General features: G+C 38.6%; 1 long non-coding RNA gene across 1 annotated transcript; it reads left to right on the top strand.

Moving 5' to 3' along the window:
• Window positions 1-53,101: 53,101 nt before the first annotated feature.
• On the top strand, window positions 53,102-116,889 carry LOC129461684 (uncharacterized). Its single transcript, XR_008650657.2, has 3 exons — window positions 53,102-53,179; window positions 115,142-115,188; window positions 116,803-116,889. It is a non-coding gene; the product is annotated as an uncharacterized lncRNA (long non-coding RNA).
• The last annotated feature ends 27,290 nt before the right edge of the window (window positions 116,890-144,179 follow it).

The following is a 144,179-nucleotide window of genomic DNA, read 5'->3' as shown; positions in this document are numbered from 1 at the left end:
ATTTATTTTCTAAGTATTATTAGCTCTATAAAAGATGGAGAAAGCTGAGAAAGAAAGGGTAAAAAGCATACTTAATTTATCCATATATTCAGTAAAGGAAAAACCCAGGCTCTGAATACCAGCTGCCTCACCCCAAAGCACTTGTGTGTGACTTCTATATTCTTCATAATTTCATGTACTCCTCATGAGAATCCTGAAGATAAGTATCATTAGAACCACTTTGCAAATCATGAACCAAAGCTCTGATAAGTTAAATAAATTGTCCAGTATCACACAGCTCATAAATAGCCAAACTGACTTTCCAATTTAGGTCATGGATTCAAGGTCCTTTCTCTTTCCACTGTTTTCCTGGCTTCTAATGTTTCATCCCCATGAACTGTCATAGACTTTATTGATAGTGAGGAAAATTAGAGAAGACCAAGGCTGGTCAGGACCCAGAAGATGATGACATCCTTCTTCCTGGTACCTGGCAAGATAGGAACTCTACCCGCTTGGTATCAAGCTGAAGAGGGTTCTTTGATAAATAACGTTGATATTACTACATTATAATAGTCTTACATGCTTATTGAAGAAAAGCTGGAGAATAGAAAAATAACTTCAAATATGCAAAATTTTATTTATTAATATTCTTCTTAAAAAGGAAATGTATCTTTTTGCTTATAGCCCTTCTCATATAAAATGACATTTCCCATATCTTTAAGTATTTTTCTACATTATGATTTTAAAAACAGCTTTGAGAACCATTGAATGATAAACCATAATGTATTGAAGCAATTTGGATTTTTGCCAATTATGTTATCATCCTTGGCTAATGTCTATGATTATTTCCTTATGATCAACTCCAACAAATTGAATTCCGAGTCAGGGACAGTAGAATTTTAATTTTTTTGATATATAGTGCCACATTGCCTTTCAAAAAACGTGTGCCAGTTGGCGCTCCTACCGATAGTGTGAATGTATTCATTTTCTGTATTCTTGCCAATTCAGTTGGCAAAAATGGCATCTCTTTGCTGTTTTAAATAAAGAGTTTGGTTTCAACTGTGGCAGGCTGAATCATGCTTCCCCCACCTTTCCCCCACCAAAAAAACTGCTTATGTCCTAATCTCTGGAACTTGTGAATATGTTACTTTAACGACCAGTGATGATGAGCTTTTTCTCATATGTTTGTTGGCTGCATAAATGTCTTCTTTTGAGAAATGTCTGCTCATATCCTTTGCCCACTTTTTGATGGAGTTGCTTGTTTTTTTCTTGTAAGTTATTTAAGTTCCTTGTAGATTCTGGATATTAGCGCTTTGTCAGATGGATAGATTGCAAAAAGTTTCCCCATTCTGTATGTTGCCTGTCCACTCTGATGGTAGTTTCTTTTGCTGTGCAGAAGCTCTTTAGTTTAATTAGATCTCCTTTGTCAATTTTGGCTTTTGTTGCCATTGCTTTTGGTGTTTTAGTCATGAAGTCTTTGCTCATGCCTATGTCCTGAATGGTATTGCCTAGGTTTTCTTCTAGGGTTTTGATGGTTTTAGGTCTTATGTTTGAGTCTTTAATCCATCTTGAGTTATTTTTTGTATAAGATGTAAGGAAGGGGTCCAGTGTCAGTTTTCTGCATATGACTAGCCAGTTTTCCTTACACCATTTATAAATTAGGGAATTCTTTCCCTATTGCTTGTTTTTATCAGGCTTGTCAAAGATCAGATGGTTATAGATGTGTGGCGTTATTTCTGAGGCCTCTGTTCTGTTCCATTGGTCTATATATCTGTTTTGGTATCAGTACCATGCAGTTTTGGTTACTGTAGGATTATAAATCATTCTACTATAAAGACCCATGCACATTGCAGCACTATTCACAATAGCAAAGACTTGGAACCAACCCAAATGCCCATGAATAATAGACTAGATAAAGAAAATGTGGCACATATATACCATGGAATACTATGCAGCCATAAAAAAGATGAGTTCATGTCCTTTGCAGGAATGTGGATGAATCTAGAAACCATCATCCTCAGCAAACTAACACATGAACAGAAAACCAAGCACTGCATGTTCTCACTCATAAGTGGGAGTTGAACAATGAGAACACATGAACACAGGGAGGGGAACATCACACACTAGAGCCTGTCAGGGGGTGGGGGACTAGGGGAAGGATAGCATTAGGAGAAATACCTAATGTAGATGACGGGTTGATAGGTGCAGCAAACCACCATGGCACGTGTATACCTATGTAACAAACCTGCACGTTCTGCACATGTATCCTAGAGCTTGAAGTATAATAATAATAATAATAATAATAATAAAGAATATGTTACTTTATATAGTAAAAAGGACTTTATAGATGTGATTGAATTAAGGATTTTGAGATGGGAAGGTTATCCTGGATTACCCTGTTGAGCCCAGTGTAATTCTAGAGTCCTTATAAGGGGAAAACAGGAGAGCAAGAGTTATAGAAAGAAGATGTGAGGATGGAAGCAGAGGTCAGAGATGAGAGAAGATACCATGCTTTTGCAATTGGACGAAGGGGCCATGAACCAATAAATGTGGGCATCCTCTAGAAGCTGGAAAAGGCAAGCCACAGATTCCCAAAGAACCTCCAGAAGGAACACATCTGTATTAGTCCATTTTCATGCTTCTAATAAAGGCATACCCAAGACTGGGTAATTTATACAGGAAAAGGGTTTAATGGACTCACAGTTCCAGATGGCTAGAGAGGCCTCACAACCATGGTAGAAGGCAAAGAAGAGCAAGTCTTGTCTCTTTGCAGCAGGCAAAGAGAGAGATTGTACATGGAAACTTCCCCTTGCAAAACCATCAGATCTCATGAGACTTATTCACTATCATGAGAACAGCACAGGAAAGACCTGCCCCAATGATTCAGTTACCTCCCGCTGGGTCCCTCCCACAACACATGGGAATTATGGAAGCTACAATTCAAGATGAGATTTGGGTGGGGAAACAGCAAAACCATATCAACATTCTTGCAGACCCATTTTAGATTCTGACTTCCAGAACTCTACGATAATACATTTATGCTCCTTTAATCCACTGTTTTGTGGTAACTTGCTCCAGCATTCTTTCTTCTTTTCATATTTGTTTTCCCCTTCACCCTTAGCTTGTTTTTTTTATATTGCTGAACTTACTTTTTACCTATGGCTTTTTAAAGGATCTTTGTATATTAAGAATATTAACCATTCTTCAGTCACATGTTGCCAATATTTCCTCCAATTGTTTGTCTTACAAATTTTTTTCAGTCTTTTATATGTAGTCTTTTTTTCCTCCCACAGGATATAGTAATGAGAATCATTATAACCTGTAGTATCAGAAAGTTCTGGACTTGAGTTTCAGCTCTAATTTTAGACAAGTTGTTTTACCTCCCTGAGCTTTAACTTTCCTATATGGACATTTGGAAAATAATAATGTCAGCCTTATAAAGATAACTGTAATGACGAATTGAAATAATGCATGTACATAATTATCATTGTATCTCATATTTAGTAAGTAATCAATACATATTAGATATTCAATTTACTATTATTTTCTTGTCATCTTTTATTTTCTGGTTTCTTCTCCTTGAAATTATTTTTTTATCTACATAATAGTACATGTTTACAAGGTACATGCGATATTTTGATGCAAGCATACAATGTATCAGGATCAAATCAGGGTAATTGGGCTATCCATCACCTCAAACATTTATCATTTCTTTGTGTTGGGAACATTCCAAAACTTCTCCTCTAGCTATATTGAAATACACAATACATTATTGATAAATATAGTTGTTCTACTATGCTATTAAACACCAGAACTTATTCCTTCTATCTAATTGCATGTACCGATTAACCAACAAACCTTTCTTCATCCGTATCTCCCACCTACCCTTGTCAGCCTCTGGTGATCACCATTCTACTCATTGTCTCATGAGATCAACATTTTTAGCTCCTACATATGAGTGAGAACATGTAGTGTTTGTCTTTCTGCACCTGGCTTATTTCACTCACGATAATGTCCTTAATTTCCATCCATGACACTGCAAATGACAAGATTTCATTCTTTCTTATGGCTGACTAATATGGTTTCTTTCTCTGATAAAGGACCTGAGGTAGGAAGCTTTTCATTTTATCTTGGATCCATTCAATGGCTCCAAATTTCATGTATGTAGAAGCTTGCCTTTTTCAGTCTAAATCAAATTATTCCCAGCACTAATTACTGCCATTTTCTTGTCTCTCAGACATTAAAGGAGAATAGCAAGTCACTCTTATTTTCATTCTGACCCATGATGAGCTTGATGGCTTGTCATTATAGTTAGCTAGGAAGCCTGGTTGCTGACGGATGCTTTGCTCTTTCACTCTTGAATTGGTGGATGAGGAAGTAAGAGGCAAAAGTTAGTCTTTCCCCATCATTCTCTCAATTGATTGTGCAGAAGATCATTTCCATTTTGATCTCAGTAATGGCAGGTGATGAAACTGGCAATAAGTTCCAGGTTTATCTAACAGCTGGCTCAAAGGTAACATGTGTATAAATGTGAGCTCTCATCCAAGCTTTTTCGCAAAATGAAACTGTCTAGAAGTCAAACATCTGTTAAAAGAATGCAGAATTCTAGGCAAAATATATCCAGAAGCAACTTGTATAACCTGCTAGTGCTAGTGCTTTTTGTTCTCATGATTTTTTCAAATGTGTTTGCTTTTTGAAGTGGTGGGGGTGGGTAGACAAAAGTACAAGTGTCTTTTTAAAATACTCCAAGTACATTGGGTTTTCTTCTCTTGGATTTTGGATCAACATTGATTTGGCAGAATTTGGAAGCAGATTTCTTTTTTTCCTAAGAGGGAAAGAACTCTAGTCCAAAGTGTTTTATTTCCTCTCTCAGCAGAATTCTGAGGTCATTATTACAGAAAATGACAATTTGGTTCATAAGGGAGCAGATCATTTTTCCTTGTTGTTCAAAGTTCCAACTATCTGATTATTTGCTCTGTGATTGCAGGGATGCTTCTATTCTCTGTCCTAGTGTCAGAATTGTCACAAATGAAAGAAAAAAAAGCAAAAAAAACACAAAGAGGATTATAAATAGGTTTGCTTATACCTACTGTCCCTTTAATTTGAAGTGATAATAATTATTACTTCATCTCAAATCATCTCTTTAGGAGCGTCTATTGAGTGTCTAATATCCCAAAAGTTGTCAGTATAGAAGAGAAAATAAAGCAGATTACTCTTTGACATCACAGTACTTGGTATGCTGTGTGTTTAACAGGCAAGAGCAACCCTGGCCATCTACATGCTCTGGAAGATATTGCAGATGATATTACGTGCATCTGGAATATCTTCGCTACTCAATTCTTTAGAATGTACTTGGTAATCCATCCTACTGAACTAACATGCTATTCCATTTGAATGCTTTTCATTAGCCTAGAATCTCAATTGTCCAGCACTCCCTCCCTTTTCCTGATCAAATAGAGATGCCAAGCTTTTCCCTTATATGTCACCTCCCTCTCCCCAAGGAGTGCTGGCTTCTCACAGAGCCACTTCTGATCTCTCACACTCTCAAGCGTTCTTCCTCTTGAAGCTGCAGTGCCAGAATTCTGATTCCTTGGGTGTCAGAACTGTTCTCTGTTTTCCCACTCAGGACGGGTTCCTCTCTTTCTGTGAGTGACATTGCCTGGTTTCTTTCACCACTTGGATCCTATAACACTTTCTTCTTTATTACATAGCCCTCACCTGATTCTTTGCTTGGGCATGACTCCAGATCTTTCACCACTGGTCTCAATGGATATTTACCTAGTTATATGAACATCAGAGTCAGTAGCATTTCTGTTTTATAGTTATGCTAGAGGTATGAACTATGGTAGATTTTAGTTACTTTGCTTGCTGACCTACCTGGTGTTTTGTGGATGTGTAGAGAGATTTGAATTTAGGTATGCACTGTTATCATGGAGTATGGTCTTAATTGATGAAAATAAAACAGAATCTCTCCTTCGCTACCATTAAACCAGGACACCTCACCATACCCATTTTGCATATCTTACAAAGATCCTCATATAAATTGCATGCAAATGTTTTAGTCCTGCAACCTGGTTTATAGGTCTGAGGTGCATTGCCCACATATCCAGTTATAAGGAGAAGAAGAAATCAGCTTTAGTATGGAGGTTCTCCTCTCCCCTAGCCCTACAAACATTCCTGAATAACTTATGGCTGTCTAAAAAGCTTCTTGAAAGTTTTGATGGTGCTAAGACTATAACCAACAACATCCTTAGACCCAGGCAAAAGGTTTCTTCTGAGCTTTGGACTTTAGAGGGTCCTACATAACACACACACACACACACACACATTTATTAAAGAACACACACAGGATTCTTTGTCATTTGGGTCTAGCACTTGGTGCTGACATAGTGTGACCAATAATCCTAAACATCTACTCTTTTAACCAACACTGTCCAAGTCCCAGAGAAAAGCTCCTCTGTATTCCTTGCTGTGTGTCCACAAAACAAAAGAAACTGTGTCCAAAGGCCATGAAGGTTTGTGTATTGCAACCCTGTTGACATCAGAGATGGACCCTGCTTCAGAGTGCGGGGAGAATTTGAGCAGCAGAAGGGCTTGATTTAGAAGAAAGACAAATCGATTAATTTGTCCAATAATATGATGCATTATGTAACAGGAATACTAGATTATTACATGATAAAATATCATTTCTCAACAGTGCCAACTATTCATTTTCTTGCTTCTCTTAATGTTTTAATTTGCGATTCCAGAGAAACTCTTAAATTAGTGCAGGATTTGCAAGGATTAGCTAAAAAATTATCTTATTATATTAAACAATCCATATTACTCTTAAATTTGCATATACGTAAATAACATGCATGATGTGTGATACTGATGTTTATAATGCTGACTGGATAGGTCCCAAATACTAGAATTGCAAATAATTTCATTTTTACAAAAATATTTTTAATTTTTAATTTTATTTGTATAGCTTACTGTATAATTTTGAATTCTTAAAGAAAAATGACTTTTAAAAATATATTCAATTTATTTTTTATATCTTACATATAATTTTAGTTTTAGATGAAAATACAGTCAAACTTGAATACTTTGAATACAATTACATTTTATGTTTTACTCCGTTAGTCCATGCTCAATCTTCTTAGATATTTGGTCAATTCTTAGTCTTATGACAAACCATAACTTAATGCATTTGTTATTTTGTGATTACAAAGGTCTATTTGTCAAAGTTGGGGAACAGAATATTTAAATCAAGCATCATTTTTACTATTGCTCGAGGCCTGAAAATACTAAGGGCAGATTTGCCTACAATCTTTCTCGGTAACTTGTTCTAGTGGTTGTCATTCTGTTATTTGAAATATTTTTCTTGTATCAAACAGAAGTTTTCCCTACTTTACCTTAAGCCATTTCTTCTTACATTTATGATTACACACACACACACATTTGCATACATATGGTGAACATTATCAGATGCATTTTATAAAACATGTCTTAATAACAATTTTCCCTGAAAATGAGAATTTAGAATTGTGGTTTTGTTCTCACATTTTTATGATTGATTTTTCAGGTCTTATCTCCCTACCATATACAGAGGTATTTCCCTACTTCTGAAAGGTAAATGAGAACTCCACGATGCTGTTATTATTAATAGAATACCATTGAAAATACACATCTGTAAAGGAAATATAATAGAAATGCATTGGAAATACATTTTTTTTTCAGGTTAAGTCTTCATTTTTCTGCAGTTAGTCTAAACTAAAATTTTGTTTGGCTTGTGTATTACTAAGTGACTGTGTGGAAAGCAACAGAGCTTAGCTGGCTTGGAAGTTTGGGTTCTGTCTTCTAAGGATTCTGTCATGCTGGCTGGAGGCTTAGTTGCTCATCTATAAAATATAGAGCTTCTGCTTCCAACCTACTACCTATTTCATAGACATGCGGTAATGTTTTAATGAAAAGTACTTTGAGCTCTTTGGGGGAAAAGAAAAAGATGCTCTCTGTAAACAAAGAATTGGTACCAAAATGTTCTTTTCATTAGGTCTTTGGATCTCCTTATGAAAGTCCAGGCTACCTAATGGATGGGGATTTATAGATGGCCAGCATATCCAAGCACACTCAAACATTAAACAAACACAGATGTGCAAATGAGATTATGAAATTGCCCAACAATGGTACAGCCTGTACCTGGAAATTGACGGGAGAGACTGATTTTTCATAACTCTAATTATTCTCACTCTCAAATATACATTGGAGACGTAAACTGTCTGAGCTCGCCAGCACTGAAATGGCAATCCTTTTATAAAACTCTTAATAGTCCTCCACGGGCAAAGAAAAATTAGGAAGAGATTGTCTAAAACTGGGTCTACACTGGTCTGTAGACATTTTTTAAAGAATTTAAAATCTCATCTAGATTGTCACAGGTACCAAGTAGTAATCCTGAAGGACACACAGCTAGTGACTTGTAAGCCAAATTTATTAATTTTGCAATTTCCCATAGATTTCAGGAATTGCTGTAGAAACAGAGGCTTTGGGGGCATCTGAGAGCTGCCCAGGGCTTTGTTTTAATATGTAATATGCAGACACTCCCTGAAGGGTAACCCCACAATACAGACCAGAGGGCATTGATAAAGGTCTTGACTTCTAGGCTTTTGTTATTTCCTCCCTCATTGAGTCTATAAGTGACACAAATGAAAGGAGACTTTAATGATGACAATGACACATTTTGATTTGGATTACCCTGGTGGCCTTTTCTCTCAAATTCACTAAATTCTTGCTCAACTCTCGTCTTGACTCTCACTCACACCGGCCATCTTCTGTTACTATTTGGCAAAAGCTTTCTGCCCTAAATGTTCCTGTCTTGCACAATGGAAATGGTACTCATAAGGTCTCAATCAAAATGTCATGTGAATTATTTTACTTTTCATGAGGAAGATAAAAATAAACTAGATTGGGATTGGAAAATCCATTTCATATCATCGACCTCAAGCAGTCTTCATCTGTAGTCATTCCAGAGTGGTTTCATCTACTTTCTAACCTATCGTTGCATCTTCTTCATGGTGACTCAGGCTACCCTTCTATTGCCCAATTCTTGTTACGACTTGGGAGGTTATTGTGGTTGGTTTGTTTTTAATATCTTGCCCAATCTTTCCATTTTTTAGTTCCAGACTGTTGCGTTTAATCACTTTCAACTATCCCATTCTTTATAGAAAGACACAGTACTGTATATGACCTAGCTCAAGTATTTTTCGATTTCATTCTAGGGTGGGTGCCTCATACCCATGGACTCTACAGAAATTGCAAGTGGGAGATTGTTATACAATTTCTTTTTATCCTCTTAGTGACCAAGTTTTGGGTAATTCACAATTATCACTGCATTGATTCCTCATAATTGTCCTGTTCTGTTGGACATTAAATTCCCATTTGGTAGATGAGGAAGCTAAAAACAAGACAGTTTAGTCAACTAACTAACCCAAGGTCATCCAATTTGTAACTGACAGTGCTAGTAACTTGAATCCAGGTTTGACTAACTCCGAAACCCATTTCTGTGTATCATATACCTGCCTCCCCATTAATCTGCCTTAATTCAGTCTTACACATATTTTCCTTTGTCCATCTCTCAAAAAGTCACACTATCAATATCAACTCCTATTTTATGTCCTAAACACAATTTTAAATTTTCATCAGAATTCTGACTCTTATTAAATTTCATTTTGCTTAAGAGAAGTAAGCACCTGGGCTGTATATACACCACCTCTGTCTGATCCTTCTCCAGGGGTTAAGCATGCACTTGGAAACCTACATAGCCGTGTATTGTACTGCCTTTCCTTAGATACAGTGCAACAAAAATATCAATCAAAAATGCCATGTCCACAGAAACCTTAGGGCCTTTATTAAAATAAACAAGCATACTTTATTCTAAGTTCCAAGAAAAAGATTTTAATCTTTTAGTTCAAATAAATATTTCAATAGAGTCAGAGACTGTTTCCCATGGAGCTCTGTTAGTACGTGAAGCCTTTTTAGAATGTTACATAGTTATCATTTCTTCCCACCATCATGGTTTCTTATCAAATATGCATCTTACATATTTGACTTAGTTGTGAGAAGTTGCTCATTTGATGAAAACTACCCTGCTTACTGCAAACGTGGATTGGGAGGAGCTCTATAAACTGTTACCTCTTGTTCAAACTGTACTACATTTTTTTGGTAACTGACCATATGTGGGTAGTAACAGAAACACAGATAGGAAATTATTGTAACTTTTTCCAAGTGAAATTTCACCATCAGTTTCAATCATGCAAAGTGACTGAACGTGAGATAATGGTTTTCACGTTCTTAGAATTGTTTTCCGCAACATATTTTACTTTAATAAAAGTCAGGATATCATTTTGAATATTTCATTCATCCATATGAGCCTGGATTTCATCCAGGTAGCATCACACATCATTTACTTACTTAATTTTGAGTAAGCTGGTACCATAATAGCCCAACAACAACAAAAAAATTGACAAAGTTACCAAGATCTCGAAAATAATGCTTCCATCACTACCTCCAGATTTCTCCTTTTTTCCCTTAATTCTTAACAGTTACTTCCTTAAATAAGTTTTCCTATTCAGTGAGCAGCTGCATAAATCATTAGAAAATGGCCAGAAATACAGAAATGCCAAAAAGCCCTCTTTTTTTTTTTTGGTCTTTATTTTAATACAATGAACACAGGTGCATCCAGTGCAGTATTTTTTATAGCAGTGGTTCTGAGCTCAAATTAAACTTCTGTCAAACCATTAAGCATTATAGAGCTTTAAAACCAAGTGGATGAAACTGTAGGTCTTCAGCCTCTTTGAGTCGATGAACTGATTTCTTTCTACTACACGTGGGTTTTCTAATATACCTGATTTTATATTATTATTTTGTGTCAGACTTAGACTTCTAATGGTAACTTTCGATTCCAAACAGAGAAAATAATAGCAACAGTAATAATTTATCTTTTGGCTTTCAATGTCTTTTCACATTCTTCTCACTTGAACTTTAAAACAATCCAGCTGGGCAAAAGGGCAAACCTTACTCTCTCCATTTTACAGAGTAAGAAATGGAACCACAGGAATAAAACCACCCGTTAATCAGTTACTATTAGTCTCACTTTCATTTTTCCTCACTCTGTGTTTCCTGGATCCAAAGCTTGATTTGCTAATTTTCTTATATAGAGAGCCAGACTTGTAGTAAGTTACCCACCTGAACTCAGCTGTGTGGGGGGAGGGAGGAGAACTGTGAGCCATTATTAAAAGTTAAATTATATAAATAGATGATATTAAAGACAAAGGTAAAGAATACTCAAAACTTGTCACTGAGATTACTGATGCCTAATGTATTCATGTGGCAGAAATACTACATGGTGGGGCATTGCCATGCAGTCAGCTGACCTCACGTTGGTAGCTTGACATTGGCTATGATGGGAATCTTCACACCATAAAAGTCGGGAAACATTTTAAATCAGGTAATGTTAAGTGTTTACCAACACAACACTAGGCAGGACCATGTGTACCAAAGAATAGTCAAAGAAAGAACAAAGCCTTTCTAAGCACTAATGTAGTTTGGCTGAGATGGTGAATTGGATTGGGGGTAAACAGGGCTAGAGAGACTCTTCACAGACTTAATAGGGCTCTAGAAATTAGAAACCCTCGGAGAATACCTGACTCAACAACCAGATTTGACCAATGAGAAAACTGAGGCCCTAGTGGTAATCTACCCAAAACTAAACCACAAATGCATGGCAGCTAGGGCTTGAATGACCAGCTCAGGACGATTTCAACTCTATGACACAGAAGATTTTCTTCTCTTTCACACATTTCACATGAAATGTCTGAGAGAAATAATCATCCTCATTTTGTGCTTTGATCATGACAAGTACCAACTAAATGCCTTTTAAGTGACCCACAAAGAATAGCATCAGAGCTGATATAAAAAGAAACACATTGATTTAAACAAACTGCTGCAGCACTGACTGAATAGCACTTCCGCTCCTTAAACCATGTTACCCTCCTTCCCCAAATGGATGACAATTATATTTAGTATTGGGTAGGCAGACTACATTGAAAAGTGGACAAGGAGGAATCAATAGATATTTCTAAATTATATTCCAGGAACTCCCAAGAAATCACTGGAGGTGTCTCTAGGGGATATCGTGTTTGGGGAGGAGGCAAATGGGTGGAATCTCTCTCATTCATCCCTCCTTCAAAAGATCAACTCCATTTTTTTATATTGGATTTCTTCATAGCATTTCTGTAAAAAAAAGTTTTACGTTAAAATAATTAAGATTTGAAAGGAACTGTATTAGGAGAAACAGCATTATTTTTGAAATCAAGCAGTGATGGAAAAAAATGGCTTGGATCACCTTGGGTAAACTGAGCAGGGCTTTTGTGAAGATTGAAAGAAATAGAGGTAAGCCCCTTAGCACTATGTTTGGCGTATAGGAGATATTATTTTTATAATGGTAGCTGTAGCTCTTCCACAAATATTACAGAAGCCTTAAGCATGCTTGCCTAATCTCCAAGTAGTAGTTTTAAAAACAAACTTGATCAACTTGATTTTCCTTTGTAGTTTTATACAATAATGTGTAGTAGCATGTTAACTTCTAGACTGTTTCTAACAGAAATTTTCAATTCCAAAAATGGAAAATAATAGCAACAATAATAATTTATCTTTTGGCTTTTAGGGGCTCTTTACATACTTCTGATTTAAACTTAAAACAGCCCAACAGAGCAAAAGGGCAAATCCTACTCTCTCAATTTTACAGAGTAAGAAATGGAAGCACAGGAATAAAACCACTCATTAATCAAAGTTACTGTCAGTCTCACTCTCTTTTTTTCTCTATGTTTCCTAGTTCCAAAGCTGGGCTTACTAATTTTCTCATATATAGGGCCAGTCTCACTCTACATCCCTAATATTGACCTAAGAAGTATTTAAGTAAATGCCAGTCCCAATCCCATCCACCCCAGCATAACCTGTGAGGCTTCCTAAAGTTTTCTATTTTGAGTGACCCAGAATTTCCCCTATGTTATACTTCTCTCTGCTGCAGTTCTTCTATACTTTGAATAGGACTCCTATGCTTGATACCTCACCAGGATTCCTTACATGTTGATGTCCTACTACATCTTGCAACTCTGGCACAGATCACTTGACTAAAATGAGACTGGGAATTATAATCATTTTGGATTGAGTCATTTTCCCACCATGTTGCTTTCATCTTGTCCTCCTGCTTCTCTATCTAACACCTCCCTTCCTTTCCCTTTTCCCTCAAATCTGACCAGGTACAGAACTCCTTTTTTCTCATCTTCTGGGCTACTACATAGCCGTGCTTCACTATAACATATCAAATGTGTTCCTTACACATTGATCTTGGTGGTAGGATATACAATCAGAGTTCTCATTATTCTTGACCCAAGGAGAGAGAATTGTTGATAAAATTGGCAAAAACAAGGACAAACATGATTTATTTATATATTAATTTAAGAAATATGGGAAGCCTAGCCATAAAAGGCAGTATTTTATGTACTTGGCAAAAATATGAAAAATATAATAATTGAGGGCAAAGGTGTTCCTCTAAGAATTATTCTTAGAGGTGAAATTCAGAATAGTTATTTATGGACCTGAAGACCAAATAATAAAGGGGAAAGGAATTAGGAATTTTAGAAAAATATTGTTTTAGGCAAGGGGAAAGACACACAGAGGAGGTTAGCTGGGGTAGCAATGTGCGAGGGGAGCAACAGAGGATGCCTATGAGCAGAGAATGAGGAAGGGCTATGAAGAACTTTGAAAGGGTGGAAACTTGGACTTTTGAAGGTAGGAATAGATTGGTGGAGAGATGTGGCTAGAACTGAAGTTTGGAAGGAACACTGGCAAAGAATCTCCTCCTGGCGTGTTGGGAAAGATGGATGAAAGAGTAAGTGAGATGAAAGGAAGGGAAATTGAGTCATAGTCCCCCAGTCCAAATATGCACTGCTGAAGGGAATTGAGCAAACAGCAAAGCTTAAAAAGAACTCATGACTGGATATCCTCAATGAGAGTGAAACCTCTTTCTTCCAGTTCCTACTTGAAAATATAAACAACATGCAAATTCAAATAAAAAAATTCTTCCTGTGTCACGTTGAGAAACCCTCCGTTTACTTTGTTGTTGTGACTCACTTTGAGAGTATTCTTACAAGAACGCAATTTGTAGGGATGGGCAGACCTGTTGGGGGAAAAACAAGAACCTCTCTGGAATGTTTACCCATTCTTGGGACCATAGATTTTTTTTTTTTCTACAAAGGTCTCTATTCCTTTTTAAAAGACTCAGTTTAGTTTTGGGGAGGAAAAATGTCTCAGATATAACAACATAACTGGGGTGAGGTACACAAGACTTCTAAGAATCATTTTTTAAAGAAGCAATAGAAGATGCCCAATGATTTAAAACAAAAATCACTTTTCTTAATTCAAGTTTTACCCAAGTGGATACCAAGAGACAGGAAAACTTACAGGAATGGAATGATGGATGGTCATACTTGGGACGTGCTAGCCCAGGAATGAAGAAGACATAGACATGTTATAGTTAATTGTAGCTAAATGGAAGAAAAAGAGACAGGGAAAGCAAGAGGTAACTACAGGTAAAATCAAATCAAAGAATCAAAGCCCTGTGCTTCAGATGAAGTATTTTTATGACACAAAGTGTCTGTGTGAGGAGCTTAAATTTGTACATCTAGGGGTACTGTCTCAAAAAAAATGAGCTTTCTTCCACAAAACTAAATTCACATGGAAAATTTTGAATTGGATGGATGAGAAAAACAAAGTAAGTTCTCCGTAAATACACAGATGCTGTTAAAGGATTGGTGCCTTTTTTTCTTGTCTTTTTTCCTTTTTTGGAGGGTGGAGGTGGGGCTAGATAATCTTGGCTTTAGAACATTTAATCCTGACATACTTTATAAGGAGCTGCATTCAGCAAAGTCTTTTGACATTCTTAATTTGCCTATCTTTGATCTCTGGAGAGATGAATCTGAGGTTATGGTGGTTCTAAAGAAAAAAACATGAATTCAATGACACATGTGTGAGAGAGGAATGAGCTAGAAATTAGGAGAGAATGTGTAGTTGGGGGTTCAGTGGCATTTCAGCATTTCTGGGGAATACTGTACAGTGGGGGCTCTGTGTGAAGACTTTGAGCCAAGGGGTTGGAGACAAGGTAGATGGTATTTCAAAGGGCATCAGAACAATATTAATTAATCTGTTTTATTTTCACCTTCTGCTTAAGATTTTTTTTTTCTGAAAGCACTTACACTTAACAAAGAAAAACCTTATTTGAAGAGCAAGTACACAATCTTTCCTAACTCTTTTTAGAAGCCAAATGCAATTCAAATACACCTAGTCCTTCCTAAAATGCTTTATGTATTTTAACAAGTAAAGCTAAGAAAATTGTATTTGTTAGTGCTTTATGTGAGTATGGCTGTGAAGTGTTTTCATCAAATTTGCACAGCATTTTTGTGTGACCTAATTTCACATACAGTTATGTGGCATACAAAGAATTAATTTTAGAGACTCCCTGGGAAACACATCAAAGAGATACTGAGTCATCTTCCTGAAGAGTTTAAAGCCAAGATTGACAAGAGGCCTGGTTCAGAACAGACATGGCATTTATACTGAGGACCATGGACAGAGAACATGGTGGGTCCTCACATGGGCCCCAAATCAAGTCTCAAGAACAAAGCCTGAAATGTTGGAATTTCAGTGACAGCTGTTTCTCACTGGACAACTTTACGATACAGGGTAACAGCAGAGAGGGACTTACTTAAAAATAAGGATCCTTCTGTGTCTAGCAGAGAAGGCCAGCTAGTATCCAGAGAAAACACTGGGAAAAACTTTGTGGTATTCAGTGGGTTACAAGATTGCCATCTGCATATATGATTTTCCTCTTCCATCTGTAGGTAAGTTATGTCCCTGGAAGAAAGCAGACCTGTCTTATGTTATTATTAGATTGATTTGTGTTCACAGTTTTATTTTCCCAATAAGATAGCAAGAGGCAATGCTTTCTAATTTTTATACTCCTTCATAGCACTTAGGATAGGGATAGGCATACAGCAGTTGTAAAATACATATTTTTGGTTAATAAGTTTAAATTGAAAAGTTGGGTAAGTGAATCAAAGATTCAGTTAATTCATGGTTTTGAAGGTTAGACTCATAAATCTGTAAAAGTTTCAAATTGCTTTGATCATGCAATGAAAGTGAATTGCATTTCTTTTTCAGCAGAGTTTGTTTTGCAATCTGAATTTTTTGGACTTTGCTTTGAAAAGGTTGAAATGAAAGGCATGGCAGTGAATCAGCAATTTAAGAAGGTTAACAATTAGTCATAACTTTAATAGATGAGACAATTACACCATCTTTATCTTTTAAAAATAGCTACATTTTTAATTAGATTTTAATCATAAAGGTCAGAGGTAGTGTAAGTTTAGAAAATCTGAAACAAAATGTGTATTGGCAAAACTACTTAATCTCAGATGTGTTAACTTGGCCAAATTAACTGAAACAGATGGTGAGAAGCTTTTGTTCCTTAAGTCATCAATTGCTGATTGCATGATCTTCATAATCTTTAATATTTTAAGATGCGGTCTCAGAACTCAGGTTGGTAAGTATTGCTTTCTATTTGTTTATTCCTTAAAACGTTCTGTAAGATCTCCATTATTTGCTCTCGGCTTTAACCAAGTGCAATATGACCATTTAAAAAACTTGGTACCTCAGTTTTGACTTTGCTTCTGTGAAACATATGACTCTCTTGCTTCTTGATGCATATTTTAGATCTTCATGAGCCATCAATTTTGAAAGTGTTAATTTCAGCTGAACAATATTGACTTCAGATGACAGTTGTTGCTCTGTTTACCTATTACTGTGTAACAAATGACTCTAACACTGTGGTACAAAACAACAATCATTTTTATCATATTCATCACTTTGTGTGTCAGGAATTGGAGCAGGATATATCTGGGATTGCTGATCTGTGCTCGATACTGATTGGGACCTCAGGTGGCATATGGCTATGGCTTTAATGGCTGGAGTTGGGTGGGATGGCTAGACTAGGATATTGGTATGGGATGTTGGTTGCCTTCCTTACTTCTTCTCTATAACACATCTGCTGTGCTGAAATATCCACAACAGCTTTTTAACTCATGTGTCTGGAACTTGAATTGCAATGGCTGGAAAAGGTAAAGCTGGCTAGGCATTCTTCTCTCCTCTCCTCTTCTCTACTCCCCTCCCCCTTCCCTCCCCTGCCCCCCCGCCCTCCCCCTTCCCTCCCTTCCCCTCCTTCCTCTGTTCTTCCCTCCCTCTTCTTCCCTCCCCTCCCCCTCTTCTTCCCTCTCCCTTCTCCCCTTTCCTCCCCCTCCCCTCCCCGTTCCCTTCTGCTCTCCTCCCCTCCGTTCCGTTCCCCTCCCCCTCTCCTCTTCCTTCCCCCTTCTTCCCTCCCCTCTCCTGTCTCCCTTCCCTTCCCCTCTCCCTTCCCCCTCTCCCCTCCTCCTCTTCTCTTCCATCCCCTTCTTCACTCCCCTCTCCTCTCTCCCCTCCCCTCTCTCCCCTCCCTCTCTTCTCTTCCCTCCCCCTTTTTTGCTCTCCTCTCCTCTCCCCTCCCCTCCCCACCTCCTCTCCCCTCCCCTTCTTCCCTTCCCTTTCCCCTCTATCCTCCCCTCCCTTCTACCTTCTCCCCTCCCCTCCCTTCTACTCTCTCCCTTCCACTCCCCTCCCCAACCTTATGCCTTTCCTCCCTGTCTCATCTCCCCTCTCCCCTTTCCTCCCCTCCCCTCTCTCTTCCTCTCCCTTCTCCCCTTCTCGCTCCCCTCCCACCCCTCGCCAATCCCCTTCCCTCTCCTCCTCTGTCTCTCTCTCTTTGCATGTGACTTTTTCACATGACTAGCTTCCTCACAGCATGGTGGTTTCACGGAAGTCAGGCTTCTTGCATGGCAGCTGGCTTCTCCCAGAAGAAGCTTTCCCATAGAGGGAGCATGAAAAGGCCCAGGTGAAACTGCAAAGACTTCTTGTGACCTGGTCTCAGAAGTCCTGGGATGTCACTTCTACCATATTCTATTGGTCAAACAAGTCACTAACGCCAGACCAGATTCAAGCAGATGGAAGGAATGAGCTTGACGGGATGTGGCATATATGTACAGGGAGGAAAGAAATTAATTGATGGTAACCATTTAGGAGACAATGTACCGAATTGCCTTTTCGTTTTATGAACTAGATTTCTGTAACAGAACCCTTGTCCTCACCCTCAGGGCTCTCTTTTTTTTTGAGACAGGATCTCGCTCTGTTGTTCAGGCTGAAGTTCAGTGGTGCCATCTCAGCTCACTGCAGCCTTGACCTCCCAAGTTCAAGTAATCCCCCTGCCTGAGCCCCCCAAACAGGTAAGACTATAGGCACGCACCAGCATGCCCAGCTAATTTTTGTACTTTTATTACAGACAGGGTTTTGCCATGTTGTTCAGGCTCATCTGGAACTCCTGAGCTCAAGTGATCTGCCCATATTGGCCTGCCAAAGTGCTAGGACTGCAGGCGTGAACCACCGTACCTGGCCACTATTTTTTTTTAATATTCAATGTTTTAATTTTCTGTTGTTCCATGTGTGCTATTATTTCAAAGCACCAATCATCACTGGATCAGTATTTTAACGTCAATTTTAAATTTTCTACTTTTATTGCAAAATGCTATTTCGGTTTGCTTAACTCAGTTTTACATCAACAAATAGAAAGAAATGCTTCCAATTTTTCAGTGATTCTAATCACTAAACTTCTTCAGTTATACCTTTGTTTTCAACCATCACCTTCAGCAATTATGTTGTTTATGCTAGGGCATTTTAAAGGTTAGGAAATTCATTTCTGCTATACATGAGAGCTTTAATTTTTTTAGCTCAGGGTTTTCAGCTAGAGCAGAGAGTTGATCTAATTATCTGATTCATTTGGGCTTTAAACCCATTGAACAGACATAGACAGATCTTATAATGTCACATAGTCCCAGTTTGGTATTAAGAATCTACATGTCTTTGACAGTTGTTTCTCTTGGCAATTTGAATTAAGTTGTGACACTGAGTTGGCTCCAGGGAAACATTTGAGTCAGGTGAAATTGGTCTTTGATGTTTTATATTTCCATTTAAGGACTTCAAATTTCCCAAGACAACTTACTTTTTAGATTTCTAAAGTTCTTAATAGCACCTCCCCCTCATCCCAATACAGGAGTCTGTAGAAGGTGCTTGCACCCACTATGACCACAGAGGTATATGACCATTCATGAGACTGATGATAATGGATAATTTAAATGGGTACCATTTGGGGAATTCTGAGAATATGGTTTGTTTCTCTAACAAGTGTTAGAAAACCCAACTCAAATTAGCTTTAACCAAAAGAAACGATTCAAACTACTACAGTCTATGACTATGACTACAGTTGTGCCTCATTTTATTGCACTTTGCTCTAATGCACTTCACAGATAATATGTGATTTTACAAATTGAAGGTTTGTGGCAACCATACATCGGGCAAGTCTGTCAGTGCTATTTTTGCAACAGCATATGCTCACTTCATGTCCATCTGTCACATCTTGGTAATCCTTACAATATTCCAAACTTATTATTATATTTATTATGGTGATCTGTCATCAGTAATATTTGATGTTATTATTGTAATTCTTTTGGGGAACCACAAACTGTGCCCCTATAAGACACCAAACCTAATCAATAAATGTTATGTGTGTTCTGACTGCTCTAATGACTGGCTGTTCCCCCATCGGTCTCCCTCTCCTCAGGCCTCTCAATTCCCTGAGACACAACAATATTGAAATTAGGCCAATCAATAACCCTACAAATGGCCCCTAAATGCTCAAGTGAAAGGAACAGTTGCACACCTGTCTCTTCAAATTGAAAGCTAAAATGATTATGCTTAATGGGGAAGGCATGTCAAAAGCCAGGCAAGGCCAAAAGCTAGGCTTCTTGTGTTAAACAGTTAGCCAAGCTGTGAATGCAAAGGGAAAGTTCTTAAAGAAAATTAAAAACACTACTCTAGCAAACACACAAATGATAAGAAAGCAAAACGGCCTCATTGCTGATAAAGAGAAAGTTTGAGTGGTCTAGAAAAGAGATCAAACCCGCCATGACATGCTCTTCAGCTGAAGCCTAATCCATAGCAAGACCCTAACTCTCTTTAATTGTATGAAAATTGAGAGAGGTGAGGAAGCTGAAGAAAAGTTGGAAGCCAGCTGATATTGGTTCATGAAGTTTAATCAAAGAAGCCATCTTCATAACATACAAGTGCAAAGTGAAGCAGCAAGTGCTGATGTAGAAACTCCAGCAAGTTGTCTGGAAGATCTAGCTAAGACCATCGATGAAGGTGGCTACACTAAATAACAGATTTTCAGTGTAGACAAAACAGCCTTCTATTGGAAGAAGATGCCATCTAGGACTTTCATAGCTCGAGAGGTGTGGTTAATGCCTGGATTCAAAGATTGAGAGGACAGGCTGACTCTCTTGTTAGAAGCTAATGCAGCTGCTGACTTTAAGTGAAAGTCAATGTTCATTTACCATTTCAGAAATTCTATGGCCCTTAAGAATGATTCTAAATCTACCCTTCCTGTGCTTTGTAAATGAAACAACAAAGTCTGGATGGCAGCATGTCTATTTACAGCATGATTTACTGAATATTTGAAGCCCACTGTTGAGAAAAAAAAGTCTTTCAAAATTTGCTGTTCATTGACAATGCACTTAGTCACCCAAGAACTGTGCTGAAAATTTCCAAGGAGATTAATGTTTTCATGCCTGCTAACACAACATCCATTCTGTAGTCCATGGATCAAGGAGTAATTTTGACTTTCAAAATTTGTTTCTTATGTTTATTGTGGCACCATTCACAATGGCAAAGACTTGGAACCAACCCAAATGTCCAAAAACGGTAGACTGGATTAAGAAAATGTGGCACCTATACACCATGGAATACTATGCAGCCATAAAAAATGATGAGTTCATGTCCTTTGTAGGGACATGGATGAAACTGGAAACCATCATTCTCAGCAAACTATTGCAAGGACAAAAAACCAAACACCGCATGTTCTCACTCACAGGTGGGAACTGAACAATGAGAACTCATGGACACAGGAAGGGGAACATCACACTCTGGGAACTGTTGTGGGGTGAGGGGATGGGGGAGGGTTAGCATTAGGAGATATAACTAATGCTAAATGACGAGTTAATGGGTGCAGCATACCAATATGGCACATGTATATATATGTAACAAACCTGCACATTGTGCACATGTACCCTAAAACTTAAAGTATAATAAAAAAATTAAAAAAAAAGAAATACATTTTGTAAGGCTATAGCTACCATAGATATTGAATCTTCTGTTGGTTCTAGAAAAAGTAAATTGCAAACCTTCTGGAAAGAATTCACCATTTTAGATTTTATTAAAAACATTCTTTTTTTTTTACCAAAAAGTCATTGAGGAGCAAGACTGAATATCTATGTAACTGTGTGGTTCTGAGAGATTTTCTTGGTATTGATTTCTATTTTTATTTTACTGTGGTCTGAGAGTATGGTTAGTATGGTTTTGATTTTTTTTAATTTATTGAGAGTTGCTTTATGACTGAACATGTTGTTCTTAGAGTATGTTTCATATGCATATAAGAAGAATGTTCATTCTGTGTCAGATGGGTTGGAGTTACCCTGTAGATGTCTATTGGGTCCAACTGATCAAGTGTCGAATTTAAGTCCAGAATTTCTTCGTTGGTGTTCAGCCTTGATGATCTGTCTAATACTATCAGTGGGGTGGTGGAATCCCCCGCTATTATTGTGTGGCTGTTTAGGTCCTTTCATAGGTCTAGAAGTACTTGTTTTATGAATCTGGGTGCTTAAATGTTGGGAGTGTATATATTTAGGATAGTTAAGTCTTCTTGTTGAATTGAATCTTTTATTACTATGTAATGCCCTTCTTTGTCCTTTTTTGCTGTTGTTGGTTTAAAGTCTGCTTTATCTAATAAAAGAATAGTGAGCACTGCTTTTTTGTGTGTTCCATTTATGTGATAGATATTTCTCAAACCCTGTACTTTGAGCCTATGGGTGTTATTATATGTGAGATGGATCTCTTGAAGGCAGTAGATGAATGGTTCCTATTTTTTATTCAACTTGACACTATGTGCCTTTTAAGTGCTGTGTTTAGACCACTTACATTCGAGATTAATATTGAGGTGTGATAACAACAACTTATCACAAAGTTGTTAGCTAGTTTCTTTGTAGTTTCCATTGTGTGATTGCTTTATAGGGTCTGTGGGCTATGTACGTAAGTGTGTTTTTTTGACAGTGGGTATTATTATTTTGTTTCCACTTTTAGAACTCCCTTAAGGACCTCTTGAAAGGCTTGTCTAGTGGTAATGAATTCCCTTAGGGATTGCTTGTCTGAGGAAGTTTATTTCTCCTTCATTTATGAAGCTTAGTTTGGTGGGATATGAAAGTCTTGGTTGGAATTTCTTTTCTTTAAGAATGCTTTAAATAGGCTCTCAATCTGTCCTGGCTTGAAAGATTTCTGCTGAAAGTCCCCTGTTAGCCTGATAGAGTTCCTGTTGTATATGATTTGACATTTTTCTCTAACTGCCTGTAAGGTTTTTTTCTTTAGCATTGTCTTTGAACAGTCTGGTGACTATATGCCTTGGTGATGTTTATTTCGTATAATATCTCACAGGTGTTCTCTGGATTTATTGTACCTGGATGTCTGCCCCTCTAGCAAAATTGGAGAAATTTTCTTAAAATTATTCCCTCAAATATATTTTCCAGGTTGTTTTCTTTTTTTCCACCTCTCTCAGGAATGCCAATAATTTGTAGGTTTTGCTTTACATGATCCTATATTTTTGAAAGACTTTATTGGTTTTTTTAAATTCTTTTCTTTTTATTTTTGCCTGACTGGGTAGTTTGAAAGATGGGTCTTCAAGCTGTAAAACTATTTCTTCTACTTGGTCTAGTTCATTGATAAAGCTTTCAATTCTGTTTTGAAATTTCTTAAGTGAGTTTTTCAATTCCAGAGGCTCTGATTGATTTCTTCTTAAGATGTTTATTTCTTCCTTCAATTTCAATGGAGAAATTAAAAAATTCTTTAAGGTAAATTAAAACAGAGACATAAAATACTAAAATATCTGGGATGCAGTGTTAAAAGGAAAGTTTATAGCACTAAATGGCTACCTCAAAAAGTTAGAAATATCACAAATTAACAATCTAAAGTCACACCTAGAGGAACTAGGAAAAGAAGAAAAAACTAACCACAAAGCTAGTGGAAGAAAAGAAATACCTAAAATCAGAGCAGAACGGATGAAATTAAGACTCAAAAATTTATACAAAGAATCAACAAAACCCCAAATTTGTTATTTGAAAGGATAAACAAGATCAATCAACTGCTACCTAGATTAACAAAGAAAAAATGAGAGAAGATCCAAATAACCACAGTCAGAAATGACAAAAGTGACATTGCAACCAGTCCTTCAGAAATGCAAAAAAAATCCTTAGAGACTATTATGAACACCTCTGTGCACACAAACTAGAAAATCTGGAGGAAGTGGATAAATTCCTGGAAACACACAAGATCCCAAGATTGAATCAAGAAGAAATGGGAGGAGGGAGCCAAGATGGCCAAACAGGAACAGCTCCGGTCTACAGCTCCCAGTGTGAGCAACGCAGAAGACCGGTGATTTCTGCATTTCCATCTGAGGTACCGGGTTCATCTCACTAGGGAGTGCCAGACAGTCGGCGCAGGACAGCGGGTGCAGCGCACCATGCACGAGCCGAAGCAGGGCGAGGCATTGCCTCACTCGGGAAGCACAAGGGGTCAGGGAGTTCCCTCTCCTAGTCAAAGAAAGGGGTGACAGATGGCACCTGGAAAATCAGGTCACTCCCACCCTAATACTGCACTTTTCCAACGGGCTTAAAAAACAGCACACCAGGAGATTATATCCCGCACCTGGCTTTGAGGGTCCTACGCTCACGGAGTCTCGCTGATTGCTAGCACAGCAGTCTGAGATCAAACTGCAAGGCAGCAGCGAGGCTGGGGGAGGGGCGCCCGCCATTGCCCAGGCTTGCTTAGGTAAACAAAGCAGCCGGGAAGCTCAAACTGGGTGGAGCCCACCACAGCTCAAAGAGGCCTGCCTGCCTCTGTAGGCTCCACCTCTGGGGGCAGGGCACAGACAAACAAAAAGACAGCAGTTACCTCTGCAGAATTAAATGTCCCTGTGTGACAGCTTTGAAGAGAGTAGGGGTTCTCCCAGCACGCAGCTGGAGATCTGAGAATGGGCAGACTGCCTCCGCAAGTGGGTCCCTGACCCCTGACCCTGAGCAGCCTAACTGGGAGGTACCCCCAAGTAGGGGCAGACTGACACCTCACACGGCCGGGTACTCCTCTGAGACAAAACTTTCAGAGGAATGATCAGGCAGCAGCCTTCGCGGTTCATGAAAATCTGCTGTTCTGCAGCCTCCACCACTGAGACCCAGGCAAACAGGATCTGGAGTGGACCTCTAGCAAACTCTAACAGACCTGCAGCTGAGGGTCCTATCTGTTAGAAGGAAAACTAACAAACAGAAAGGACATCCACACCAAAAACCCATCTGTACATCACCATCATCAAAGACCAAAAGTAGATAAAACCACAAAGATGGGGAATAAACAGAGCAGAAAAACTGGAAATTCTAAAAAGCAGAGCACCTCTCCTCCTCCAAAGGAACGCAGTTCCTCACCAGCAACGGAACAAAGCTGGATGGAGAATGACTTTGACGAGTTGAGAGAAGAAGGCTTCAGACGATCAAACTACTCCAAGCTGTAGGAGGAAATTCAAACCAAAGGCAAAGAAGTTAAAAACTTTGAAAAAAATTTAGACAAATGTATAACTAGAATAACCAATACAGAGAAGTGATTAAAGGAGCTGATGGAGCTGAAAGCCAAGGCTCGAGAGCTACGTGAAGAATGCAGAAGCCTCAGGAGCTGATGCGATTAACTGGAAGAAAGGGTATCAGTGATGGAAGATGAAATGAATGAAATGAAGCGAGAAGAGAAGTTTAGAGAAAAAAGAGTAAAAAGAAACGAACAAAGCCTCCAACAAATATGGGACTATGTGAAAAGACCAAATCTACATCTGATTGGTGTACCTGAAAGTGACGGGGAGAATGGAACCAAGTTGGAAAACACTCTGCAGGATATTATCCAGGAGAACTTCCCCAATCTAGCAAGGCAGGCCAACATTCAGATTCAGGAAATACAGAGAATGCCACAAAGATACTCCTCAAGAAGAGCAACTCCAAGACACATAATTGTCAGATTCACCAAAGTTGAAATGAAGGAAAAAATGTTAAGAGCAGCCAGAGAGAAAGGTCGGGTTACCCACAAAGGGAAGCCCATCAGACTAACAGTGGATCTCTCGGCAGAAACTCTACAAGCCAGAAGAGAGTGGGGGCCGATATTCACCGTTCTTAAAGAAAAGAATTTTCAACCCAGAATTTCATATCCGCCAAACTAAGCTTCATAAGTGAAGGAGAAATAAAATACTTTACAGACAAGCAAATGCTGAGAGATTTTGTCACCACCAGACCTGCCCTAAAAGAGCTCCTGAAGGAAGCACTGAACATGGAAAGGAACAACCGGTACCGGCCACTGCAAAATCATACCAAATTGTAAAGATCATCGAGGCTAGGAAGAAACTACATCAACTAACGAGCAAAATAACCAGCTAACATCATAATGACAGGATCAAATTCTCACATAACAATATTAACTTTAAATGTAAATGGACTAAATGTTCCAATTAAAAGACACAGACTGGCAAATTGGATAAAGAGTTAAGACCCATCAGTGTGCTGTGTTCAGGAAACCCATCTCACATGCAGAGATACACCTAGGCTCAAAATAAAAGAATGGAGGAAGATCTACCAAGCAAATGGAAAACAAAAAAAGGCAGGGGTTGCAATCCTAGTCTCTGATAAAACAGACTTTAAACCAACAAAGATCAAAGGAGACAAAGAAGGTCATTACATAATGGTAAAGGGATCAATTCAACAAGAAGAGCTAGCTATCCTGAATATATATGCACCCAATACAGGAGCACCCAGATTCATAAAGCAAGTCCTGAGTGACCTACAAAGAGACTTAGACTCCCACACAATAATAATGGGAGACTTTAACACCCCACTGTCAACATTAGACAGATCGATGAGACAGAAAGTTAACAAGGATACCCAGGAATTGAACTCAGCTCTGCACCAAGCAGACCTAATAGACATCTACAGAACTCTCCACCCCAAATCAACAGAATATAGATTTTTTTCAGCACCACACCACACCTATTCCAAAATTGACCACATAGTTGGAAGTAAAGCTCTCCTCAGCAAAAGTAAAAGAACAGAAATTATAACAAACTGTCTCTCAGACCACAGGGCAATCAAACTAGAACTCAGGATTAAGAAACTCACTCAAAACCGCTCAACTACATGGAAACTGAACAACCTGCTCCTGAATGACTACTGGGTACATAACGAAATGACGGCAGAAATAAAGATGTTCTTTGAAACCAATGAGAACAAAGACACAACATACCAGAATCTCTGGGACACATTCAAAGCAGTGTGTAGAGGAAAATTTATAGCACTAAATGCCCACAAGAGAAAGCAGGAAAGATCCAAAATAGACACCCTAACATCACAAATAAAAGAACTAGAAAAGCAAGAGCAAACACATACAAAAGCTATCAGAAGTCAAGAAATAACTAAAATTAGAGCAGAACTGAAGGAAATAGAGACACAAAAAACCCTTCAAAAAATTAATGAATCCAGGAGCTGGTTATTTGAAAAGATCAACAAAATTGATAGACTGCTAGCAAGACTAATAAAGAAGAAAAGAGAGAAGAATCAAATAGATGCAATAAAAAATGATAAAGGGGTTATCACCACCCATCCCACAGAAATACAAACTACCATCAGAGAATATTATAAACACCTCTACGCAAATAAACTAGAAAATCTAGAAGAAATGGATAAATTCCTCGACACACACACCCTCCCAAGACTAAACCAGGAAGAAGTTGAATCTCTGAATAGACCAATAACAGGCTCTGAAATTGTGGCAATCATCAATAGCTTACCAACCAAAAAGAGTCTAGGACCTGATGGATTCACAGCCGAATTCTACCAGAGGTACAAGGAGGAACTGGTACCATTCCTTCTGAAACTATTCCAATGAATAGAAAAAGAGGGACTCCTCCCTAACTCATTTTATGAGGCCAGCATCATCCTGATACCAAAGCCGGGCAGAGACACAACCAAAAAAGAGAATTTTAGACCAATATCCTTGATGATCATTGATGCAAAAATCCTCAATAAAATACTGGCAAACCGAATCCAGCAGCACATCAAAAACCGTATCCACCATGATCAAGTGCGCTTCATCCCTGGGATGCAAGGCTGGTTCAACATATGCAAATCAACAAATGTAATCCAGCATATAAACAGAACCAAAGACAAAAACCACATGATTATCTCAATAGATGCAGAAAAGGCCTTTGACAAAATTCAACAACCCTTCATGCTAAAAACTCTCAATAAATTAGGTATTGATGGGACGTATCTCAAAATAATAAGAGCTATCTATGACAAACCCAGAGCCAATACCATACTGAATGGCAAAAACTGGAAGCATTCCCTTTGAAAACTGGCACAAGACAGGGATGCCCCCTCTCACCACTCCTATTCAACACAGTGTTGGAAGTTCTGGCCAGGGCAATTAGGCAGCAGAAAGAAATAAAGGGTATTCAATTAGGAAAAGAGGAAGTCAAATTGTCCCTGTTTGCAGATGACGTGATTGTATATCTAGAAAACCCCATTGTCTCAGCCCAAAATCTCCTTAAGCTGATAAGCAACTTCAGCAAAGTCTCAGGATACAAAATCAATGTACAAAAATCACAAGCATTCTTATACATCAATAACAGACAAACAGAGAGCCAAATCATGAGTGAACTCCCATTCATAATTGCTTCAATGAGAATAAAATACCTAGGAATCCAACTTACAAGGGATGTGAAGGACCTCTTCAAGGAGAACTACAAACCACTGCTCAATGAAATAAAAGAGGATACAAACAAATGGAAGAACATTCCATGCTCATGGGTTGGAAGAATCAATATCGTGAAAATGGCCATACTGCCCAAGGTAATTTATAGATTCAATGCCATCCCCATCAAGCTACCAATGACTTTCTTCACAGAATTGGAAAAAACTACTTTAAAGTTCATATGGAACCAAAAAAGAGCCCGTATCGCCAAGTCAATCCTAAGCCAAAAGAACAAAGCTGGAGGCATCACACTACCTGACTTCAAGATATACTACAAGGCTACAGTAACCAAAACAGCGTGGTACTGGTACCAAAACAGAGATATAGATCAATGGAACAGAACAGAGCCCTCAGAAATAACGCCACATATCTACAACTATCTGATCTTTGACAAACCTGACAAAAACAAGCAACGGGGAAAGGATTCCCTATTTAATAAATGGTGCTGGGAAAACTGGCTAGCCACATGTAGAAAGCTGAAACTGGATCCCTTCCTTACACCTTATACAAAAATTAGTTCAAGATGGATTAAAGACTTACATGTTAGACCTAAAACCATGAAAACCCTAGAAGAAAACCTAGGCATTACCATTCAGGACATAGGCATGGGCAAGGACTTCATGTCTAAAACACCAAAAGCAATGGCACCAAAAGCCAAAATTGACAAATGGGATCTCATTAAACTAAAGAGCTTCTGCACAGCAAAAGAAACTACCATCAGAGTGAACAGGCAACCTACAAAACTGGAGAAAATTTTCACAACCTACTCATCTGACAAAGGGCTAATATCCAGAATCTAAAATGAACACAAACAAATTTACAAGAAAAAAACAAACAACCCCATCCAAAAGTGGGCGAAGGACATGAACAGACACTTCTCAAAAGAAGACATTTATGCAGCCAAAAAACACATGAAAAAATGCTCATCATCACTGGCCATCAGAGAAATGCAAATCAAAACCACAATGAGATACCATCTCACACCAGTTAGAATGGCGACCATTAAAAAGTCAGGAAATAACAAGTGCTGGAGAGGATGTGGAGAAATAGGAACACCTTTACACTGTTGGTGGGACTGTAAACTAGTTCAACCATTGTGGAAGTCAGTGTGGCGATTCCTCAGGGATCTAGAACTAGAAATACCATTTGACCCAGCCATCCCATTACTGGGTATATACCCAAAGGACCATAAATCACGCTGCTATAAAGACACATGCACACGTGTGTTTACTGCGGCACTATTCACAATAGCAAAGACTTGGAACCAACCCAAATGTCCAACAACAATAGACTGGATTAAGAAAATGTGGCACATATACACCATGGAATACTATGCAGCCATAAAAAATGATGAGTTCATGTCCTTGTAGGGACATGGATGAAACTGGAAATCATCATTCTCAGCAAACTATCACAAGGACAAAAAACCAAACACCGCCTGTTCTCACTCACAGGTGGGAATTGAACAATGAGAACTCATGGACACAGGAAGGGGAACATCACACTCCGGGGACTGTTGTGGGGTGGGGGGAGGGGGGAGGGACAGCATTAGGAGATATACCTAATGCTAAATGACGAGTTAATGGGTGCAGCACACCAACATGGCACATGTATACATATGTAACAAACCTGCACATCGTGCACATGTACCCTAAAACTTAAACTATAATAATAATAAAAAAAGAAGAAATGGAAGCCCTGAACTGACCAATATTAATTTCTGAAATTGAACCAGTAATTAAAAAAAAACTACTATACTAACCACAACAACAACAACAACTCTATCAGATGTGCAAAGAAGAGCTGGTACCAATACTACTAAAACTATAGCAAAAAATATCAAATAGTAGTGAGTGACTCCTTCCTAATTCATTCTATGAGGCCAGCATCACCCTTATACCAAAACCTGGCAATGACACAATGAAAAAAGAAAACTACAGGCCAATATTCCTGATGAACATAAACACAAAAATTCTCAATAAAATTCTAGCACACTAAATCCAGCCGAACATGAAAATGTTAATTTTCCATGACCAGGTAGGCTTCATTTCTAGAAGTCAAAGTTGGTTCAACATACACAAATCAATAAATATGATTCACTACATTAACAGAATTAAAAGCAAAAACCATATGATGATCTCCATAGATACAGAAAAAGCTTTCCATACAGAAAGTCTACGTACTTTAATAAGATAAACCCTCAAGAAACTAGGCATCAAAGCAACATATCTCAAAATAATATGAACCATGTATTACAAATCCACAGCCAACATTGTACTGAATGGGCAAAACTGGAAGCGTTTTGCTTGAGAACTGGAAAGAGACAAGGATTACTTCTCTCACAATTCCTATTCAACATAGATCTGGAAATCCTTGCCACAACAATGAGGCATGAGAAAGAAATAAAAGGGATCCAAATAGGAAAAGAACAAAATCAAACTATTTTTCTTCTCTGACAATATAATTTTATACCTAGAAAACCCTAAAGACTCTGTCGAAAGGCTGCTGCAACTGATAAACTACTTTGGTAAAGTTTCAGAATACAAAATTGATGTATAAAAAAATCAGTAGTATTTCTATACACCAGTAACATTCAAGCTGAGAGCCAAATCAAGAACACAATCCCATTTACAAAAGGTACCAAAACAAAAAGCTAGGAATGCATCTCACCAAGGAGAGGAAAGATCTCTACAAGGAGAACTACAAAACATTGGTAAAAGAAATCATAGATGACACAAATTTGGAAAAGTATTCCATGAACTAGAAGAATTAATATGATTAAAATGACCATACTACTCAAAGCAATCTACAAATTCAATCCTATTCCTATCATGTTACTAACGTCATTTTTTTTCACAGCATTAGAAAAAGCTATTCTAAAATTCATAAGTAGCCAAAAAAGAGCTCAAATAGCCCAATGGATCCTAAGCAAAAAGAACAAAGACGGAAGCATCACATTACCCAACTTCAAACTATTAATAGAAGGGTAGAAATAACCAAAATGGACATGGTACTGGTACAGAAACACAAACACATAGACCAATGTAACAGAATAGAGGACCCAGAAATAAAGCTGCACGCTCACAGCCATCTAATTTTCAACAAAGCCAACATCAGCAGTGGTGAAAATGCTAGAATAGCTGTCTAGGCATATGCAGAAGAGTGAAACTGGACTCCTATCTTTCACCACATACAAAAATTAACTCAAGATGAATTAAAGATTTAAATGTAAGATCTCAAACTCTAAGAATCTTAGAAGAAAACCTGGAAAACACCATTCTGAACCTTGGCCTTGGGAAGTAATTTATGACTGAGTCCTCAAAAGCAACTGCCAAAAAAAAAAAAAAAAGGGGGTGGAGCCAAGATGGCCGAATAGGAACAACTCCAGTCTCCAGCTCCCAGCCCCAGCGACACAGAAGACGGGTGATTTCTGCATTTCTGCTTGAGGTACCGGTTTCATCTCACTAGGGAGTGCCTAACAGTGGGTGCAGGACAGTCGGTGAAGCGCACTGTGCACGAGCCGAAGCAGGGCGAGTCATTGCCTCACTCGGGAAGCGCAAGGGGTCAGGGAGTTCCCTTTCCTAGTCAAAGAAAGGGGAAACAGACGGCACCTGGAATATTGGGTCAGTCCCATCCTAATACTGCGCTTTTCCAACGGGCCTGGAAAACGGCACACTAGGAGATTGTGTCCCGCACCTGGCTCGGAGGGTCCTATGCCCATGGAGTCTCGCTGATTGCTAGCACAGCAGTCTGAGATCAAGCTGCAAGGCGGCAGCGAGGCTGGGGGAGGGGCGCCCGCCATTGCCCAGGCTTGCTTAGGTAAACAAAGCAGCCAGGAAGCTCGAACTGGGTGGAGCCCACCACAGCTCAAGGAGGCCTGCCTGCCTCTGTAGGCTCCACCTCTGGGGGCAGGGCACAGACAAACAAAAACTCAGCAAGAACCTCCACAGACTTAAATGTCCCTGTCTGACTGACAGCTTTGAAGAGAGTAGTGGTTCTCCCAGCACGCAGCTGGAGATCTGAGAACGGACAGACTGCCTCCTAAAGTGGGTCCCTCACCCCTGAGCAGCCTAACTGGGAGGCACCCCCCCAGTAGGGACAGACTGACACCTCATTCAACCGGGTACCCCTCTGAGACAAAACTTTCAGAGGAACTATCAGACAGCTGAATTTGCGGTCTCACGAAAATCTGCTGTTCTGCAGCCACCGCTGCTGACACCCAGCCAAACAGGGTCTGGAGTGGACCTCTAGTAAACTCCAACAGACCTGCAGCTGAGGGGCCTGTCTGGTAGAAGGAAAACTAACAAACAGAAAGGACATCCACACCAAAAACCCATCTGTACATCACCATCATCAAAGACAAAAAGTAGATAAAACCACAAAGATGGGGAAAAAACAGAGCACAAAAACTGGAAACTCTAAAAAACAGAGCACCTCTCCTCCTCCAAAGGAACGCAGTTCCTCACCAGCAACGGAACAAAGCTGGATGGAGGATGACTTTGATGAGTTGAGAGAAGAAGGCTTCAGACGATCAAACTACTCTGAGCTACGAGAGGAAATTTAAAACAATAGCAAAGAAGTTAAAAACTTTGAAAAAAAATTAGAAGAATGGATAACTAGAATAACCAATGGAGAGAAGGGCTTAAAGGAGCTGATGGAGCTGAAAGCCAAGTTTCGAGAACTACGCGAAGATTGCAGAAGCCTCAGTAGCAGATGCGATCAACTGGAAGAAAGGGTATCGCTGATGGAAGATGAAATGAATGAAATGAAGAGAGAAGGGAAGTTTAGAGAAAAAAGAATAAAAAGAAATGAACAAAGCCTCCAAGAAATTTGGGACTATGTGAAAAGACCAAACCTACATCTGATTGGTGTACCTGAAAATGATGGGGAGAATGGAACCAAGTTGGAAAACACTCTGCAAGACATTATCCAGGAGAACTTCCCCAATCTAGCAAGGCAGGCCAGCATTCAGATTCAGGAAATACAGAGAACGCCACAAAGATGCTCCTCGAGAAGGGCAACTCCAAGACACATAATTGTCAGATTCACCAAAGTTGAAATGAAGGAAAAAATGTTAAGGGCAGCCAGAGAGAAAGGTCGGGTTACCCACAAAGGGAAGCCCATCAGACTAACAGCTGATCTCTCAGCAGAAACTCTACAAGCCAGAAGAGAGTGGGGGCCGATATTCACCATTCTTAAAGAAAAGAATTTTCAACCCAGAATTTCCTATCCTGCCAAACTAAGCTTCATAAGTGAAGGAGAAATAAAATACTTTACAGATAAGCAAACGCTGAGTGATTTTGTCACCACCAGGCCTGCCCTAAAAGAGCTCCTGAAGGAAGCACTAAACATGGAAAGGAACAACCGGCACCAGCCACTGCAAAAACATGCCAAACGGTAAAGACCATCGAGGCTAGGAAGAAACTATAGCAACTAACGAGCAAAATAACCAACTAACATCATAATGACAGGATCAGATTCACACATAACAATATTAACGTTAAATGTAAATGGGCTAAATGCTCCAACCAAAAGACACAGACTGGCAAACTGGATAAGGAGTCAGGACCCATCAGTGTGCTGTATTCAGGAAACCCATCTCATGTGCAGAGACACACATAGACTCAAACTAAAGGGATGGAGGAAGATCTATCAAGCAACTGGAAATCAAAAAAAGGCAGGGGTTGCAATCCTAGTCTCTGATAAAATAGACTTTAAACCAACAAAGATCAAAAGAGACAAAGAAGGCCATTACATAATGGTAAAGGGATCAATTCAACAAGAAGAGCTAACTATCCTAAATATATATGCACCCAACACAGGAGCACCCAGATTCATAAAGCAAGTCCTCAGTGACCTACAAAGGGACTTAAACTCCCACACAATAATAATGGGAGATTTTAACACCCCACTGTCAGCATTAGACAGATCAACGAGACAGAAAGTTAACAAGGATATTCAGGAATTGAACTCAGCTCTACATAAAGTGGACCTAATAGACATCTACAGAACTCTCCACCCCAAGTCAACAGAATATACATTTTTTTCAGCACCACACCACACCTATTCCAAAATTGACCACATAGTTGGAAGTAAAGCTCTCCTCAGCAAATGTAAAAGAACAGAAATTATAACAAACTGTCTCTCAGACCACAGTGCAATCAAACTAGAACTCAGGATTAAGAAACTCACTCAAAACCGCTTAACTACATGGAAACTGAACAACCTGCTCCTGAATGACTATTGGGTACATAATGAAATGAAGGCAGAAATAAAGATGTTCTTTGAAACCAACGAGAACAAAGACACAACATACCAGAATCTCTGGGACACGTTCAAAGCAGTGTGTAGAGGGAAATTTATAGCACTAAATGCCCACAAGAGAAAGCAGGAAAGATCCAAAACTGACACCCTAACATCACAATTAAAAGAACTAGAAAAGCAAGAGCAAACACATTCAAAAGCTAGCAGAAGGCTAGAAATAACTAAAATCAGAGCAGAACTGAAGGAAATAGAGACACAAAAAACCCTTCAAAAAATTAATGAATCCAGGAGCTGGTTATTTGAAAAGATCAACAAAATTGATGGACCGCTAGCAAGACTAATAAAGAAGAAAAGAGAGAAGAATCAAATAGATGCAATAAAAAACGAAAAAGGGGATATCACCACCGATCCCACAGAAATACAATCTACCATCAGAGAATACTACAAACACCTCTATGCAAATAAACTAGAAAATCTAGAAGAAATGGATAAATTCCTCGACAAATACACCCTCCCAAGACTAAACCAGGAAGAAGTTGAATCTCTGAATAGACCAATAACAGGTTCTGAAATTGTGGCAATAATCAATAGCTTACCAACCAAAAAGAGTCCAGGACCTGATGGATTCACAGCCGAATTCTACCAGAGGTACAAGGAGGAACTGGTACCATTCCTTCTGAAACTATTCCAATTGATAGAAAAAGAGGGAATCCTCCCTAACACATTTTACGAAGCCAGCATTGTCCTGATACCAAAACCTGGCAGAGACTTAACCAAAAAAGAGAATTTCAGACCAATATCCTTGATGAACATTGATGCAAAAATCCTCAATAAAATACTGGCAAACCGAATCCAGCAGCACATCAAAAAGCTTATCCACCATGATCAAGTGGGCTTCATCCCTGGGATGCAAGGCTGGTTCAACATACGCAAATCAATAAATGTAATCCAGCATATAAACAGAACCAAAGACAAAAACCACATGATTATCTCAATAGATGCAGAAAAGGCCTTTGACAAAATTCAACAACCCTTCATGCTAAAAACTCTCAATAAATTAGGTATTGATGGGACATATTTCAAAATAATAAGAGCTATCTGTGACAAACCCACAGCCAATATCATACTGAATGGGCAAAAACTGGAAGCATTCCCTCTGAAAACTGGCACAAGACAGGGATGCCCTCTCTCACCGCTCCTATTCAACATAGTGCTGGAAGTTCTGGCCAGAGCAATCAGGCAGGAGAAGGAAATAAAGGGTATTCAATTAGGAAAAGAGGAAGTCAAATTGTCCCTGTTTGCAGATGACATGATTGTATATCTAGAAAACCCCACTGTCTCAGCCCAAAATCTCCTTAAGCTGATTAGCAACTTCAGCAAAGTCTCAGGATACAAAATTAATGTACAAAAATCACAAGCATTCTTGTACACCAATAACAGACAAACAGAGAGCCAAATCATGAGTGAACTCCCATTCACAATTGCTTCAAAGAGAATAAAATACCTAGGAATCCAACTTACAAGGGATGTGAAGGACCTCTTCAAGGAGAACTACAAACCACTGCTCAATGAAATAAAAGAGGATACAAACAAATGGAAGAACATTCCATGCTCATGGGTTGGAAGAATCAATATCGTGAAAATGGCCATACTGCCCAAGGTAATTTATAGATTCAATGCCATCCCCATCAAGCTACCAATGACTTTCTTCACAGAATTGGAAAAAACTACTTTAAAGTTCATATGGAACCAAAAAAGAGCCCGCATCGCCAAGTCAATCCTAAGCCAAAAGAACAAAGCTGGAGGCATCACGCTACCTGACTTCAAACTATACTACAAGGCTACAGTAACCAAAACAGCGTGGTACTGGTACCACAACAGAGACATAGATCAATGGAACAGAACAGAGCCCTCAGAAATGATGCCGCATAGCTCCAACTATCTGATCTTTGACAAACCTGACAAAAACAAGCAATGGGGAAAGGATTCCCTATTTAATAAATGGTGCTGGGAAAACTGGCTAGCCATATGTAGAAAGCTGAAACTGGATCCCTTCCTTACACCTTATACAAAAATTAATTCAAGATGGATTAAAGACTTATATGTTAGACCTAAAACCATTAAAATCCTACAAGAAAACCTAGGCAATACCATTCAGGACATAGGCGTGGGCAAGGACTTCATGTCTAAAACACCACAAGCAATGGCAACAAAAGCCAAAATCGACAAATGGGATCTCATTAAACTAAAGAGCTTCTGCACAGCAAAAGAAACTATCATCAGAGTGAACAGGCAACCTACACAATGGGAGAAAATTTTTGCAACCTACTCATCTGACAAAGGGCTAATATCCAGAATCTACAATGAACTCAAACAAATTTACAAGAAAAAAACAAACAACCCCATCAAAAAGTGGGCAGAGGACATGAACAGACACGTCTCAAAAGAAGACATTTATGCAGCCAAAAAACACATGAAGAAATGCTCCTCATCACTGGCCATCAGAGAAATGCAAATCAAAACCACAGTGAGATACCATCTCACACCAGTTAGAATGGCCATCATTAAAAAAGCAGGAAACAACAGGTGCTGGAGAGGATGTGGAGAAATAGGAACACTTTGACACTGTTGGTGGGACTGTAAACTAGTTCAACCATTGTGGAAGTCAGTGTGGCGATTCCTCAGGGATCTAGAACTAGAAATACCATTTGACCCAGCCATCCCATTACTGGGTATATACCCAAAGGACCATAAATCATGCTGCTATAAAGACACATGCACACGTATGTTTATTGCGGCACTATTCACAATAGCAAAGAGTTGGAACCAACCCAAATGTCCAACAACAATAGACTGGATTAAGAAAATGTGGCACATATACACCATGGAATACTATGCAGCCATAAAAAATGATGAGTTCGTGTCCTTTGTAGGGACATGGATGAAACTGGAAAACATCATTCTCAGTAAACTAACGCAAGGACGAAAAACCAAACACTGCATGTTCTCACTCATAGGTGGGAGTTGAACAATGAGAACTCATGGACACAGGAAGGGGACCATCACACTCCGGGGACTGTTGTGGGGTTGGGGGAGGGGGGAGGGACAGCATTAGGAGATACACCTAATGCTAAATGACGAGTTAATGGGTGCAGGAAATCAACATGGCACATGGATACATATGTAACAAACCTGCACATTGTGCACATGTACCCTAAAACCCTAAAGTATAATAAAAATAAATAAATAAATAAATAAATAAATAAAAAAAGAAATTGACACATGGGACCTAATTAAACTAAGGAATTTCTGCACAGCAAAAGAAACTATCAACAGAGTAAGCAAACAACCTACAGAATGGGAGAAAATATTTGCAAACTATGCATCCAAAAAAGTTCTGATATCCAAAATCTGTAAAGAACTTACACAATTGAACAATCAAAAAACAACCCCATTAAAAAGTGAGCAAAGGACATGAGTGGACACTTCTCAAAAGAGAAGACTTACAAGCAGCCAATAAACATAAGAAAAAATGCTCAACCTTACTAATCCTCAGAGAAATTTAAATCAAAACCGCAATGAAATATCATCTCACAATCATCAGAATGGCCATTTTTAAAAAGCCAAAAAACAATAGATGCTGGTGAGGCTGCAGAGAAATACAAACACTTACACCTTGTTGGTGGGAATGTAAATTAGTTCAGCTAATGTGGAAAGCCATTTGGCAATTTCCAAAATCACTTAAAATAGAATTACCACTTAACCCAGCAGTCCTATTTAAATGGGCATAGATCTAAAAGAAAATAAATTGTTCTACCAAAAAAATACATGCTCCTACATTCATTGTAGCACTATTCACAATAGCGAAGATGTGGAGTCAACCTAGATGCCCATCAACAGTAGATTACATAAAGAAAATGTGTAGATTAATACACAGCCATTAAAAAGAATGAAATCAAATCATTTGCAGCAACATGGATGCAGCTTAAGGCCATTATCCTAAGTGAATTAATGCGAAAACAGGAAACCAAATACCACATATTCTCACTTATGAGTGGAAGCTAAACAGTGGACACTCATGGACATAAGGATGGCAACTGGGGACACCTAGACGGGCAGAAAGGGAGGGAGGCAAGGGTTGAAAAACTATTTTGGACTATTTGCTCAGCACCTAAGTGACAAGATCAATTGTACCCTAAATCTCAGTATTGTGTGATATATCCATGTAACAAACCTGCACATTTACCCTTAAATCTAAAATAAAAGTTGAAATTATATAAAAAAGAACATTTATGATTTGTGGGAGGAGGTCAAAATATCAATATTGACCAGAGTTTGGAAAAAGTTGATTCCAAACCTCATGGATGACTTTCAAGGGTTCAAGACCAGTGTACAAGGTAACTGCAGATGAGGTGGAAATAGCAAGAGAACTAGAATTGGATATGGAACCTGAAGATGTGACTGAAATGCTGCAATCTCATGATGTAACTTGAATGGTGGAAGAATTGCTTTTATGGATGAGCAAGGAAAGTGATTTCCTGAGATGGAAACTGCTACTGATGATGCTGTGAATGTATTTGAAATGGCAACAAAAGGATATTCCATAAACTTAGTTGATAAAGCAGTGTCAGGATTTGAGAGGTTTGACTTCAATTTTGAAAGAAATTCTATTGTGGGTAAAATGCTATTAAATAGCATTGCATGCTACAGAGACATCTTTCATGCAAAGTAGAGTCAGTCAATGCAGCAAACTTCAACGTTGTTTTATTTTGAAAAATTGCCACAGCCATCATCACCCTGATCAATAGGTAGCCATGAACAAGGCAAGACCCTCCATCAGCAAAAATATTATGACTTGCTCAAGTCTCAGAGGATGATCAGCATTTTTTAGCATTATTTTTATTAAGATATGCACACTGTGCTTTTACATACAATATTATTCCACACTTAATAGACTATAGTATAGTGTAAACATAACTTTTATATGCACTGGGAAACCAAAAATTTGTGTGACATGCCTTATCGTGAGATTCACTTTGTTGCAGTGTTGTGGAATCAGACCTACAATATTTCTGAGGTCTGCCTGTACCTTATTTCATCACTTGAATTAGGCTCAAAGGCTGGCATCAGTTTCTCTAGGATGTCTTTATTGTCACACTTTGGTGGTGGCAACTACCCAACATGATATTTTGGGAAATTTTGAAAGGAGAGTTGACTTCCTCAAAAGATCAAGTAGAATCTCCATATGGAGCCTGGGGCTCCGGTTGATCTAGCCTGGGGTAGGTGCTTACATCTGAATTTGTGGCCTGGGAGATGAAATGCGCTGATTGCCTTCACCTGGCGTCATTCTCCACTCTTGGAGCCGAGAACTGGTATCAGCTCCACCACAAACATGAAGGCTGAAAGTAAGGGAGTGTACTCCCCTTAAAGCAAATACAGGGTGCTCCTGCCACTGGAGTGAGACTCAATGATGGGCAGCAGCACCAACAACTATCACAAAATAACCACAGGGCATGTCTTCTCTACCTCTGCCTTGCCTGTTTTCTCACACTGCCAACTCTGCTCCCCCTGCATTCCCTCAGCACCTCTGTTTTGATGAGTTGTCAAGAAGAAATAAAGGTCTGTGATGGTAGGTGGTTTTCTCCCAAACCTTGATCTCTCAATCTCTCATATTTTTGTAAGGACTCCATAGAACACTTTGTGTGCCTTAAACTTAAAAAATGCCATTTCCAAAAATAGTCCTTTTTTTCTCCTGTGCCATCTGCATTTCTCTTTTGTATAGCCAAAAACCAAACATTCTCACACATGTTCATTTACACAAATAGAACTCCTGAGATTATTCCCATTATTATACACTAATTTCTATTTATACTCCTTAGCCTGAAAGGTGAGATTAAGAGAAGACTATATGGGAAGGAAGAGAATAGCAAAAATTATGTATGTGGTAGGGAATGGAAAGCTATCACTTCTGTGGGTTACGGATGGCATGCCCCTATTTCATGGGTATTTTACATGATCATGTCTATTTTATAAGTTTGAAGTCCAAATGAATTAGGTAACTGTATCAACTCCCTACTTCATCTGTTATTTTTATGAATGAAAAGACAAAAACCACATGATTATCTCAATAGATGCAGAAAAGGCCTTTGACAAAATTCAACAACCCTTCATGCTAAAAACTCTCAATAAATTAGGTATTGATGGGACGTATCTCAAAATAATAAGAGCTATCTACAACAAACCCACAGCCAATATCATACTGAATGGGCAAAAACTGGAAGCATTCCCTCTGAAAACTGGCACAAGACAGGGATGCCCTCTCTCACCGCTCCTATTCAACATAGTGCTGGAAGTTCTGGCCAGAGCAATCAGGCAGGAGAAGGAAATAAAGGGTATTCAATTAGGAAAAGAAGAAGTCAAATTGTCCCTGTTTGCAGATGACATGATTGTATATCTAGAAAACCCCATTGTCTCAGCCCAAAATCTCCTTAAGCTGATTAGCAACTTCAGCAAAGTCTCAGGATACAAAATTAATGTACAAAAATCACAAGCATTCTTGTACACCAATAACAGACAAACAGAGAGCCAAATCATGAGTGAACTCCCATTCACAATTGCTTCAAAGAGAATAAAATACCTAGGAATCCAACTTACAAGGGATGTGAAGGACCTCTTCAAGGAGAACTACAAACCACTGCTCAATGAAATAAAAGAGGATACAAACAAATGGAAGAACATTCCATGCTCATGGGTTGGAAGAATCAATATCGTGAAAATGGCCATACTGCCCAAGGTAATTTATAGATTCAATGCCATCCCCATCAAGCTACCAATGACTTTCTTCACAGAATTGGAAAAAACTACTTTAAAGTTCATATGGAACCAAAAAAGAGCCCGCATCGCCAAGTCAATCCTAAGCCAAAAGAACAAAGCTGGAGGCATCACGCTACCTGACTTTAAACTCTACTACAAGGCTACAGTAACCAAAACAGCATGGTACTGGTACCACAACAGAGACATAGATCAATGGAACAGAACAGAGCCCTCAGAAATGATGCCGCATAGCTCCAACTATCTGATCTTTGACAAACCTGACAAAAACAAGCAATGGGGAAAGGATTCCCTATTTAATAAATGGTGCTGGGAAAACTGGCTAGCCATATGTAGAAAGCTGCAACTGGATCCCTTCCTTACACCTTATACAAAAATTAATTCAAGATGGATTAAAGACTTATATGTTAGACCTAAAACCATTAAAATCCTACAAGAAAACCTAGGCAATACCATTCAGGACATAGGCGTGGGCAAGGACTTCATGTCTAAAACACCAAAAGCAATGGCAACAAAAGCCAAAATCGACAAATGGGATCTCATTAAACTAAAGAGCTTCTGCACAGCAAAAGAAACTATCATCAGAGTGAACAGGCAACCTACACAATGGGAGAAAATTTTTGCAACCTACTCATCTGACAAAGGGCTAATATCCAGAATCTACAATGAACTCAAACAAATTTACAAGAAAAAAACAAACAACCCCATCAAAAAGTGGGCAGAGGACATGAACAGACACTTCTCAAAAGAAGACATTTATGCAGCCAAAAAACACATGAAGAAATGCTCCTCATCACTGGCCATCAGAGAAATGCAAATCAAAACCACAGTGAGATACCATCTCACACCAGTTAGAATGGCCATCATTAAAAAATCAGGAAACAACAGGTGCTGGAGAGGATGTGGAGAAATAGGAACACTTTGACACTGTTGGTGGGACTGTAAACTAGTTCAACCATTGTGGAAGTCAGTGTGGCGATTCCTCAGGGATCTAGAACTAGAAATACCATTTGACCCAGCCATCCCATTACTGGGTATATACCCAAAGGACTATAAATCATGCTGCTATAAAGACACATGCACACGTATGTTTATTGCGGCACTATTCACAATAGCAAAGAGTTGGAACCAACCCAAATGTCCAACAACGATAGACTGGATTAAGAAAATGTGGCACATATACACCATGGAATACTATGCAGCCATAAAAAATGATGAGTTCGTGTCCTTTGTAGGGACATGGATGAAACTGGAAACCATCATTCTCAGTAAGCTATCGCAAGGACAAAAAACCAAACACCGCATGTTCTCACTCATAGGTGGGAATTGAACAATGAGAAATCATGGACACAGGAAGGGGAACATCACGCTCCGGGGACTGTTGTGGGGTGGGGGGAGGGGGGAGGAACAGCATGAGGAGATACACCTAATGCTAAATGACGAGTTAATGGGTGCAAGAAATCAACATGGCACATGGATACATATGTAACAAACCTGCACATTGTGCACATGTACCCTAAAACCTTAAAGTATAATAAAAAAAAAAAAAAAAAAAGAAAAAAAAAAAAAGAAAAGCACTATATGTATTTTTGGAGAAAAGAAATGGGCTGATGTGTTGCTTTAGTTTCTCTAAGGAGATTTGATTTCATATCAGCTCTTATATTCGAAATTTGTACTTTTAATTAGAAGTGAGCTTTGGGAGGCCGAGGCGGGCGGATCATGAGGTCAGGAGATCGAGACCACGGTGAAACCCCGTCTCTACTGAAAATACAAAAAATTAGCCGGGCGTGGTGGCAGGCGCCTGTAGTCCCAGCTACTCGGAGAGGCTGAGGCGGGAGAATGGCGTGAACCCGGGAGGCAGAGCTTGCAGTGAGCCGAGATTGCGCCACTGCACTCCAGCCTGGGCGACAGAGCGAGACTCCGTCTCAAAAAAAAAAAAAAAAAAAAGAAGTGAGGACTTACACATAACATTTCATCTTTTTAGTGTTAAATTCATCTTTTCTGATATGTAGCATGAAACATCCTTATGTACACAGGAGTATAATATCACCATAATTTCTTATTCTGGGGAGTTATCACATTTTTTCTTATTTGATCAAACACTTGGAAAACCAGGAATTAACATAAAATAAATCCCTGGACAAACTAATCCCCATTATTTTCTTGCATTCTTAATCTAAGATGGTAGAAAAGAAACAATTCCCCCCCTCAAAAAAAAAAAGCCGACAAACACTATAAATTTCATGGTAAAAAACCACCTTGCAGTGCCCCACATAATATGTGATTCAATGTCGGTGGCAATGTTGGTAGCTATCTGGGAGAAAAGGATGTTTCTATTGGAATCTATGAGGTGTGCACCTTTGCTTTCTCCTGGCCTTCTGCCCCAGAGCCTCCATAGTCATGTCATTTTTTGCTGTATGGCAAGCATTGCTCTCTGAAAATTTGGTGTAAGTTCTGGGAATAGGAGAGGTATACAGACGTGTGGTTGGTAAGGAGAAGGTGGGAAGCAAAAGGATATTATCATTTATTAAACTTCTAGATAATGTGTAGGCGCACTTCCTAAATCTTCTCATATTATTCATTGTAGCAATGCTAAGACATGGTTATAATTATTATGATCATTTTACAGTTGAAAATCTGTGGCTCAGATAAGTTAGAAACCTTAACCAAAGCAAGATAGTAACCGACTTGCGATTTGAAGTGAGGCTTCTAACTCTAAAACCCATGTCCTTCATACACATCTTCTTGATTGCATGGCCAACACCGTGCTTCTAAACCCTGCAGCTTTTTCTTTAAAAAAATTTGACTGGCTTTCTCTGACTAAGGCTGACTTAGGGTTTTGTGTTCCTTAACCATGACCTTCTAACTTCTTTCAGCATACACACAGCTCTAATTCTATGTCTTAATGGATTCTTCAGATTGCACCCTTTTCTCCTTTGCTTTTTCACATTAGAAGTATAGTTATACCTGTTTTGTCCTCTGCCCCCAAATTAATAGCCATCGTGTGACTGCGTATCAGTGAAAATGCTATGCAGGCTCAATAGTTTTTTATAGGACAGCTTATGTCTGCATCTACGACTACATCTATCTCCTTATCAGTATCTATATCCATTCATATGTATCTTTCTACTTCAAATACCAGCACTACCATAGTTCTGTAGTTAATAGAAGCTTGTTTATATTTGTCTTTTATATTTGTTTCTTTCTTTAAAATATTCCCCATCCTGCTCCCAACTCTGCCACTGATGACTCATATGAACTCTGGAAACCTCTTGTTCCTTGTATAATTCAAGGATTATAATAGTAGTCTTTTTTTCCTTTTTTTTCTTTTCTTTTATCTTTTTTTTTTTTTTTTTTTTGAGGTGGAGTCTTGTTCTGTCACCCAGGCTGGAGTGCAGTGGCGCGATCTCGGCTCACTGCAACCTCCACCTCCCAGGTTCAAGCAATTATCCCACCTCAGCCTCCTGAGTAGCTGGGATTATAGGCACCTGCCACCATGCCCGGCTAATTTTTGTATTTTTCTAGTAGAGACGGGGTTCCACCATATTGGCCAGGCTGGTCTCGAACTCCTGACCTTGTGATCCTCCTTCCTCAGCCTCCTGAAGTGCTGGGATTACAGGTATAAGCCACCGCGCCAGGCCTACTCTTTTTCTTCTTATTCTACTTTGTTTATTTTTGTTTCAATTTTATTTTGAACTAATTTTGACTTGGAGAAAAGTTGCAAAAATAGTAAAAAGAGAGTTCTCCTATACCACTTATCCCACTTCCCCTTATGTTAATATCTTGCCTAACCATAGTATAATAGTCATAAACAGAAAATTAATGTTGTTTCAGTAATATTAACTAAACCGAAGATTTTATTCAAATTTCACCAATTTTTCACTAATGGCGTTTCTCTGTTTTAAAATTCTGCTTTTACTTTTGGAGGCCGAGGCAGGCAGATAGCTTGAACCCAGGAGTTTGAGACCAGCTGAGACAACACAGTGTGACACTGTCTCTATGAAAAGAATAAAGTTAGCCAGGTGTGATGGTGTGTGTCTGTAGTCCCAGCTGCTGGGGAGGCTGAGGTGGAAGGATTGCTTAAACCTGGAAAGTGAGCCGTGATCATGCTGTGATCATACCAGCCACTGCATTCCAGCCTGTGTGTCAAAGCAAGACCCTGTCTCAAAAAAAAAAAAAAAAAAATTAAATTAGGCTAGGCACGGTGGCTCACGCCTGTAATCCCAGCACTTTGCGAGGCTGAGGCAGGCAGATCACGAGGTCAGGAGTTCAAGACCAACCTGGCCAACATAGTGAAACCCCGTCTCTACTAAAAATACAAAAAAATTAGCGAGATGTGGTGGCAGGTGCCTGTAGTCACAGCTGCTTAGGAGGCTGAGGCAGGAGAATCACTTGAACCCTGGAGGCAGAGGTTGCAGTGAGCCAAGATCATGCCATTGCACTCCAGCCTGGGCAATACAGCGAGACTCTGTCTCAACAACAACAACAACAACAGCAACAAAATTAAATTACATTTAAGAAGATTATGGTTTATTTTTGTCATGTCACATTACCGTCAGAAATTGTATTGTTTTTCATTTTTATTTGTTAATTTTCCATTTTCTCACCAGCATGTAATCTCTGTAAAGGTAACAAATTTATTTCTTGTCACTAGGCCCTCAATGTTCAGGAAATTGCCTAGCATAGAGAAGGTGCTAAATATTTGTTGAAGAAAGAAATGGATAAATGCTCCTAGAAGGCAGGGATAATATGGCCTGCAAGTTGTTTATTCACAAATTTTGAAAAGAAGCACATGCCCATGGAAGAGTTAAAAAGGGAATGATGCTAGGAAGGATAATTTTTTCCTTTTGCTAGCTGATTACTTCTCTGCTATTATGGGATGCTTTCGTGTCCATCAAATATTTAGCAAAAGGTGATGAAGGGTGGGAATGTTCTAGTAGATTCTGGGTGCCTGGAATCTACCAATCAATGGTAGAATGAAATGAGAACTGTAACTCAAATTGCAACTTAAAGCATCTGCTTAAAAAGCCCCACAAAAACTTGAAGAGATTGCCAATGCAATGGAAGAAAAACGGCTTCTGAGAATAAAATGTTGTAATCTGTCTTTAGCTACTCCTGTGGTCAAGTGTAAAATTTGGATATCTGTATGTAAACGTGTTGATTCACAATTAGAAAAAGAGATTCAACATTTTAAACCAACCTGATAAAAATTTTTCTATAAAACACCACTTAGACAATTTTTGCTTTGTCTGAATAATGCATACTAGCTATTGTTAGTTATCAGTCTTGGGATTTTCACCCCCTCCAACAAGCTCCTCAAAACTATGAGCTCTTATAACATTGCCAAGCCTTTTCAGATGATTCTCTGGCTTAAATTTGATATTTGCTTATTATGGAGTAGAAAAAGTCATCTGAAATTTGATCATGCCTTCTGGGAAATGGAGTCTTTTTCTTTTCATCTTATTTTCTGTAAGTTAAAGAAAATGGAAAACTTTCTATATGTAAGTGATACCATTAAATGTGATTTACATTCAGAAAGACAGCTCTTGATGATATAAACTGCATTGGCCTTTGTACAGAAAGACACAGAGGAACAAAACAATGAACGCCTCTCCATAAATAAGATATATCAGAGTTGTAATGGATAAGTTTACTTTTCTTCACTAGGAAAACATGAATCACTTTATAAATCTCTTTTTTAAATCATATCAAATTTAAGATTTCTTTCTCTTGGGTTAGAAGAAGAATTTTAGCTATTTCCTATGCGAAAAAGGAATTATTTGTTTAACTACTCAGTTAGTTTGTTCAGTCAGGCTTTTGTTACGTAAAGAAGGTTACCCAAAGTTAAAGTGTGAAGCAACTTGTACTATTGTTTGTGTTAGTCACGATCCTCCAGAGAAACAGAACCAATAGGATCTATGCATATCTATGAGGAGATTTCTTTTGAGAATTAACTCATGTGACTACAGAGGCCTAGAAGTCCCACCATCTACCATCCGCAAATTGGAGAACCCGGACAACCAGTGGTGTAATCCAGCCTGATTTCGAAGGCCTGAGAATGTGGGGAGCCAAGGACGTAACTTTTAGTCTGAGGTCAAAGCCCTGAGAACTGGTGGGGCCATTGCTATTAAGTTCCAGAGTCCAGAGACCTGAGAACCTGAAGCCCTGATTTCTGAAGTCAAGAAAAAACAACATCCCAGATCAAGATGAGAGAGAGAGAGAGAGAATTTGCCCTTCCTCTGTCTTTTGTTCTGTTTGAGTCCTCAGCAGATGGGATGCTGCTAATTTGCATCGTTAGGGGCAGATCTTCTTTACCTAGTCTGCTAATTGAAATGCCAATCTCACAAACATCCAGAAATAATGTTGTATTAGCTATGAGTATTTCTTAACCCAGTCAAGTTGACAAAAATCAGCCATCGCATGGTTTATTCCAGTGTATTGATAGTAATGGATTGAATTCCAGTGTGTTGATTCTAATATATTGTTCCAATGTGTTGATTCACAATGAGAAAAAGAGATTAGTTTTAAAAGAATGTGACAAAATGCTTTACTAAACGTCACTTAATTGGATAATTTTTGCTTTGCCTGAAGAATGCATAAAAGTTATTGTAAGTTATTGAACTCATTATTTCTACCCCCTCCAACAAGCTCCTCAGCCTTTTCTCTTCACCCATGCTTCTAAGCAGGGTGGTTGTGATGGATAGGGTGGGTCAAGAGTCAGTACAAATTACTGGGTTCAGTGGATTGGAGGTGGGGATTCAAGCAAATCTTTTAAAATTTTTAGGTAGGTTGTCCTTCCTAGGGGTTCCCCAAATATTTCTACCAAAAGAAAACCCACATTTGTTGCCCTGTTCTGTGGCTCTAATGGCCCCAGCTTTTGGAATCAGCCTTGGTTTTGTCCTTTGTCATGTCAGCATCTATTTTTGTCTATTCAACTTTCAAAATATCTATCCAGATTCTGATGTCTTCTGCCTCTCTCCTCTCCACTTGCTCCAAGCCTGTGCTTCCAAATTTGCCCAGTGAGAAGAATCACTTGAGACACATTGAATACATGAATTGCTGAGCTCCATCTCAAGCCTATTGAATCCAAATTTTTTCAAATGTTGCAAGTCTTGTATTTTTTGTCTATTTTTAATGGATATTATTTTAAATGACAAATTACAGTTGCTCACATTTATGGAGCAACAATGCAATATTTTGATAAATGCATATAATGTGGAATGATTAAATTGAAGTTTGTAAAGGACCCAAGGTGACCCTTGTCAAGCAAGTATGAGATCTGCAGAAAGCCACTGTCATTTTTCCTACCTGGCTTGTTGCAAAAATCTTCTAACCTATCTTCCAGCTTCAGCTCTGGTCCATTTTCTAAATGGCAATCAAATGGTGTCCTAATAAAAAGCTAGGTCATTTCTGTGTAGAATGTTACTGAGATTGCATTGAATCCATAGATCACTGGGTAGTACATATATTTTAACAATGTTAATTCTTCTAGCCCAAGAACACAGATTGTCTTCCATTTATTTATATCCTCTTCAGTTTCTTTCATTAAGGTTTTACAGTTTTCATTGCAGGTTATTTTTCACATCTTTGGTTAAATTTATTTCTAGGTATCTTTTTTTGGTAGCCATCATAAATGGAATTGCTTTCTGTTTCTTTTTCAGAGAGTTTGCTATTGTGATATAGAAATGCTACTGATTTTTGTATGTTGATTTTGTATCCTCCAACTTTACTGAATTTTTTTATTAGTTCTAACAGTTTCATGGTAGCAATTTTAGAGTTTTCTATGTGTAAGAAAATGTAGTCTGCAAACAGGAATAATTTAACTTCTTCCTTTCCAACTTAGATGTCTTTTATTTCTTTCTCTTTCTCTGACTAGATCTTCCAGTACTGTGTTAATAAAAGTGGTGAAAGTGGGCATCCTTGTCTTATTCCAGATCTTAGAAAAAAGCTTTCACCTTTTCCCAGTGAAGTATGATGTTCGTTGTGGGTTTGTCACATATGACCTTTATTACGTTGAGGTATATTCCTTCTATACTGAGTTTGTTGAGAGTTTTTTTTTTGTTATCATGAAGTGATGTTGACATTTATCAAATGCTTTTTCTATGTCTATTGAAATGGTCGTATGAGGTTTGTCCTTGATTCTGTTAATACGATATATCACATTTATTGATTTGTGTGTTGAACCATCCTTGCATCCATGGGATGAGTCCCACTTGCCATAGTGAATCATCTTTCAATGTGCTGTCGAATTTGTTTTGCTGGTATTTTGTCAAGGATTTTTGTACCTATGTTCATCAGAGATATTGGCCTGTAGTTTTCTTTCGTGTTTTTGAGTGTGCGTGTGTGTGTGTGTTCTTGTTTGATTTTTGAATTCTAAAATCACCTATACCCACAAAAGACCCTGAATAACCACAGCAATTTTGAGCCAAAAGAACAAAGCTGGTGGCATCACACTACCTGACTTCAAAATATACTACAAAGGTACAGAAATAGAAACAGCATGGTACTGACATAAAAACAGATTCATAGACCAATGGAACAGAATAGAGAACACAGAAATAAATCCATACACCAATAGGCAACTGGTTTTTGGCAAAGGTGCCAAGAATGTACATTGGGGAAATAATTAGTCTCCTCAATAAACAATGCTGGGAAAACTAGATATCTATATGCAGAATGAAGCTATGTCTTACTACATACAAAAATCAACTCAAAATGGATAAAGCCTTCAATATAAGACCTGAATTGATAAACCTAGTAGAAGAAAACATAGGAGAAATGTTTCAAGACATTGGGTTGAGTAAAGATATTTCAGATAAAACTTTAAAAGCACAAACAATGAAAGCAAAAACAGACAATGGATTCCATCAAACTAAAAAGCTTTCTGCACAACAAAAAATGATAATAATAATCAACAAAGTGAAGAGACAATGTACAGAATGGAAGAAAATATTTGCAAACTATGCATCTGACAGAGGGTTGATATCCAGAATATGGAAGGAACTCAACTAACTCCGTAACAGAAAAAAAGCAAATAATGCTGTTTAAAATTGGGTAAAAGTCCTGAGGAGATAGGGTATATGAAAAAAATACTGAACATGACCAATCATCAGGCAAATACAAATTAAAACCACATTGAGATATCACCTCATCCTAATTAAGGTGCCTATTACCAAAATGACAAAGAATAACAAATGCTGGGAGGGATGTGGGGAAAGGGGAGCACTTATACACCATGGGTTGGAATGAAAATTAGGAAAGCTGTTATGGAAAAGAATATGGAGGTTCCTTAAAAAAATTAAAAATAGAACTACCAAATGATCCAGCAATCTCACTACTGAGTATATATCCAAAGGAAATAAAATCAGTGTGTGAAAGAGATAGCTTCACTCCCATGTTTGTTCCAGCACTATTCTCAGTAGCTGAAATATGGAATCAAACTAAGTGTCCATCAATGGATGAATGGATAAAAAATATGGCATATATATGCAGTGGAATACTATTCAGGCTTTTATTTTTATTTTGTATTCTTTTCATAAATGTGTTTGTTTGTTTGCTTGTCACAGGATCTCACTCTGTAGCCTAGGCTGGAGTGCAGTGGCATGATCTCAGCTCACTGCAGCCTCCAGCTCCCAGACCCAATAGGTCCTCCCACTTCTCAGCCTCCCAAGTAGCTGGGACCAGTATCACATGCCACCACACCTGGCTAACTTTTGTACCTTGTAGAGTTGGGGTTTCACCATGTTGCTCAGGCTGGTCTTGAACTCCTGGGCTGAAGTGACCCACCCTCCTCAGCCCCCTGAAGTGCTGGGATTATTAGGCGTGAGCCACCACACTGGGCCAGAAAATGCAAGCCGTTAGAAAGAATAAAATCCTGTTATTTGTGGCAGCATGGGGGAACCTAGAGGACATTATGTGAAGTGAAATCAGCCAGGCACAGGAAGACAAATACCAGCTGATCTCACTATACATGGACGCAAAAGAAATTGATCTCATAGAAGTAGAGAGTAGAACAGTGGTTACCAGAGGATGGGGAAGGGAGAGAGGAGGGGGTGATAGGGACAGATTAGTTAAGGGGTACAAAGTTACAATTAGAAGAAGTTCTGGTGTTCCATTGCACAGTAGGGTGACTATGGTTAACAATATTTTATTTCATATTTCACAATAGCTAGAAGAGGGGGTTTTGAGTGTGTTCACCACAACGAAATAATAAATGTATGGGGTGATGAATATGCTAAATACTCTCATTTGATCATTATGCAATGTATACATTTATTGAAACATTACATTGTACCAGGTAAGTATGTATAATTATTATGTGTCAATTAAAAAAATAAATTAAGAGGCTGGGCACGGTGGCTGACATCTGTAATTCCAGCACTTTGGGAGGTCAAGGCTGGATCACCTGAGGTCAGGAGTTTGAGACCAGCCTGAGAAACACCACAAAATCTCATCTCTACAAAAATACGAGAATTAGCTGGGTATGGTGGTGCACTCCTGTAATCCCAGCTGCTCAGGAGGCAGAGGCACAAGAATCACTTGAACCCAGGAAGTGGGGGTTGCAGTGAGCCAAGATCACACCATTGCACTCCAGCCTGGGCAATAAAGCAAGACTCTGTCTCAAAATAAATAAATTAATTAATTAATTAAGAAAATGTTAGATTAGATCACTTCTCTGCATTATGGTTTCTTATTTCATTAAGAATAAAAATCAAATGCTCCTTAGAGTAACATCCAAAGCCAACTCCCAATATCTCAAACCTATTCTCTTGTTATTCTCTTTCTTGCATACTCTAATCCAGGTGTCCCCAGATTCTTCCACAAATTTCACCTCAGGGCCTTAGAAGTTTCTGTTTCCTCTGCTTAGAATGAAATTCTTTAGATATCTGCCTGACTTGCACCTGTACTTCCTTCCAGATTGGGCTTAACTCTCACCTCATCAGAGATGCCTCTCTAAGTAACATAGGATTGCCTCACCTGGTCTCCATCCTATGCATAATTTATTTTTCTTCATAGAATCTAAGTAGCTGGCGAGGCCAGGCATGGTGGCTTATGCCTGTAATCCCAGCACTTTGGGAGGCCGAGGCGGGTGAATCACCTGAGGTCGGGAGCTTGAGACCAGCCTGACCAACATGGAGAAACCCCGTCTCTACTAAAAATACAAAATTAGCTGGGCATGGTGGCAGGTGCCTGTAATCCCAGCTACTCAGAAGGCTGAGGCAGGAAAATCACTTGAACCTGGGAAGTGGAGGTTGCGGTGAGCCAAGATCATGCCATTGCACTCCAGCCTGGGTGACAAAAACAAGACTCTGTCTAAAAAAAAAAATCTAAGTAGCTGGCATATTATTCTCTTTGATATTGATATTGTTGTTATCTTGTGTCTCCCCTAACAGAATGTAAGCTCCATAATGGCAGGAACTATGTTTTTAATTGTATTGCCAGCATATAGAATGGTTCTTTAATTCTAGTTACCTCTCAGTAGGTTTTTCCAATTATTAAATGACAAAGAAGAAGAATGAATGAATGAGAGGTGAAATAGGTTCAAGCTCATTGGTTCATTAAATGTAAGTAATTTAAAGATCACAGTAGATAGGAGAGAAGCAATAGGTGACAGAAAGTCGTGACATATTTCTGGTTGGATTCTCTTCTTATGATCAAACAAAACAGAGTTATCAGAGAAATAATACATATGAGAACTTGCTTACTTCCTGATATGGTTTGGCTGTGTCCTCACCCAAATCTCATCTTGAATTATAACTTCCACAACTCCCACCTGTTGTGGGAGGAACCTGGTGGGAGGTGATTGAATTATGGGGGCGGGTATTTCCTGTGCTGTTTTCGTGATAGTGAATGAGTCTCACGAGATCTGATGGTTTTAAAAACGAGAGTTTCCCTGTGCAAGCTCACCCTTTGCCAGCCGCCATCTACGTAAGACTTGGCTTGCTCCTCCTTGCCTTCTACCATGATTGTGAGGCCTCTCCAGTCATGTGGAACTGTAAGTCCATTAAACCTCTTTTTCTTCCCAGTCTCGGGTATGTCTTTATTAGCAGTGTGAAAACGGACTAATACACTTCCCCAAAGGAGAAACTTCCATGTTGGAAAAGTTTCAGCTGAGGTTTAGAGTTTGGAGGTTTCAAAATGTGAAGTTCTGCTGATTCTGAGTATCCTCCCTTAACTGGTCTTACTGGATGAGAACACTAAGAGCATAATACATATCTATTTAGTCTGCTCCGCTGAGCTACCTCTACTCAACTAACTTGAAGGACACTGTGTTAGTTTGCTGGAGCTGCCATAACAAATACCACAGACTGAGCAGTTTTAAAAACAGACATTTGTTTTCTCACAATTCTGGAGGCTAGAAGTCTGAGATCAAGGTGTCAGCCGGGTTGATTTTTTTCCTGAGGCCTCTCTTTTGGGCTTCTAAATAGCTAACTTCGTCTGTCTTCACAGAAGACATGATCCTTTCTCTGTGTATGTTTATGTCTTCATCTCCTGTTTCCAGAAGTACACCAGTCATCTTGGATTAGAGTCACATTCTGAAGCACGAAGGGTTAGGACTTCAATATGGAAATTTAGGGAGAACACAATTAAACCAATACAGACACTTTACCTTGCAACTGTATAAAGATGAAAGAGTCTTCTTGAAAAGAATTGAACTCACATTATGGGAGGAATTGTATGCAAACTTACATATGGTTACAACTATATGTCTATTTAGACTCATTCACATACATCCACATATAGGTATATGTAGTAATACCTAATATCTGAGAAGAATTAGCACATTTTTTGTAATAAACAGGGTGCCAGTATCAAATTTCTTTATTATTTACAAACTCGCAGACTTACTCCTCTTTTTTCCCTGTCCTGTTTCTCTATTTGTATTTTAATATAATATTATTGTTCACATCAAATTAGTTGAGATGCAGATGTTAATTTCTGTTAACAGAGTTATGTGAATGGTGTTCTAAAAATGATGACAGATACATTGAATTTTAAAATCTGAGGTTTAACTACATAGAATTTCTGCAATTTACCCTTTTTTCAATACTAGAAAACAAATAAAGCTCTTAATGAGGACTGTGTAAAGATGGTACAATGATTCTCAAAATGTGTTCCATGGAGCCTTGGGCAAGGAAGAAGCAAAAAGTATAATTTTTTCCAAGTCCTTGCAGGAGGTTTGTGAGGCCGAAACTATTTTTCTAACACTAAGACAGTATTTGTCTCTTATTCTGTGGACATTTTTACTGGTGTTGCAAAAGCAATGGAGAGTTAAGCTACTGATGCTGAAACCTCAGTACCAATAATATACAATTTAAAAAGGAGAGAGGGAGGGAGGAAGGGAGGAAGGAAAAAAGAAAGGAACTAGTTTTACTAACAAATGTCCTTGATAAAGCTGTAATAATTTTTGACTTTATTACATCTCAAAGTTTGATTACCTTTGCCCCAATAGTCTGTGTGATGAAATGGGAAATTCACATTAAGCACCTCTGCTGCATTCCAAAGCATGATGGTCGTCTCAAGAAGAAGTATGTGCGTGATAGTTTGGGCTGTGAGCTGGAATAGACACTTTTTTGTTCACAGAACACATTTTTTACTTGAAAGAACAGCTGAGAGATAAACTATGGATATTCAGATTTGAGTATTTAAGTGACATTTTCTTGAAAAGGATCAAGTGAGCCTTTCACTTCAAGGGAAACAATTAACAATATCTGATGCTAATGTTAAAAATTCAGATTTTTAACCAAAATTAGAATTTCTAAAAACCATGCCTGTTACTACAAGCTTGACACTTTCCTGTTATTTAAAGACTTAGCTGATACAATCAGAGATATTAATGATTGTTAATATCATTGTTAATCATTGTTACTATTAATCATTGTTAATATCATTGTTAATATTAATCATTGTTAATATTTGTTAAACATTGTTAATATCCTTGTTAATATTTGTTAATCATTGTTAATATCACCTCTGATCTTATCAGCTAAGCCTTTAAATACCGGGGAAGTGTCAAGCTTAAATTTTTGATATTGAATTATAAAATATGTTAATACTTGAAGAATCTGTATAACTCAGTGAACTAACATTTTCTAAATGACCAATATATGATGTTACAAACTTGTGGATGACTAGAAGATCCATTCAAAGTGCAGGATAGATCAAGGGATTTTAATATAACTGAGAGTGAAAGGTCATTAATATTGTTTTAGATTCCATATTGCAACTAACCTTTAGGAAATTATCACTTGGGTTTTGATGAGGTATCAAAGTAAGTATCACAATTATCTGAGAAAGTTAATTTTTTCAACTGCATAGCTGTGTGTGGATGGATTTTCTTTATATACTTCAACCAAAACAATATATCATAGCAGATGGAATGCCCAAGATGGTATGAGAATCCAGCCTTCTCTGTTCTGCCAGACATTAAAGGAATTTTCAAAATTGCTTTTTTCAATGCCACTCTTCTCACTAAATTATTTTTTGAATAATAGAGTTATTTTTCATAAAATGTGATTTATATTAGCATATAATTGGTTTTTTATTGTTATTGGAAGATGAGTAAGTAAACAAATAATAATTTGAAATTCTCAGTGTTAATTTTTTAATGTGGCAGATGCTGAAAAATTTAACCCATGTAAACAAAATCTCTTTGGGACTCCCAATGATCTTTCAAGGTGTAAAATACCCCTTGGAGGCAAACACTGAGTTGGTGATTGTGGCATCCCTCTCTCATCCATACCTCAGACTTTGGTATCAGTCTTACTGTCTGTTTGCACAGTGCGCTCAGTGTCTGTCCACTAAAAACAAATTTAACGGTTTGCTGGTGTCCTCCTTCAACTATCTTAGTTAATCACTTACGCTATTTTTATTATTTCTGGTTTTATATTTATTACCTCATTGGTCCAACACATTTATTTACCATTGTTCAACTATCTACTGTGCATTATGCTAAGTGCTGAGAATATAAATAAGAAAGGCAGGTATTGTTAATAAGATCTTTATTTCTGATGGGGGAGATGGATACTAACCTAAGAGTCAATGTATGTGTGATTTGTGCCACTAGAACTGTCATAGGATGCTAGGGACCCAGAGGAGGGGAATCCACACCAGATCACGGGCGTAAGAGAAAGCTTTCCAAAAGCAGCAGTGCCAGTGAAGAGTCTTTAAGGGCATTTACCAGTTGCTAATGGCTGCTCATTCATACATCTGCCCTTTGAGGCTGGCTGTCAACTGAGAACTTAGCTGGGTTTGTTGCCTGGGACACCTTTATGTGTGGCCTCTCCATGTGGCCTTGGCTTCTTCACAACAGGGTGGCTGAGTCCTAACAGTAAGTATCCTGAGAGAGAGAGAGAGAGTCAGGCAGAAGCTGTATCTTTTTATGACTTCGCCTTAGGTGTTTTGCATCATTACTTCACCAACTTCTGTTCTTTGAAGCTGTCACAAAGGCTCTTTGGTTCCAAGGGTAGGGAAAATACAGCTTTACTGCTTTCCGGTGGGTTGGCAAGATTCTGGCCTGGAAGGATCGCTGTGGACATTTTCTGAAAATACAGTCTGCTCTCTGGCCACGCAATTCAAACCTTTTCACTGGTAAGATAAACTCCTATCCTCTTCAAGACTCCCCATATCTGATTCCGTTATGGCATTATGCTCAAATTCATGGTCCAGGATCCCACAGTCCAAATCAGGTCCAAGTACACTAGATCCAAGTCCATGGCTCCTTGCAGTTCGTTGACTACAGATCCTCTAATACAGGTTTTGTCAATGTGAGAGCCTATGAGCAATGAAGACAAATTATCTGCTCCCCACACACTCAACATACAATGATGGAATGTGGGCTAGGCATAGGATAATTGCTATAGTTACTCCAGTTCAAAAAGGAATAAACTGGAAGACACTTTCATCCCTAGTCCATAGTGATTCTGAAATCCATCTGGACACAGTTATGGCTTTCTTAGTTAGGGTTTAGTGCTCTATCCTAGAAATGATTCTCCATGGCTCTTGGCTCTGACCTCTGAGTGCTCTTTCCTCTTTCCTTTTTTTTTTTTGTTTGAGATGGAGTTTCGCTCTTATTGCCCAGGCTGGAGTGCAATGGTGCGGTCTTGGCTCACTGTAGCCTCTGCCTCCTGGGTTCGAGTGATTCTCCTGCCTCAGCCTCCCAAGTAGCCAGGATTTCAGGCACCCGCCACCATGCCCGGCTAATTTTTTGTATTATTTTTAGTAGAGATGTGGTTTTGCCATGTTGGCCAGGCTAATCTCAAACTCCTGACCTCCTGATCAAGTGATCCGCCAGCCTTGGCCTCCCAAAGTGCTGGGAATACAGGTGTGAGCCACCGCACCTGTCCGTCTTTGCTTTTCAATGAGCATTGCCCTGTGTTTGCAGTTGAGTGGTAGTATTCTCGGCCTGTTTCCTGTCGATAGAATTCAGAGGCCCAAACCCTCTTTTAATTTTGTAATGTCTCTGGCCCTTTTAGTCCAAAATATGCTGAGGCAAAAAGAAAAGCACAAACTGGTGTGGGTGGAATGAAGGGTGAATGGTAGAAGATGATGATATGGGAGAAAGAGGCTGTGGCAAGTTCATGCGCCGAACCAGAGATCCTGAAATGTGTCCAATGAGTGCAATGCAGAAATATCCACTTCTGCTACTTACTGTATTTTGCTAAACTTTCCTAAAAGTATTCTTACTGCTTTAAAATATCTGTTGCTGAAGTTGGAAGGAGGTTTGTCGTCTACAATAGTTTTGAAATTTCATCTTAGTTGAATTTTGACTGCAAGATGCTCTCACATGTGTGCTCTCTTAGTATTCCCAAATTGTTTTGTGGTCACAAAAGATTTTCCAGTTAACTGCTTTATGCCCATTACATGCAGATTTCACTTCAGAGATTGATGCTTAATTTTAAAAGGAAGCCCTCTTTAGAAAAAGACATAAATAGTATTTTCAAATAAGATAATCTCTATTTTATTATATGAGTGCTTTTGAATACTAACTGTGAAGTACTGCTGGAAGAGAATTGCAATTCTGGAAGCCTAGTACAGCTTCAACTAATACCCTACATCTTCTGAAGGAGTACACATTTTGTTCCTAGGCTATGTAATAAAATAAATAAGGTAAGTACGACTTCAGGTTCCTGAAAAATACATACAGCATTTTTTTGAACACTCTCAATTTTCATAGAGGTATAGCTTTCAGCTGGCAAATATTTATGACTATGTTATTGTGGGTATTTTTTAAAACAACTTGATTCAGAAAAGTCAGTTTTTCAAAACCCCTTTTTTGCCTAAAATGTCTTAGACTACAGTTTATTCACATTCATAGGATGTCATTACCTTTAAGAGTCCTGCTGCTAATAACTGTCCAACGTTTTTAGTCAAAATGTGAGTAAAAGAGAAAGCTGAAAACTTCCAAATATTTTTATTCCTCAAATTAATCGTTCCATAAAAAGGCTGTAGGATATGAATAATGCATTACAATGCTGCTGCAGGTAACTTCACATATGGTACGCAATGATGTGAATAGAGAAGAGACAAAATAGGAGATGAAAGAAATGCATTAGAGACAATGAGTGAACTGACACAAGCATTTTCATTCAATTTGATTTGCACAATGTTTTTATTGAGTATTTGCTCATTTGCTGAGCTCTGTAATGGAAAGATAACTGAGTAGGATTTGGTCCTTGCCCTTTGGGAGCTAATGAACATTTGTGAGGATGTGGGGTGGGCTTTATTATTCCATGTAATTAATGCAATAATCATGTATACCATGAAATGACAACCTAAGAGATAATTCCTAGTAAGGACTCAGGAAGTCTCCAGAGAAGATACAGTATTTGAGCTTGATGGCAAATAAGATGTCCAATTTGGGAGGTCATCCTCTAAAAATGAAACAGGTAATAAGAAAAGGCAGGAGAATAGGAAATATGGAGTGTCTTCTGGAAATGCTGAATAGCTTATCTAGTGAAAATTGGAGAAATAGTGAGGAGTATATTAGAGGTAGATTGGAACTAGATCCTACAAGATCTTGAAAGCCAAACAAACAAAAATTATCAGACGGTGCAGTGGTGCACACCTGTAATCCAAGCACTTTGGGAAGCTAAGGCAGGCAGATCACCTGAGGTCAGGAGTTCAAGACCAGCCTGACCAACATGAAGAAACCCCATCTCTGCTAAAAATACAGAGTTAGCCAGGCATGGTGGCACATGCCTGTGATGCCAGCTACTCGGGAGGCTGAGGCATGAGAATTGCTTGAACCCAGGAGGCGGAGGTTGCGGTGAGCAGAGATCGCACCATTGTACTACAGCCTGGGCAACAAGAGTGAAACTCCATCTCAAAAAAAAATTATCTTTTTTTTCTGTATGATCTGGGATGTTACTGAAGATTTTGGGGAAGCTATGTTGCATGACTAGATTGAGATTTTAAGAATACACATGATGCCTCAGTGAGTGATGATTTGAAATTGACAACATAGAGTTAAGTTTTCTACAATCAGAGATAAATAACAATTATTTGAAAATACAACTATAGTGAAAATAGAAAAAAATAAGTAAATTCCATGCTTGGGCATGTCTTTCTAAACAATGTGAAAGAAAGAAAATAAATACGTGGCCAAGCGCTGTGGCTCATGCCTGTAATCCCAGCACTTTGGGAGGCCAAGGCGGATCACTTGAGGTCAGGAGTTTGACTCAGCCTGGCCAACATGGTAAAACCCTGTCTCTACTAAAAATACAAAAATTAGCTGGGCGTGGTGGCACATGCCTGTCATCCCAGCTACTTGGGAGGCTGAGGGAAGAGAATTGCTTGAACCTGGGAGGCAAAGCTTGCAGTGAGCCGAGATTGTACCACTGCACTCCAGCCTGGGAGACAGAGCAAGACTCTGTCGAAAAAGAAAAAGAAAGAGAAAATAAACATGAAAAGTGATTATATTTAACTATGTATTCATGGGTATTCATAGGAAATTTCTATATAACAAAAAATTTCCTTCAAGCACACATATAACAAAAAAAAATTAAAGGGCCACTGTCCACAATATTTAAGGCTAATGAGATAAACAGAGGATTCCTACTTTTACTATCAGCATAGGCGGCAGCATAGCATATGGTTAAAAGGATGGCTTTTGATGCTAAGAGAGCCCTCGGATGGATCTCTTAAGTGCTCTGTGCCTCACTTTTCTTATCTATAAAATGGGGATGATATGTGCTCATGGCACTGTTGTGAGATTTAAAGTGAGTAAATGTATGTAAAGTGCTTATCTTATTATTGCTGTTTTATTAACAATGACTATTGCTTATATTGGGTGTCTGTGGATAAGTGATATGGTTTTGATCTGTGTCTTCATGAAATCTTATGTGAAACTGTAGTCCTCAATCTTGGAAGTGGGGCCTGATGGGAAGTGGTTGGATCATGGGGGGTGGATTTTTCATGAATGTTTTCGCACCATCCCTCTGGTGCTGTTCTCATGGTAGTGAGTGAGTTCTCCTGAGATCTGGTTGTTTAAAAGCATGCAGTACCTCCCGCCTCGTTCTTTCTTGCTCCTTCTCCTTCCATGTAAGACGTATCTGCTCCCCCTTTGCCTTCCACCATGATTGTAAGTTTCATGAGGCCTCCTCAGAAGTGGAACAGGTGCCAGTGTCTTGCTTCTTGTACAGCCTGCAGAAACGTGTATCAATTAAACCTTTCTTTGTAAATTATCCAGTCTCAAGTATTTCTCTATAGCAGTGCAAGAATTGACTAATACAATAAGACACTAGTTATTTAGTTCATAAGTCTGTCATTCAAGAAGAACCGTATCTAGAATCTTGATATTGTGCATCACTGTACATTACCTTGTGATCTTATGGACCACGATTATTTTTGTTTTATTGGAAATACTAGTAAGTAATTAAGGTCAAGATGTTCACTGAAATTGCGAAGTGGAAAATAATAAGCCTAATCAATTCACACGAAGAAAAATGCAAGTGGTTATTAAACATATTGTAAAATACTCAATTTTACTATTAATCACAGAGGTAAAAATAAAAATAGCATTGAGTTACCATATCATAAAAAGTGACGCTTATATTTAGCTAGAATTCAAGAGGCTAAAACTTGGTTTAGCTTTAAGTCCCAATCCTGGTGGTGATGTAAATATACAACCTGTCCAGAAAGTAATTTGAAAATGCCTATTAAAAAAGTTTAGAGCCCTAAAATCTTTATAATATTGAATATTACATAACTGTAAAAATTTATCAGGAGAAAACTCATTTAATATTACTAAAAGATAAGACTCAACTTGGGAAAAATAGTATGTACAATAAGATTCAATTATTGTAAAGAATAATATTATGTGCCCAGGAAAAGCATAGAAAGATTCATAGTGGTTATTATTGTGGGTTGAAAGGTTGTGTTTGTTTCTTTCCTTTTCTCTGCGTAACTATGTATTGGTTCCTCCTACTGAGTATTTTACATAAACAATGTAAACTTTTTGAAGGCTTTTGCTGTGGTTTAGACGATGAAGGTGAGGGCTAAATAGTCAACATTTTAGACTTTATGTGTCACATAGTCCCTGTTACAACTACTCGACTTTGACTTTGTAATGTGAAAGCAGCCACAAACAGTCCAATATAAATTTGTTTCAAAGAGAGGCAGTAGACTAAATTTTGGCCTACAGGCCAGAGACGTCAATTCTTGGACTTGACAAGAGATAGTGGGGACTTGATTGTGAAAATGACACTTAGAATAAAAAGCTGAGAATAGATACAAAAGACATCACCGGGGTGGAATTTACAGGTCTTAAGGAAGGTCTGTTGACCATGATGGAGTTGACCATGACTTTTAAGTTTCAATTTTAGATATCAGCACTGAAGGATATTGAGTGATGCTTATCAACCAATATAGAGAACTCAAAAAAGAGCGATCCAATTTGTGGAGAACATGATGGATTCAATTTGTGATGAGCTGAATTTTCGGGAAGGCATTGGTCCACATGGGCCTGAAGTTCAGGAATTAAGTGAGAAATGAAGCTGGGGATTAAGACGTATAGTGCATCCATGATGACTTGATAATCAAAATCATAGGAACTGATGAGATATTGAAATTGAAAAAAAAATCAGTGATACACACAAATGGAAACCTATGTTTCATCTCTGACTATGCTCTAAAACATGTTGGATAATTTGGATCCTTCACCACAGTCTACCTATCTTCTTCTCCCTGCTAAGGGAGTGGGAAAGATAGCTTTGGGGACAGAGACAGTGTCCCCAAAAGTTCATGGCCAGCTTCTTCTTGAACTCCATTGGCAGAGAATGCAAAAGGACTCTCTGGGAAGTTGGAATGCTAACTTATTATTCCAGCAAAGCAAATAGCTACATCCAAATCAGACATAAAAGTTGCCTAGTTTTAGGATTTTGTCCTAGGAAGCCAACTGCAATGGTCGGAGTGCTTGTGTTCCCCCCAAATTAATAGGTTAAAATCCTACCCCCCAAGGTGATGGTATTAGAAAGTGGGAACTTTGGGAGGTGATTAGGTCATGAGGGTGGAGGCCTCATAAATGAGATTAGTGCCCTTATAAAATAGACCCCAGAGAGCCCTTTTACACCTTTCACCATGTGAGGACACAGCAACAAGTCACTCTCTGTGAGCCAGAAAGTCAGCCCTCACCAGCCACTAAATCTACCAGCCTACAGAACTGTGGGAAATCAATATCTGTTTTTTACAAGCCACCTAGTTTTTGGTATTTTGTTATAGGAGCTGAATTGGACTAATACACCAGCCAACTTCTGAATGATAGGAGCAGACAGAGACTATTTTAATTTGAAAAAAATTGCTATATTTTTCCCAGTTAAAAAGTTAATTAAAGGCAGTGTTTTTTGTTTTGTTTTGTTTTCTTCCATAAAAAATATATAGGGTTAGGTATCCTATTTAGCCTCAAGAAATTGAATAGAAATGGATATTCTACTTGGCAGTACAGAGGTTAAAAAAAGAGAAAAGAAAAGAAAAACATGCATGGAATTTAGACATCTTTTTTTGTAGCTGCCTTCTCACTAACAATTAAGTGATTAATATGATCATTATTATTCAGAGATGTAGTCATATAAGCAAATATTTTGATGCTGAGTTTAAATGTTTCCATAGAAAAATTATCCTGATATTTTGGCCTCTGTAAAAAAAAAAAAAAGGAAATGGGAAAGAGATCTAGGGCAAATTTTTAATAATATGGATTTTTCCCCGTTTCACATAGTGTGAAAGTTACAGTGGTTGCCAGCAGCACTAAAACAGTCAGACCACTTTCAGAAATTCAGTCACCTCTTAAACACTTAGAGGCTGCACTGAGTTGAAAACCCGTTTTCAGAAGAGTTTCCAAGGAAGTAGAAAGTTTCCACACCCTACATCTTGTACTAAAAGAAATGGAAACAGGGGTCTGTCTGCCAAAAAGTCTGAATTGTTGTGTCACAGACTGTTGAACATTATAATCAGTAATAAAAATGTGAACATGCTTGATGCTACATTAAAATGCACTTTGAAAAGCTTAGCCTAATAATATTTTTTTGATTTATTTTATTATTTTTTGCAATGCTTACAGTGTTTCCACATTTCAAATAACAATAAGAAAAGCAAGACGGGGGGAAAATAAATAAACTTTAAACAGAGAGCTTTAGAAGTATATTGAAAAACTTTTTTTTTTCTCAAAAATTACTTGGAAAAATCCTAGGATTGTCAATCTGATGAGCCAAAGGCTAGTAGTAGAAATTTTAGTCTTTGTTTTTCTGATTGTCAACACAATACATGCTCATATAAAAATTGAAATGATTCAAAAAGGTATAGTAACAAAGTAAAAATCAGTTCCAGATTTCTCAAAGATAATCACTGTTAATGTTTCCAGACATAATTCTGGACATCTGTCCACACATACATGTATATTAATGCATAGTTCAATATAATGTTGTATAGATGTAATTTTATATAAATGGGTGCACACTCTGGGCTTCAGTTACATAGCTTTTTTCATTCAACAATATCTAGTTAGCATTTTCCCGAGTCAATAAATATAAATCTACTATTCAATTCTTATTCTTTTATTCATTATTCTGTGACATAGGTAATATAGAAATTATGTAGTTGATCTGTTGGTCATTTAGATTGTTTCTAATTCTTTGCTATTTTTGAATAGTACTATCATAGACATCCTTGTATGTGTAGTTCAATTATCTTATTAGGATAAATTCCTTGAGGCAGAATTCATTCTTTCATTTATTTGTTCATTGAATCAATAAACATTTATACAGAAAAATAGGTATTAGCTTAAGCATCGGGGATTTACAGGGGTAGAAAGAAAAAGCCTTCTCCTTGTGGAGCTTACATTTTTGGAAGCAAGGAGCATCATAAATAAACAAACAGTAATCAACAGATTATAAGTGTTATGGCAACAATAACATAAGGTGATTATTTTAAAAGTAATTGGTAGCTCACTTTAGAGGGAGTGGATAGAAAAACTTCAATAAGGAGTGACTATTTGAGCTGAAACCCAAATGTTAAAATATGTACTCGTGTATAAAAATGGAAGGCAGAGCACTACAAGTAGAGAGAAAAACAAGTGCAAAGACCTTGAAATAGGAAACATCTTAGCGTGTTCAAGGGACAGAAAGAAAGCCAGTATTTCTGGCTCCCTGCATGTCAGGACGTGGGGAGAGCGGCAGGGTATTAAGGTTGAGGTGCATGTCAAGGCTGGGTCACATGAAGCACTGTATGTACTGTAAGGTGGTAGGGCTAACGTCCTACTGCATTGGGAAGCCAACGGAGAGTTTTATATTGAGATCGTGAGTTTAAACGGATTGTTCCAGCTGCTCTGTGTGTTTGGGGGAGGTTTGGGGGCAAGAGAGAGGACAGGGAAATGAATCAGAGTATATTTCAGTAATCCAAGGGGGAGTTGGACCAAGGAGTTTTGTGAAGTGGGGTTATAGATTAGGAATACTTTTCTTAATCTGTAATATGCTTACATCATACTAAACTTGAAGGGCCTCTTAGACACATGTATGGATATGCATCAGGCAACTGGATATCTGAATTTGGAACTTAGGGAAATGATAAACACTTAGAGAAATGAGTTATTAGCAGAAGGGTAGTATTAAAGACTTGGAACTGGAGATAAAACTTACAAAGAAAGCATAGAAAGAAAAGTACGGGGTTTAGGACTAGTCCCTGGGGCACTCAAAGGTTTAAAGACTGAGCAGAAGGGGGTGGTGGCCATCAGAGGAGGCTAAGCAGGAGTAGTCAGTGAGGTAGGAGGAAAACCAGGAGCGTGAGTATCGCAGAAGCAAGAAGAGGTGGTGTTTTAGTAACTAAGACCAGCGAACTGTGTAAATTCCTACTGTGGTCTGAGTAAAATGAATACAGCAAAGTGACTCCTGGATTTGGCAACACAGACATCACTGGTGACCCTAAGAAGGGCGGTTTCAGTAGAGTGGTGGAGACGGAGGCTTGGTCAAAGTGGGCTAAGGAGAGATTAGGTTACAAGGAAGTCCATGATGGCCAATTCTTTCAGAAACTTTACTTTTATGGGGAGAAAAAATGTGGCAGTGCATAAAGGGCAAGGCACTTTGAAAAATAAAATATTCTTTTTTTTTTTTTAAAGAGATGAAGTCTAGCTCTGTTGCCCAGGCTGGAGTTCAGTGGCACAATCTCAGCTCACTGCCACCTCTGCCACCCATGTTCAAGCGATTCTCCTGCCTCAGCCTCCCAAGTAGCTGGGATTAGAGGCACTAACCACCACGCCTGGATAATTTTTTATTTTTGTAGAGATGGGGTTTTACCATGTTGGCCAGGCTAGTCTCAAACTCCTGACCTCATGATCCGCCCACTTCGGCCTCCCGAAGTGCTGGAATTACAGGTGTGAGCCACTGCTCCTGGTCGAAAAATAAAATATTCTAAACATGCTGGCATTCTGATGGAAGTGACCCTGTAGGGAGAAAGAAATTGATAATGAAAGAGAGGACAGTTAAAACCAAGGAGCTTCATTCGTGATTAGGTAAAAGAAGCTGAAATCCAGAAAAGAAGCGGAAGGGCCAACTGTAAGATGTGGTTATGCCAGGGAGTATGGTGGGCAGTGTCCATACAGACATGCATAGGCCACTAGACTTGGTGGTGTTCTTTAAGGGAATCCTCAAAGTATAACTATTTTCCCCTACAATGTAGTTGGAGGCAAGATTGGAGGCTAAAACTGTAGTGAGAGAAGAAGGTGGTGGAAGTTGAAGTGATACAAAAAAGTATAAAAGAATTGTTTCAGAAAAACAGTAGACATGTGGTAAGATGCTTAGTATTAAGTGCTTATATGACCCGTGGTTATTAATTTAAACGGAGGCCAAATGGCATGGCTGTGTGTATGTGTGTATATATTTCCTGCCAGGTATACTACATGGGCATCAGTATGGAATAAAGAAATAATAGGGTTCACAGAGTTTGGGGTTTTCCTAGGTTATTGTAGCAGAGGAAGATAGAGGCAAGGGGCTGATGGATTTCACAAAGTAGTGACTGAAGGGACAGAACATGGAATCTAAGCTGGATAAAGAGGGAACTGTGGAGAGATGAGAGAGTGTTATGTATGGAATTGTGTCCCACTCAATTCTACATTGAAATGCAAATCCTCAGTACCTCAGAATGTGACCGTATTTGGAGACACGGCCTTTAAAGAAGCAAGTCCAGGAGGCAGAGGTTGCGGTGAGCTGAGATCGCGCCATTGCACACTCCAGCCTGGGCAACAAGAGCGAAACTCCATCTCAAAAAAAAAAAAAAAAAAAAAAAAAGTGACTCTGTTAAAATGAGGCCATTAGGGAAAAGCCTTTATGCAATAAGACACATTTCCTCACAAGAAGTATAAACTAAGACACAGCTACAAACAGAGGGAACAGAGGGAAGACCATGTGAAGACAGAAGGAGAAGATGGCCATCTACAAGCCAAGGAGAGAGGCATCAGAAGAAACCAACCAACCCTGTTGACTTCTTGACATCAAATTCTTAGCCTCCAGAATTGTGAGAAAAAAAAATATTCTGTTGCATAGGCCATCCTGTCTGTGATACTGTCAGGACAGCACTAGCAGATGAACACAGAAAGATATAATAAAAGTAACAAAAAGATTGTTGGATCAACAAAGTATATGTTTAGCTGACCACACACAGAATGGTTGGCATGAGAAAACAAGTACAAGTAAGTTTGAAAAATAGGACGTGGAAATGAGAAAGTAAGGTGCTGAAAAGTAAAATTATGAAGACCATGAGGTTACTGGTAATGACAAAACCAAGGGTGAGACCCTGAGGAGTGCTGAAGTAAGGCTGAAGAAAAGATTATTGAAGGAAAGGAGTGAAGATTGAGGGGAAAACGTAGTTGATGAGTCATTCACGTGGATTCATGTTGAAGTCACACAAGAACAACAGAAATAGGAGTAAGGAGGAAAATAGTGAATCAATGAATAGACTATCCAACAAATGGGGGAGAGAGAGAGAGAAATTGACAGAGAGAGAGTGAGGTCATAGATGATAATAATAAAGGCAGGGGATAGGTATGTTCTGGCTGCATTCAGTTCAAATAAGGAAGGAAAGAAAAGGAGGAAGGAGAGAAAAGAGTTTAGAAAAGACAACGAGGAGGGAAGAAAGGATAATCCCTTCACCTCCAGACACTGAGGTACTTGGGGTTTAAACAAAAATCAACTTTCAGTGAAAGAACTGCCAAGGTGGCACTGTTCTCAGGGGGACCTAAAGTTGACTTAGGAGAAAAAAAGTGAAAGAACAAATCAGAATAGAGATTGAAGATATAGAGGTGCTTACCCATGCTTGGACCACAAGTTCCATATGTCAAAGTAAGAGTTTGGGACTATGGGGAAGATGGCATGATACAAGGTTAGATTAGCAGATTAAGGATATATTTCCAGGTGAAAATGGATGAACCTTCATGCTGGAGTCTTAGAGATTATTGATGTCAGTGGCGGGCTGTCTTGAGTAGCTGCTGCCATCACGCTGGCTTCAGCAGGGAGGCATGGCTGGGGCTGCCTGCTCCATGGAGCCGGTGGGAGCCAGGGACAAGTGGGAGTCCCACCTCTTCCAAGTTGGGGTGAGAGTTCCCCAGGTGCCACTGCAGCCACCCAAGCCTCAGCTGTGGACCCTGGAACCCCTGTGCTCTCTGGGCCCAGGAGCAGGTGGGAGCCCCACCCTCCTGGGCACAGCTGCAGTTGCCCAACCCATGGCTGCAGACCCAGGCCTCCCATTGCATGGAGCAGGCAGGAGCCCAACCTTCCCAGGCAGGGCTGCAGCCACTCAAGTCATGGGTGCAGATCCAGGCCTCCTGCTCCAAAGAGCAGCAGGAGCCCCACTTTCCTGGGCACAGCTGCAGCTGCCCACATTGTGGCTGCAGACTCAGGCGTCCTTTTGCTTTTGGGGATGCTAGGAGCAGGCAGGAGTCCTGCAACCCCCCAGGCCCAGCTGCAACCGCTGAAACCGTGGCTGTGGACTCAAGCATTGCTGCATTCTTGGGGATCTGAGAAGGCTCGCCTTACCCTTGCAGGCTTGAAAGTGCCTGCTTCCACTGCTGGCTTCTCCCTGTTGTTGGTGTCCATTCCAATGTCAGAGCAAAGTCAAGGCCAAGCCCAGGCACTGTCACAGCCCAGCCAAGTGTGCACATGCTCGGGGCAATGCTGACATGTCAGACCTCTGCTGCCTTGGCCCCCTCCAGACTTTGGATGCTGATGAGCATAGGAGAGAAGCTGATGAGGGGGCTGAAGGCAGCTTAATGCTGGCCTACAGGTGCCCCTTGGCACCTACAGCCTGGGAGCCATGAACAGCCACAGGAGACAGGCAGGTTCCTGGGTGGAAGGGAACAGGTCCCTGGTAAGGCCCCACCTTCAGGCCAGGGAGGGCCTGAAGGCTGGGGGCCAGGATGTCAGTCCCACAGACTGGAGTGGGAACTTGTGCTTTTTCCAGGCCTGTCCATGGCTGCCCCTGGACCAATTGGCACACACTTCCTCCCTTCTGAGGCTCATAAAAGCCCTGGGCTCAGCCAAAGCTGAGCAGACATTGGGACGACTGGCTACTGAGAGGAGGTACCCACTCCAGGACCTTCTCTCTGCTGTGAGCTGCAAACATCAGGATGACCAGCTACAGAGAGGAGCAACCCACTACAGAACCTCCTCTCTGCTGAGAGCTACACAGATGGTGGGATGACCAGCTGGAGAGAGGAGCTACTCTCTTTGCTGTGAGTGAACACTTGTTGGGACAACCTGCCTGCAGAGCAGAGCTACACTCTCTGCTAGGAGCTAAACATGCGACAAGACACCCTGGCTGTGGAAAGGAGCTTCCCCCTTCAGGAGACTGAGCTGTTCTATTGCTTAATGAAGCTCTTCTTTGTCTGGCTCACCCTTCACTTGTCTGCATACCTCATTCTTCCTGGTTTCAGGACAAGAACTTGGGGCCTGCTGAATGGTGAGGCTAAAAGGGCTGTAACACTAGCAGGGCTGAAACATGCCCCTTGCTTGTCACATTGTGGGTGAAGAGAAGGAGAGAAGAGCTGCTGCAGTCTTTCAGGGAGCCCAGACGTGGGAGCTCCCTGAGCCAGGGCTGTGACTCCCTCTTTGGGGCCCTGCAGTTCTTGGCATCTCCAAGCTTTCAAGTGCCACTTCATTCCCCGGGGCCAGCCAGGGAAGTGGCTTGCTGTCCACCTGGTCCAGCCACAGCCTTGCAGAGAGCCAGTGCCATGACAGCACCTGGAGCTGCCTGCCCCATGGTAGCTGGCAGGCAGCTGGTGGGTCTGACTGCACAGTGGCCAGACCCCACACTCACTCACACACCCATTGCTGCTCCACACCTGACTTGCATCTCCCTTGAAGGTATGGGATTTAGGCTGGCACCGTAAGCTGAGCACAACCTGCCAGGCTGAGTGGGCGGAATGAGCCCAGGCCCAAGAAAAACTTGGGCAAAGGCACCACTGGCCACAGGTTTCCAGTCAGAAAAGTGACACCCCAAAGATCTGTAACACTAGGGTGATGAGAGATGTGAGGCTTTTCTTTGTATGGAGTCTTAGAGGAGGGTTATGAATATTTTAAGCTGGAAAGTGTAGGGAGACTGAATGGCCCACAGTTCTCAGAGATGAAGAGAGACTTCCTTTGAGATACTGGACTTGGAAGACATTTCTCAGTAGTGTGCTGCTGGAGAGGTATTCTCACTAGAGCACCAGGAAGAATGAAGTGTACATACATAAAAATGGAGATCCACGTGATTAACAAACATATAAGGTGCACATTATCAATAATAGCCAATTTACTACAAATAAAATGAGATATATTTTGTCTAGAAGATGGATACATGTTAGAAAATAATTTGTTCTACTCTATGTTGGTGAGGGTAGGAGAAACATGCACACTCCTTCCCAGTTGTGACCAAATAAGTACAGCCTTTTGGCAGGGCTAGCTCATGAATATGCAGTCTTATTTTGAACATGCATCCCTTTAGCCCAGAAATCCCTTCATGTGGGTCAGTGAGAGTACTTCTCTAGCAGTTGCTACTATGCTATTTCAGTTGTTATCTACCCTGTATATATAATCCTGTCACTCTTGGTGTTACTACTCACAGAGTTCTCTGCATCTTCTTCAGAATGAATCTTATGTTTGTAGACCATGTACTGGGTTTGGGTCACAAAGGTGTCATTTTTGAATCTTTATTTTTCTACTTATTAACTGTGTGTCTACATGCTCTATTTTCACTACAGTGTTTTTAGATGGAAGTCAGGATCATAATTCTCACCTGACCCAACTGAGCACTAAATGAAATGGTGTGTGTGAAATTGCCTGGTGTGATGGGACACACAGTTATCAGTCATGAATGTAAAGAAATGAACGCGAGCCTTCAAGAAAGCATGTTTTAGTTATTGAGACTTTCCCCGCTGGTTCTAATATGAGATGTAATATAAAAATAAAGTCTCCTGCACAGATTTGTTATTTTTTCTTTGCTATTTTTTATTCAAATTTAGGTCTACTTGCTCTAATTCAGATTTCCTGACCTGTAGACCATTGTCTGTGTGGCCTGCTGTTCCCATGCCCCTAGAAAATAAGTGGACTCTACTGATTTTCTCAATACTCGGGACTGTTACTTAACATTTGTTTTAAATTTTGTTAGGAAATGAGATTATGACTCAAATAATTATGAGCAGAATAAATTATAAGCATAATAATTATGAGACAAATATGAGATGAATATGTCATCATTCAAACTTATTAAAGCCATTTATCCCCTTTTTGGGGGGCTAGAATGGCATTTTGTATTTTCCATAGATGGTTTCAACAATTTTAACCATTCTACGTGTAATGTTAAGATGTGGCTTTGTGTAACCACACCAGACCAATCTGGTTCAACTTTTAAGTAGTGAGATGTTTTTCAGTTGCCATGTGTCCCCAGTTTGAAGGTCACATAACCTGAGCATGCCCAGATGAACCAAGAGTGCATCCCTGGGTGGAATGTAAGTGCTCAGATTGAGTGGGGACTGAATTACAAAACAGATGCCCTATAGCAGAATCCAGGATCCAATCAAATTGAGCCTTGTTGTCACCCCATGGGAGGATCCAGTCAGATCATGCCTCCTGGCATCACCTCATTGTGAGATCCAATCAAATCGCATCTCAGCCTATGCTTATAAAACCTGACCCAGCCCACTGCTCAAGGAGACACATTTGAGCATTTCTTCCTGTGTCCTTACCAGTTTACTGGTGCTTTGGTGTTTGGTTTTCCAGTGTGTGTAGACAAAATAACCCAATTTGGTTCAGTAACACTTGCCATCCTCCTATGAAAAGATAACATCTAACTCTCCTCCTCATGAATTCAGGCTGGCTTTATGTCTTATTTGTAACCAATAAACTATATAACACTAGGAAGAATCACTCAGCTGAGTCCTACTCCTGACCTCTTGACCCAAAGGACACAATAAATAATAAAACTGTGTGGGCAATGTCTTGATCCAAAGGATACAATAAATAAAACCGTGTGAGCAGTTCGACATGTAGCAATAGTAACTAGAATAGTAACCATTGATAGAAATAGGTGTGTGGACATTTTCCAGAATAAATTAGAATGGACATAGAAGAAGAGAGGGGGCAATGGTAGGATTGTTCCCTGGAGAGTTAATAGCATAAATAGTGTAGAAGGAAGCACCATTGGCACTAGGCTGGGAAGAGGAAGAAGTAGGGCCCATGAACTGGGTAATGGAGTGAATGAAATTTGAGATGTTAAAGATAGAGAAATCTCAATTCATCTTAAGGCTGCATGTGGAGGGAGTAAAGAAGTGAAAAGTTGGAGAATCTGAAGAGTCAGGACATTGTAGTAAGAAAGGGAGTAAAATCCTGGAAATTAAAATTTCAGAAGTAAAGAAATTGGGGAATAATGATTACATGTATAGTAAGTTTTTGAATAATAGAGGTGAATGCCATGAAGGGAGAGGAGATTCGAGTAATTTTCAAGTAGAGTTTTAATGGGTATTAGTCAACTCTTGTGGTGGTGGCAAACAACCTCAATATCTCAGGGGCTTGCAAAAAAAGACATCCTCTTTCATTGACGTCAGGATGAAGTTGGTTATGACCTGGCTCTGCTGGGCTCAGGTCTGTGTGCAAACCCGTTAAGCAGCCGGTGTTTGGAATATGCTGTTCTGATGGTCAGGACAAAAGGAAAGAGACAGAATCAAACAATAAAGCTGTACCTTGAGGTTCAGCCCATATGCGGTATACCTCCTATTCATTTAAATTCCAATAGTCAAAGAAAGTTACAGGACCTACCCCAAAACCAATGGGGCAAAAGAAGCACATTTTGCTTCTATGGAAACATGGTAAACAAATAATTTAATCTACCATGGTTGATAATGTAGATACTGAGGTTGTTATAAATGTTATGTGTTCCTAATACGAAGAGGAAGATTGTAAGCCAGTTGCCAAAGCTTAAAAAGACAATCTTTGTAATAGAAATATATAGCTTGTATCATCATAAAATTGCCACAAGATCATGTTAGTATTAAAAATGAGCTAGGCAATGACCACACTTTGGAATTCATGTGCTTTCCATTCTCTAAAGCTATATCCTATAACTATAAACCAATTAAGTGGTTAAGCAAAACAAAGTACACGCAGTGAACTACACACGTATCTGCAAAAATTCACTGCATTTGCTCTTTTCCTTTATTGGCAATTTCTTATTTCAAAGGCATCATAATCTCACTACTTTTTTCTGCTGATAAAAGTGCAGGAGTGAAATGCTAGTTCACTGAGTGGGCTGGAAAATCTTCATGTCTACAGTCAAAAGCTTGGCTAACTTCTTGCATTTCTTTTTGCATTTAATTAGATGCTAAAGATATAGAGACATTATAGTTGAGGAAACTCCAACTATTTGCATGACTCAAGCACTAATTAAAACAAGGGGTTGGACGTGGTGGCTCACGCCTATAATCCCAGCACTTCGGGAGGCCACGATGGAAGCATCATTTGAACACAGGGGAGGTAGAGGCTGCAGTGAGCTGTGATCATGTCACTACACTTTAGCCTTGGCAACAAGGAGAGAACCCATCTCAAAAAAACAAAAAAACAAAATACACAAGAATTTTATTTCAAGGAGCAGCATAGAAGACTTAGTTCCGCTTCTGGTATGTTTTGGAAGAAAGTACCCATGAGAATCCCTTGGTAAGATTATCTTCAGAACTTTATAACTCCAGCTTGTTACAAATAAGGGAGAGGCGAAAACTTGTGCCCGTTGTTACGTACAGCTTTTTCTAAGAACCTCTAGTATTCTATAAATCTATTGCAATCACAAGAAAGAGAATATTATTTGATATATCATGCTCAATAATAACAAAATAGCTAATATTTATTGATCTAAGTTCCAGGCATTTTAATTGTACATAGATTTGATTGATTGAATCGTCATAATAACAACTCTATAAAGTATTATTATCAAATCCGTTTTATAATTGAGTAACCAAAGTATGAAAATTTAACTACAAGTCACACAAGTTGCACAAGGTTACATATATAATCATTAGTGGTGACCAGATTTAAATCCAGGTAGTGTGGCTCGAAAACCAGAATTAGCCCATACAATATACCCATGGTTCTCAAACTATGTACTGAGACACTCTTGGATAATGTAAGCAAACTCCTGGAGTTACTCTGGGATATTTTAATTTTTCTAGAGAAACACAGCAACATCTATTAGACACTATAGATTACGATATCTAAGTCATTTAAACCTGACTTAGTACATGGAATTGTTATTTCTTTTGGCCTATCGTCGCCTTGAAAAAGCTTCTGAAACACTGAGAGTGTTATAATCTAAGAGTATTTGCTAACCTCTGCAGTATGCTGTCTTCAGATAGCAACTTAGGCATGTAGTAGGATTTCAGACATTTCTATCACTGGCCACCAGCATCTTTTACAACTAAATCATCGGCATCACTGTTTTGTTTTGTTTTGTTTTGTTTTTAAATTAGAATTGTTAGCACTTTTTATTTTAATACTTACTATTAACATTATTATTTTGAGCAGTTATTATCATATTTAGAAATAAGTTTGGGTAAAAAAAAATTATAAGAAGAGCAACCTGCTTTGTTTATGCTCACTCTGGGTTCCTAAAAATTGAATCTAATAGGAAGGGTTCACCTGATGCAGCTATTCATGGGTAAGAAATCTTAGAGTGGTATTTTAACTAAGGACTTTATATCAAGGTGAAAAAAATGTGTTGACATTCACTAATAGCATAGTCTGTAATTGAAACTATACATAGTTTAATATGCGAATTTATACTTGAGAAATATTCTCAACTTTCTCAAGAAAATTTTGGCATTAAAATTGTTTTCTATTATGAATCTTCAGTTTTTCCTTCCTAGAAATTTGGTGATAATTCTTAACTATTAACATTACAGATACAGTTCAGGCCAGAACTGAAATTTTCTTATAGATTTTTGGAATCTGTTATGATAGTCCACTTAGTCTAATCTAATTACACAATTCTTGCTTCAGGACACTTATTAACTACTAAAGCATTCGTAATCTTTGCTTATATGCCTGTTTAAGGTTTATATTGAATATATTAACCATGTTCCTGGGACGCCATTGTTTTCATCTAATATTTTCTGCTAATTTCTGGCCACCTTTTCTCCTTGTTATAGAAAATGGCAGGACAGAGCTTTATTTTTCTGCTTCTCTAACAGAATCACTCCGGGCTTTCCTTTTCTGTGCAGTATTAATAATTATCTGGCCAAGGCCATGAGAGTCGTGTTTAAAACCCTTTAAGATAAATCTCTCTGCTTAGCATCTGTCAATCAAATGGATTACCCATTCTTCAGGAACATGGCTTAACTTGTCTAAAGCCGTTAAACATGAATCCTTACCTCAATCTCCACTGAGTAATAGTAGCCTGGGTATTTTGGCCCAATAATCTATCTATAATTGGGTGGCCTTGTTGATATACAGCAGGGTTATGAACTGAATGTTTCACCATCAAATTCTTACGTGAAAGCCCTAGCCCTTAATGAAATGGTATTTGGAGATGGGACCTTTGAAAGGTAATCAGGGTTAGGTAAGGTCAAAAATGTGGGGCCCTCATGATAGGATTAATGTCCTTATGAGAAGAGACATTAGAAAGCTTGCTTCCCCTCCTTTTCGCCGTCACGTGAAGACACAGCGAAAAGGCAGCTGTCTGCAAGCCAGGAAGAGAGCCCTCACCGGAACCCAACCATGCTGGCATCCTGATCTCATTCTTCTAGCTTCCAGAACTTTGAGAAAATGAATGTTTGTTGTTTAAGCTGCACAATCTCTGGTATTTTGTTATGGTGACCCAAGCTAACTAGCATATCTAGGTATTCATTATTCGGGTTGCTTTTTTGATTGATGATCAGTATTCTAATGTCTTGTCAACTAATTTTGTCATATAATAACATAGACTGATAACCTATATGCAGTATGAATTAAAATAAGGTCATAAATATCCTTGACTAAAGCCTCAAGCATCATTGTTTTTGCCTAAAATGAACAGATTTTCCAATTTTCTTCTTATTGGGCTGAAGACATGTAGCTATCAATTATTATCCTTAGAGAAAATTTACAAAAATGTAGACAAGCAATGTAGATTCCTACTGCTCAGAAAACAGACCACTCTTGCTGGCATAGCACATAACTCAGCTATGAGTGAAACTGTAGCCAGTCTGTGACTACTTGGGTAATGTCCAGACACTGCTTTAAATGTTAGAACATGTCTCAGTAGCATTATGTTTTGTAATAACAAGAATTGTAAACAAACACAATCACATTAAGCCTAAAATGCTGAATGTGCTGGCACAATAGATGATTCAGTATTTAATTCTGAAATGAATATAATTTTAGTAATTTGGGAGAATGCCTGAGTGAGATTTCTTCCTTTTTTTTTTTTTTTTTTTTTTGCTTTGTTAAAAACTTTTCTGAAAGATTAGTTTGTTTACAGCTGTTTTGGTGACCATCAATTGAAAATGGAAGGAAAACCTTAACATGCCAATAATCCTGTATTTTTGTGTGTACGAAGTGGAAAAATAAGTACTGTATTGTATTTCATACTCCATTGTATCTGTGAGTTGAGACAAATTTAGCATACAAATATTCATATAACTTCCTCTATATTGTAGTATTACATGCTATTGAGACCTCATCTATGAGAGCTCTCTCATTGCATTCATAAAAACAATTTATTAAAATATGAAGGCTTATTTTTAGCCATGTAAAAGATATCTATTTACTAATTTCAAATTTCCTGCTTATTGTTACCATTTTGATAGATCTTTCTGATTTTGAACCTCACCTATTTTCTTTACTACATGTCTTTAAGGTTTCTTTCTAGGGCTGTGTCTCAAAATCTGTCTCAGATATAAGAGGGCTCCCCAGTGTTGGTCCAGTGACTGAGGTGAGAAAAGATATATAAGAATATACCCTGGCACTTTAAAAAGTATTAGGCTTGGTGTCTACGCTCAAGAAATTTTCATCTTGTAAGATCTGAGATGTGATCCAGGAATCCATTATTTTTTAACTCCCAATTTCATTTTGACATGCAGCCAAGAGTAGGAATCACTGAAATGGATGAATATTAGCTGGTACCTTTCTTGTTTATGACGACCTAGTGTTGAGTTTGATATTGTAGAGTGCTTGGCCTGTGAAACAAAGTCGAATTCATGTGATGATTAATTTTATGTGTCAACTCGAATGGGCCATGAGATGCTCAGAGTAAACATTCTTTCTGGGTGTATCTGTGAGGGTGTTTTCAGATCAGACAAGCATTCCAGTTGGTGGATTCAGTAAAGTAGATTGCCCTCCGCAATGGGGCAGGGGCGGGGGGCATCATCTAATCCATTGAAAAAGAAGAACTAAAACAGAAGGTAGAAGAAGAAGGAATTTGCTTTTTTTTTTTTTTTTCCTTGGCTCGCTGAGCTGAGACATCTGATCTCACCTTCTCCTGCCTTCAGACTGGAGTTTACATCTGCATCTTCCCTTGTTCCTAGGCTTTTGGAGTCAGACTGAATTACATCACTGACTTTCCTAGGTCTTGAGCTTGCATGTGGTAGATCATGGGACTTCTCATCCTCTATAAGACAGTGAGCCAATTCCCATAATAAATCTCATGTGTATATGCACACATTCATACTATTCATTCTATGCATATAATATATATTATAATTTTCATTATATATAAAATATCTATATAATTATTTAATATTTATATCATATTTATTTTATATTATAAAACAGGATATATAACATGTATCCTATCTATCTTATTTCTCCAGAGAACTCTGACTAATATAATTCATCAAAAAAGTAGGCAGTTCCGAATATCATATCATCTCTTGGCCTGAGGTTCTAAACTTGTATAATAAAAACTTTGAACGACCTCTAAAAATTGATGAACTTGTAATGCAAACAGACTTCTTTTAGTTCTCCATTATGTCTTCATGGGCAGTTTTAGTCTTTGCTATTTTCTGAGATTACTCTGGTTATCATGATAATACAATTTCTTTATCATTGTCAAAATTGCATTATCTACTATCTAGTTAGAGATTTAGTTCTCTTTAGCTGGAACTATGTGGGACTCTTTGAAATATTTACCTTTTCTGTGAGGCCACTCCTCTTCCTTAAGCCTGCTGATTGGGTATATATTTGGCTCAGGCAAATTCATCATTGTTATTAAAATAATAATACTATATATGGCCTACTGATTCTAGGCTGATTATCTTACCTTCATATTAGAAATCAAATGTATAGAGATTAGAAAACCATGAAGTTATGTAGAAAAGATAAATAAATCACTTTTTTTTTCATTTAGACTGCAACGAGAAAGAATTGCTAGTTACTATGAGAGTACATAGGAAGGGTACTAAAATCAATCTTCAGGACTGAAAAAAAGTTTGTGGAGGTGACGTCTAGGCATCATCTTAAACAATGAGCAAGAAGTAGCCAGACACAGGTGATTGGAAAGATGTTTTAGGCAGAAGAGACAGCATGAGCAAAGTCATGGAGATTGGGAGTTAAGGTGTGTTTCCTGAGGCTGAAAATACTTGGATTTGCTTGGACATCAGATATGATCAGGGAGAAAATGAGTTTTGATTGCTTATGAGTTTAGAATTAGATAGTGAAGTACAATCAAGTACAGATGACTCCTTCTAAAGGCAGTGCCAGCCCAGGTAAAACAAAAATACAGATTCAGGATCAAAAGCTGTGTCTGACTCCAGACTTCAGTTTTTGTCACTATACATTACATGTTATGATATAATGTATCATAATTTGACAGCATCGATGCCACTTGATTACCAGAAAAAATGCATATGATGTAAGCATGAGGGTAAGAGTGAGTTATCATTTTACTCTACCGAGACAGGAATAATACAGGGTGATTGCAGGAGAATAGAAAATTTCAAGCAGCAGTTTTACATGACTAGCAAAAGGAAGCTGGTGAAATAGCTGTGTACATTAGGTAATAGCTGATAAACCCCTAAAAAACCAGTGTGGGCCAAGCTGGCTAAGACCGACTGGTCCCTACATAGTGCTAGATTTGACCTAGGTTTCACCTAGGACCTCATTATCTGCTCATTAACATTCTCAGTTACACACCCACCAGCACCAGGACAGTTCTGGGAACACGTATATCTAGTGTAAAAATGGGTGGCACCATACTTCCAAGAAATCTTTACCTTTTTCCAAGAATTTTCATAAATATTCCACTCCTTGGTTAAACAAACCCATAAAGATAGAAACCTCAAACCTCATTGCACAACTCACTCTCTTGAGTGCACCCACACCCCTCTTTATTTCTCGTGCACTTTTCATTTTGCAATACATATCCATACTTTTCACTATATTCTGACTCATCCTTGAATTCCTTCTCACGATGGTGTCAAGAGCCTTGAAACCAGCTGGGGTTGAGGTCCCACTGGTGTTTGAGGACCTGCCTTAGCCCACTGGTATCACTGCCACTCTTCTTTAATACACCCATAAGTGCCTGATTATATATTAGAAGCTGATGGAGGTAAGATAATTGCATTCTCCAAAGGCTTCTCTTGAATAGATGTGCTTATGAAGGAGATTGATTGTAAGTTCCTGGAGGTCAGTGATATACTTCTATGTCTCCAGTGCTTCACCCAGTGCTAGTATAGTGGGCTCTTTATATACATGGGTTCTGCAGATTAAACCAACTGAAGACCAAAAATATTTAGAAAAAAATATTCCAGAGTTCCCAAAAGTGAAATTTGAATTTGCCATGCTAAACTTAGTACTATGTTGAATCCCTGTGAATGAAGTCACATGTAGGCATTGTATTAGGTATTATAAGTAATCTAGAGATGATTTAAAGTATACAGGAGAGTGCACATAGGTTATATGTAAATACTTTGCCATTTTATATACTAGACTTCAGCATCTTTGGATTTTCATATCTACAGGCATCCTGCAGTCAATCCCCCAATTGCTAGTGAGGGATGACTTGCATATAATAATGACTTAATTAATCTTATTTGGATTAATGTAATGGGTGGGATGAAACAGCTAAAGATAAGGAACTAATGCCATATAAGGTACTCTTAAATGTAAAATCATCACAAGAGTGTATAAAATTATATATAAGATTAAAATATAGAAAAAAAGTCACTTTAAGAAGACATTTCATTCTGCTTCTGACAGGCACGTTGGTATCTGGAGAGAGAGGGGAGGAGGAGGAGAAAGAGAAACAGACAGAGGAGAGAGACAAAACCAAAATTAGTTGCTCTTGATATTAATTTTTCAATTGATTTAATATTAGAAACCACAAACATCTACAAGTGAAATGTTATAGTTTAAGAATCAGGCCTCTCATCAGAACGATCAAAACGGTGGCTCCACAAAGTAGAAGTATTACACTAGTTCAGGAGAATATAATTGCAGACAAACAAAGAGCCTCTATGAGTTCCAATGATTGCTATGAATTCTTTTATAACAACTCAAAAACATATATGCTGTTGAATAATATTCACCGGTCACAAAAGCACGGCATTTAATCTGCTTTTTTTCTCAGAAGCCTGCTTACTTCACCCCATTCTTTATTTTTATTGGATTCTTTTGGATAACACAAGTTACAAGAGGCATTTGTAAGCAGGAAGGTGATTAATAATATAAACCAACTGAAATGATGATGTATTACCATTCGTGCTGATGTGGAGAGACCAAAAATATAAAATCTCAACAGTTTTCCCTGATTGCAGTAGAAAATTAAAACCAAACTCTGGATATGTGGAAAGGATTTGATTAGAGACAGGTGAAAGCATTAGGTTACTCTAGAATCCTCTGTGGTTTTAAGGTTGGGTCTCTGATAGCCTGTGCATGTTCAGACCAAACACATTTGAAAATGCTGCAGGGGCCAAGTCTGTGCTTCATCGTAGCAGAGACATGGTTTCAGACTTTGGGAATGAAGAAGTATAAGGTCATGCAATGAACTCTCCAAGTGCAAAGATGCTAATTTGATTATGAATTCCTGACAATTCCATGGATTCACTTCATTTTGTCCAGACATAAGACAGAAGCAATTAAAATGATTAGTCTTTAATTATGTTTTAGTCATCTATCTCTCTTTGCTGTCTTTAAAGGATGTGATTTTCATTTAAATTGTTAGCTGACTTTCATTCTGTACAATTTTCCTTAGTTTTTATAATGATTTGAAAATACTTCAACATACACTATACTTCAAAATTTTACTTAGTTGCATGAATTTTTAGGTATCAGCTACTCACCCTGTAATATCTCATTTCCATCATAATCAAATGTAAATTTTATTTCATTTTATTGTGATAAGAACACTTAACATGTCGTCTTACTCCTTTAACAATTTAAGTGTACAATATATTATTACGGACTCTAGGTACAATGTACAGCAGATCTCTAGAACCTATGCATCTTGCTTGACTAAAACTTTATACCAATTGATTAATAATTCCCCATTTCCTCCTCCCCTCAGCAGCTGGCAACCACCATTTCACTCTTCGATTCTATCAATATGACTATTTTAGGTACCTGATAGAAATGGAATCATGCAGTATGCATCTTTCTGTGGATGGCCTATTTCATAAACGTTCAACTATGTTGTCTTTGCAGAATTTTCTTCTTTCCTCTAAGGCTGCATCATATTGCATTGTATGTATAGACCACATTTCTTTATCTGCCTTTCATCTGTCAAGACATTTAGGGGCGGGGCACAGTGGCTCAGGCCTGTAATCCCAGCACTTTGGGAGGCCGAGGTGGGTAGATCACGAGGTCAGGAGATCGAGACCATCCTGGCTGACACGGTGAAACCCCATTTCTACTAAAAATACAAAAACAAAATTAGCCAGGCGTGGTGGCGGGTGCCTGTAGTCCTAGCTACTCGGGAGGCTGAGGCAGAAGAATGACATGAACCCGGGAGGCGGAGCTTGCAGTGAGCCGAGATCGTGCCACTGCACTCCAGCCTGGGCGACAGAGTGAAATTCTGTCTCAAAAAAAAAAAAAAAAAAAGACATTTAGGTCATTTCCAACGTTGACTACTATGACGTAGTGCTCGATAAACATAAAAGTGCTAATATTTCTTCTACATTGTAATTTAATTATTTTTGATAAATATCCAGAACTGGGATTGCTGAATTATATAGTAGTGCTATTTTTGTTTTAAGGGGGGAACTTCTACACTGTTTTCCATAGCAGCTGCACCATTTTGTAATCCCACCAATAGTGTGGAAAGGTTCCAATTTTTCTACATCTTCATCCAACATTGGTTGTCTTTTGTTTTATTGATAATAGCCATCCTGACAGATGTGCGAGGATATCTCATTGTGCTTTTAATTTGCATTTTTCATATATTTGTTGGCCATTAATATGTCTTCTCCAGAGAAGTATCTATTCAAGCCCTTAGCTCCTCAAAAAATTCTGGTTATTAGGTTTCTTTTTTTCTGTTGAATTTTAGAAGTTACATATATGACATTTTGGAGATTCATTCCACTATGAGATGTATGGTTTGCAAATATTTTCTCCCATTATGTAGGTTGTCTTTTCACTCTGTTGATGGTTTTCCTTTGTTGAAATGTAAATTTGAAATATTTAGAAGGCAAATGAACTTTGGTGCTTTGGTTGTGCTATAGAGGAAAGACATGGGGCTTTGAAAGTGAAGTAAAATGTCAATGCAAATAGGCGGAAGGGGAAATAGAATTTGCGAATGACATGCACTGAGGTGTCAGAATTTCCTTGGGCTTTCTTGTAAAATGTTTGATTATTATTTTTCTTGGATGCTACTGATTTTTTCATAATCATCCATCTGTTTCTTTGGTTAGTTACATAAAAATAATAGGTGATCTTTCCCATTTTAGCCAAAATTGTCTTGATATTCAGGGAACTGGTGTGTCCCCAACTGATTTCAATCCAGAGAACCAATTTTCTTTGGAATAAAATTATTTAGACAATACTCATTTTAACACTTCATAGAAGAAAGGTGGTAAGAAATTTTCCGAAAGGGAAGTCATAGAAATTTCTTTGAAATTTGGTGTTGATACACAGACACACAGACACACATACACACACACACACACACACACACACACGGAAAATTTAACCATTATATATGATTAAATTTTCTCCTGCTGATTCTATCCATGTGTGACCTGAGACGTTATTTGAGACCTTAGCAATCTTCAAGGTTTTATCTTTGGTGTCCCGTTAATCCACTTATTTAAACTCAACTGATGTTCAAAAAGTGCATGAACTCCCTGAAAGAAAAAACCTCATTTTTCATTCCCCACCCTCCTGCCTTCCTTGATTTGTTTACATTCTTGTGATTACTGTCATTTGATTGTCCAGCTATTTCTCACTGATAACTATCCCTGTTGCAATGATTATGAAGAGAACAGAAAAGTGAACACAATGTTCTCAGTTCTGTCTACATTCAGAACTATAATCTTGCGGCTGCCTTTGGAGACTATAGTAGGAGAATAAGATGCACTTTCTTCTAAGTTTGGCAGAGGGCTAATGTTTGGATGGGAAAATATGTTCCATTTTTTTTTTTTTTTTTGAGACATGGTTTCACTCTCGTCGTCCAGGCTGGAGTGCAATGGTGTGATTTTGCTCACTGCAACCTCTGCCTCCTGTGCTTAAGAGATCCTCCCACCTCAGCCTCCTGAATAGCTGGGACCACAGGTGCATACCACCACGCCTGGCCAATTTTTGTATTTTTTGTAGAGATGGGGTTTCGCCATGTTGTCCAGGCTGGTCTTGAATTCCTGGGCTCAAGCAATCCACCCACTTCGGCCTCCAAAAGTGCTGGGATTACGGTGTGAGCCACGGTGCCTGACCTTATGTTCAATTTTAACTGAGATCCACATTTTACATATTTTTGCTCATATAAAGTCAGTTGGAGAATGGGTAGTTGATGGGTGCAGACAAAAAATAACTTCACTTTCAACTGCTATTTTATCTTGTTAATCAAACTCAATCACAATTAACAAATATTAAGCACATATCATCCATCCATTGCTCCGATGGAAACGGGGAAATATGCTTGAGTCAATAGAGGTGACTTATGTGTTTATTGACTATTTACACAAAATTATCATAGTTATCTGTGAGTTTGGTGAGTAAAATAAAGTATTTTTTAAGTATGATTTCACAGCTGTAAAGCTGGCTTTGTCTATGGTTTTGATGTGGCATTTCTAGAACATAGCCTGTAATCTTATATTTTGATATTTTTTCTCACTTTTACTTCTGAGTCTCAGTTAACTATTTACCAATATTTATAAGAAGACAGGTTGACATGAAACAATAAAAGATCGATGTGATATGTCCCTCTGGGAAAACTGTCCTTGGATATATCCTGAATCTTTTTCATGCCTTGAACTGACATAAAAGTCTTTACTTAAGGAACGTTTTTACAATATTTAAAACATATCTACTGCTCACTCATTCACAGAAACAGAAATCCTGAGGTCTTGATTTAATTAAGGCTGATTGACATCAGGCTTCTGAAGTACAAAATTTGTTATCCTGCCTGTGATATTTCCTTCACATATTCTTTTTGAAGTCATTGTCTCCAAGAAGTACCTCCTTTTAAGATCCTCAGTCTGCCTTCTCATCTGGTTCCCATAGGTAAATGTTACATAATATGCATGGACAGTGTGTGTTTATGTTTACATTTACCCACAGTGCTCAACCTGTATCTTAGGCACTTGCTCGAAGGAGGGATGCCTCAACTCAAAGACATCCAGGTCAAAAACACATTTGTGGCATGTTTTCAATCATTTCCAAATGTACACATTCAGAGTGGGATAAAGGAGTTGGAGAAGAGTCATGCATAAGAACTTCTTAGCTTTTTGGAGACTCATGCCTAAAGATGTTTCCATAAAAATGTGGGCATGCCTCCAGGGACTAGTGAAATAACTTTGCACTTTCTTCGCTTTCCTTGAGATGAGAAAGAGAACAGTAGGCTGACCCCTGTGTGTCCTGCCTCCAGATATCTTACCGAGTGAGTGAACCCTATTGACTTGGGAGGATCCTGCAATTCTAGAGGTGGGATATGGTTTGGACCTCCTCAAGCCTCTTTTGAAATTACTGTTTACCAAAACAACTTTTTGAGAAGCTAGCTTAGTGCACTAAGAACTTTCATTTTCTAGTACATTTGAAAATATTTTCATTTTTTTCTTTTTCTTATTTACATGTAACGGTTTAAATCCAACATTTTTATAGTAGCTGCCTTCTGTAAGTACCCCCATTCAGAGGTCTGCCAGGTGAGTGAGTGTGTATCCCAGGTCAATCTCCTTGTGAAACTGCTTAGAGATGGCAAATAGTTAAGGCAGCAAAATCATTTGCATGGCTTTCTTCATGCAGTAGAACAATACTCTTCAAATCTCTGTAAATGCAATTTAGTACATGAATTTTTAAGGTGGAAAAATTCAATTTCTTCTTAAAATGGTGATTTTCCTGATTCTACTGAAAGGATAGCCCATTGTAAGTCTTTGGATCTCACAGGCAATCAAGGTTGCTGGGCACTTTAACAAAAAATAACTAATACTATTAAAAGCGTCACTTTAAGTTCACAAGAATTTTCTTACACAGGGATATTTAAGGAATTCTGAAACAATGTCAACAGATTTGGGTAAGTTGGTAAAGTCATTTTCTATTATTTATTTTAAAGTGGTTCAAAAACTGGACTGTTTTGTAGCCCTGAAGCATCCCTTAACCGCGAACACCAAAATAGCCACATGGCTCCTTTTTATCGGCTGCTACTTAAAACCAAGCTCTGAATCATTTGTGGGAATCTGAACTTTCCCTGGGAGTCCACCAGCATCTAATTTCTGTAAATGGATAAAATTAAAAAGGATAATTTGATTCAGTTTTAATTTCATCTCCATTTTCTTATTTTCCACATTTCCTAAACTTCAGCAATCAAAATACCACACTTCTGAATCTATTTATGTTTTGTTTCCGTTTTTTTTTCAATGCCTGGGTGTGCATTTTCCCTTAAAGAGACTTTCACAACATTTTTTCTATGCCCAGGAATTGCTGCATTCTTCTGGTGACAGGCTGCTCACTCTGTACCACAGCTGCTGCTCCACACAGCAAAGGCTGAGTGGTCTGGCTCACCATCATGGGACTGTCAGTCCATTTTCTCCCCTCTCCTACAAACCTTTGAGCACACGTAGAAAGGAAAATCAGTACATGGTTTTTTCTCTGCCTCATTTGCTAATTAACTTCGTGTTCTTCATGCATTGCAAGCAACCAAGGTCACAGAGAAATTGCGCTGCTACCAAGTTAATAGTTATTTCACAGAAAATACTGATGTGTATCAACTCATTCTATCCCCAACCCTGTTTTCTTCTCCTGTAAGATAGTCTATGAAACCACTTATAGTAACTGGAACATAGATGTAGAGGTAATTGACATTATTGAATATCTATGGTCTTCTTGGGTGACTTTTGGTAAATAATTTATATTATGTGTTGAGTGAACTTCTTTATTTTTCTATTTATATGACCAAACATCACTTCTTGGAAATCCTAAACACTCCACTTATTCATTCCTACCTTTTTGGTTTGATATTGCTGAGTCCTATGGTGACTTACCTCTATTGGCCATAAAATTATTTTATATAAATGTGTTATTTTCCTTAATGAATTGCAAGGACTCTGTTTTATTACTTTTGTATCCTCCTTCTCTTTCTAGTGGTACTGGTAATAACAGCTAACACGTATTGGGAAGCCTTGATGGAGCAAGCCTCTACTCTTTGTATCAATGGTCACATTTAATCTTTGTAGGAACTCTGATGGGACAACATTATTGTCGTCATTTCTCTGATGAGAAAATGGAGGCTTAAGGAAATTTTCTGAGGTTACATAGATAGCCATTTGTAGAATGAGTATGGGATTTGAGAAAACTGGACTACAGTGCCTTTAATACTGCCCAAAGTAGACTCCTGGACATGCACTGTATAAACCTAACTTCAGGTCCTTTAATTTCTTTCCCCTTCATACTACTCATTCATCTGCAGAGTTTGTGAAGAGAAGGCTGGGTACAGAGCCTGCTTGGATGTATGCTTTGATGCACCAAGTCAGTACTCAGAAAGGCTGAAGGTCTATTGGCCTCTGAGTTTTCTGATGGGAATCTCAACTCCTAGAAAACTCCTGCAGCAAACCATAGCCTTGTAAGTGCCATTACGTAAAACTCCAGTGATGACAGTGGCAGGCCATCTAGAGCAGCCGCTGCCACCATGCCAACTGCAGCAGGGAGATGCGGCCTGGCTGCGTAGTCTATGGGGCCAGTGGAGCTGGAAACAAGCAAATCCCCACCCCTTCTGTGTTAGGGCAGAAGCTCCCAAGGTGCTGCTTCAGCTGCCCAAGCCACAGCTGTAGACCCGGGCATCTCTGTGCTCTTGGGGCCCGGGAGCAGGCAGGAGGCCCACCCTCCCAGGTGCAGCTGCAGCCACCCAAGTCATGGCCGTAGACCCAGGCCTCCACCTCCATGAAGCAGGCAGGAGTCCGACTCCAGCCACCCACCGCCTCACTCCTGCACAGTGGCACCTGCCCAAACCATGACTGTGAACCCAGGTATCTTCGCACTCTTGGGGGCCTGGGAAAGCCCCCTGCTTCACTCCCAGGCTTGGAAGTGCCTGCTCCCACTGCCTGGCTTCTCCCCGCTGTTGGCATCCACTCCTATTTTGAAGCAAAGTCAAGGCTGTACTGAGGCACTGTTGCAGCCTGGCTGGGTGTGGACACACTTGCGGCAGTGCTGACACAACAGCTCCCTGCCACCTCGGCCCAATGGCGCCAACTTTGGGCACCAACAGGCATGGGGGGAAGCTTAGGGGGAGCTGAGAGCAGCTTGGTGCTGGCCTTCAGGCACCCCTTGGCACCTACAGCCTGGGCACCATGAACAGCAGGAGGAGGCTAACAGGTTTCTGGGTAGAAGGGGCTGGGTCCCTGGTGAGGCCTCACCTTCAGGCCAGGGAGGGCCTCAAGGCTGAGGCCTGGGTTGCCAGTCCTGCAGACTGGAGTAGGAACTTGTGGTACCTTTTCTGGGCCTGCCCATGGCCGCTCATGGACCAACTGGCATGCACTTCCTCCCATCTAGGACCCATAAAACCTCCAGGCTCAGACAGACCTTAGCAGATATTGGGATGATCAGCTGCAGGGAGGAGCTACACATTCCAGGGCCTCCTCTCTGCTGAGAGCTGCAGAGATGTCAGGACAACAAGCTGCAGAGAGGAGCTACCCTCTCCAGGGCCTCCTCTCTGCTGAGAGCTGCAGAGATGACAGGATGACCTGCCTGCAGAGAGGAGCTTCCCACTTCAGGGTCTCTTCTCTGCTAGGAGCTGAACACTTGTTGGGACACCCTGGCTGCAGAAAGGAGCTACCCACTGCAGGTCTCCCCTGAGTTCTTCTATCACTCAGCATGGTCCTCTTCACCTTGATCACCCACCACTTCTCTGTGTACCTCATTCTTCATGGTCACAGGACAAGAACTCAGAACCCATTGAATGGTGGGGCTAAAGGAGCTATAACACAAACAGGGTTGAAACATGTCCCTTGCTTACCACATTCTGGGTAAAGAGAAGGAAAGAAGAGCTGTGGTCCTTTGGGGAGCCCAGATCTGGGAACTCCCCAGAGCTGTGACTCCCTCTTTAGAGTCCTGTGGTTCCTGGCATCTCCAAGCTTCTGTGCACCACCACTTTCCCCAGTGCTAGCTGTGGAAGCTGCTTGCAGTGTGTCTGGTCCAGCCACAGCCTCACAGAGAGCTGGTACCCATGCCAGCACCTGGAGCTGCCCACCCCACTGCAGCATCTGGCATGTCTGATTATGCAGTGGCCAGAGTCCATGCTCACTCACACACCCCTCGCCACTCTATGGTTGACTCGTCCTTGGCAGGTGTGGGATCCAGGCTGCTAGCATGAGCTGAGCGCAGCCCACTAGGCTAAGCCGGCAGAACGAGCCCAGAGGCCTGAGAAAAATCCGGGCCAAGGTGCCACTGGCCACAGAGGTCTCTGGCCAAAAAGTGACACCCCAAGAGTCCTGTAACACTAGTGTAGTCTTTGGACTTGATATTTTTGGTTGCCAGTAAAGCCACATTTTGTTCTATTTACTTTCCAGTATGGCCTTTTGCAATTTTTCTTTCACTAAGAAACATTTTTATCTCCTCTTTAAAAAAAAAATAGAAAGGAGGAAATAAACATGGGAATGATAGCTATAAGGACAGCCCATGCCTTCCCTCCTTTTTCCTCTTCCAGGATACTCACTACGCATACAGTGTGTAGATGACTTCATTTCTCTAATAAGCTTCTGGAGGGCAGGGATCACGTTTGTTCATAAAATCTCTCTAAAGGCCACCAACAGTAAGTCTCCAAACGTAGTCCTAAACAAACCAGCAGATAAGGAAAAACTAATGGATTTGCTATAGTTTATTTATTTATTTTTTGAGATGGCATTTTGCTCTTGTCGCCCAGGCTGGAATGCAGTGGCGTGATCTTGGCTCACTGCAACCTCAGCCTCCTGGGTTCAAGTGATTCTCCTGCCTCAGCCTCCTGAGTAGCTGGAATTACAAGCACCCGCCACCATGCCTGGCTAATTTTTGTATTTTTAGTAGAGACAGGGTTTTGCCATGTTGGCCAGACTGGTCTCGAACTCCTGACCTCAGGTGATCTACCTGCCTCAGCCTCCCAAAGTGTTGGGATTACAGGTGTGAGCCACCATGCCCAGCCTAAAGTTTTTTTCAAAAGTGAAGGTGAAACGGTTTGTGGCTCAGCTAGACAAAATGTTTTTATTTTCTGCCCAGACAATTTGAGTCTAGCAAAAAATAATTAATGTCTTTATGTTGCTTCTTTCTTGGTACCAATCTAGTATCTTTATGAGGGACTATATGATATAAAATTTTTTATTTTTAGTTCATATTATAGGTCATTCCTCCTCATTCTCTTTTGCTACAGAGGAGGAAGAGACTGGGACATCATTCCTAACAAGGTTCACTCTCTCATTCTCCATTTGTAGTTAAGCAACAAGTCTTCTTCCGAAATCCGTATCACATCAGTCCACTTATTCCTAAACCTATTTCTGTCACACTAAATCAACATCTCTAACTTGGGTTATTACAAACTCTCTTAGTTCCCTAACTTCTATTTCTGCTCCTCTATAATTCATTTGGCATACAATAGCTAGCTAAAGTGAGCTTTTCTAACTGCACTAATAATAATAATGACACTTTCTTGCTTTAATCTCTTCAGTAGTTTATTGCCATTGATAAAATCCAAAATCTCTTAGGTGCTCTATGAATTTCCACATGACCTTTACCTTTCTACATCTTTACTCTCATCCTATCCCAATGGAAATCATTGCTCCAGAAATCTTCGATTTCGAATTGCCCAGCTCTTCCTACCCCAGGACTATCACACATGCTTTATCTTCAACACCCCTACTCCCTAGTTTAAATGCCTATTGTCAGGAAGAATTCCCAAATCTCCAATGGAAATGAGGCTCTCTGTTACGTTCTTTAACTCCATCTGCATAAGTTATAAGTACTTAAAACAATTTGGGATTATGCCTTTCAGTAAACACTGTCCTGATTCCCACTTCAGAACCAAGGAACTCATTCTTCTAGCTGCTAGAGGTGTTGCCCATTAATGGCTAGCAGCTTAGTTATTCTCTAGAAACAGTCCTCAGTGTAAGAAAACTGCCTCACCCCAGGTTATGCTCCATCCCTGTGGTTGGCCCATATCCAATGACTGGTTGAGGTAGGAGTACAAAGCTCTGTCCCCTTGCTCCATGGGGATCACTCTGAAGAACTCTCCAAGTCCTAAAACCCCCGATTGGATTGGTTGAGGCATCTGTTGCATTGCATCACAGTTAAACACCTCTCTTTCCCAAGTCCTGCTTTCCTTATTCTCCAATGAACTTGCTACACATAAAACTCAGAATCTCAATGTTTATTTCCTAGTGAACCTGACCTATGACAGTTGGTATTAGAAGTTGCACTGTAAGTGGACCCAGGAAACTGACTGTGATGGTAGATCAGTGAAAGAGAATGTCCTTAAAGAAACAGTGTTTTATGCATTTTAGAAATTGGAGGAGGGTATTAATTATAAGTACTGTGGAATTGGATGTTTATTTATGATGATTATCAATTTATTAGAAAATGACAAAAAGCCTGTGATCAATAATCAATATAAGGTAAAGCTTGAAAGCCAGTCTCCATAACAACATATAAAGTTTCACATCTCTTGCAGCTAGTGGGCAGAAAAAGGTGATTGTAACATAGAACTTAATTTCAAGAGTAGCTAAGCTCCAGAGAAAGTAAAATTCTTTTTTTTTTTTTTTTTTGAGATGGAGTCTCGCTCTGTCGCCCAGGCTGGAGTGCAGTGGCGCGACCTCAGCTCACTGCAACCTCCGCCTCCTAGGTTCACACCATTATCCTGCCTCAACCTCCCGAGTAGCTGAGATTACAGGCACCTGCCACCATGCCTGGCTAATTTTTTTTTTTTTTTGTATTTTTTAGTAGAGATGGGGTTTCACCATGTTAGGCAGGATGGTCTCGATCTCCTGACCTTGTGATCTGCCCACCTTGGCCTCCCAAAGTGCTGGGATTACAGGCGTGAGCCACCGCACCTGGCCGAAAGTCAAATTCTTAATCCCAACAGATCTACTATGCCATCATCAGGGCCTTTATTGGGAAAGAGTGAGACCCTGAAACTTGGGTTGGTTATACCTGGGCTGATGCACATGAAAGTCTTGAATCTCTTTGGACATTCTGGCCCTGCAGAAGTAGCCCACTTTTTACTGATGAGGTTTATCTGCGTTTGATTAATCTCAGATGATACTCTCACCTCTTCTGCTAGCCAATAGACTAATAGACTTGAAATGCAATGTGGCATGGGCCCAGCTGAGGAAGTGATAAATTAGTTAAGGAAGACAATGACTATAGACAGAAGGAGTTGCAGGACCTAACCAGGGTATTATATCTGGGGCTGGATCTTGAGGGTAGTGGATCAAGGGGGATAATATATAAAGTTGGATGAAGTAGAGTGTGTTGATAAAGGAGATCCCTCCTAAAGTGTAGGATTTTATACCTTGATAGCAACCCTGGGAGATGGTACAAATATGCTGCTAGAATGACTTTTGAAAACAAGTAAAAGGAGGCTGGGCGTGGTGGCTCATGCCTGTAATCCCAGCACTTTGGGAGGCCGAGGCTGGCAGATCACTTGAGGTCAGGAGTTCAAGACCAGCTTGGCCAACACAGTGAAAGCTTGTCTCTACTAAAAATATACACACACACACAAAATTACCTGGTGTGGTGGTGCACACCTATAATCCCAGCTACTGGGGAGGCTGAGGCACGAGAATCACTTGAACCTGGGAGGCGGAGTTTGCAGTGAGCCGAGGTGGTGCCATTGCACTCAAGCTTGGGTGACAGAGTGAGGCTCTGTCTCAAAAAAAAAAAAAAAAAAAAAAAAAAAACCAGGAAGGAAGGAAGAAAGGAAAGAAAACAAGTAAACAAGTAAAAGGTGATAGCTACTACTAAGTGAAGTAGCAATGCCAGGATTGCCATGGCAAATGGTAAAGGCTCAAAAGGCTCAGAGAAGTGGACGTGCCAATTGGATATGCAATTAAAGGTCAGAAAACCTACCACTGACAATGTTGCATGGGTTCAGACAGTCCAAAAGCCACATGGAACAGTCTTACTAACCACCATGGAAGACTTAAGACTTGAATCCTCCCCTAGGCCAGCTGACAAAACTTGATTGCATCCTGTGAGAGATTTGAAGTAGAAGACACAGCCATCCCATGCCCAGACTCCTGACTCAAAGAAATAAAGAGAAATAAATTCATATTGTTTTAAGCTGTGGAGTTTTGGTATAATTTGTTACATCGCAATTGATGATAAATACATTAACCCAGAAAAAATTTTTGAATACATTCACATAAAAATCAGTACATAAGTGTTTACAATAGCTCTAAAATGTATACCTTTCCCAAACTCGAAATAATCTAAATGTCCTTTAGTAGATGCACAGATAAACTATGGTGCATCTGCACAGTAGAATACTACTCAGCAATGAAAAAGGAATGAATCATTGTTATATGCAATTTAGATTAATTTCAAATGCATTTTATTAAGCAAAAGAATCCAGTTTCAAAACATTACTTGTGTATGAGTATATTTACATGGCATTCTGGAAAAGGCAAGAGAGCAAATAGCTCAGTGATTGCCAGAGGTTAGAGGTTAGATAGTATGTCTATATGTCTGTGTGTGCATGTTGTGGGGGATTGGAATGAAAGAGATGGCACAAGAGAATTCTTTAGTGTGTTGGAATTATCCTGTATCCTACATATAGTATAGTTACAAAAATTTATGTGTGTGTAAAAACTCAGATCTGTCTACCAAAAGCAGTAAATGTTACTCTATGTAAATGAAAAATAATGCTCCTGAATTCCAGGGGGAATGACAGAATTGATGCCAACTTTAAAGAGCTCAAAGCTACAAGAATGATGATCGCCATCATGTCTCTGTTTAACCCATCAGTCTAGGGCCTGCTACAATGCTACACAGACTCTGTTGAACGACAGTGGGGTATCACAGACTCCATCAACTAGAAGCCTCTTGATTGCAGCAGTGGTGGTAGATACTATATCTTTGCTAGAGCAGATGGACATGGCTTTTGGTACATAGTATGTGACCATTGACTTAATTAATACATTTTTTTCCATCATTCTTAGGAAGGACAACCAGAAACAGTACACAATCAAATTAGCATGGGATAGAAAACAGTATATATACTATATATATATATATTATATATATAATAACAGTATTTTATATATATATATATATAATCTTGTCCCAAGGCCAAACTAATTTTCCTTCTATAATCAGAATAAAGTCTGAAGGGATATCGGTCACATTGGTATTTTGCGGCACATCACACTGGTCAGCTATATGGGTGATACTGTGTTATTGGAATGGATGAACAGGAAATGGAAAATCTATTGGAAGTCTTGGTAAGATACGTGCACTCAAAAAGATTGCCAACCTAAATAACAAACAGAGACTTTCTAAAAGAAAACGTATTTATTTGGGAATGAAACATTTCAATGGGAATATATGCATGCCATAGTAAATATGCGCATATTCAGGGAGGTAAAGGAAGACAAAGGTTTTTAAAGGAAAAAACTCAGGAGTACCACTTAATTATTTTGAAATAATTATCCTTGGTTACAAAGATCAATAACAAGAGTGACACCAGTCAAGGTTAGGGAGGCAGTTGCTGGGCAGATGTCCTGGCAGAAGTATTTTTTGTGTAAAGTTATCACGGTCTTTGTGTAAGGTTGTGGATTTTGTCATTTTTGCTGTCGTTTTTGTTGTTGTTATCAAGCATACAAGTGCGAGAATCCTCTCTTTATGGCCTTCCCTGGCCCTATCTGTCAGGATTTTCTTAACATTAGTGACTCCATTTTGCTTCTGACAACTTTCACAGGGTGGTAGATAAACCCTATGAAGGTACAGGTACCCATTATGTCATTAAACTTTCTGGGAGTCCAGGGCCTAGAGCATGCCAGGACAACCTTTCAAAGCACCCCCTCCCTCCCCAAGGCGAAGGAGAAAGCACGCTAGGCAGTACTGTTTGGGTTCTGAAGTCTACAAATTTGTAGAATATGAGATTTCTGTTTTTCTTCCTCTGTGTTTCAAAAATAGACTTTGCCCTTCAGCACCTAAAAAATAATGAAATAACATAATAATATTCATAATAGAGAATAGCATCTCATGCCAGGATTTCCAATATATCCTGCCTTTGTTGGTGGTCGGCAGTAGGAAGCGAATCCCTATTTTCCTCAGCCCAGTCATCCTCAGAGGACACTGGCAACGGGCCATTGTAACCACAGGGAAAATTAGACATATGACAAAGCTGGAGGCTAAAAATAGAATTCCTTTCCGATCAGCTTGTTTTATGCAATGCTTTTAATCTGGGGCTACCCTTCATATGATCACTCAGTCAGATGGACTAATCTAGTATCATCAACATCAAGGGAATTTCCAAGACATTTTACTATAGCAAATGAAATTCCATTTTTAAAAATAGGAAAACAATAGTGGTGTTCAGACGTTTTCCTGGATATTTTCTGGGGATCCTTCAGGGCTACTAATGTGTTTGTCTCTCAAGTATGCTTTAAGTTATCTTTGCTCGGTTCATAGACTCTTTTAAATGTCTGACTTATAACCACATCCTCAAAATATGTTCATAAATACATTTGCCCAGCTTTACCTACAGTTTCAGGTAAGTAGCAGATCTCCTGAAAAGCCCAGGGCTTTATAGACTCCCATGGGTAAGAAACGCTGCCTTGGACAATGTTTTTCCATGCCATGTATTGAATTGACATCTAAGCCAGCAACATTAATACAATGATCTAAAAAAGAGCCTTTAGGCACTGCAGCTATTAAGGTGTGAAAATTCTAGTTAGCAACAGGGACATCCTCCACTGGAGATGAAGCTCCACGTTTTTTGTTTGTTTGTTTGTTTTTTTACAGGGTCCAGACGCTTCATTTTTGTTTAATGAAATTAACAACATAACTGGAAAGGGGGAGTGGGTGGGAGGGGGTGAATAATGAGAAATTACTTTTAATGGGTACAATGTATATTACTCAGGTGATGGATACCCCAAAAGCCCTGATTTCACCATTATACAATCTATGCATGCAACAAAATTACACTTGTAACCCATACATTTATACAAATTTAAAAAAAGACACACTCACAAAAAAACTTCATATTTTACCCACCCTAGAAGTTGTGTAGTTAACTGATTAAAATTACATGGAATGTATTTTCTTTTTTCTATTTTAATGTTTATATTTTAGCTATACAATGTTCTTTATTATTTATTATTATACATTAAGTTTTAGGGTACATGTGCACAATGTGCAGGTTTGTTACATATGTATCCATGTGCCATGTTGGTGTGCTGCACCCATTACCTCGTCATTTAGCACTAGGTATATCTCCTAATGCTGTCCCTCCCCCCTCCCCCCACCCCAAAAACAGTCCCCAGAGTGTGATGTTCCCCTTCCTGTGTCCATGTGTCCTCAGTGTTCAATTCCCACCTATGAGTGAGAACATGCGGTGTTTGTTTCTTTGTCCTTGTGATAGTTTACTGAGGATGATGATTTCCAGTTTCATCCATGTCCCTACAAAGGACATGAACTCATCATTTTTTATGGCTGCATAGTATTCCATGGTGTAAATGTGCCACATTTTCTTAATCCAGTCTATTGTTGTTGGACATTTGGGTTGGTTCCAAGTCTTTGCTATTGTGAATAGTGCTGCAATAAACATACGTGTGCATGTGTCTTTATAGCAGCATGATTTATAGTCCTTTGGGTATATACCCAGTAATGGGATGGCTGGGTCAAATGGTCTGAGCTGCTGAGTAATTCTTGTTTGTTCAGAAATCGAAATCCATGTTCCTCTTTCATTAATTTTAATTTCAGTGGGTCAAATAAGTGATATTAAAAGTTTGAGCTGTTGCTTAAGCCTCTAGTTATTTATATCATTATAAGATCAAGTCATTATTTATTAATTGCTTTGGCTTGATAAACACACTTGATGTATATGCTTACTTATAAGTAAGTTCCTCCTGAAATCATGCTATGATGAAATTACTAATAATGACATTTAAAATAATAATGGCTTATAGGTAATGAGTACTTATACGCAAGCATTGTGCTTAATGCTTTGGAGGCATTGTCTCAATGAAGTTTTACAATAATTCTCCTGGGGGTATATTATTCACATTTTACAGATGAGAAAACAGAGGTGTAGGGAGGTAAAGTAACTTGGCCAAAAGTCTATATCTAGCAAAGTACAACGCTAGGATTTGACCACAGGTCTTTTCCACTCCTAAAGCTTTGTATTAAATAGCTATGATATAATGCCCCTTTTGTAGAAGAAGGAAAAAGATAAATTTAAGAAAATCTTATTTATTATTTTTTTCTTTATTCATACAAGGGGATTATTTCTTTATTCACACAAGAGGATTTTCTTCATGAAAACTTAAATGTTGATGTTATTGAACTATAACATAGATAATCAAATATAATGTACAATACTGCACATAATCATATATATCCCTTTTAAATGTTTAGTTCAAGTTGACAAATGTATACATCTGTATAACCACCTTCTAAATCAAGGTGCAGAACATTTTTGTCACTGCAAATTGTTTCTTTATGCCTGTTTGCAGTCTCCACCTTTAGCAATCAGAAGTTTAATTTACACAACTTTAGTTTAGTTTTGCCTATTCTAAGGTTACATAATAGAATCATATAATATGTACTCTTTTGCCTCTTCTTTTGCTCAGCATATTTCTAAAATTCATTCCTGTACAAGATACATGCACATAACAGTAGCTTGTTCCTTTTTTCCTGCTGACTACTATTCCATGTCATGAATATCCACAATTTGCCATCTATTCCCTTGAGGTAGAACATTTAGACTGTTTGCAGACTTTTGACTATTATGTTTAAATCTGCTATAAACATTGAATTACAATTCTCTATGTAGACATAGGTTTCTATTTCTCTAGGATTAAAATTACCAAGTCATATGGTAAATGTATAGATGTACATCTTTACAGGAACTTGTCAAACTGCTTTCCAAAGTGATTTTACCATTTTTCCCACTAGCAATATAGCAGAGTTTGGGTGGCTCCATACCCTCGCCAACACTCAGGACTCTCAGTTTAGCCATTATATATGTGTGAAGTATCACTGTTGGTTTAATTTGTGTTTTCCTGATAGCTAATGATATTGAACATGTGCTTATTGGCTATTCCTTTGTCTTCTTTTGTGAAATATCTGTTCAAATCTTTGACCTATATTTTAATGAGCCATTTGTAATATTTGACAATATATATATAAATATATGCATTCTGGATACGAATCTTCTAAAGATTATCTAGTCTCTGTATTCCACCTCTTTGTTGATATATTGAAAATTATTCTAGTTTCTAAATTGCCATTTATTTTCTTCACAGTGTCTTTTCAAGAGCAGAAATTCTAAGTTTTGATGAAGTCTAATTGATATGTATTGTTTTCCTTTCATTGTTCATTCATTTTATGCCCTAGCTAAGAAATCTTTGTTCATTCTGAGTCTGCAGATTTTTCTATATGTTTGGTCCTTGAATTTTTTAATACTATTCTACATGCTTTATATTATTACTTTATGTAGAGTTGGGTATAGGCTTAATTTAGTCCTCCTCTGAAACATAGTCTTTCATAGATTTCCACTGAATGCCCTAGTGATCAACAAGTTTTCTTTACACTGATTGGTTAGAACAAATATAACTCCTACTTGTTAAGCTCCAGAAATAATTGTTCTTTTCCAACTGCTTGTTTTTTATCCAATCTTAGAGTCTCGCCCTATGCACGTGCAGGTTAGAGTTCAGCCAAAGGCTTAAGAAGACTCTTATGAAGATTTCTGGAGGTATTTTCCTAAATAGTTTTTTCAGGTACATAGCTCCACAAATTCTAGCTGCTTTTGCTTTCCTGAGTTCTGAGATCTCTCTCTCTCTCTCTCTCTCTCTCTCTCCCTGCCTCCCCTCCCTCCCTCTCCTTTTCCCTCCCTGCCTTCTCATAATTTCTCTCCAGCTTATGGAGAATGTCATGCCCTTTCTGGGTATCTGAGCTATGTGCTGGTTTTCAGTAAAGTCTTCAAGATAGAAAGCCAGGATGATCAGAGAAATCATTTCATTTGTTTCTCTTCTCTTGAATACCACAATCCTTCCCAGCCAGTTGGCAAATGTTTGAAAGCCATTTTACAAATACATTTTTTTCTACTTTCTAGTTTTCTATGATGGGAAGATCAATCGGGTGCCAGTTATTCCTTCATGGTGAAAACAGAAATGTAACATACAGCTTTAAAATGGACTTCTTTTGTTATTTTGGTTTATTTTAATATATTTTTCTTTCTTTTTTTAGGCAAATTTGAAGTGAAAGAAAGAATTTGTCTTAATTAAAATATTTAAAATAGAAAGCATATGTATATAGAGAGAGTGTGTGTGTGTGCGTGTGTGCGTGTGTGTGTGTGTGTGTGTGTGTGTGTGAGAGAGAGAGAGAGAGACAGGGTGTTGCCTAGGCTGGAGTGTAGTGGCACGATCTTGGCTTACTGCTGCCTCGACTTCCCAGGCTAAAGAGATCCTCCCACCTCAGCCTCTTGCGTAGTTGGGACTACAGGTGTGCACCACCATGCCTGGCTGTTTTTTTATTTCTTTTGTAAACACGAGGTTTCACCATGTTACCTGGGCTGGTCTCAAACTCCTGGGCTCAAGGAATCTGCCTGCCTCAGGCTCCCAAAGTGCTGGGATTACAGGCATGCGCCACTGTGCCCAGCTGAAAGCATTTTAAATATGGATTAACTGCTTAGTAGCTGATCCTGTCTTCTAGCTAATAACATTTTAATTTTTTTATAATAGCATAAAAATAAAAGCTTTTTATACCCTTCATATTATTATTTTTTATTGAGGATATAGCATCCTAGAGTATAGGTGATTTAGCAGAGGTTATGAAATTACATTTAATTCCACAAAGGTGTTCATATCTAACAGTCATTGTGTATTTCCTAACTGCTTTATTTTTTCTCATTGTATTTTCCCAACAACTCTATAAGGTAGACTCTATAACTTGCCCCATTTTATAGATGAGGAAACAGGCTTAGTGAAATTTTTGAAATGCTCCAGTTCATACCACTAGAAAGGGCAAAGCCTGGAGTTTTACATATCTAGTCTGATCCCAGAGCCCGATTTCTTAACCATTATAATAACTTGTTTTCTTATTGAATGACCCCTATGCACCTGGACCTAGGTAAAGAGAAATAAAATTTTATTTGTTTTCTATCATTAATGAGCTAACAAATTGGAGACGGGGAGACAGATGTGTGAACAAAGTACCATAAACATGAGAAGTGCTGAAGTAGAGTATGTGTGTGAATGAGGCTAACACAGTGTGGGAAGTGAGCAATCTTTTGGAGAAGAGGAGTAGGATGTACAAAGATATCAAAATGAGCGAGAAATAAAATGAAGCATGAGGTGGCTGGGGGGTTGAAAGGTAAACTACTGAATATCTCTGCCAATGGAAAACCTCTAGGAAGCCTTGTTATAAATGAATAGGACAGGGTTTCAGCTGTTAAAAGCATCCCATCTACTAAGGAAGAGACGAAGTACACAAGTAGGCACACAAAAAATATTTTTTACCACTGGGAAAATAAACTGGTGTGAGAGTCTAGGAGAACAAATATTCATCCAGTTTAGGGAATTGCATAAAAATCTCTCGGGGAAGTTGCCCCAAAATTGGGCACAGAAGCAGCATCTGGCCCATTACACACAGAAACACTGGGACCCCTAGTTTCCCTTTGAACTCCATGAACTGTTTTGTATTGTGATCTATGGAAAATAAAGTGCTTGCATTTATCATATTTGGTTTGAGGGGATCTGACATTTTGCCTTGTGAAATGTCCAAAGCTGAATGTGTTATGTTTCCTAAACTCTTTGCAAAGTGATCGGTGTTATGTAAGTTGAGAATTTTGAATCGCTTACAGCAACTTGAAAATTGTTCCTCATATTTGTTAAAAGAGCCCGTTCCTAGACATCATGTTTATTTCTCCAGTAGTGTCACTAGTTTTTTTTAAAATTAAGAACTTAAAAGCCTTCAGCCACGTTTTTGTAGACATTACACAATGTGTTTCTCAAGCATAAGCAAAATAATGACACAGGGAACTCATTTAGCTTAGTGGGGAAAAACAGCAGCTCAATTTAAAAGTTAGTTAACAAATATTATGATTTGTTATTTAACAGTTGGCTTCATTTGGTATTTGAATATTTTCTCAAATGCAAGTGTGTGGGGGGTATTAAGATTTATTTGTGTAATATGCAAACAGCTTTGGTTGAAGTGTGACTGGCATATTTAACCAAATAAAAAATGAGAAGACCATACATCCTGGAGATTGATATTTTGGGAAATATTTACAAACATACAAAAAATAGTGTTGATTTTCCAGAATTTTCTGAATATTTCTGCATGTAATTTTTTAAAATGAAGAACATTCAGAATAATTACTCAGATATTCTTTTTCTTGTGATTCAGCATGAGCCATATCATTGTTGTAATATTTCAGTATACTGTGTAACGCTGTTGAGGCTGAAATCTCACTGGGCCAGTGTTAACCTCTCTCTCCTCCCATTGTATTTTGGTCAGCTAATTTGTCTGTGGACATATTTTTTCCATGCATCTCATTTGTACCTTTCTCCTATCAAGTGTATGGGCTTTCAGATTCTTATCTTTTAGAAGGATGAGCTGCTCAATCCGTGGTCTATGATAGAAGGAAGGTAGGGTGAGTTCGTGAGGTGAATTCAACACCTTCAGATTTCAGAATAAATTTTTATGCATCTGCAGAATTTAAGATTAGTAGAGCTTCTGGAAATAATGAAGGTACTCAGATATACTGAGATTGTTGTTAAATTCATCACTTTATAAGCATTTCCATCCATGTGCATTTGTATATCTTTGTTAGAGATATCTTTAATTCTCTATTTTGTGATTATGTGTAAAGACATTTAGTGATACATCTTATGGCACAGCAAATAATGAATGGGATAGGCTAATTTCTTTTTTTAATTTAATTTAATTTTATTATTATACTTTAGGTTTTAGGGTACATGTGCACAATGTGCAGGTTTGTTACATATGTATCCATGTGCCATGTTGGTTTGCTGCACCCATTAACTCATCATTTAGCATTAGGTATATCTCCTAATGCTGTCCCTCCCCCCTCCCCCCACCCCACAACAGTCCCTGGAGTGTGATGTTCCCCTTCCTGTGAGCATGATTTCTCATTGTTCAATTCCCACCTATGAGTGAGAACATGCGGTGTTTGGTTTTTAGTCCTTGCAATAGTTTACTGAGAATGATGTTTTCCAGTTTCATCCATGTCCCTAAAAAGGACATGAACTTATCATTTTTTATGGCTGCATAGTATTCCATGGTGTATATGTGCCACATTTTCTTAATCCAGTCTATCGTTGTTGGACATTTGGGTTGGTTCCAAGTCTTTGCTATTGTGAATAGTGCCGCAATAAACATATGTGCATGTGTCTTTATAGCAGCATGATTTATAGTCCTTTGGGTATATACCCAGTAATGGGATGGCTGGGTCAAATGGTATTTCTAGTTCTAGATCCCTGAGGAATCACCACACTGACTTCCACAATGGTTGAACTAGTTTACAGTCCCACCAACAGTGTAAAGGTGTTCCTATTTCTCCACATCCTCTCCAGCACCGTTGTTTCCTGACTTTTTAATGATGGCCATTCTAACTGTTGTGAGATGGTATCTCATTGTGGTTTTGATTTGCATTTCTCTGATGGCCAGTGATGATGAGCATTTTTTCATGTGTTTTTTGGCTGCATAAATGTCTTCTTTTGAGAAGTGTCTGTTCATGTCCTTCGCCCACTTTTTGATGGGGTTGTTTGTTTTTTTCTTGTAAATTTGTTTGAGTTCATTGTACATTCTGGATATTAGCCCTTTCTCAGATGAGTAGGTTGTGAAAATTTTCTCCCATTCTGTACGTTGCCTGTTCACTCTGATGGTAGTTTCTTTTGCTGTGCAGAAGCTCTTTAGTTTAATTAGATCCCATTTGTCAATTTTGGCTTTTGTTGCCATTGCTTTTGGTGTTTTAGGCATGAAGTCCTTGCCCACGCCTATGTCCTGAATGGTATTGCCTAGGTTTTCTTCTAGGGTTTTTATGGTTTTAGGTCTAACATGTAAGTCTTTAATCCATCTTGAATTAATTTTTGTATAAGGTGTAAGGAAGGGATCCAGTTTCAGCTTTCTACATATGGCTAGCCAGTTTTCCCAGCACCATTTATTAAATAGGGAATCCTTTCCCCATTGCTTGTTTTTGTCAGGTTTGTCAAAGATCAGATAGTTATAGATATGCGGCATTATTTCTGAGGGCTCTGTTCTGTTCCATTGATCTATGTCTCTGTTGTGGTACCAGTACTATGCTGTTTTGGTTACTGTAGCCTTGTAGTATAGTTTGAAGTCAGGTAGCATGATGCCTCCAGCTTTGTTCTTTTGGCTTAGGATTGACTTGGCGATGTGGGCTCTTTTTTGGTTCCATATGAACTTTAAAGTAGTTTTTTCCAATTCTGTGAAGAAAGTCATTGGTAGCTTGATGGGGATGGCATTGAATCTATAAATTGCCTTGGGCAGTATGGCCATTTTCACAATATTAATTCTTCCAACCCATGAGCATGGAATGTTCTTCCATTTGTTTGTATCCTCTTTTATTTCATTGAGCAGTGGTTTTTAGTTCTCCTTGAAGAGGTCCTTCACATCCCTTGTAAGTTGGATTCCTAGGTATTTTATTCTCTTTGGAGCAATTGTGAATGGGAGTTCACTCATGATTTGGCTCTCTGTCTGTGATTGGTGTACAAGAATGCTTGTGATTTTTGTACATTGATTTTGTATCCTGAGACTTTGCTGAAGTTGCTAATCAGCTTAAGGAGATTTGGGGCTGAGACAATGGGGTTTTCTAGATATAGAATCATGTCATCTGCAAACAGGGACAATTTGACTTCCTCTTTTCCTAATTGAATACCCTTTATTTCCTTCTCCTGCGTGATTGTCCTGGCCAGAACTTCCAGCACTATGTTGAATAGGAGTGGTGAGAGAGGGCATCCCTGTCTTGTGCCAGTTTTCAAAGGGAATGCTTCCAGTTTTTGCCCATTTAGAGACATTACCTTTACTCTTTGGGAATCACCGTGAACCCAGGGTTCCATTAGTGTCTTAGGAGGTAGAGTCACAGCTTTCTTGAGAGGAGGTCAATTGCAGTTGAAGACAAATGATTAGAGCTGTTCTCTCTGAAGTAAACAGAAAACACTGATGTTGATATTATCCAAGAATTGAAAAGAAAACTTGGAAAAGACTGAAGGAGTATGTCTTCATGGCCCTTCAGGGAAGAAAGTATCCTGACTAACTGGTAGAACCTCTGGTTGCGTGAGCGGGGCTATTTCTGTAGATTTCTTCCCGGTTCTTACTCACCAGGCAGCTTGATTTTCATTTCATTTCTGGAGTAAATTTCTCTACTAAGAAGAGAATGTGTTGAATAGCCAACATGAATATCAGTCTGTTTGGCAGTCAGAGCCTCATAAATTACGCTCTTGGTTCTTTGACACAAGTCAGTCTCATGTGAGTTTGAGTTGCATAAGCTGGTTTTTTTCTTTTTCTGTTGCTGTTGTCGTGCCTAGTTACCACTGACAAAGCCGATCATTAAATATCATCTTAATACACATATAACCCCGAAGACAAAACTCTGGAGTAAAGAAGAATAACAAACATTTTTGCTGAATCCCTATGCATCCACCCTACCCCGATTATAAAAGCAACATGTGTTTTTATACACAATTACAAAAGCCATTGAATAAACAATTGTAACTTATTGTATAAACCATTGTACACATTGCAAAACATTGTACACAGATTTGTATGTCTTTCTGTCTGCTCTTTTTAAAAGCATAAGTTACATGGTTAAAATTATAGGAATATAGCTTACAATTATTGAATGTTTATGATATACTAGATACTCTTTAAGTACTTTATGTGCGTTAAATCATTTTAATCCCCTGAACAATACATGAGGTTGGTAGCATTATTATCCCATTTTGCAGGTGGGTATGTTTAGGCATAGAGATTTTAAAATAACCTGCCTAGTGTGACAAAGTAAGTAGTGAAGCCCTGATTTAAACTGAGATAGTCTAACTTTATAGTACAAGTTCTTAACCATCATTTTGCTATTTTATTTTATCTATAGTCTGTGTCCTGCTATTTTCAATTCACACAAGTCAATACACTCTCTACATAATTCTAAAGCTTTGAAAGCCTTCTTGACCATCAACCAATCTCCCATGACTACATGACCCTCAACTTGATTTTGCCCTGAGAAGACTCAAATTTGAATTTTCTCTGCTAAGTAATAAAATACTTTCCTCCCTTTGGTAGCAAAGCTGGGTTCTTTAAGAATCACATGTAGAATCAGATAACAAGACCTAAATGCTATTTTATATCTCCTTAATAATCCTAAATATAATATGTATTATGTTAGGTATTTGAAATTTTACTTGAGAAATAAAATCACAAACATTATCTAACATTATTGCCTTGATTGAGGATTAGCTCAGATTGTCCCAAGGCAAAAATGACAAATGAAAGGGATCTAAAGAAAAGATCACAATACTGTGACTTGTTCTTCTTCAAAAAGTGCTATTCAGAATACGAACTAATTGGCTATATACAAAGTGCAAATAGTTCTGCTTGCTAATATATTTCTGCCTACTGCAATTTTGGTCACTTCTTTAGTTCAGTTCCCTGTCCAAAAGTGGTGGTCAAATGAATTTTGGGGTGGGGGCTTGGCTTTCTCTTTCAAGTGGCGATCCTAGGAGGTTTACCTTTGTCTGTGACTTTTATATCCTTTTTCTCAAAGGCTATACTTCTTTGGGTACAAAAATTGAAAATAAATTAAACAAGAATGCAAAGTTTTTGACCAAGTTTATGAATCTGGAAATATGATGCTTTATAAAAAGTACTAACTTTTTATTTGTTTTCTTTGTTTTTGTTTATGTGTTTGCTTTAACTTTTTTTTTTATTACTGCCTATTTAATGAACACTTAGAAGGAAAGCAAGGATCTTTAGGGGCTGCTAAGGGTTTACTAACATCAAATCTTTTGAAACTTGACACTTTTTGCTCTTCCTCCTTTTTTCTTCCCTCCTGCCCTCCTTCTCCTTCCTTCCTTTCCTTCCTTCCTTCCTTCCTTCCTTCCTTCCTTCCTTCCTTCCTTCCTTCCTTCCTTTCTTCCTTCCTTCCTTTCCTCCTTCCTTCCCATTTTCTTTTCTTTCAAGTAATACTATATTGATAGATTGAACAAATGCTTTAAATCTTATTTGTACAAATATTTTAGTAAAGATCCTCATGGATATCTCTGTAGGCCAGGTAAAGTAATGTGCATGAAATAATTATATAGTGGGAAAAAACATGACCGTCTACATTGCCTCATTCCAAGAAAAAAAGTGGGGAAGAGAATCAGCCCAAAATAAGTTTTCTTAATGAACCACTTTCAGCTTTTTTTAGTGGGGTGGGGGGTGAGAAGACAGTCTCAATATCCTTAATAGCATTACAAACGGCTATTAACTTACACAGTATCAGAAGATTAGTAGCATAGTAATAATTTATAATAATTTAGTAATAATCTTGGAGGTTTTAGATAGCTATAAGGAACTTATGAATAGTATTATCGTATGGTAAATTTAAAAATAGCTAACACTAAACAGCTTGGATGGAAGTTTACTGTCTAGAAGAAGGCAGATAACAGAATCTTTGTACCCCCTATCAGAAAGATCACATCTTTAATTTTGTTCAATTCTAATGCTGCATTTGTAGAAATACATTGACTTTAAATTGAAGCACATTCAGAAAAGTGCTAGCAGGTGGTGATGACTGAATATTATTTATAATTTAAAAAATAGAGACAGATGATGGACAGTTGAAAATTCAAAGGCTGAGGAATCTAATCATAAACACTTAAAGCAATCTATGGAAAAATAATTAGATTCATCAATGCTAGGATTAATAACTAGAAGATATGAGGAGTCGTGTTTTGTCTTAATGGAAGGAAAAACTAAGAAATGAAGCATTCCCCCAAATAGAGTTTCTCACACACACACAAAAATCTGTAGTGTTTGTGTTCAAGAAGAAGCTGGATCACTATCTGTCAGAAACATTTTTAAATAATCCTTAAGGAGAAAATGTTGAACTAGAGAGTCTCTGAAGTTGCCTCCAACACAAAACGTTCCTTTCTTTCTTTTTTCTTTTTTTTTTTTTTGAGATGGAATTTGACTCTGTCACCCAGGCTGGAGTGCAATGGCACATTCTCAGCTCACTGTAACCTCTGCCTCCCAGGTTCAAGCAATTCTCCTGCCTCAGCCTCCCGAGTAGCTGGGATTACAGGTGCACACCACCATGCCTGACTAATTTTTGTATTTTTAGTGGAGATGGGGTTTCACTGTGTTGGCCAGGCTGGTCTTAAACTCCTGACCTCAAGTGATCCACCCACCTTGGCCTCCCAAAGTGCTGGAATTACAGACATGAGCCACTGCACCCGGCCAAAATGTTCTTAATTCCATGAATCATAGATCTGTTAAAATGTATGGTTCTTTTATTTTTCAAGTAAATTATTATATTGTATAATCTACCAATTGGACCAGCCTGACAGTAAATTAAACAAGAACTGTATTGAAGAAGACACAAATAAATGAAAAGATATCCCATGTTCATGGATTGGAAGAATTAATATTGTTAAAATGTTCATGCTATCCAAAGTTATCTTTAATGTTAAAATGTCCATACTGCCCAAAGCAATCTACAGATTCAATGCAATCCCTATCAAAATACCAGTGACATTCTTCACAGAAATAGAAAAAAAAAAAACCTACAATTCATATGCAACAACAAAAGACCCTAAATAGCCAAAGCAATCTTGAGCAAAAAGAGCAAAGCTGGAGGCATCATACCACCTGAGTTCAAAATATACTACAAAGCTATAATAATCAAAACAGTCTGATACTGACATAAAAAACACACATAGACCAATGAAACAGAATATAGAGCCCTAAAATAAATGTACACATTTATGCTCAATTGATTTTTGACAAAGGTGGCAAGAACACACAATGAGGAAACACCAGTCTCTTCAATAAGCAGTGCTGGAAAAACTGTATATCCTCATGCAGAATAATGAAATTGATCCCTAACATCATAAATCTCACTACTAAACATATATCCAAAGAAAATGAAATTCATGTTTTGAGGAGATATCAGCACGCCCATGTTCATTGCAGCATTATTTATAATAGCCAAGATATGGAATCAGCCTAAGTGTACATCAGTGGATGAAGGGATAAAGAAAATGCAGCATATACACACAATCAAATAGTGTGAAGTTCTATAAAAGAAGGAAATTCTGTCATTTGTGACTATATTGGTAAAACTGGAGGATGTTGTATTAAGTGAAATAAGCGAGGCACAGAAAGACAAACACCACATGATTTCATTTATATTTGGAATCTAAAAGTGTTAAACTCATAGAATTAGAGAAGAGAATGGTGGTTATCAGTGGTTGGGGTTGGGGGTTGGAAAGATGTTGGCCAAAGGATACAAAATTTCAGTTAGACAGAAGGAATAAGTTCAAGAAATCTATAGTACAATGTGGGGGCTATAGTTAATAATATTGTATTGTATTTTGAAAATGGCTGAGAGTAGATTTTTAATGTTCTCACTACAAAAAATATGTGAGATGATACATATATTAGCTTGGTTGAGCCATTCAACAATGTATGCGTATTTCAGAACATCATGTTGTACCCAATAAATATATACAATTTTTTCAATTAGAAAATTTAAATTATACTTCAAAGAAATATAGATGGTGTATTCTTGCCAGAACAAGTAACTTTTAAGAAAATTTAGCCTTCATTTTCTGATGTGCAAGATCTAAATGACTAGGTTTCTTTGAATGATATTGATTGGTTCAAATATAATATTAAATATTATTTTTATTTCCATTTTGATTTCAGTTATATTTTTTAACCCAGAGTGCTCAGTTTGTAAGTTCTGCATTCCTCCTGATGCCTACTTATTAACAGACACTGTTAACTGCATTACATCCGTTTTTCTATTAAATGTTTTTTCAATTGTGTCTGTGTGTTTGCAAACATCTAGATTAAAAAAATAGGTGTTTCTAAGTGTCTCAAAATGTTAAATAAGGTGACTTTTAAGTTTTTCATTCTGATGTTACGGCTCTTGGAACAAAGCTCAAAAGCTATATTTAGGTAAGGTGTGAGTATACATACACACGATTTAACAGTAACATTTATTTGAATTAATTAGTAGTCATTTACGGCAGCTATTAACTTTCTATGTGACTAGTAGAAAAGTAAGATTTGAATTTTTATCAATGTAGTTTATTATTATAGACAAAATTATTCACATTTCATATAAGCACTAGGATTTCTACTATATACAATATTTGTATTCCTGAAAAATTAAAAAAAACTTCTTTGTGCAAAATTATATGGTAAAAATAACAAGACTCTTGGGGGAAATAGAGCTGGGGAGACCACACACAACTTATGCAGTTTTATAACCAGAACACTCACAAAAATGAATATTGGTACCTTGGACACTGGCAGGCAGCAGCTCAGCATGCCTGGAGCTGCTTCACAGGTTATTAAAAACGCACAGAGTAAGTAAAATGGAAACACTTAGAGGCAGTGAGGCAACGCACATGGAAGAGGAGCTCTGGTGAGAACAGGAGGAAATGCAACTGCCAAGGTCAGTGTGTGTGTTTTTCTGGAAGGAGGCCCTGAATGAAGGGTTCATTTTTAATTTTTTTAAAAATAGAGCTTTCTGTTGAAGCAGGCCAAGGAGGGTGGATCATGAGGTCAGGAGATAGAGACCATCCTGGCTAACATGGTGAAACCCCGTCTCTACTAAAAATACAAAAAATTAGCCGGGCATCATGGTGGTGGGCGCCTGTAGTCCCAGCTACTCGGGAGGCTGAGGCAGGAGAATGGCGTGAACCTGGGAGGCGGAGCTTGCAGTGAGCCGAGATTGCGCCACTGCACTCCAGCCTGGGTGACAGAGCGAGACTCCGTCTTAATAATAATAATAATAATAATAATAATAATAATAGAGCTTTCTGAAAGTGCTTCTACTTCTTCTATAGATGAGCTGAGGGATTTTTTTTCTTTCTGCTAAAGTTTATGATTCTCGTTTCCCTATTTCTTTCTCCTATTGCCTAGCAAAACTACATCTGAATCAGCACAACCTCCACATGAGTGAGCTAACTGATGTTACAGAAACTTGTGTTTTGGCACAGTGTTTCTGAAGCTTTTGCACATTCAAGAATTGCCTGAACAGATTTCCAAGTCCTATTTCTGACAAACTTCCAGAGGAGACAGATGCCACTGGTGGCACAGGTCACCTTTTAAGTGGCGAGGCTGTTACAGTGCAGATGTGTAATAGTCTGTCTTCCTTCACCGGTGAATTTCAACATTGATGGTAATTGTATTGAACACTGGATCCACACTTTCAGAAAATGAAGTGAGAACGTCTCACCAATACATTTTTGGTGAAGTTTTTACTGCTTCCATATGATTCAGCCTTTCAGGCAGTTCAGAAGAGTGACAGACACTGATTCACAATGATGCAGAATTATAAACATTACTTCAATAGGGTTATCCTTTGTAAATTTAATTAATTATTAGGGATATGAGAAAACAACAATTTGAAATAATAGGCATATGTACTCGGATATTCCTACTACCTACTACCAAATCAAACATTTTCTACATCGACACCAAAGCTTTCAGGGAAACGTACTTGGTTTTAGAAAGCCCAACTTAGTTTGGGTGCCAAATATGTTTGCTTGCCTGGTTTTATTTCCCTAGAATTGTGAAAGAATTATTTCTGATAGGAAAAAATTTCATTATAGTTTTCAGAGACAGACTTTAAATAAAGAAGAAGCTCGTACTCTGTTTTTGTTACATACATTTTATCTTACAAAAAGTGCTGCATGTACCAGATGATTTTTGTGTGTCTGGGTTTCCATTGTCTAGTTTGGAAATGAAGAGGTTGGGTGGATGATTACTCAAATCTATTTCAATTACAATATCTATGGGTCTGAAACCTGTAAGATGGCTTAGCGTGTATCATTCAACAACACAGGCCAATGGTTTTTATTTCTCAAACAATTTTCTGGGTAATTTAAATGAATAACTTTTTTCATCTTCTCAGGCTCTCTCTCTTTTCCACGCACTAGCAGTGCTACTGAAGAAAGGGATGTTGTTAATGGTTATGAAGGTTTTTTTTAAGAGTAAATAATAAAGATTTGCAATACTCAGTGCATTACCCTTAAGAAATGTAATACCTAATTAAAAAGGCAAGAAATATAGATGATTTAAGGTTAATACACAACAGCAGAGGGCTATGTTTCAAACTGAGTAGTAGAGACAAATAGCAAATAGAAGAGTGGCCTCTGGAGTACAATAAGCACCTCTTCAATACAAAACACATTCATTCATTCATCCAATAGTTGTTTATAGATTTACTATTTGGTGGCAGGCACTCTGCTAGATATTAAAATACAGTGTTGAGGGGATGGCAGTGAGCCTATGGAAGAGACAGAGAGTGTGTGACTACATGGGTAGGAAGAAAACCAAGAGTGTTTGATGTAGCAGTGAAGGGAAGACAGCTATTAGAAAAGGAAGGAAACGTTAACAATGTCAAAATGCTCATCAGAGATCAAGTAAGATAAAAACTGATAAATATGCATTAGGTTTTGTGACATGGATGTTACCAGCAAACTTACCAGAAGTTGTTTCCATAAAGTGATAAGAATTGGAGCCAGACAGGAATTTGCTTCAGAGGAGTGTTAGTGGAAGAAATGGTGTCGGTGATTATACATATCTCTTTTGAGTAAGCTGGCCATAAATGACGGAAGAAAAAGAACTGTAGTTCAAAGGAGATGTGTAGTTATAGGCATTGAGCATGACTTCTTTCTATAGGAAGAATCCAGCTGAGATGAAGATCTTGATTACATAAGAGAAAAAGATAATAGATGGTCTAGTATAGTGCTTTGAAACTTTCTTATGCATGTGAATCAGCTGAGGATCTTGTTTAAAATTTCGATCCTGATTTAGTAGATCTGAGATAAGACCCAAGATTCTTCATTTCTGTTGAGTTCCTAGGTGATACCGATGTTGTTGGTCTTTAGGTCACATGTCCAGTACCAAGAGTGTAGTAGAATTGCTGAGCAAGGTTATGGGTCCACTTAAATTGGGCAACCATATATTTTTAATGGATTATATTTGCCCTATCATGTAGTATTTTTCCTAGCATCTCTTGGTTGCTTGGCAGTAGGCAAAAATAAAACAGAAAGTAGGAGTTGAAGCTGTATATAGAAGGAACTGAATAAAGGGATGGATGGATTTGGAAATGCAGGTGGTCCAGGGTACTGGAGGTCCTGATGAAGTTGAAAAGCTGTCATAGTGGAAGTGACTGAAAAGCAAGTTGGGAGAAAAGGAACTCATGAATGAGGATTTTGAAAGTGAAAGAATTTGAGATGATGACAAGATCCAAGATGCAGCCCTGAAAGGATATGTCTGAAATAGCAGGGAATGGCAAGAGCCTTATTGTCATTTAACACCCAAGAAGGAAGAGGGCTCATGAGGATGGGTCAATTCCAGGGCACTCATGGTCAAATGCTGGGTGGTGGCAATTATAATGAGAAAAGAGGTTTAAGCTCTAAGGTCATGTGGGTACTGACCTTTTGATCTCTTTGGAGTTTCTCTTAGAATTAACTTGTTTATGTAACAAGTATTTATTGAGCACCTACTATAAGCTAGGCACTTGTCTTAGTCTGTTCTATGTTGCTATAAGAGAATACCCGAGGCTACGTAATCTATAAAGAAAGGAGGTTTATTTAGCTTTTGAAACCGCAGGCTGCAATAGTTCAAGAGCATAGCACCACATCTGGCCAGCTTCCGGGGAAGGGCACATGTTGGGTCAAAACATGATGTGAAAGCAGGAAAGTGAGCAGGTGTGCAAAGAGATCACTGATAGAGGAAGCAAAAGTTCTGGAAGCTGAACTCACTTTTATAACAACTCTGTCTCCACTAAGTAATCCAGATGCATGAGAGTGAGAACTCACTTGCTCCCATAGGAGGATATTAATTTATTCGTGAGTGATCCACCCTCATGACCCAAACACCTCCAATTAGGCCCTACCTCCCAACACCTCCACACTGGGGATCAAATTTCAACATGAATTTTAGAGGGGAAAAACTCAAACCATAGCAACACTGTTCTAGATACTGTAGGTACCCTACTGAACAAAACAAACAGTGTTTGCACTCTGGTGGATTCATGCCTCCAAAGTCCTGATTTCTGTGTGGATGATGTTTTAAAAAGAGGCCGGGTGTGGTGGCTCACGCTTGTAATCCCAGCATTTTGGGAGGCCGAGGCGGGTGGATCACAAGGTCAAGACTTTGAGACCAGCCTGACCAACATGGTGAAACTCCGTCTCTACTGAAAATACAAAAAATTAGCCGGGTGTTGTGGCAGGCGCCTATAATCCCAGCTACTCAGGAGGATGAGGCAGGAGAATTGCTTGAACCCAGGAGGCGGAGGTTGCAGTGAGTCGAGATCGCATCACTGCATTCCAGCCGGGGCGACAGAGCGAGACTCCGCCTCAAAAAAAAAAAAAAAGAATCACAAACTTGCTATCCCCAGTGCTCCTCACCAAATTGAAACAATATACCAGGGATGAGAAGATAACTTTCATCATCGAATTTTTCTTGTTATGAAACTTTGAGTTTAACTTTATTCACCACTGGAGCAAAGAAAATTAGTTCGTGGGAAAAACAGCAAAGAAAGTCATTGACCAGCTTTGAAGAAGGCTTCTTTGGTTGATGCAGTCTAAAACCAAATGAACCCTTTTATCTGATATTACTGAGAGTTACCTGAAGATGTGGGATGCAGACTTGTATACAGTGTTAGGCTTGAAAATAACAAAAGGTAGCAAATCAAGATCAGAGATTACATGATTTTTGAGAACGTAGGACTAAGAGCATTGCCTACCAATGGATGGGTAACATAAAAGAAGAAAAGTTAACAATTGTATCACTATTGACTTTGTCTACCTGTTATTAAGCTTTTCTGACTCTAAGTGAATATCATAAGACAAACTAATAATATAAATGAATTCATCATAAATATTTTGACTTAATTTTCAGCAGTATATGCTGCATAGAAAAATCACGTATATGGCATCTTATAACCTGGGTTTTCTCCCTTATTGTACCATTGCTCAATTATGTTCCTTATTGTTTCTACCTGTAGAATGGTTTCTATTCTGGCTTTGTTTGCATTTCCCTAAAATCTCCCCCTGACATGTTATTAGTAAAAGCTGTTCACCTCACTGGACAGGGCCACAGATCAGTTACATAAAACAAAGGAAAAATTTCTCTTTTCTTTTGATAAATGCGTATTAGGTTTTGGCATTAAGTCTGAGCCCCAAAACGTAATGAAAAGCCCAGCCATTTCGTTTGAGTTTTGATGAATAGAAGACATGCTCTTTACCTTTGAAATCTGACTACAGAATCATACTACACTCCAAAACATTCATATTCCTCCAAAATTTCTTGGAACTTTTTGCACAAAGCCTCCTCCTTTCTTTCCTGGATTGTTTCTGAGACTTTGATCCTTTGCTATTTGGATTGTCCTTATCAGTGAGAGCATTGGTACTAACGTGAATGGTGAAAATGAGATCAGCACCATACAGGTAGAATTGAAATGTTATGATAAATTATGAGATAGAGGAAGCCAGTTTAGGAAAACAGATTTTCCAAGCTTATAACTCACTGCAGCCTTATGAGATAATAAATTTAGGAGTGTTCCTCAACCTTCTTTTAAATTTGTGTAAGCTGATGATAAACCACAATATTTCTGTTGCAAGGGAAAAGGACCACAAAGCATCTTTGGCCACCAAAGAGCTCAGCTCTTACAAAATATTTTGATGAGCTAAGTGTAAATGAATCAGAAGACATACGGGTTGAATTTCCACCATTATACTCATGGGAAGATAGGAGGTCCTTTTGTCTTTTTCTTTTTCTTTTTAAATGAGAACAAGAATGCAGTTGACAAACATGGTTTAGGTTTTCTGAATCAAATATTTTGAAACCAGTTCAAGAGATTTTTTTGAATCTGAATGAACAAAAGGTTGTTTGACCATTCCTCATTTTATCATTTGTTTTGGTTTTCTTGGCCTTTATTTGTCCAGGTGCCCAAAGGAGAGAGAGAATACACTTGAACATTCCGACTTTAAAGGTAAGCATCTATTAATGGAAAAACCTCCATTACTTTTGCACCAACCTAATATTTTTGGAACTTTCTTTAAAAAATTCAGCTGTTGCAGAGGTAGCTATATATTTATCTCAAGAGGGAAGTGTTTTCACTGAAAATACCATCAGCATTTCCATTTTAATGACATTAGATGGCCAGATAGGTTTGACAGAAAATTGCCTTTAGGGCTGTCTTTGGGCCAAATTTTGGCTTTTTAAAAATTGCTAATCATCTTTTATTTTTAGCTTTTCTTCATTGTTCAATGCCCTGCCCTACCAGATGGCCAATGCCCTGCCCTACCAGATGGCCAATGCCCTGCCCTACCAGATGGCCAATGCCCTTAGCTTTTACACTTTCTTCTAACTCGCCAACAATTTTCCAGTGAAACATCCCATGAATATGGCTAGGCCCTCATTATCAAAGCTTATTTTTTTTTAGTACCAATTCCATATCATCCAAATAGTATATGTTAATTTTGTTTTTAAAATTTCTCTGAACTATGTTCAAGTATTTTTTAGCTGGGGTATTCCTAATTAAATTTATATGTTATCAACATGTATATGCTGATAAAACATACAAATTATTACAGCAGATGTGGGTTTCTAAAGGTCTGGCCAGTCACCATGTTCCTCGACTAAGAAAAATTACATTCATGGCCTCAATTCTCCTCTCTTTGAATATCTGACTCTTACCATGTGACTTTGAAGTTTTCCCATTAAAGAAGTGGACTGCATTTTCCTAAAACTTGACTTTAAGTTTGTCCGTGGAATTGCTTTGACCAAGAGAATATTAGTAAATGTTAAATGACAAAAGATTTAAAATGTTTGCTCACTTATATGTCTTCTATCGTGATGAGAAGAACATTAACCAGGCTAGCCCAGGAGAAAGTTGGAGCACATATGGAGCAGAGCTGCCCCAGCCAAACTGCTCTTGAGAGCCCAGCTTAGAGCATCCAACTCCCAGCTAACACCCAGAAGCATGAGTGACTCCATTTAAGGTCAATAAAACCATCCACCCGAGTCCAGTGAGATAAGCCAGCCCTCGGTTGATCACAGATGCATAAGCTAAATAAATGGTTATCGTTGTATGCCACTATTTGTGTTTTTGTTTGTTGTGCAGCATTACTGTGAATGTGGTTAATGTATACACCCTACTATATCCTTCTCTTTGGCAGCTACAGAGGGGGTTCCTCTGAGCACAGTTAAAAAAATTCCATATCTGTAAATTCTCAGTCATAACATTACTTTTTAAACAGATTTGGTTGTCAAGAAAGACTTTGAAAAGTAGTGATATCAAAACATTATATTGTACTCCATAAATGTGTATGATTATTGTCAATTAAAACCAAAATAAAACTTTCTTAAAAAATAATGAGAATATAAAACACCTGGCGAAAGCCTCAAAACCAACATTTTGGTTAGATAATTTTTATGTGTTTCTCTAAATTTTCAAGGTAACTTAAAGTTATACATGACCTCTTGTGTCTTTTGTAACAATCCTGCAAGGTAGCAGGTATTACTACCTCATTAACTGAGCACCTTCCATGTGCTCAGCACTGTTATGGATGCTTTGTATATATTAACATGTTTATTTTCACAGCTATCTTATGGGATAGAACACATTGATTATTTCCTCATTTATGGATGCCAAAACTCATTTCAGCTTTATACCAGTTCTATTATTGGGTAAGTAAAATATTATTATGTTCTTTTACTTTCTTATTATGCTTTTTACTAAGAGCATAATATTTTTATTATACTATATTAATAATATTTTATTAAGAACATAATGATTTTACTTTGTACGATCTTTACATGTATTATCTTATTTAATTTTCACATTGATCAAAGAACTAGGGATTCTACATAAATAGCCCTGTTTTACAGATGAGAAAACAAACATGTTAAATATCTTGCCCAAGTTCACACAGCTGTTATAGCCATGCTGAGAAGTCTATAGCTCAAAGACTGTGTACAACTTGGCCCTAGGTAGACCAATTACCAGGCCAGGAAGCCAGGGCTAGTGTAGTCTTTCTGTTAAGTCAATTTTATCCTCAATGCTCTGCTCAGAGGGAGCATCTTATGTAATGCTGTGATCTTATGTAATTCTGGATCTGAGTTGCTTCCTTTGCAACACCAACAAAAATAAATTCCAAAGTCAATTATTTAGTTCAAAAATGTGCTATAAAGTCATTATATTAAAAAGATACTTGTAACACACATGTTTATAGCAGTACAATTCACAACTGCAAAAATGTGGAACCAGCCCAAATGCCCATCAATCAACAAATGGATAAAGAAACTGTGGTATGTATATATGATGGAATACTACTCAGCCATAAAAAGGAATGAATTAATGGCATTCACAGCAACCTGGATGGGATTGGAGACTATTATTGTAAGTGAAGTAACTCAGGAATGGAAAACCAAATATCATTTGTTATCACTCATACGTGGGGGCTAAGCTATGAGGATGCAAAGGCATATGAATGATACAATGGGCTTTGGGGACTCGGAGGAAAGGATGGGAAGGGGGTGAGGGATAAAAGACTACAGATTGGGTTCAATGTGTACTGCTCGGGTGATGGATGCACCAAATCTTACAAATCACCACTAAAGAACTTACTTATGTAACCAAATACCACCTGTTCCCCAAAAACCTATGGAAATAAAATTTTTTTAAAAAAATACACATGAACACAAAACGTATCATAATAACCATATTAAGTATACAATACAATGGCATTTAGTAGGTTCACAATGTTATGTAACTATCCCCACTCTCTAGTTCCAGACCATTTTCATAATCACAGGAGGAAACTGTATCTATTAAGCAGTTACCTTCCACTTCCCCCTGCCACTCAGATCCTGTCACCACAAATCCATTTTCTTTCTCTATAGATCTCCCTCTTCCGAATATTTCATAAAAATGGGTTAATACCAAAAAAAAGGCATTATAGCTGACAATCTGTGCTGTGGGCCAGCTCTTTCTGTACCAGGTACTAAAATACAGGAGGCTTCAGAATCCTATTCCATAGCAGTTTTCCAATTTCACAGTGGATCCAGGTGTCATCTTAGAAAGACATTAACAATACTTAAAAGCAATACTTAATAATGGGTGCATCCCAATTGTTCATTATAGTTCATTGTGAGCCACATTTTCCTCATAAATGTTGTTATTTAATTCCAAAATCAGAATACTAATATTTTCTGCTATGTAATCCCATGTTCAAGCATTATTTTTTTCTTGCTTTTAGGACGGGTTATTAAGATTAAACATCCTAAATTTGCTTTTTTTCTTTTTTCCTCTTCAAGCCCCCAAATTGTATCTTTGATGTAAACTAAGAGAATACTGCTGAGATATGACTCTCAGGCTTCCTGATACATCGTTGGTTAGACCTGAAGGCCTATGTTAAGATTAACTGTCAGTTAGGAGTTTAAGAAATAATTTAGCTAGTAACCTTGATGCGAAGAAAAGCGTGAATTAGGCAGCGAAGGTCTGAATTAAACAGAATGACACAGAAACTGGAAGATAGAAATGTGGACAGCTTGCCTTAGGAATTATGGATGCAAAATTCATTGGTGCATTCTGATTAGTTTAAGATAATTGAGGGTGATAATTGGCTACAGAGAGATCTTTCTAAAAATATATCAGCAAGTATGCATTTGGGGTGATTAGGTAAGAATCTAGATAAATACCATGCAACTTGTGAAACTCATAATAGCCTTCTAATTATCCATTAAACAAGATGTTAAACGCTTAAAGAAGCAAAGTATTTTATTAGTTAGAGCATGGCCTGTAGTAAGTAGGTTTTAAACACCAGGCTTCAGACTCTGATGCTTGGGGAAATTATGAAAACATAATAATCCTTGTGAATGAATGAATGAATGAATGAACACATGATCCTGGGTATGCCTGAATAAGAATTTGAATGAGATCCAATATTGGAATATCATGGATGATTCTTATGTAAGGAGGCTGTACCTTTGGCTTTGATTTTAGAAATGAGATAGAAGTGAGAAGTCCAGAGGTTCTCAAGCTTAAGTAGAATCTTTGCAACCTGGTTTCCAAGGCAAATCCAATATGAGAGGAAGATGTTGCCCAAAATGATCTAATGGATTTAGAACATGTGTATAGGATGACTTGCCCAGGTGGGATGGAATCAAGGATGGATCTAAGAGTTCTTGGTGTAACAAAAGAGCAAAGATTTAGGAGTTGGACCAAGTTTGAGTCCTGGCTCTGTTTCTTACCAGTTGTGTGACCTTGGCAGGTTATTGGACTTCTCTGAGCTTCAGTTTCATGACCCAAAGAGTGTAATAATAATTGCCTGAGTCAGAACACCTGAAATAATGTACATAAAATTGCAAACTGTGAGGGTGACTCTGCAAGTATTAATCCTGTTCTTCATTTGCTTTTTCTCTTATTACTGGGCACTGTGTCTTAATCAGAATTGTATTTCCTTTTAAAATCAACTTCTGTCCTTGATCCTTAATAAAAGGTTCAAAAAATGCTCATTTTTGAATGAAGAAGCTAATGAAACCACTAAAAATGAGTTTGAAAGTGATCTCTAATGTGTGACTCAAGGCATCAGTAAAATTAGCTAGGAACATACTATACAATTTAGAAAACCTGGTTAACTTTTATAAAATTACTTTTAATTGTGATTTAAAAAATATATAACCTAAAATGTGCCATTTTAACCATTTTTAAAGGTACAGTTCAGTGGCATTAAATACATTCACATTGTTGTGCAACCATTACCATCATTCATCACTAGAACCTTTTTCCATCTTGAAAAATTGAAATTCTGTATTCATTAAGCCATAACTTCTCATTTCTGCCTTCACATTCAGACCCTGGAAATCTACTTTCTGTCTCTATGAATTGTACTCTATACCTCGTATGAGTGGAAGAATGCAGTGTTTGTCCCTTTGTGACCAACTTATTTCACTTAACATATCTTCAAGATTAATATATGTTGTAGCATGTATCAGAATTTCCTTTCTTTTTAAGGCCAAATAATATTCTATGGCATGTGTATACCATATTTTGTTCATTCATCTAACTATGGGCACTTGAGTTGCTTCCTTCCATCTTTGGTTATGGTGAATAACGCTACTATAAACATAAGCACACAAATATCTCTTTGAGGGCTTTCTTTCAGTTCTTTTGGGTATGTAACCAAGAGTGGAATTACTGAATCATGTGGTAATTCTATGTTTAGTTTTTTTAAGGAACCATCATACTGTTTTTCCTAATGGTAGCACCATTTTGCATTCCCACCCACAGTTTGCAAGGTTTCCAATTTCTCTATAGCCTCACCAACAATCGTTATTGTCTGTTTTTGTTTTTATGTATTTTTTTTATTTTTATTACAGCCATCCTAATGGCTAGGCAATGGTATCTCATTGTGATTTTGGTTTGAATTTCCCTAAAAATTAGTAATGTTGAGCATCTTTGGATGTGGATATTGACCATTTGCATATTTCTTTCAGGTTCGCTTTTCAAACTCCAGCAGTAGAAATTGCACTGTTTTTTTCTCTTTTCCGCACCTCTTCCTTTATCCCCCAGAGAAAGCAAAATTCACCTGCTTTCAAGGTTACTCCCAATATGTGGAATGTACTACCCAGAACTACCAAAGAGTCTCTCTCCTTTTTATGCTGTGCCAACACGTGGCAGCTCATGCAGTTGGCTGCCAAGAGGTTGGTACAAGTACACAGTCAACTACAGCTCCAAATCTACATGGCTCTACCAACCTATATTGTACCATGGGCAGCTCCTTCAAAGGATCCTGATTCTATAACTCCCTCAAACTAATATCCATATGCAGACTTTCACATTTGCTTTCTATCTTTGTAGTTAAAACTCAATATTTTGGCCTAAGGTGATCCCTTTTTAGTGAAGCCCCGAAAAACATTTAATGAAGGATAGGGCTCCCTTAGGTATGTGAATTTTTTTCCTCATGAGGACAATGTACAACTTAAAAAAAATACACTAAAAAATGCACTCAAAATACAGCATATGAGAGATTTAAGCTTGATATGAGAAATGTCTTTCATCCAGCAAATGTTAAATACTAAAACAAGTTTTGGAGAATTGTTATAGACCATTTTCCTCAAAAAAGAGTAGTCTTTTTAAAATTTATTAAATGTGGAATTTCTATTGCCCTTTAAACAATGGTCTGTAATAATTCTGACCCATGTTTGAGAATGTGTCCCTAATGTACAAAATAGACCCCTGATAGACATTTGCTAACACAGAAAAGGGCATATAATTTTTTTTAAAAAATCCCAGAACTCAAATTTAAATATGGCAATTATTTTTAAATCTGGCTAAAAATAATTAAACTATGATACAAAATAATTTATAGTTTAGAAGCATTATGTTTTAGAAGTATTACATCTGAAAAATAAGCTCAGGAAAGACATCTGGTACTACTTTGTACACTTTTGACTCCAATTTCTCTGCTGTGAAGCTATTTTGAGTGTCACGTTGTCTTCATGAGCTTACTTTATGATCTTTTATTCCCAAGATTCTATTCAAAGCATCCTCTTCCTCAGTGTTTTCTTATGTAGCATTCCCATAAACTTTTTCTTTTAAATTAAGTAGTCATTTATCTTGAGAATATATTTTCTCAATTGCATCTTGCCTTTATTGATTCAAAAAAGCACGTATCATTATTGGAATATAACCTGTCAAGTACGTTCAGCAAAGACATGCTAAAGTGGTTTAGTTCCTTTGATGTACAGCAAATCACTTTTATAGTAATCTAATAGTTGGTTCTTCAAATGTTTAGCTAAATTTCTCTGTGTGTGCCAAAAGAACCTATTGACAGAAAAAAAAAATGCTTTCTATGTATTATCTTAGCTGTTTTTTAACCCTGTTGGGAACAACACAGTTGTTCCCATGGAATATGGCTGTTTTGTCATTTGCTAGTAAACGGGGCCTCTAAACATTATCAAGTTTAGTGAGATTTTGTACAATTTAGACTTGCATTGTATGACTTTAGAAATGGTGAGAAAATTATAGGTTTGTTTTCTTGTTCCAGATGCTTTTCACTCTGTCATATGTGTGTGTGTGTGTGTGTGTGTGTGTGTGTGTGTGTATGCACAGATGTAGTCATGTATTGTGTAATGACATCTCGGTCGAAAATAGACCACATATACAACAGTAGTTTTCTAAGGTTATAATGGAGCTACCCTATACAGGTGTACCAGATTTCCTTCTTTCTTTCTTTCTCTCTCTCTCTCTCTTTCTTTCTTTCTCTTTCTTTCTTTCTTTCTTTCTTTCTTTCTTTCTTTCTTTCTTTCTTTCTTTCTTTTTCTTTCTTTCTTTCTTTCTTTCTTTCTTTCTTTCTTTCTTTCTTTTCTTTCTTCTTTCTTTCTTCTTTCTTTCTTTTCTTTCTTTCTTTCTTTCTTTCTTTCTTTCTTTCTTCCTTCCTTCCTTCCTTCCTTCCTTCCTTCCTTCCTTCCTTCTTTTCTTTTCTTTTCTTTCTTCTTTCTTTTTTTTGAGATGGAATCTCACTCTGTCGCCTGGGCTGGAGCACAGTGGCACTGTCTCAGCTCACTGCAACCTCCACTTCGTGGGTTCAAGCGATTCTCCTGCCTCAGCCTCCTGAATAGCTGGGACTACAGGCGCCCGCCACTATGCCCGGCTAACTTTTTGTAGTTTTAGTAGAGATGGGGTTTCACCATGTTGGCCAGGCTGGTCTCCAACTCCTGACCTCATGATTCGCCCGCCTCAGCCTCCCAAAGTGCTGGAATTACAGGCGTGAGCCACCACACCCAGCCAGATTTCTTTATATTGTATTTATACTGTACCTTTTCTATGTTTAGACACAGAATGTCTAGATATTTCTAGACATTCTAGAAATAGAATAGAATGTCATTCTAGAAATGCCAGAATTCTAGATAGAATGTTTAGACACATAAATACTCACCATTGTGTTATTGTTGTTGATGCTATTCACTAAAGTAACAGGCCTAACAAGTTTGTAGCCTAGGAGTAATACGCCTCACTATAGCATAGGTGTGTAGTAGACTACACAGTGTAGGTTTGTGTAAGCATACTCTATGATATTTGCGTAACAGTAAAGTCAGCTAACAATGCATATCTCAGAACATATCCCCATCGCTAAGTGACTCATGACTGTATATATGTATCAGTACACATCACACATACATACATACATACATGCATATTCAAATACATGCTATTATCTAGCTATGTCACATGCCTACATAACCATAGTGAGAGGTTTATTGTTAATGATAGTAGATGGGAACCCATGTTACAACTAGTCTTGATAATTTTAGATGATCTAAACCATTAGATCATCAGTGCTTTTGCCCTTCTTAGAAGAATAATGATAAAAGCTATTTTTTTTAAAGCCTTAACACTATGGGCTTTGCTTATTTAATTTGCCCAACAAGCCATTGCTGTAGGGATGAGAACTTCATGTTACATTCTTACATGACAAGGGGAAACTGGTACACAGTGAAATTACGTAACTTGCCCAAAGTCACTTTGATATATTATAGTGTCAGGAATGCGAGCCCAGGCAGTTTGGCTTCAGAATTGCATTCTTATCCCATGCTGTCCTGTTTTGGCTCTGATTTTTGTTGTTGTTGTTTTTCTTTTCTTGTGTTTGCATCAGCAATGCGTTTTCAAACCATGGCTTCTTTGCATGGATTGTATAAGCTACTAGTCCATTTTGTGAAGATTAGTTTAGTTAAAACTAGATAAGAGAATTCATAACTAGAAGCAAGTAAATTGTGATAAATTGCAATAAGATAAAAGAAAACATGAGGATAAGGTTGCCACAGTCAGCCTTCTTCCAGTTCTGCAGAACACTTCCCCTTTCTGTAGGAAACCTCACTTTTTCTAGCTGAGCACAGCCCTTTCAGATTCAAGAAATCGCTGTGTATGCCTGTCTACACTAATGCTAAGAATTAGTAAAATGTAGTTTCCTTATTTTTAGGTTAAAAATAAATACAAATAGAAGTTCTAATGTGTTCTTTCTATACCCACAATGAATTGTCTTGGAAACCTGGAGTATAAGTAACCCACTTGGGAGACCACTGCAATACTGTAAGATGAAAATTTGAGACTAGAGAACAGATAATCATTTAGCCCTGGGCTGAATTTTTAGGGAAAAAGACAAACTGAAAAAGAACAAAAGAGGTCCACTAAGATTTACATTTTAAAATCTCCAGTTGCCATAGAAACAGAAAATGCAGGCAAGCAGTTTAGCTACCCGAGACTTTTGAAGGATAAAGTGTCACTGAATGTCAAAAACTATTATCAGGCTTAACTGGAATTGGCTTTTGAGCCTCAGCCTGTGGTTATACAACACTCATCCTTCAAATACCCTTTCTGCAAGTGGTGGCTGACATTTGAACCTGTGAGAAATCCAGCCTCCTCTGTCCTGGAAAAACTCGAAGGCTCAGTAACATTTTGAAGGAGCCACTCTTTGCTGGTAGTGAAAGACTTATGCATAGAATGACATAAGGCCGAATTGTTTATTTAAAAGCTCACTGTTAACCTCTACATTTTTCCACTAGTGAGCCCTGTCTGCTTTTTGGATATGGAAATAGCAGATAATTTTATTTACCCAAACATTCACTCTCATCTTATATTAACAGCTGAGAGAGTTGAGGAGTGTACAGAGACTTACAGTGTCTTGGTGTAATGAATGTCTTATGTTACTGGGTCTGAGCCAATATACCCACTACCTTATAATTTTTTTTTCTCTGATTACTTTGCTTCAGGCCCTTTGTATGCTACTAACAACTACTAGATTTCACTGTCTGCTCCAACGTGATGTTTCAAAAATTCCTGGAGGCCACTCTGGCTTATTCTTTCAAGTAAATCTCTCCTTTCATAATTTATAACTGTCTGTGGAACTTCTGGTCTTACTGATGACCCACTGCACTGCTGTCTTACCAGGGAATCGGGTGCTAACAACCATCTAGAGACTAGTTGGAGAGAAGTTCAATGATGTTTGGACACCCTCTTAGGGTGACTTTCCCACTCCATTCCAGTTGACTTTCCCACTCCATTCCATTGCAACTTTCATTCCTAATTAACTCCATTTGGAATTGTGAAACCTCTCTTTCTTCTTATTCTTTTTCTTCTTCTCTGTTATTCGTGGACATCTGCTGCATAATCAGCTGATAGAACTGAGCCCCGTGAGGTGTTTGTTTTTATTTTGTTTTGTACTTTTTTCATAGTCAAGTGGTAATACTACTGGACTATTAGTATCAGGAGAATCATGGAAATGTAATAGTGATTGAGAGAAAGCCTAAGATCACAAGGTAATAAGATCAATTTCAATTATTTACATACAAATCATCAGCTTTGATCCTCTGTAAGAATAGTCCATAAACTCTGGAGCAAATGAATGATACACTACATTTTAAAGAGAGTTTGGTGTATACACATATTTTATGGATCACATCTAACATTTAACTAGATGAGAGCCCGAATATTGTACATTACTTGTGTCAACAAATAACTGCAAAGAGTCTGCAATGAGTATCTTAATTGGGTAAAAACTCAAGTGCCTGGAGTATAACCAACACCATGCTAAAAGAAGCAAAGTCTCAGCTGGGTACAGTGGCTCACACCTGTAATCCCAGCACTTTGGGAGGCTGAGACAGGCAGATCACGAGGTCAGAAGATTGAGACCATCCTGGCTAACAGAGTGAAACCCTGTCTCTACTAAAAACACAAAAAATTAGCCAGGTGTGGTGGCACGCACCTGTAGTCCCAGCTACTTGGGAGGCTGAGGCAGGAGAATCACTTGAACCCAGGAGGCAGAGGTTGCAGTGAGCCAAGATCGTGCCACTGCACTCCAGCCTGGGTGACAGAGCAAGACTCCATCTCAAAAAAAAAAAAAAAAAAAAGAAATGAAGTCTCTGCTATTAAAAATTGAAAGATAATAATGTGCTTTGAATTATTCAAATGCATCCTTACCAGTGAATTCAAAGCATTTCTATGTTGGGACCAATGTTAATAATAATAATAATAGCACAATGACTATTAGTAATCATATAAACTGATCATTAAACAATTTAAATGCATTCTTATTTAACTCTCCTGATCATCTTATGAAGCTGATGCCATTACGTCCCCATTTTAAAGATGAGAAGAGGAATTAGATCATTCACTGCAAGGTAGCACAGCTGGAAACTATCACAGGAGTTTTAAACTAAGGCCACTGGCTCCAAAGACTAAGATCTTTGCTACTGTGCTCTACTGCCTCTTATTCTCAACTGGATTCTGATGGGAAACCAGAAAGGCATAGTTGCCCTCTACTAATGGGAAAACTGAGCTTAAAGGGGCAAATACTAATTTGTTCCAAATCACCACAATTTGTGGAAAGCCTGGGTTAATATGCAATTAGCAAAAGCCAATGTCTAAAGGACAAGAATTTTCTGTATGGTTCTTACCATCTAAAAATGGTAACTAATATCTTTTTAGGACTAATTATGTGTCAGGCACTATATATTAAGTGCCTTAACCTCAAACTCTCTTAATATTCTCAACAACCTAATGAAGTAGGTACTATTATTAAACTCATTCCACAGACAAGAAAACTGAGGCACAGGGAGAGGAAGTAACTTTGCCCGAGATCACACTGCTAGCAAGTAAGGGGACTTTGTTCCAGAGTCTGTGCGCCACTGTACCCAACTCTCTTACCTTTCCACTTGTACCTCAATCACTGAGTACCAAACCTCCTGGTGAAACTTCAGGGCTTCAAAGTCCCTTATCTTCGAATGATACAGACCAAATAAATAATGCATGAGATCAGCTAATAAGAGATCATGGAAATACTGAGTAGCAGACAAAATTGAAGACAAAATTAGTAATTTTATCATGAGAATATGACCTAATCTGGAGCTACATATGGTTCAGATTGAATTCCAAATTCATGGAAATTTGACAAATTTTTCTTTTCTTTTTCTTCCTTTTTTTTTCTTTCATTGTGCAGTCTATGTTGGCAAGACAAATATTACTCACTTTGTGTGTATCTGTTTGATACCATTCCCTCTCTTTTGTTCTTTCATGCCAAATTCATAATAGAACACTGCAGGTACTCAGGCAATTTTTGAAATAATCTCAAGTAGAATTCTGAAGTGAGCAAGGAAAAGACCACTGTATGTACATCCTGATGAACAGGGAAGAGACCACTATATGTTCATCCAGATGCAAAAAAAAAATTTACTATTTTAACAACATTGGATCATCTAAGCTGGAAACACTGGGTGGCTGAGACTATGCAATAGACTTGGCTGATGTAACAATAACAAGCCAGGTCACAACAGCTCCATGCTTTCCAACCTTCTGGGATGACTCATTTTGTCCATATGGTTATCTAACTGACCCAGCACCATTTAATGAAATGGCTACTTTTCCCCCTCTTCACTGCAGTGCTGCCTTTGTCATAAATCAGGGAGCGTACATGAGTTGGTCTATATCAATGCCATTCTGTATCATTAGTCATTTTGTCTATTTTTGTGCCAATATGACATTGTCTTAATTACTATGGTTTTATAATAGGCCTTTTGAGTCTTTATTTTCTTTACTTTTATAGCTTTGTTCAAATGGCCAAGATCTCTGTTTCAACATTGAATATAAATAGTAATAGTCTTTGCCTCATTTTTGTTTTTGGGGAAAATTTTCCACATTTTACCATTAAATATGAGGGGTTTTCTTTTTGTAGATGTGCTTATCAGTTTAAACAAGCTTTCTGCTATTCATGATTTTATAAGTTTTTAAAACCATAAACAGGTGTTAAATTTTGTCACATACTTTTTTCTGCATTCATTAAGATGATTGCATGATTTTCTACTGTTGTAAATTACATTTTTTGTAAGTACATTACTTTAAGTTTTGAATATTACATTTACTGTTAAGTACATTGTTTTGAATATTAATACACTCTTGGCTATGTGAAATAAACCTTGTTTAAATGGTGTATTACTCATTTTACATATTACTGAATTCACTTTTCCAATTTAAAAAAAAAATTTGCCCCTAAGTTTATGAGTGAGATTAGTCTGTAGTATTTCTTTTTAAAATTTTCTTTTCAGGGTATGGAATCAAGTTTTGTCCCAAGCTCTCAGAAAGGAGTTAGGAAGTACTTCCTTTATTCCCCTTAGTTTCTAAAGTTTGTATAAGATTGGTCTATTTTATTCACAAATGTTTGTATGAATTCACTAGTGAATCACTCCAGATCTGGGTCATTCTCATAGGAAGGTCTTATAATTACATATTTAATTCAGATTTTTTAATTTCTTCCTTTGTCAGGTTTCATAGGTTGTGACTTTTTTTAAATCTTTAAATTTTACTTTATTGGAAATTTCACTGGCATAAAGTTGTTTGCGATTATCCTGTTATTATTTTTAAAAGATCTGTTGCATCTGTAGTGATGTCCCTTTTCACATTCCTGATATTTGTAGCTTGTGTTTTGTATTTTCCATGTGATCTTTATGGTTTTTAACCTACGTTTGCCTAGGAGTGTGTCTCTGTGTGTGTGTGTCAGAGATGAAGAGAGAGAGAGAGAGACAGACAGACAGAGACAGAAAGAGGGAGAGAGTAAAAGAATGTATCCTGCTTGGGGTTTACTGAATTTATAAGTCTACAATATATTCCTTTTCATTAGTCCAAAAAATATTTGCGTTATTTCTTTTTTTTTTTTTTTTTTTTTGAGAAGGAGTCTCGCTCTTTCACCCAGGCTGGAGTGCAATGGCGCGATCTCGGCTCACTGCAGGCTCCGCCCCCCAGGGTTCACGCCATTCTCCTGCCTCAGCCTCCCGTGTAGCTGGGACTACAGGCGCCTGCCACCTCACCCGGCCAATTTTTTGTATTTTTAGTAGAGATGGGGTTTCACCGTGTTAGTCAGGATGGTCTTGATCTCCTGACCTCGTGATCCGCCCACCTCAGCCTCCCAAAGTGCTGGGATTACAGGCGTGAGCCACCGCACCCGGCCTGCATTATTTCTTTGAATACTTCACCGGTCCATTTCTACCCTTTCCTGGAAATCCAAATACAATATGTTACAATTGAATGTCTCCCATATGAATTTTCTTCTCTTTTGTTTTTGTTTCTGTGCTTTACCCCCTCCATTCTTCAGCTTGAATGTTTTTCTATTGGTTTGTCTTTGAGTTCACTAATCTTTTTTGTTTTGCATTGCCTAGATTGTTCTAATGGATTCCATGTTTCAGATCATTGCATTTTTCATTTCTAGGAGGTATATTTGATGTTTATAGCTTCAAGTTGTTTATTACATTATGCATCCTTTCATTAATTTATTTTAACCATCCTTTCCTCTGTTTTAGTATAGCTATAATTGTTATTTTAATATTTTATTTACAAATTTCAATATCTGGATAAACTGAGGTTCTACTTCTCTTGCTTAATTTTTCTTTTGACTATGAGATAAATTATCTTGTTTCTTGGTTTTTTAAATTTAAATTTTATGACAGATTTAAAAAATCTGTAAATAATGACTATAATGTCATTTTTCCCCAAGGGGAATTGTTCTTTCTTTTCTTGGGAAGATAATACGAGGGGAAGGTTATTTTATTTCATTTTATTTGAGACAGGGCCTCACTCTTTCACCCAGGCTGGAGTGCAGTGGTGTGACCTTGGCTCACTGCAACCTCCGCTTCCCAGGCTCAAGCGATCCTCCCACCTCAGCCTCCTGAGTAGCTGAGACTACAGGCATGCACTACCATGCCTGGCTAGTTTTTTTGTATTTTTAGTGGAGACAGGGTCTTGCCATGTTGCCCAAGCTGGTGTCAATCTCCTGAGCTCAAGCAATCTGCCTGCTTCGGCCTCCCAAAGTGCTGGGATTACAGGCATAAGCCACTGTGCCTGGCCAGGTCATTTAAATCTAATCAGTAGTTGAGGTTGGTCAGAGCTGGATTGTAGTTTTAGTTAGATTCAGCCCACCTCTGCTATATCACTGATCTTCTGATTGTGATCTTGGTAGATGTGTGTCTCCTCAGACCTTAAACCCTTCAATTCAATTTTTCTGAGTTTGAGCTTAACTATTTAGCCTCTAGCTCCATGTAGCTTCAATATCTGACAAACATCTTGAGGAAGAGATGAGCCATGGTTTAAAACAGGACCTTTTATCCTAAGTACCAAGAAATTGAGCAAAATTTTACTCTCCCTTTCAGCCCCATCCTTTTTTACTGTGGCTTTACCAGGGTTTTGATGAAAAGTCTAATGAGTCTCTACTTCTTCAGTAATATAATGTGTATCTTTTGGATCCTTTAAATTAAGCCCTTTAACCTTCCACCCAAACAGGTTCATAACCTTGCAAATCTGTTGTATTTATAGAAGGATTTTGTCACCTAAGCACCCTGAACAGATAAACACCCCACTTCCTATACTGCCTCAGCACTCAGCAAATGTCCTTTGGGGTCATGTGTCTGCTTTCCTTCAGATCTCTATCTACCATTCAGAAGTTTTCAGAAGCATTATTCGTCTTGGTTTTCTGCAGTGGAATTCCTCCACCTGTGCCAAGCCTGAGCCTCAGCCTTTGCCCAAACTTGCAAATGCCCTCACAGAAGAAACAACTGTTGATTGCCAGCCCTTTTAGGAAGGGCTCCTCTCTGTTTGGAATTTTACTGCATCTAGCTCTCATTGCTTCCATAGTTTTCTGATGACTTTAACAATATAATTTTCTAATTTATCCTTTTTTCTCCCTAGTTGTTTCAGTAGGAGCAAAGATTTGCCAGAGATACTATATCCTACTTGAAAGGCAAACTTTGTGAAAATTATTATTTAGAACAGTTTTATTTGTTTCTAATTAATTGTTAAAAATACATATACATTTTTAGGCTTATTGTGATATTGAGAAAAACTCCATCATGTTTTCTTTCACATATTGAACTATATTATTTGGAAGGACTTTATATTGCCTATTATCTGGCTGTATTCCTGTTAAACCTCTGCCCTCATTCTTTGTGTGATGACATTGTGTAGTCAGTAGAGAAGACTGTAGAAATTTTCCTGGAACCTGTTCTTATGTAGGGATGTCTAGCAATAATTTAGGCATACACGGACATGACTGAATTACCTACACAGCGCCCCCCCCCACCCATAGCTCAGATTTATTGTATTTTGATTTTAACTTCTTATTTGAACTACCAATATGTCTATGGCTACTTAACAACTGATATGAAGAGAAATCAGAGTGGATAGACACAGTGGCCTAAACTCTTTATAGTCACAATATATTAATTTTATAAAATTCATGAAAACATATGACCATGTGACCATATTACTAGGGACCTTGACTACAGAAAAGACCCAGACAAATAAGAGGCCCTGAAATTCAAACTTCTTTTGCTTCACAGAAAATTCACCATCATTAATAACATATGCACACACAATTACCACCATCACAATAAATAAACGAGCACAACCAAACCAAAACCAATAATAGAACAAAGTTGGCTGATCCTGACAAGTCGGTTTCAGCTAAGCTAACTTGCTCCCAAGTTTGATAAAACTTCCAAGAAGGATAAAACTTAAGAGATATTATATTTGCTTAAATATTCAAGGAAAATGGACACTTTTAGGACAAGAAAGACATTATTTCTGGAACCAGAAAGCCTAGGTTTAAATCCCAGCAACGCAATATACTAGCTTCATGACTCTGGGTAAGTTTGTCAGTCTCTCTATGCCTTAGTGTCCTCATCTATAAAATGGAGACGTGTGTATATACATATGTGTGTGTATGTGTGTGTGTGTGTATATATATCCGTTTATATACGTGTGTATATAATACATAATTGTATTAGGGTTCTCTAGAGGGACAGAATTAATAGAAGATATATATATATATATATATATATATATATGGACTAAACTCTGATTTTTTTATCTTGCCCAAATTCCTTTCTAAGAAGTCTGGGGAGTCAGGCCCTACAAACCGTAAATTCTCATCAGATGGGTTTTATTTAAACCTGTATATCATGACTTATTTTCCAGCCTGACTCTGGCATAACATTATGAGACAAGGAAGAAAATCAAAATATCTTACCCCAAAACATGTTTCTTTGCCATATTTTGTCCCTGCAAAGCTGTTCTTTGTGGGAGAAAATTTGCATTTGTAAAGAATCTCTATTAATATAGCTACATCTTTTTCTCCCAGGTTCTTCTAATCCTAAAAAGATTAACTAAGAACTTAATAGGAAACATTTGTCATCTATTGTCTCTAAGGGCAGCCACTATAAGACTTCAAAAAACCTTTTTGAAGTTTATACTTTGGTGCGTTGATGATAGATGGATAAAATAGATATATAAATCAATATATAATATTTACCTATATATCACTATGATTTACACCAATATATAAATATGTAATATATACCCATAGATTATATATAACATATAACATGTTTGTGATGGTTAATATTGAGTGTCAACTTGATTGCATTGAAGGATGCACAGTATTATTCCTGGGTGTGTCTGTGAGGGTGTTGCCAAAGGAGATTAACATTTGAGTCAGTGGACTAGGAGAGGCAGACCCACCCCCAATCTGGGTGGGCACCATCTAATCAGCTGCCAGTGCCGCTAGGATAAAGCAGGCAGGAGAATATGGAAGAGCAGATTTGCCCAGTCTTCCCACCTTCATCTTTCTCCTGTGCTGGATGCTTCTTGTTCTCAAATATCAGACTCCAGGTTTGGTGTGGTGACTCACGCCTGTAATCCTAGCACTTTGGGAGGCCGAGGGAGGTGTGGATCATGAGGTCAGGAGATCAAGACCAACCCGGCTAACACGGCAAAACCCCATCTCTACTAAAAATACAAAAAATTTAGCCGGGCGTGGTGGTGGGCGCCTGTAGTCCCAGCTACTCAGGAGGCTGAGGTAGGAGAATGGCGTGAACCTGGGAGGCGGAGCTTGCAGTGAGCTGAGATCGCGCCACTGCACTCCAGCCTGGGTGACAGAGCGAGACTCTGTCTCAAAAAAAAAAAAAAAAAAGAAAACCCTGGCCTCCACAATCTTTATCTTAACCTGAACGTTCCCTTTCTATTAATCCCAGGTCTTTAGACAAACTCAACTGATTGTCAACCAGAAAATGTTTGAATTCACCTACAGCCTGGAACACTGCCCACCCCACCCCCGCCACACCCCTCACCCACTCCCCACTTTGAGTTGTCCCACCTTTCTGGACGAAACCAATGTATTTCTTAAGTGAATTTGATTGATGTCTCAAGCCTCTCTAAAATGTATAAAACCAAGCTGTGCCCCAACCACCTTGGGCACATGTTCCCAGGACCTCCTGAGGGCTGTGTCATGTGCCATGGTCACTCACATTTGGCTCAGAATAAATCTCTTCAAATGTTTTGCAGAGTTCCACTCTTTTCGTCAACATATGAAAGGGAGTTTATTAAGGAGAATTGACTCACATGGTCACAAGGCAAAATCCCACAATAGGCTGTCTGCAAGTTGAGGAGCGAGAAAGCCAGTAGTGGATGGGTCTGAGTCCCAAAACCTCAGACGTAGGGAAGCCGACAGTGCAGCCTTCATTCTGTGGCCAATGGCCCGAGAGCCCCTGGCAAACCACTGGTGTAAGTCCAGGAGTCCAAAAGCTGAAGAACTTGGAGTCTGATGTTTGAGAACAAGAAGCATCCAGCACAGGAGAAAGATGAAGGCGGGAAGACTGGGCAAATCTGCTCTTCCATCTTCTCCTGCCTGCTTTATCCTAGCGGCACTGGCAGCTGATTAGATGGTGCCCACCCAGATTGGGGGTGGGTCTGCCTCTCCTAGTCCACTGACTCAAATGTTAATCTTCTTTGGCAACACCCTCACAGACACATCCAGGAATAATACTGTGCATCCTTCAATCCAATCAAGTTGACACTCAATATTAACTATCACAAACATGTTATATGTTATATATAATCTATAGGTATATATTACATATTTATATATTGGTGTAAATAATAGTGATACATAGGTAAATATTATATATTGATTTATATATCTATTTTATCCATCTATCATCAACACACCAAAGTATTATCTAATATTTATAATTATTATTATCTAGACTTATTCTTGAATGAAACAAAATGATCATTTTTCTTTCTGCTGTAGTAGCATTGCTTACATCTTTAAAAGGTAATTCATAAAGCCTAAAATGTGGTTTTAGATAAAAGGCATGACACTAACCTTTTATATATTGTGACACGCATGGTAGTGTACATGAAAAGGAAGTAAGTTGAGACAAGGAGACCTGTCTTTAAAGATCCCAATCTATCTCTTAGAGAAAGCTACTTGCAAGAGTATTCTACAGGCAGCCTCTAGGCTCTGGGTTTCTGTTCTTCAAGTGAACACAATCTATCTGTCACTAAAAGTTAATCCCATAAGAATGAGTAAAATGGCCGGGTGCAGTGGCTCAAGCCTGTAATCCTAGCAGTTTGGGAGGCCAAGGTGGATGGATTGCCTGAGCTCAGGAGTTCGAAACCAGCCTGGGCAACACAGTGAAACACGATCTCTACTAAAATACAAAAGAAATTAGCCAGGCATGTCAGCGTGTGTCTGTAGTCCCAGCCACTTGGGAGGCTGAGGCAGGAGAATCACTTGAGCCTGGGAGGCAGAGGTTGCAGTGAGCCAAGATCGCACCACTCTACTCCAGCCTGGGCGACAGAGTGAGACTCCGTCTCTCTAAAAAGAAAACAAACAAACAAAAAAGGTGAGTAAAATGATGATCCCATTTAAGGAAAATGTTATTTCAAAGATGTAAAAAGATGGCAAAAACTGAAAGCTTGGCTTGATGGCTTGCTTAGAGCTAGTTTATGACAACATTGGAAAGGAATTCTATAACAAATATTAAATATTATTGCTTAGTTTATAAATGTTTTCTTTTTTGTAATTCATTCACTTAGTTTCTTCAGAATTGTTTTTAATGTTTTCTCAGGAATATAATTTGTAACAACACTCAGTGCTATTCTCAGCCCATGCTGCTATTTGTTGATGGGCCAATTTGGTTTGATTGAATACATACATATGTTATGGTATGTCAAAATTCTTATAAACTTGCTAATATAGGAGACAGATAAATTAGTTTGCCAGCCAACTTTGTCTCATTATCTGTTTCCAATTGCAAAGTAGAAACAAAAATGATATATTTTGAAAAGTATGTTGTTTAATTTAGGAGTATGTGTGGCAATCTTTTAGTCATATGTAAAAATAATAGTTATTTCACTAATGCAATAGGCCATGAGTAGGAATAACTTTTGAAGACAGGAAAAATTTTTTGTTTGAATTGTAATCCTGAGAAACTGTCTGAAAGCTTATTTTGTAAATTGAGTCATTAAAATGTGGAAACAAGATTGGTTAATCTGCATAATTACCCTACAATTTAGGTAGCTACGAAATCATCTTATTACCACACGCTATGTACAGTAATTCAATGTGTACATTTTTGCTTTTTCCACTAGACTGTGAGATTTTTGGGAGCAGCGATCATGGTTTTTTTTTTTTTTCATCTTTGAATTTTGGCTGCCATTTCGAAAATGTTCATTGTAATGACCTGTGGATAAAGTAAGAGGGGGTATTGTGGAAATGTCAAGGTGACCTTGAAATTGTTGGTGGGATGCAAACAGATGTGTCTCTGCTACAATGGTGTTCTGAGGTACACCATCATCAGGAAGACAGGTAGGGTTAGAAGAGGGCAGCTGTAGAGGACACTGAGTAGACAAATTAGAGAAGCAGGTGGCAAATGTGGAGACTGCAAGGGAAGAGAGCTCCAGGAGGAAGAAGTGGTCCCCTGGAAAGTGAGGCGGTGGTTATTGCAGCTCTAAACACTCTTTTGTTTGTTTTTTGTTTTTAGACTGAGTTTTGCTCTTGTTGCCCAGGCTGGAGTGCAGTGGCATGGTCTCGGCTCACTGCAACCTCCTCTTCCCTGGTTCAGGTGATTCTCCTGCTTCAGCCTCCCAAGTAGCTAGGATTACAGGCATGTGCCACAACACCAGGCTAATTTTGTATTTTTAGTAGAGACAGGGTTTCACCATGTTGGCCGGGCTGTTCTTGAACTCCTGACCTCAGGTGATTCGCCCGCCTCGATCTCCCAAAGTACTTGGATTACGGGCGTGAGCCACCGCACCTGGCCAGCTCTAAACACTCTTTTAAGGACATTTATTAGTAAAAGGGAGCAGAGATAAGAGATGGGTGGCAGAAGTTGTGGGTTTCAAGGAGAGTTTATTTTGTCTTGGTAAGATAGGCTTGCCCATCTTTAAATGCTATTGAAAAGGAGCCAACATATATGGAGAAGTTAACAATGTGGAAGAGAAATGAGATAATCAATCAAGATAACCAAGCCCATCAGAAGGATCAAAGGTTGGGTTTTAGAATGCAGGTTGGGGGCAGCACTTCTTCCTTTAGAATGGAATGAAGAGAATCCATCCCTGGTTAGCTCCTAAGCCTAGAAGGAAGTCAAGAGCTCCCGTGTGCTGGCTATTCTGTGAAACAGGAAGATGTGCTTACCTGCATAGTGTTGGGGCAAATGACAGGGTTAAAATGTTGAAGGACTTAAGAGGGTTTAAATAGTTCCTTTGGAAAAGGAAGGCTGAATAAAGAAATTCAAGAGATAGCTGGACAGCATCAGGCATGCCTTGAGGTTAGGGGCTTGAGGTTAGAGGTTAGGTGTTTTTAAGGCATCAATCTGTAAGACAGCATAATTTTCTCTAAGCAGGGAAAAAGGTGACATTTTGACTTATCTGGGTGGCTGGAACAGAAAACAAACAAACAAAAAAGCGAAAACATTAAACTTAGGGAGGTCAAAGTACTGACAAACAAGTGTGAAAGGAAAATAAATGTTGGGCCCCTAAAATCACTCAAGCTGGGAACTGCTTAGGGCAAACCTGCCTCCCATTCTATTCAGAGTCACCCCTCTGCTCACTGAGATAAATGCATATCTGATTATCTATTTGGAGAGGCTAATCAGAAGCTCAAAAGAATGCAACCATTTGTCTATCTGCCTGTGACCTGGAAGCCCCTCCTTTAAGCTGTCCTACCTTTTTGGACTATACCAATGTATATGTTACACATATCAATTGATGTCTCATGTCTCCGTAAAATGTATTAACACCAAGCCATGCCACGACCACCTTTGGCCCATGTCATCAGGACTTCCTGAGGCTGCGTCATGGGTATATGTCCTCAACCTTGGCAAAATAAACTTTCTAAACTAACCGAGACCTGTCTCAGATTTTTTGGGTTCACAGAAGTCTCTGAGCTGGTGAACTGTGAGCTGCATAGGGAAGGAAGTGAGGAAGGAGGGGCTTCTGGGAATAAGTAAAGGCCCAAAGTGTTGGAGATTGTGTGCAGGGGAAGTACAGGTAAAGAGAAGCACCTGAGAGAGAGCTAAAACTGTATGTGGCTGTGGTCCAAGAAGTACAGGTGGCATTTACTGTAATAAGGGTGATATTTGATTGTGGGAACAAGGAGCTAATGAAGTGTGCAGGGAAAAGGGACTGGAGTGCTGAGAGTGTGGAGGAAGCAAGAGGGCCGGCCATCAGAGGTGTCATCCCTATGCCTATTGGAGCCTTGCAGAGTGTTGATAGGAACTGTAATGGCGATGAAGATGGAAAGCCACATGCCAAAGTCCTTGATGAAGGAAGAGTGGGTACTGGGGAGTGGATTGATGAGGACGACATGGCAGGGCAGAGGAGAGCCAAATGCAGGAACTTCAAAGGGAAAAGAGGTTTTACCGCAGGCAGATAAACTCATGGATTTGGAAGATCTGCAGGAGAAATTTTACCTCTGGGAGAATCAGGTCTTAGTCACCACAGCGAGGCAGAGAAATATAGGGTAGAAAGGTTAAAGACGTAGGAGTTTATTTTGCAATGGGATTACCCCCATGGAAGAATGGATTTCATCTATTCATTCAAGAAAGATATTTTTGGGGGCTTACTATTCTAGAAACTGGGTGTACAGAAGTAAACAAAATAAACTAATTTACAGCATCCATGAAGTTTTTACATTCTAGTTGGAGGGAGACAGAGGAAAATCACATAAAATGATATTCAAATACACAGACATGCCTACCTACAATCCTCTTGGTGTTTTGCTAATTGTAGCAAAGTAATATTGAATATATACTGTATATTCATAAATTGCACATTATCTCACTAACTTGGATAAACTTAGTCTTTATTAGATGTTAATAGGAGTTGCAAAAGAAGAGAACTTGCAAAAAAAGACAACTTTGTCAAAAGGATGTTTGGATTTATATGTTTAGAATAAGAGATGGTGGCTGGGCATGGTGGCTCACACCTGTAATTCCAGCACTTTGGGAGGCTGAGGTGGGAGAGTTGCTTGAGCCCAGGAGTTCGAGACCAGACTGGGCAACATAGGGAGATCTCATCTTTACAAATAAGCAAAAAGTTAGCTGGGTATAGTGGAGCATGCCTGTAGTCTCAGAAACTCGGGAGGCTGAGGTAGGAGGAAGGTTTGTGCCCAGAAGGTCAACACTGCAGTGAGCCATGATGGTGCCACTGCAATCCAACCTGGGTGACAGAGTGAGACCTTGTCTCAAAAAAAAAAAAAAAAAAAGAAGAAAGAAGAAAGAAGAAAAGACAAGAAAAAAAGAAAAAGAAAAGAAAAAACCCGAAACAAAAAGAATAAGAATAAGAGATGGCTGACCTGTACACAATATGCCAAGTGATGTGTTGGTCAGTTTTTGCATTACTGTAAAGAAATACCTGAGACTGGGTAATATATACAGAAAAGAGGTTTATTTGGCTCATGCTTCTGCAGGCTGTACAGGAAGAATGGTGCCAGCTTCTGCTTCTGGTGAGGCCTCAGGAAGCTTACAATCATGGCAGAAGGAAAAGGGGAAGTTGGTGTATCACACAGCGAGAGCAGGAAAAAGAGAGAGGGAGCAGGGACCATACACTTTTAAACAACCAGATCTCATGTGAACTCAGAGTGAGAACTCGCTCATCACCAAGGGGGTGGTGATAATCCATTCATGAGAGATTCACCCCCATGATCTAAATACCTCCCACCAAGTTCTACCTCCAACACTGGATACTAGCTTTTATCATGAGATTTGGAGGGGACAAATATCCAAACCGCATCAGGTCGAGATGAGTTTAGTAAAGAAACATCCAGGCTGGGTACGGTGGCTCACGCCTGTAATCCCAGCACTGTGGGAGGCCAAGGCAGGTCAGGAGTTCAAGACCAGCCTGGCCAACATGGTGAAACCCCACCTCTACTAAAAATACAAAAATTAGCCAGGTGTGGTGGTGGGCGCCTGTAGTCCCAGCTTCTCGGGAGGCTGAAGCAGGAGAATCACTTGAACCCAGGAGGCAGAGGTTGCAATGAGCTGACATCACGCCACTGCACTCCAGCCTGGGTGACAGAGCAAGACTCTGTCTCAAACAAACAAAACATCCAGCAGGGTAAATTGAAGGCACAAGACTTTGAGAGAAAGTGAAGAAGCTAAACTTGCTAAGGAGTGGCTCCATGCACTGGGGGAAGAGAGGGAACAGATATTGCAGGTAGCACGAGGAAGAGTCTGTCAGGCAGAATACACAGCACAGAGTTGCAGAGGTGGCTTTGAGAGAGTGGTAATCTGTGGAAGAGGTGCCTAATGACAGGAAAGCACAGATAATCCTGGGGACAAGATGAGGAAGGCTAGATAACTAGATAGCCTTTGGTCTTGAGTATTGATCTAAAATGGGGAAGTGAATATAGTAAACTGTAAGATTTTTTATATTAAAAAATGCTGCAGCCATAAAAAAGAATGAGTTCATGTCCTTTGCAGGGACATGGATGAAGCTGGAAACCATCATCCTCAGCAAACTAACACAGGAACAGAAAATCAAATACTGCATGTTCTCACTCATAAGTGGGAGCTAAACAATGAGAACACATGGACACAGGGAGGGGAACATCACACACCGGGACCCGTCGGAGGGTAGGAGGAAAGGGGAGGGAGAGTATTAGGACAAATACCTAGTGTGTGCGGAGCTTAAAATCTAGATGATGGGTTGATGGGTGCAGCAAACTACTATGACACATGTATCCCTATGTAACAAATCTGCACGTTCAGCACATGTATCCCAGAACTTAAAGAAAAAAAAAATGCTGGAAGCCATTGCCCCAAATGCTGAGTTCTAAGCAGAAAACTTGCAAGTTAGAAGCCTGAGGACTCCAAGGTTAAGGCAGCACATGAATATTCAGTTTCCTTCTCTCTAGACTCCAGAGTCCCTACAGAAGTCTGGCACAGATAGCCTGGTCTGATCAACTTCAGAATCTAAACACACCTCATTTACATAACTACTCACTTTAGGTTGTTTTCAGTTGCCTTCTAAGATTGAAAATGCTAAGGCTTCCCCAGGTTTCAATATTACTTGGTCTTTTTTTTTTTGTAAGAATCTGACAGGTCAGTAGTTGGATGACCAAATGTTTGAAGAAAGAGTTACTGAAAGGTGATATAGTTGGATTGGTGCTTTAAGTTGAAGACTGTGTACATAATGGGTAGAATAAGAATCCCCAAATAATGGTTGTGATTGTGAAAATGGAAAGTAGATGATAACCTTAAAGAATTTGTGAAGTTGGGCCGGGCGCGGTGGCTCACGCCTGTAATCCCAGCACTTTGGGAGGCCGAGGCGGGCGGATCACGAGGTCAGGAGATCGAGGCCACGGTGAAACCCCGTCTCTACTAAAAATACAAAAAAATTAGCTGGGCGTGGTGGCGGGCGCCTGTAGTCCCAGCTACGTGGGAGGCTGAGGCAGGAGAATGGCGTGAACCCAGGAGGCGGAGCTTGCAGTGAGCCGAGATCGCGCCACTGCACTCCAGCCTGGGTGACAGAGCGAGACTCCGTCTCAAAAAAAAGAAAAAAAAGAATTTGTGAAGTTGAAGAAAGTGGAGCATTGCTGGAAAGCACTTCCTCTAAAATTTGCATCACAAAGGAGTACTGGTCCTGCCTGACAGAGCAGCATTGACCTCCACCTGAAAGAGCAGCCTGACTCAGTGGGTCTCTGGTCCGCACACTGCAGTCACAGTGTGGACATTCCTTTGCAGTGTGTGGTAGCTCCCCCAGGGCAGTGGGCCTGAAGAGACTTGGGGGTAAGTGGTCAGGATTGCTTCCTGCAACACTGAGAGGTCCTGACTCATGGGCTCTGGATCCCCTCTGACTAATGATCTGCAAGTGACCCTCTGCTTGTTCTCTAGCAGGTCCATTCAAGGCAGGAATTGTAATTTCCTAGCACACAATGCTAGGTGAAAGGGTTCATTGTGTCACCAAGAATGACACAGTAATTTAAGCCTGGGAATGCAATTTATTCAACCTCCCCATTTCCTAAATGAGTTCAGATTAGAACAATCTCTTAAAGAACAATTTTAGAAATGTTAATGTTTTTCTTTTTCTTTTTTTTTTTTTTATAGGGGGTGGATGAGTGGGTAAGATGGAGGTGGCCATGGAAAGAAAGGAGAGAAGGAGCCTTTCCATAACCATGACTTGAAATGACCTAGTCAGAATGTTATGGCTGTTAGGAGGAGTTAGGACGAACAAACATGCACTTTCTGCCAGTGGGGTCCAAAGTATTCTGTGTATCTCAGACAAGTGCAAACCTGCCTAGCCTTTCTCTGTCTCCCTAGGAGGTACTGTTTGTGTGACAAAGAGGGTTGTCAGTAATCCAGCAGACGCCCCCTTGTACTGCATTGAAATCCAGCACATTCCTCCCTACAGTAGGAAGGACAGACCGGGCTTGCTTTGGGGTTTATTAACCATCTTGAACTATTTTCCAAATGTTTTAGGTTCGAAAAAACCTGAATCACACTGGGCCACAGCCACTTTTTCTTCTTCACTATTAAGCCTATATGTATTTTGTGGGAAATGTAATCCATATGTTTCTGATTCCTTTACACTTAACTCATCAAGCAGGATTTGTTAAAGCTATTTCATGCCCTGGATGCCTTTGGAGCCATTTCCTTGTGACTTTCAAAGCCTTTTATTCTCCAGAAATAGGAAGTTACATTTTATGAAATGTAAATGAGCTTGAACCCCCAAAGGTCTTATTTGGGTCAGAATTTGGAACACTTGGGATCAGTAAGAAGCATGCTCTATTCCACTCTTTTAGAGGAATTTCAGCTCAGGGAATACTTTTACACTTTTCAATGCACAAAATTGGCTAAACATTAATTAAGATGTACTTGGGAGAAAAAAAAAGCAAAAAATTTTCATTGTAATAGCACATATCATTAATGAAAAGGGGTAAATATTTCTGATTAAATAAAAGCTACCTCAGCTAAATTACCGTAAAATAAAATAAACCGAAACAACCGAATACATCTCCGAACATCATTAACTATGATCCTATTGCTAAATTGCTGTTTTAATTTTGTGGCCCTAAAGTGAATCTCCAGTAAATATTTTTTACAGTACCTCCCACCAGAACGATTAAAATAATTCTCCAGGAGCAAAGCTGTTTTCATGTCTTGGAGAAATATTCTGTTGTCTGAAAGCTCCTTTTCTTCAGCAGTAGAAATTTGCAATTAAAACAATTAAAGAAATGCATAATCTAAAAATTCTCTCCTCTCCTCTAATTCTAGGAAGAAATTCCATGTTGGGTGTGACATAATAAAACAGGCTCAATTCTGAGCCTTTGCAATTGTTTCTTTTTCTGCCTGGATTAATCTTCCCTACAATCATGAATCTGTCTCCTCTGTTATCTCCTCACTGAGGCCGGCTCTAACTGTCTGGACTGAAAGAAATCTCCAATTCTCTTTATGTAACTCTCTGCTCCATTTATCCGTTTTACATTTTTCACAGGAATTAGCATCATCTGCCATTACTTAATGTCATTTGTGCACTTATATTTTCTTTTCTCAATGAGAATCTAAACACATACCTGTATCCCATTACTAAAACATTAGCTGACAAATGGCAAGCACTCAATGTTTACTAAATTTAATTGCAACAATTTGTTCAACACCTATTGACACGTATTATGCACCAGGTTTTATGCTACATATCAGAGGTACAATGAAATATAAAACCAAGTTCCTGTTCTCAATAACCTCCCATCTTGAGGACAGAGAATACAAGTCAATTACTCTAGTGGTGTGTGGTAATTTTACTAGGGTCCTAATCCAGACCCCAAGAGAGGGTTCTTGGATCTCCTGCAAGAAAGAATTCAGGGAAAATCCATTGAATAAAGTGAAAGCAAGTTTATTAAGAAAGCGAAGGAATAAAAGAATGGCTATTCCATAGACAGAGAAGCCCAGAGGGCTGCTGGTTGCCCTGGTTATTTGTTGATTATATGCTAAACAAGGGGTGGTGTATTATTTATGTCTCCTCTTTTAAAACCATATAGGGTAACTTCCTGATGTTGGTATGGCCTTTGTAAACTGTCATGGTGCCGGTGGGAGTGTAGTAGTGAGGATGACAAGCGGTTACTCTCGTGGCCATATTGGTTTTGGTGGGTTTTGGCTGGCTGGTTTACTGCAACCTGTTTTAACAGCAAGGTCTTTATGACCTGTATCTTGTGCCAACCTTCTGTCTCATTCTGTGACTTAGAATGCCTTAACCATCTGGGAATGCAGCCCAGTGGGTCTCAGCCTCATTTTACCCACCTCCTATTCAAGATGGAGTTGCTGTGGTTCACATGCCTCTGACAGTAAGATAAAGTTTGCTTGAGAAAAGTGAATTGAAAAAGCCTAGTTATTTTATTGCATAATTAGAATAAGAGGTATCAGAAGCACATTTATCAAAGCTACCAGATAGGAATTAACTTCTTCTAGGATAAAATACATTGTTGTATTTATCATCCTAATGTAGTTTGGAAAAATCCTACCTTATTGTGCAATACAAATCAAGACTTAAGAGAAACCATAGAGGATACTAGTTAAGGGAACTGAAATTTTTTTTCTTGATTTTATAGGTAGGTTTTCAAATGGGAAATGAATTGTTTATGTTCATTTGCAAAGTGA

The sequence above is a fragment of the Symphalangus syndactylus genome, chromosome 14 (genome assembly GCF_028878055.3).
Source record: "Symphalangus syndactylus isolate Jambi chromosome 14, NHGRI_mSymSyn1-v2.1_pri, whole genome shotgun sequence".
In the NCBI taxonomy this organism is placed as follows: Eukaryota; Metazoa; Chordata; class Mammalia; order Primates; family Hylobatidae; genus Symphalangus; species Symphalangus syndactylus.
Note: the sequence above shows the minus strand (reverse complement) of the source record. Positions and strands in the feature narration are given on the sequence as shown.